A 115905-nucleotide genomic window follows, 5' to 3' on the forward strand; every position below is an offset into this window, starting at 1 on the left:
AAGCAAGTGCGCAAGCCCATATAGGTTAACTAATTAAACTGGCAGCCACAAAGTCTTCACAGTGCAATACAATAGATGCAAGCAACCATGAGCGATAACACGCTCAAAAAACCGTCTCACGTTCAAGAGTCTTACGTAGTGTAACTAACTGGGTCGATCATCATCGTGGAAAGACAGGGCAATTAACTCCCATATAGGTCCTCGTAGTTATCGTCGTTGGACTCATATCCCATCCACGTAGAGACTATCAGAAAAGGCTATCGAAGGCATAGATCATAAGAGTGCTTTACAAGGGAGACGGACTGGATAGAAATCGTATGAGATGAAAGACGAGCCAGTAGGTCGAGAATGGAAAGCGATTGGAGTAAAACACCTACAAGAGGAAACCATCTACTAACGCAAAACCTACAAATGCGATGCTGAGTACGTCCTTACTAGTGAAACGCTGTCAAAGCAAGAGCTAGCTTGTATACCTCAGAAGCCGTCAATGAGTGCGTGAGGGATTGAGACGTTTGCATAAGTCACGCCAGAGGTCCAAGGAATCAAGGTAGAAACTAGCGGGTGAGAGTAGAAATAAATATCTCACACACACAGATAGAGGGAAGCAACTGGATCCCCGACACCCATGGGTTTCCACCGCCAAAACTTGAAGGCACTTACCTATAAAAGCCATACCACGTGATAAGCTTTGTATGGCACTCTTTGGTAGTTATTACTTGCAGCAAGGTGGTGGATGGCAGCAAAAAGACTCCATGGATAATGGCGTAATTTTTGGTGCAAACGGGGGAAGGACTACAAAAAAAGAGTCTATTAGCTCTATAAGACCCATGAATGGACCACCAAAATAAGTCTCTATTAGCTCTATATGCAATATAACCAAACCAGCAAATTGATCCTATCAAGAAAGTATTCCAGTAAATAGAAATATAACACATACAAGTGTATGGGACAAGAGTACCTAATAAAACATGCAAATAATTATTATCAGTTTTAGGGCTTACAAGGAGCGGAGAAAGGAATAATAAGAGAGAGAAGGGGAAGGGGGGGAAATAACGTGTTAGGGGAATTTGAATAATTCACAAGGGGGAGTGGAAATTTATTGTGGCACATAAGTGACAGTGTGTCAAAGAAAATGGGAGAGAGAGAGAGAGAGAGAGTGAGAGTGCATGTGTGTGTGTGAGTATGTGTGTGTGTGTGTGTGTGTGTGTGTGTGTGTGTATAGAAAGAGAAAGAGAGAGAGAGAGAGAGAGAACGTGTGCATTTGTGTGCGTGTGCACACAAATGCACACGCACGCGTGCACACACACACACACACACACAGATATCCCATGCATGGTAGAGTGATGAAATAATTTGTAATAAATCCACTACTTCCTTTATATTAATGCTCGATTGAAGGCTTACACCAGCTTTTTTGGGTTTGTCAAATTGGCATGGCAGTGTGGTGCTGGTTGGAAAGGATTGTCAAAAGCTCAGGCATGATGTACAGCTTCTCATTAAGTTCCACATGGAGGGTTGTATTCATTGAAGTCCCACCAAAATTAACTTCAAACTTGGCAATGCATTGGCCTATGGTTTGAGAAATATTTTAGTATTTGATGATGGGGTATGTATATATCTATATCTATATCTTAACACACACACACACACACACACACACACACACACACACACACACACACATGCACACACACATTCACACACACACACACACATGTCATGCCCAAACTCACTCTCTAAAAAGACAACATAATGTGCAATTTCAATCTCATGATAGTCACAAGATTGAAAACTGCACATAGCAAGGACTATAGCTACTATAACACCCCCACCATAGATGTGATCAGTGCTCAACAATGGTTGTAGAGCATAGTATAAACATGTGCTCTCACACATAATACACACACACCCACACATACAAAGGTCTTTGTATTGAGTTTATGGCAACACTCTGGAGGTGAAGGGAAGAAAAAGGCTAGCACTAAAGGAGAAGGCTAATCGAAAAGTAGTCCACATTCTCTTCATTCAAGCTTCAACTAATTGTGAAGACTACACAATTTCTCTTTCCCAAATGGGCAAATCTGAGCAAAAAATACTTAGACAATCTAGCTAATAGGGCAATGCACCGATTAAGATAATTTGCGATATCAACAAGCCACAACATGAATGAAAACTTCACAAGGTGAAATTTGCATGTCTGCCAACAATATGGCATGAACATACATTTAAATAAATCCAAGAACATGCCCAAACTCATCCTGTGAAACACAACGCATAGTGTAGTTTCAAGCTTATGACACAGTCACACATCGATAACCATAATCTCCACCATGCAAAGCGAGGATTTAGTGACTATGACATCCCCACCAACATCATCAATGCACAACAATGGGTGTAGACTATTGTGCTCTCACACATACATATCCACACACTCGCACATACTTGAGCATACATTTATACAAAGGTCTTCCTACTGAGCTTCTAACAACACTTTGGACATTACGGGTAGACTCAATCATGACAAAGGCTAGCACTAAAGGAGAAGGAGTACTCCACATTCTCTTCATTCAAACTGCAACTACTCGTAAAAAGGATACGATTCTATTTTACTCTTTGAACAAATAAATATAAGCAAAAGATGCTTAGACAATCTAGATGATAGAGCAATGTATCACTTAAGATAGAAAGAATTTAGCAAGCCACAACATCCCCGCCTTCACTGCCCCTCCTCCCCCACTTCTTCCCCCACCCGAGTCTCCTCGACCGCCTTGTCGCCTCCGCCTCCGCCTTTGCTACCCCCTCCACTTCCCCCCTCGTCGCCTCCGCCTCCGCCTTTGCTGCCCCCCTTCGCTGCCTGCGTCTCCTCTCCCCATTTTTTGGTTATGCTCTGCTTCCCAAATCTCCCAAAGGAATATCGAGCCAACCTCCCCTCCATAGGTCGAGCATTTGGCACTATGTTGGAGTCTCTACCAGATTCAGCCGCATCAATGGTAATAGATGACGGGGTCCCCACCAGATTAGTAGTTGAGAGCCAAGAGTCCCTCCCATAGTTGATTCTCCTAGTAGAGACCCTTGAAGGGGGTACACTGCTAATGAGTGGAGATTTTTGGGTAACCAAACCAGTGTCTTCGTTGCAGACAGATGGGTCACCTAGCTAGAGATTGCCCCCGTGGTGGGCCAAGGTCAAGCTCCTCCCCCCCCACCCCGCAGAGCAGGCAGAGTCAACAGGCTAGAGCCCATGCTAGAGCCCACAACCCCCCCAGACAGGAAGCTGCGGACATTAGCCCCCTGACAATGGCTAAGGAGGAGCGGATTTCAGAGCCCCAGCAAGCCTCATTAGCAGGGGGCCTGTGGTCACCCCTCCTCCCCCCCTCTCCACTCCCCCCCCTTCCTCCTAGTTCCCCCCCCCCCTCCCCCCCCTCGCCTCTCCTACTATGGTCATCCTCACCACCCGCCCACCCTCCGCCTCCTCCCCCCACCCCTCGCCCTCCGCCCCCCTCTCCACCTCCTTAGCAAGTTCTTCAGCCTCCCCCCCTCCCTGCCTCTACCCCCCTACCAGTGGGCAAGGGTAGGACAGTGCCCCCTTTTGCTTCCTCATCGCAGAATCTTGTCCCCTCTCTCCATTTGGGGGGGGGGGCACAGGGAAGGGGTTTGTCCTCCCGATCAGCATCTCCCAATTTTCAGCCTGGGCGTCCCTTACCGCGGGACTTCTGGAGATTGGGACCCTGGAATTATCTAGAGATTCCGGACTCTTACCCTTTACCCCTGGAGGTAACGCTTGTGATCTTGCAGCCCCGAAAAGGGGGTTCGATCAACATAGTAGACTCCCAAACACACCTAGTTTGGAGATTCCAATTTGCCTCCACAGGGTTGGAGAAGTGTCCCCAATGGTGTTTGATGCTAAGCTGGGAGATCAGATTTCATGCATGATGGACAAGTGGATGGGCCCACAGGGACTGAACATTTGGCACGCCCATGGTGCTAAGGTTAACTTTCAGTTGTGCTTTACGCAAGAGAAGCCGATGTGTGGTTTGGCGGTAGGAGTTATCATATTGCCGCTTGAGGCAAAGGTTGATCAAGCATACTACTCGCCACTCCCAAAGTGCACAGAGTTGGTCGGGGTGGAAGTCTCCATGATGAAATGGGCACGGAAGATTGTCCACCCTAGTACAAGTCACATAAGGTAGTCTTTCCGGATTAGGCACCCACTCATAGGAGAGCCTTGTTTTCTGTATCCCCATCCTCATAAGGTAGACCTTAGTGAGTTGGAACATGCACAGGCTCCATGACCATGTGCGTGGTCAACCGCGGGACCTAATCCTTCGACAAGAGCTGCAGAAGGCAGTGGTAGGGAAGGCAGTGGACATCCTTTTGATTCAGGAGCATATGCGCGTAGTCAACCGCAAAACCTCCTCCCGGGGAGAGGCCCGAAGGGGTGGTTTCCTGTAGTAGGACGGACCGGAGGGGTCTGCATCTCAGTCTCCCAAATAGTGGCTCCAGAGGTTTATGATCAGGGTGAGCTTAAAAAGGTTGAAACAAAAAAATTAGTTTGTTCTAGAGAAACCCAGCTCACAGCCTAGGGGATCTCTGGTATTGGGACTAATAGCTAGGTGGGGAGACTATACTACTAGCAAATCCCATGTGTAGTGAAGATGTAAAAAATTCCTGCCAACCAAGCCTTGCAGAATCAAGTGTCCTCGCGACAGTCGCCCTAAGCCTGGGGTCCGACGTTCCTAGGTGGAGTGGAGGGTGTGTAGATGATATCCTGCCAGATGGCGACCAAGGTAGCCGAGGGTGGAACCAGATGCTCACCCATCACCAGACTGCAGCGAGCAACCCAAATGTTCCATGCAGTGATACTGGTTACTACCTCCCATACGCTATCCTCCAAAGGAGGAAGAGGGAGGCTATCCGGAGGGATCGCCTCATGGAGCCTATCCTCTGAATGCTCTGACCTTGTATTCGGTAAGCTAGGGAGATCTCACCAATTTGGAATGCATGTCCTCCCTCAGCCAACCAGGCCACCACCCTGCATGTGTAGTCCCTCTGAAGGCTCTGCATACGGGTCATAATCTGGAGGGCTCCCATCCAAATCCTTATTGCTCTAGAGGCAGTGAGGGATCGTCGCCAGAGCAACAATGACATTACCCCTCCACCTGCATTTGTTCCAACGGGTCGATGGGCAAGTCTCCGTGGTCGGTCAGCCAACAGAAATAGGAGATCTTTCTCGGTCGCAAACTGGCTCATAACCATGTCCAAAACAAAGAATGGACCTCCTCGAGCACTCTCTGGGCCACCCAATGCCTCTCCCTCGAAGGGTTCCACATCGAAGAATCCATCTGAAGCCTCTTGTCGATCCATGTGGTGTAGGAAAAGAAGGGCACCTCATCCATCTGCTCAGCAAGGCCGCTCCTGGAGGGCCAAAACCACTCTCTCGGATCTTACTAGACCTCTCTTAAGGCCCTACCCTCCCAAAGCTAGGAGCACCATCTGGGGGCATCTTGCTCTAGGATACTAGGAGGATCAATGTGTCACTCCTTCCCCAAATGTCCCACCACTCTGATCATCTGTCAATGAATCCCATACAGACTCCCATCCATCTCTGGGTCTCTCTCAATAAGTGCTTGGAGTAGGCCTCCAAGTCCTACACAGAAAAACCCGAGCTGCGTGTTGCCTCGCTCCATAACACCTTCGGGGATGTTGTTTGTATGAAGTCTTTCAAGCATTAATAGAAGGTTCTTTTCTTTGCCAAAAAAAAAAAAAAAGCCACAACATGGATGAAAACATCCCAAGGTAAAATTTACATGTTTGCTAATATGTTGGGAGCATATATCTAGATGAATCCATAACATGCCCACACTTATCCTCTTAAAATACAACACAGTGTGCAGTTTGAATCTCATGATATTCACAATGTTCAAAACCATAATCTCCATAATGCATAATAAGGACTACCTACTATGACATCCCCACCGACGTCATCAACATGCGTGGTGGGTATAGAGCATAGTATTAACATGTGATGTCAAACATAAACATACATACCCACATACTTGAGCATCCATTTATACAAAGATCTTTGTACTGAGTTTCTGCCAGCTCTCCAAAGGTAAAGGATAGACTTAGCCTGACAAAGGCTAGCACTAAAGGAGAAGGCTAATCACAATATGGTCCACATTGTCTTCATTCACGCTATATTGCTTGTGAAGACTATGATTGCATTTTAGTCTCTCCCAAATGAGCAAACCTAAGCAAAAATTGCTTAGGCAACGCAGTTGATGGGGCAACACATCACTTAAAAGAATTATCAAGCCACAACGTGGATGCAAACTCCACAAGGTGAAATATACATGTCACCTAACACGGCAAGAACATATATCTAGATGAATCCAAGAACATGCCCAAACTCATCCGTTTAAAACACAACATAGTGTGCAATTTCAACCTCACGATAGTCCTAATCTCTATCACGTATAGTAGGGACTAGCTACTATGACATCCCCCCAGCATCATCAATGCCCAACGATGGGTATAGTCCTCAATATAAATATGTGCTCTCACACATGCATATCTACACACCCACACATAGTTGAGCTTCCATTTATACAAAGGTCTTTGTACTAAGTTTCTGACATCACTTCGAAGGTGAAGGGCAAACTCTAAAAAACCTAAATTTACAAAAAGAAATGAGAATGCGACAAGTGGCATCCATGAGGGCTTCATGAGAAATAAAATTGAGACTAGGTTGCCTAGGGTAAGAATTCAAACTCACACAACAATAGCTAGAAGTAAGAATTACAAAACAATGAGTGAAAGCTTCAAGCAAAACACTAGCAACAGACAACCATTGTAAGTACACATTAGGAAAAAAGGGAGCTCATTTTGGAGCCCTGTAAGAAATTCACTATTTTCTCTTTTCTCTCTCTACAAAAGCAAGAAAATATGGATACTTACGTGAGAAATGTCAGTGTGAAAAGGAATAAATATATTCTTTAACATGCTTTACATTCAATGTTCATATAAAAGCAACACTTTTCTGTGCAGAATTTGGTGATTCTGATACCGCAGACGCGTCCGGAACGGCCCAAAACCCCAAGAACGGCACTGAAAACGCTGGAATCGGACATCCGGAGGCCCGAAAACGGCCGAAAAAGGCCGAAAAGTGCAATTTGCAGCAAAATGCGATCTGGCACCTTTTGAAATTTCAAAAGTGCCATATCGCATTTTGTTGCAAATCGCATTTTTCAACCTTTTTTGGCCGTTTCCGAGCCTCCGGATGTCCGATTCCAACGTTTCCAGTGCCGTTCTTGGGTTCCGGACGCGTCTGCGGTGTCAGAATCATCAAATTCTGCACAGAAAATAGATTTTTAAAGATTCAAATCAGATCACCTCATTAATGTGACATGCTTCTACGAACATATAGTACTATTTCTTTTTCTTATTTTCATCTTCTTTTGTTGAATTTTCAACGTTACGTTGGCCCACTCCTAATTGGTTGAGAGCCTATTTTCTCTCTCTTCTAAAAGGCCCCAAAATGAGCTCCCTTTTTTCCTAATGCTTCTACTCTTGGTGATTCTAACATTAGCTTCCGCAGATGTTCATCCAATATGAAGATAAACAGGCATCCTTCCCACGTACAGATAGCATTTGCTTCAGGTCACCTGTGGGTAGCATTTGCTTCAGGCCAGTATAGCTCAAGACCCTGGGTGGCATTTGCTTCAGGCCCGCGTAGCTCAAGACTTCAGGGCTCCTTGACGACGCAAGCAGACAATCCACATGCTTTGCTATACAATCAAGGGACCGCATTTCATGATGCCACATGCAGATTCAATAGCCCTTCCAGCTTTGCTAAAAAAGAAATAGTACCCATATGATTATCAAGCAAAATGTTGACAGGTTATCTAGAACCAGCAAAAGGCAGACAGGAAGATGGACTGGATTTCATACTGCAAATATTGTCTACTGCTGTCAACTATTTATAATGAATAAGCAGATGGCAATCTAAGAGCCACAATTATATGATTGAACGAAGAACTGCTTCCATTCCAATGTACGCTGATGTGAAGAGGGCATGGAACAATAAATCGCTGACAGAGACTTTTTGTTCATCCGGAGGAATGTGCTTAAACAACCCTACAACTTTTGTCATATTAACAAAGATTTGCATGGTATAACCTTGAGCATAAGAAAGCTTATATGAGCCCTTGAGACCACATGAGTGCATTTTTTGAGAATTTTTGCCAAGTAGGGATGGGATCCATAAGTCATAAGCCCTTGAGACCACATGAGTGCATTTTTAAAGAATTTTTGCCAAGTAGGGATGGGATCCATAAGTCATAAGTCTCTTTATACACATTTATAGAGATCTGCAATGTATAACAGATTGTAAGACACATATGTTAATTGCTGAGCCTTTGCCCAGTAAGGATTTTCTCGCAGGTTGAGCTATGTTGTTAGCCTTCGAAGTACACACACTACAGCATATCTACAGGTCAAACATATGAATACCTAAGGATGGCAACTGGCCACTATCAATGCTTGATAAAGCAAACATTAGCAATGCAGGTCCCCATTGTTACCCAATAAACTCGCTTTTTTGTTGACAGGGCTGACTCAACAGAACAAGTCCAGGAACTGACCTTTTAAAGAAGTGCTCAGTCCCAAATTTACGAGTACAAGGCAACAAAGAAACCCGAAGATAGATACAAGGCCAAGAATCAACTGAAAATTGTAGTCAAATACAGTTCCACTGACAGCTCCACTTTGTTCAATTAAATAACTCTGCTGACGTTACCAAAATTCCTATAGAACTTAAACCGCTTGCATTTAAAACTTGCATTCAAAACTGGTGCTGAAAGTTTCCATGTATGAGTTTCCTTGATATATGTTACAGTGAAAAAGTATATATGTTGCAACCTGCTGTGAAAAAGTACGAGGCATCTCTACTGTTTAGCACAGCACAGTGACCCAGACATACCATGAAATCCACTTTCATACAACGCCCATAGATTTTCTAGAACTCTCTCGAAAATAAGGTTTCCAACAACAGGTTTAGTAGATGACAGATTGCAACGTCTTCAAAAATGGATGTGAATTTCGAAAAAGTGTTCGCAAGCATAAGCCCCTTCCAAAAGAGTGCAAACAAGCTTACAGGCATTGCAAATCGGCATATATGTAGTGAGCTCTCTTGCAAGAAAGTGACCCTCAGCCCAATGCAAATGTGCATCAGATTCTTCTCCAAGTTTATTCCACTCCGATCATTGGGTCTGCTTCACAATTTCTTTCATCATGCTCATTATCCTCTACATCCTTTGTTTCTTCCTTATCCACATAGTCCACCTGGAAATCATAATCACTATTGCTTTTGTGATTCTTATCAATAATTTGGAGTGCCTTTTTCCTGCGCTTACGTTCTGCTTTAGCTAAACGAGGATTCAAAATACCCTCTGCGTCATACAGCTCCTCATTTTGGTTTAAAAAAGTACGTCCCCTGCTAGCTAAATTCTGTGAGGTATCCATATCACTGAGACTGGCTTCCCCAAGTGCCTCTGTTTCTTCCTCTTCATCCATGTTTTCCTCGTCACCCAACTGTATAAATACAGAAAATCAAATTTACAACACTATATGACCATCACCTTGCGCCTAGGAATGCACAACACAATTTTATGCACATCAAAACCAAAGACAGGATGTTATGCACAACCTTATCAGCTGCTTGCAGCTGCAATACACGGATTGATCCTAAGATCTTCTCAAATAGGATTCATGAAATCGGGCACAGAGCTAAGAAGCATAGCAAGAGTCCCTATGCTAAAAAGTCTAGCAAGAGTGACACCAGCAATCACCATGACAAGTGCTCACATACGAAACTTCTCTAAATCCTCTTCAACTCCCAATCCTCCCTATAACTAACTTTCAAATAAAAATAAAAATCTCTCTAATTTAAACTAACCATGCATTTCCTTTTGCCTCTTCCATATCCTATTGCAGCTGAACGTGTTCCATATTTTGTGTCCTTTCTGTTGGAAATTAGATTGTCAACCAACCCCCGCCCCCCCGTTTTTTTTTTTTTTCAGGAGAATGGTCACCTCCCAGTCGTGAGCCCCCATGTGAGGGGGGGTTGGAGAGGGGGGGGTTTGTACCAGGGTAGGAAGGAGCTCCCACATGGACAGAAAATTGGCTGTCGTGTGGGCAGCAAGCAAACAAGAAAGGAGGCTGCCACATGGGCAGCACATTGGCTGCCATGTGGGCAGCAATCACTCACAGAAAACAAGGGAAATGGGCCTGCCAATGGGCAGCACATAGGCTGCCATGTGGGCAGCATATCCAAGAGATGTAACTGGCTGCTTGGAGGTGTTTGGTGGAGCAGCAGCAATACGTGGGACCCTTCCAGGATCAGCAGCGATGATACGTCGCACAGTCTGGAGCATGTTCAACAAGTGTATGGCCTAGCACAAGGCTTGTTTAAGTTCTTCAAGTTGCAAAAGCAGTCTAGGAAGCTGCAAAAGTGCATAGTAGAGAAGTGGTAGTTATATCTCAAGACTGGTCACAGACTGGCCAGTCCTAGCTCCTATAAAAAGGCCCCAGTGCGGTGGATTAGGCAGTTCATTCGGTGGTCATTTGGAACAGCCAGTGTGCAAAGTACCGGAGAGCAACTGGGCATGCATGTAACTAGGGAGGAGTGCTCTTCCTTGAGCAGCTACTGAAGCCTACCAGAGGCACATGGCAGCTTGGAAGAGATCTACCGCAGAGGGTGCAGTGTACAAGGCTTATGGTGGTGCCCTACCTACACTGGTTTGCTGCGTGTACAAGGCTTATGGTGGTGCCCTACCTACACTGGTTTGCTGCAGGTGTTGGTACAATTTTGGAGCTATTTTTGTACTTGATCTACATATCTATTTATGGGGTTTTTGGCTGTATATCTGTGTGTGCTCTTTGAGATCTAAAGTGTATTCTATGTACTTGTGTGCAAGATTAGCTGGCAGCAGTTGATCAAAATGTGGACAACAATCAGCGTGCCATGCATTTGATACAAAAGTATCCCTGGAGCTTCAATGAGCTAATACTGCCCTGACAGCTGGAGAAAGGTCGAAGCCTCTCTAATCCTGCATTTTGCTTGCCATTACAGTAAGCCAAATACCTTCTTGAAGTACTGTCAGAATAGCCACCTATTGAGCCTCCGTATATTCATTTGCGTTTTCAATGGCGTCACATCTATTTGAAGTTGAGCTTCTTCAGCCTCTCCCTCCTTGGTAACAACAGCCTTGTTCTCAGCTTGATTCGAGCAAAAATGTGCTATTCTTCACCTTCACAAAAGGACTGCTCTATGTCAGACATGTTCATAGTCACACCCAGATCCATGACAATCTCGTGCCAACTAGATGTAACCATCAAGAATAACTCCTCTATAACTACCAAATTAGCTGCATCATGCGACTCTTATGCCTTGACTGGTCCTTTTTTTGGGACTAGATGCTTGTGAGAAACAAGGAGAGCAAGAGTGAGCAAGAGTGAGAGCTGAACGTAGGTCTACTCAATAGTGGACTGAAAGGAAGTGAGTACAAAAGAGAGATAACAGGTTTTGTCTAAGTGACGAAACCCTATCTAATCACTAAACATAGTTAGGGATTAGACTGTGGTTAGGGGAAAAAGTACCCCTAACCCACTTATTACATTACATTGGCCACTCCCTACAATATAATAATAATTCTAACACCCCCCTGCATTGCCAATGTGGTGTACAAGGTAGTGATCAATCACCAAAAGGAGATAAGTTTAGGGCACTGCGAAATGCCTCAAACTTCTCACGTGAAGTGCTTTGATGAAGATGTCTGCAACATTGCCATGTGTTGACACATAGATCATACTGATCTCCCCTGCATCCAACTTCTCTCTGACATAATGATAATGAACCTCAATGTGCTTCATGCAAGCATGAAACACAGGATTCTTTGCCACTGCTATAGCACTTTGACTATGAGTGAGAATTGGAGAAGGACCCTCCAATTAGAGACGAAGATCAGCGAACAAACGTCACAGCCAAACAAATTCAACTGTCGCTGTGAAAGCTGCCCTGTACTCGGCTTCACATGAGGAAGTAGCCACTGTAGATTGCTTCTTGCTCAGCCAAGAAATGCAAGCTTTGCCCAAAAAGAAACAATTACCACTAGTGGACTGCCTGGTATCATAGTCTCCAGCCCAATTTGAATCACTGTAAGCATGCATTTGCAAGTCACCCCCCCCTAGAAAGCATCAAGCCAAAAGACTTTGTGCCTTGCAAATAACGGAGGATGCGTTTTACGGCCTACCAATGTGTTGTCTTTGGGTTGTGCAGATATCTGCTCACTTGAGATACTACATACTGAATATCAGGCCGTGTATTGCACAAGTATATGAGGCATCCAACAGCTTGGTTGTAAAGTGTGACATCCACTGATTCACCTACATCATACATAGTAAGCTTCAGCCCCGGCTCCATGGGAGTGGCAATAGGCTTACAATCATGCATGTTGAACCTATCCAAGAGTTTCTGCACATACTTGGACTGAGACATAACGATGCCACACTTATCTTGTATAAACTGGATCCCCAAATAAAAATTTGACATGCCCAAATCTGTCATGTCAAATTCAGCTTCCAACTCAACTTTGAAATCTACAATTATTTCCTCATTTGACCCTGTGAGCAGCATGTCATCTACATAAAGAATAATGACCAAGATATCCCCCCATCCTTCTTGATGTAGAGGATAACCCCTTACTTGCCAAGAATGCATCAATCTTAGCATACCATGCACGTGGGGCTTGTTTCAGCCCATATAAAGGTTTGTTAAGCTTGCAAACCTGAAGTGCATTGCTAGAAAGTTCAAATCCAAGAGGTTGTTTGACATAAACCTCTTCCTACAAGTCCCCATTAAGGAAAGCTGTTTTTATGTCCAACTGATGGACATTCCAAACAAAATTTGCAGCCATAGCAATAACTGACCGTATGGCGGTCATCCGAGATGTAGGAGCAAAAGTCTCCTCATAATCTATGCCCTTCTTCTGTGCATAGCCTTTGGCAACCAGCCTTGCCTTGTACCTGTCAACGGACCCATCTGACTTCCTTTTCACCTTGAAAATCCACTTCGTACCAATGGCATGCTTACCTGGTGGTAAGTCTACAACATCCCAAGTCTGATTTTTCTCAATGGACTGCAATTCATTGTGCATGGCATGCATCCAATGCCCATTATCCTTTCCTTCTTTAAAAGAGTCACGTTCTTCTTCATCAAGAAGAGTACATGCATAAGCTGTCTCAACTGAAAGAGCCCCCCTTGCGTGCCTTAGTGCACTACAAGTCCTGCCAGGCAATGGGACCTCAAGCCTACTCTCCCTGAGAGTCTGGAGCAACCAATTCGGGACTGTTTTGGCTCCGTGTATCTCTTGAATCTCTTACCTAACAACTTCATCCACCCTTGTGGAGGTACAAAATCAACCAGTGGCTGAATCAGGACATGTGGAGCAGGAGGAGGTTGCTGTAAATTCTGGATTTTCAGCATGAATCTCAAGTCAAGAACCAAATGCTACAGGAAGCATCCCCTCAAAAACATCATCTGAAAAAGCTGGAATATAAAATTCAGCATGTGTATGTGTTGAATTCTCTGAAAATATAGCATCTCTACTAACAAAAATCTTGCGAGAAGCAGGATTGTAGAGACGATAGCCTTTGCTTTGTGCACTATACCCAACAAAAATGCATTTAAGTGCCTTATCTGACAACTTGTGTAGAAACTCCACAAGCACGTGAGCATATGCAACACAACCAAAAACTCTAAAGTGATCCATTGAAGGCTTTCTCCCATGCCATGCCTCATAGGGAGTGATTGTCTTCAAAACCTTTGTGGGAGCCCGATTCAAAACATAGTTTGCACACATGAGGCCTTCGAGCCAAAACCTATGAGACAACCTTTTACTGGTAAGCATGCATCTATCCATCTCCATAAGAGTGCGATTCTTGCACTTGGTTTTACAATTGTGCTGAGGTGTAAGCCTCACTGTAAGCTGATGCGTGATGCCTTTCTCCTTCAAGAATGCTTCAAACTCATGAGACATATACTCCCCCCCTCTATCTATGCGAGGTGTCTGCACCTTGAGTCATGTCTCATTCTCAACCATAGCCACTAAGTGTTTGAAATGCATAAACACTTCTGATTTTGCCTTAAGACTATAGACCCAAGTATAGTTGGTGAAGTCATCTATGAATGTAACATAATAGAGATAACCCCCAAAAGCAGGTGTCCTCATGGAACCACAGACATCACTGTGAATGAGCTGTAATTTGCGTGTAGCTCTCACTGCACCATCCTTCTTGAAAGGAAATCTATATAGCTTGCCAAAGATGCAGCCCTCACATGCATGAGGAGGAGGTGACTCCAAAGGAGGCAATGCATCAACCATAGCATGCTTCTAAAGTGTCATTAAGCTGCCATAGCTCATGTGCCCATACCTGGCATGCCATAACTCCGCATTCTGCATCGCAGTAGTGGGAGTGCTCACTGAAAATGCAAGATCGGATCTTTTATCATATATACCAAGCTGAAAAAGACCCCGATACAAAGTGCCAGACAACATCAAAGCATACTCATTCTCTTTGTCTCTGACTGCAAACTTAGCATCATCAAATACAACCTGAAATCCTTCTCTATTAAGAGAGGACACTGAAAGCAAATTCTTCTTTATACCTGGCACATAGAAAACATCTAAAATTCTGAAATATGTACCATCAGTGGATGTGAGAATGATATCCCCCACTCCACACACTGAATAAGAAGAATTATTTGCACAAGTCAGCTTCTTTTTAGTAGATGGAGGATGCAGGGATGCAAAAAGGCTCTTCTTAGAAGTGATGTGCTTAGGAGCACCACTATCAAAATACCAAGTACTCAGTGTCTCATTTGTTAGAATTATTATTATAATTCAGCAGTGACCAATGTAATGTAATAAGTAGGTTAGGGACACTTTTCCCTCCTTTAGAGGTTTTTTCCCCTAACCACAGTTAGTTCACTAACTATGGTTAGTGAAGGATAAGGTTTTGCCACTTAGACAAAACCCATCCCACTTCTTGTAATAGTCACTTCTTCTATTGCAAACACTACGTTCAACTCTCTTGCTTCATGCACTCTCTTGATTTCTAACATTTTGTATCAGAGCAGCAAGACCCTGCTCCCAGTTCCCCGCTCCTTGCTCGCAAGACCTTCCTGCTCCAAGCTCCCTACTTGCAGCTTCCGTCTGTACAATCTATACAGACTGATTCCGTACAGCAGCCCACGCTTCAGCTCTCGAGGTGCCGTACAATGCCATCAGGTCTGTACAGCCGTACAAGCTCACGGAGCTCTCGTTGTCCGTACAGCTGTGTCTGCTCCCGTACATTCCGTACAGTATCCGTACCATCGACTAGCCCACCAGCATTCCGTACATCTGCGCCAGCCCGTACAATCGTATGCCGTACCGTCGTACAGTTCCGCCCAGTTCCGCCGTACAACTGCAGTTAATATTTTCATACTTTTGTCAACGACGTACAGATTTCGTATCTTCCGTATAACTGTCGTTCGTACTCCGTACAATTGGTCGTCCGTACAGCAGCAGCAACAACCGTACACCCGTACAGCAAGAGCTGTACATCCGTACATTTGGTCCGTACAAGTCGCTGTACACAACCCGTACATTGTACCGATTTTGTACAGACAATTCCGTACAATCTGAGGAGCCCGTACTTTGTGCAGATTTTTTTCTTTGCAGGTGGACTCTGGAAGGTGTTTCCTGATAGGCATTTGCACAGAGAGCCATTGTTTGGCTAAGATCTTGCAAGAATTTGGGGCATTCCGTATTTGTGGACAGACTTTGCATTTGTTGCAGAGAAATGCAAAAATTTAGGGCTTTCGCAATCACACTGCAATTTTGCAACGATGGGGCTTCTGCAGGAAGAGTGCAATTTGTGCAACATTTGGGGCTTTCAGACCATTTGCCCTCTTTTGTATGCAATTTCCCACAAGAAATTGGGGCTTCTGCATTTGGGTTGCAATTTTGCACGTAAAAGAGCATTTTGGAAGTTTGCAGACAGTTTGGGACTCAGTACGAGTCAAATTGCAGACTTTTGCCACCTTTTGCAGATTCTATTTGCAGATTTTTGGGCATTGAGCAGAGCATTGTGGTGCATTTTGAGCCTTTGACAGGCTGTGACAGTATTAGTCACTGTGGGCATATTCTTCTTTGCAGAATTTACTTGTGCATCTTACATCCCAGGAAGGGATTCTACTTGTTCAGTTTGCTGTATTTCTGAGTTTATCTTGCAAAAATGGCACATAACAACTCAAATGAGGTGTTCGGGGTTCTCACACAGGAGGATAAGTTGGATGGCACTAACTACTCCTTGTGGAGTTTCATGGTTCACAATATCTTAGTTGGCAGAAATCTTTGGGATTATGTCAATGGAGATGAAGAAAGACCACATACAACGCCTATACCTGTCACTCCAGCTGGGGGCAGGGGTAGAGGTACAAATACAGCACAAGTAATTGGAGCAGCCGCTCCAGGAGCTCCCACAGGAGAGCAGAAAAGATGGGACTCTAGAGATGCACAAGCTCTTTCAGTAATTTCTCTTTCTGTCAAGAGGTTCATTATACCTCATATTTGGTCATGCAAGACATCTATGGCAGCTTGGGTAATACTGGAGAGTATGTTTGCAGCAAGAAACGATGCCAGAGTTTGTGATCTGAAGCGAGAACTTTCCCATACACATATGGAGGAGGGAGATTCCATGAATTCTCACCTCACTAAGCTTCAGGATCTCAGGGAACAATTGCTGAACATTGATGAAGTCATTCCGGATTCAGAGATGATCTCCACCACTCTGAACTCTCTTCCTGAGTCCTATCTTGGTTTCCACACCTCGCTGAATTTGTCATTGAGGGGGGGCAGCAATCCTCTCTCCTTTCACGAGTTGGTAGGACTTATGTTGCAGGAGGAACAAACACGCAAAAATATGGCAACCCGGCCTGGCGAGCATGCTATGCTCTCCAAGTTCAAGCCCAAGGGTAAAGGGCAGCATAAGCCACATGCCCATCAGCCCACACATCAGCATAAAGCTGATTCTGGACAGCCTTCTTATAAGGCACAGGGTGATACAAACAAGCAGAAAAAGAAGGGCATCTGTCATTACCACAAAAAGCCAGGTCATTATATTGGAGAGTGCAAGAAGCGCATAGCCAAAGAAAAGAAAAGGGATTCCAATATGGCTGTATCAGATGCATCAGGTCCACATTGCCATGATGGAGGAGATGTTGCAGCCAACTTGGTTGAAGAGCACTATGCCTTTTTGACTTGCACTTCAGATTTTTCAGTGGGTAGTTCAGAGACTACAGCCACTAATGATGATGACCCATATGCTTTTTTGACTTGCAGTTACGATCCTTCAAAGGATGAATGCTCTTTCAGTGTTGATGAGACACTACATACTTGGTATTTTGATAGTGGTGCTTCAAAGCACGTCACTTCCAAGAGAAATATGTTTGTAACTTTGCATTCTTCACCCACCAAGAAGAAGGTCACATGTGCAAATAATTCTTCTCATTCAGTATGTGGAGTTGGAGATATTATTCTCACATCCACTGATGGCATAGATTTCAGAATTTCATATGTACTCTATGTGCCAGATATAAAGAAGAATTTGCTTTCAGTGTCCTCACTCAATCGGGGAGGATTTCAGGTTGTTTTTTATGATGACAAGTGTGCAGTCAGAGACAAAGAAAATGAATACGCTTTGAGATTGTCTGGCACTTTGGATCGGGGTCTTTTTCAACTTGATTTATATGAAAAAAGATCCCAACTTGCATTATCAGTTAGCACTCCCACTACTGCAATGCACAATGCGGAGTTATGGCATGCCAGGTATGGGCACATGAGCTATGGCAGCTTAATGAAACTTCAGAGGCATGATATGGTTGATGCATTACCTCCTTTGGAGTCCCCTCCTCCTCATGCATGTGGAGGTTGCATTCTTGGCAAAATGCATAGGCTTCCCTTCAAGAAGGATGGTGCAGTGAAAGCTACAAGAAAATTGCAGCTTATTCACAGTGATGTCTGCAGTCCCATGAGGACAGTTGCTTTTGGGGGTTATCTCTATTTTGTTACATTCATAGATGACTTTACCAACTACACTTGGGTTTATGGTCTCAAGGCAAAATCAGAAATGTTTATGCATTTCAAACACTTTGTGGCTATGATTGAAAATGAGACAGGACTCAAGGTGCAGACACTTCGCACAGATCGAGGGGGGGAGTACATGTCTCATGAATTTGAGACATTTCTGAAAGAAAAAAGTATTATGCATCAGCTTACAGTGAGGCTTACACCTCAACAGAATGGCAAAGCTGAGCGGAAGAATCGCACCACCATGGAAATGGATAGATGCATGCTCACAAGTAAGAAGTTGCCTCACAGGTTTTGGCTGGAAGGCCTCATGTGTGCAAACTATATTTTAAATCGGGCTCCTACAAAGGCTTTGAAGACAATCACTCCCTATGAGACATGGCATGGGAGAAAGCCTTCAGTGGACCACTTCAGAGTTTTTGGTTGTGTTGCATATGCCCACGTTCCTGTGGAATTCAGACACAAGTTGATGCATTTTTGTGGGATATAGTTCACGAAGCAAAGGCTATCGTCCCTACAATCCTGCTACACGCAAGATTTTTGTCAGTAGAGATGTCATATTCTCTGAAAATTCTGCACATACAAATGCTGAAATTCAGATTCCGACCTCTTCAGATGATGTGTTTGAGGGGATGCTTCCTATAGCATTTGGTTCCCCTGCTGAAAATAAGAATTTACAGCAACCTCCGCCAGCTCCACAAGTACAGATTCAGCCCCCAGCTGAATTGGTACAACCTCAGGGTGTGGATGAAGTTGTCATGCAAGAAATTCAAGAGATACACACAACCAAAACAGTCCCGCATTCGTTGCTTCAGACTCTCAGGGAGAGTAGGCTTGAAGCTCCATTGCCTGGCAGAACTCGTAGTGCAGTAAGGCACATGGAGGGAGCTCATTCAGTTGAATCAGCTTATGTAGGTACTCTTCTTGATGAGGAGGAGCCTGAGACATTTGAAGAAGCAAAAGATAATGTGCATTGGATGAATGCCATGCACGATGAGTTGCAGTCCATTCATAAAAATCAGACTTGGGATGTTGTGGATTTGCCACCAGGTAAGAATGCCATAGGTACACGGTGGGTTTTCAAAGTCAAAAGAAAACCAGATCGGTAAGGCTGGTTGCAAAAGGATATGCTCAGAAAAAGGGCATCGATTATAAGGAGACTTTTGCTCCTACATCCAGGATGACAACCATCAGGTCGGTTATAGCCATGGCTGCAAATTTTGAATGGCATGTTCATCGGCTGGACATTAAAACAGCTTTCCTTAATGGAGACTTGTTGGAAAAGGTTTATGTCAAACAACCTCCGAGCTTTCAAATTTCAGAAAATGCACTTCAAGTATGCAAGCTAAATAAAGCTTTATATGGGCTGAAACAAGTCCCACGTGCATGGTATGCCAAAATTGATGCCTTTTTGACCAGCAAAGGGCTGCACAATAGTCCAACTGAGAGCACCCTCTACATCAAGAAGGATGGGGGGATATTCTGGTCATCATTCTTTATGTAGATGACATGCTGCTCACCGGATCACATGAGGAAGTAATTGCAGATTTAAAGGCCCAATTGAAAGCTACATTTGATATGTCAGACTTGGGCTTGTTACATTTCTTTTTGGGGATCTAGTTTATTCAAGAGAAACGTGGCATCATTATGTCTCAGTCCAAGTATGTTCAAGAGCTCTTGGACAGATTCAACATGCATGATTGCAAGCCTATGTCCACTCCCATGGAGCCGGGGCTGAAGCTTACAATGCATGATGCATGTGAATCAATTGATGCCACAGTCAATAGTCAGGCTGTTGGATGCCTCATTTATCTCTGCAATACATGACCTGATATTCAGTTTTCAGTTTCTCAGGTAAGCAGGTATATGCACAGCCCAAAGATTATGCATTGGCAGGCTGTAAAACGCATCTTCCATTACTTGCAAGGTACAAAGTCTTTTGGCTTGATGTTTCCCAGGGGGGGTGACTTGCAGATGCATGCTTACAATGACTCAGCCTACCTAACAATGCTTATGGGCACCTAACTATGCCTCTAGCACACACACATAGAACCCAAGGTGTGCCTGGGGCATATACCTTGAGATATCCCAATAAACCCCCCCTCAAGGGAATGCCTCAGGCTATGTCAAGGATACATCTAGTCACATAGTGTCTCAAGCCATCTCATGGTGGTCAAGGATAAATCTATGGCTAGGATCTCATGCGAGCAAGGGTTCCCAAGGGTGTGAGGCAAACAAAGGGATACATAAGACCCCCCAATGGTTATCTCCCCTACATGTACATGCACACACTGTCTACAGGGGGTACCATGGAGCTAAACACATACACATGGCCTACATCATATGGTGACCAGAGGTGTTTACAAAGAACACAATAGTTTGTTCCATTCATTTTGGAGGACTATCCAGAAAAGTACCTTGACTCAACATAAAAGAGAGATACGGAGCATATGTGGAGCTGGTTCGAAAAGCATAATCATCATAGGAGGCCTCATCTTATGGAAGCACATCAACCGAAAGTAAATTGGCAGTTTTTGGTTTTGTAGTTACTTCCTTTTTTGCCTTACAAAACTTTTCATGGTGATTGTTTTTGCCACAATATTTGTAAGGATTGATCTTCAAGCAATCTTTTAAGAGGTGATTGGTCTTCCCACAATGTTTGCAAGGTGGAAACTTGCCCATTTGAGTTTTTATGGCATAGGCTGTGTCATTGCCTGGTCCTTGTGCCTTTCTTCTTCTTGAAGGGCAATAATAAGACCTTCAAGAGTAGGATTAGGAAGATTTTTCAATGTGGTGACAACATGATCATAATCTTCAGGCATACTTTTGAGCAATACTGCCATTGCATCATCCGTAGTGATTGGAGAGTTGATAGAAGCAAGTTGAGTCATGAGACTCCGCATGTGATTGACATGGGCAGCCAAGGGAGTGCCATTAGCCATCTTCAATTCAAAGAAAGCAATCTTACGTGACAATTTTGAGATGTGACAGCTAGCACCAAAAAGAATATCAAGCTTTTGCCAAGCTTCAGAAGGAGACTCCATATCAGAAATGTGATGAATATAGTCATCTCCTAAGCCAAGAGCAATAATGCCATAGGCTTTCTCCTCTTTAGCAGGATCTCGTGACGAGCGTGTAGGACCTGAGGATTCTCCAGCATTAGAGGCTGTTGAAGAAGAAGTTGAAGCAGGTTTGACAAGCCCCCAGAGGTTTTCCCTCATCAATGCAAACTTAATTTTCATCTGCCATGTGTGAAAGCCTTTACCATTGAACTTATTAATATGCAAGAAGGTAGCCATGAGAGGGTCTAACCCAAAATGGGCAATGTCTACTCTCTTACAAGGCTAGAAAAAACTGAAAAGCTTCAAAGTATAAGCATTTGGTGTAGAAAAGACTTACAACCAAATTCCATAATAAAAATCATAGTGGAAATGATACTTCAACTTGCATGCTTCATAGAGGTGGCTAAATGAAAGTATTCTGAGCAAATCAAGGTATAGAAACCTAGAAGAAAGTTGTAGCCACAATTGTACTGATGCTATTCAACACTTTAAAATATCAGAAATGCCAAAGTAGCATCTAATGTAGCACCAAATTCATAATATTGTCAAAACTGCCCAAAACAGAGGCCTAATCTTGGAGGGCTTGGATCTCCCTCTTCAAAGCAAAGAAAAGAGGGCTTTCTAGCTCAAATGAAAGCTCACATATGGGCGAATCTCTAGTGCAGAGGTCAGGCATAATGTCGCGCGGTGTTGCTGGCTAGAACATCGTCAATGTCAACTGGTTTTTGGCTCTATTCTCCTCGAATATACAACCATTGCTGCTCAAACTTGGATACAAGATAGTCCAAAGTATGGGAAAGCTTTTTTTACAGAAAAGAGTGATATATTCCATTCAAAACAAATCATACAACAAGTGGGAGAGAAAGTACTCTATCCCTAGCCTCAACAATATGCCAAAAGAGCCATGGAGGTGGTCTAAAATGCCACGACATCCCAAAAGGAGTCAAGTGAAAAAATAAAGAGCAGTCCCATGTCCTCATGAAGGATAAAAGTCTCCCACGAGCTGCCAAAGAGGTGCCTGTACACCGCTCCCACTGACTCCTGAGAGTAAAGATAATCTCCGCCCAAATGGAAGCGAGAGTGTCAGCCTCCATGCATAAATGGCCCCCAAGGACAAAAGAACATCGCGAACACCATATCCGCCATAGGGTAATGCTGGAAATCACCTCCCAGGCTGACCCTTCAGCTGAAGTAGGCATGAACTCCTGAGCTGGTACCGGTACCAAAAGTAAATCCTGCGGCTCCATGATGCTGGCCTCCGTGGGACCCCGTCTCCGACGACGTTGCATGAAGAAACCGTGGTCTCCTGGCTCTGCCTCAAAGAGAGTAAAGGCTACAGATCCTCTCCCCCTAAGAGCATCGCCCCAAGTCATCAGAAAGGACTCAGATGTAACATATGAGAACAACCTAAAGATACCTGTCCACACCACTATAGAGCTGGTGCAACTCCATAAACAATGCTTGCTAGATTCCTCTCCAAGCTGACAACGCATACACAAGGAGGGTCTACCCATCTGCTGGAGCCAAGTGCCCACAGGTATGCCCCTATGTATAGTGAGCCAAAGAAAGTAGGAGACTTTCCTGGCTCTACTCATGCCCCAAAAGTGAGTCCAGTAGCTCAGCAAGAGCTCTGCAGTGAGTCCCTGTGCATGCCAATGCTGGGAGGCAAATGGTATGTGATGAGAGTCTCTTTGCTGAAGCCTGTAACCTGCCCTCATCGAGTACTGAAAAAAAGAAAGAGGACGAACGCTTGCCACCGGAGCAGGCCATGCCCACTCACCTAGGTCCCAGTCAAGCTCCGCAAGAGGTCGACCCTGAAAAATCCAAAGTCTCCATCTAATATCCTCTGCAATGGTCAACCTGGAAGGATCTGTGACCCATTCCTTACCCAGGCAACCAATGACCCTGACTCTCTGCCAATAAAGCTCCTGACCATCCAGGGGCTGAGTGGGATACAATCTGTGAGAGGAGTCCGTCTCAAAATAAATAAATGGTGCTGGTCCTAAGCGAACTCCAATGCATAGCCCAGCCTCACTAAAACAACCTGACCAAGTAGAAATGGAATCAACATATGCTGGATCTGTAAGTACATCCCTCCACTCCTGAGGAATAGCTCTCATGATCAGTAATCTAGTGGCAGCAATCTGTCCAAGTGGCCCATGTCTATCTCTGATCACCTCCTCTGACATCTCCACCCCTTCCCTGAATCAATCTTCGACTGTCACAACCCCCTGAGCATGCCATCTGGCCAAGGGAGTCCTAAGTTCTGTACCAAGGGAAGATCCCTGGTACCGAACCAGGGGGTTATGGTAAAGTGGCTGTCAAGCAATTTCCTCTCTGGAGAAGGGAACTGCTCTGATGAGGTGCTGTCGAAAATGATCCCATATCTGAATAAGCCTTTTCACAAGTGGTGAGGAAGGCTGAGAATGCTGGTCCGTAAGGAAGATCCAACTGACTCTACCTGCCCACTGACCTGCTAGTCTGGGGGTGCACTGGTGAATCCCATGCAGTAGGAACTGCTTCTACAGCTGATCGCCTGGAGTCAAACCTCTAACCAGAAGTTTGACTAAAAGGGCTCTAATCTGCATCTCCGGATCAAGAACCCCAAGTCCTCCCTGCGAGAATGGTAAAGTGATAGTATCCCATGAAACTCTAGCCCTAGTGCCCTCGGAACCATCCCCACCACTCCACAGAAAGTTCTGAAGCAATCTCCTCACCTAACGAATGAAAGCACCAACATGATGCAACATACCACATAGTCGCTAGTAGAACCTGGTTGAGTACTAACACTCTTCCGGCCAAAGAAAGTCTAGCCGTGCTCCAGTAGGCTAGCTTTCTCCGCATACTCTCCAGAACTGGGGCAAACTGTTGCGTCGAAGACACCTCAATGCCAACCTGGAAGCCTAGATATCTCATGGAGGTGCCTCTGGGTATCCATACAAAGCCTCTGTCTCCTCCCCATGCTGGGGTATCCTGCTGAGCTCCAGTCCAGATGCCTTTTGATTTGTTCCAATTGACAAATCCCCCTGAGGCTAGGCAGAACTTGTCAATTGAATCCGCAGCAGTAGCAAGACTATGTGCATCTCCTCTGACTGTCAGTGCCGTATCATAAGCAAACACAATGTCCAGAAGCTCCTGCTCCTGCCGGATAGGCAGATGAAGGCCCAAAGTGCCATGACTGGTAGCCTGCATAAAGTATCCCATTGCCTCCACTACGAATAAGAAAAGGTATGGTGCAAGCGGGCATCCCTGTCGTACCGATCTAGATAGCTGAAAAGCCGGTCCTCTGCCTCCACACACCACCATCTTGCTAGAAGAGTGAGAGTAAAGTGAGGAGACCCATAAAATCCATCTGTCACTGAAGCCTAGCCTCCTCATAGTGCCCTCCAAGAAACCCCAGTCCACCCTGTCATAAGCCTTCTCAAAATCGAGAAGGAGAACTGCAATCTCCTGCTCGCTCTCCTTCGCCCAATGAGTGGCCTCCCAAAAAGTGAAGATATTATCCAAGATACTCCGATCTTGGACAAATCCTGTCAAAGTAGCTCTGATGATATCTGGCAGCATAGGCTTTAAACGAAGGGCCAAGGTCTTCGCCAGGATCTTGTACGCTGTCACTAGAAGTGTAATGGGTCTCCAATTACGTAGGACTATCTTGTCTCCTCCTTTCGGGATGAGACAAATCATACCTATGCATAATGTCTCACCCAAAGATCCTGTATCGAGAGCCTCTGAAAAGGCAGAAAGTAGATGAGGCCCAATCGTATCCCAGAGAGCTCTAAAAAGAAGTGGCGACAATCCGTCCTCCCCCGAGCATCTGTCTCTGGGCAGCTCATGTAACGCATCCGTGATCTCCAGGAGTGATAGTGGGCTATCCAAAACATGACTCATTCTCTCTGAGACCATCTGGGGGACATGACTCCAAATCTCCTCTCTGGCTCTGATCATCTCCTCGGTGACTGGATCAGTGGTGTAAAGCGTGGAATAGAAATCAGAAGTAATCTCAACAAGACGATGAGGATCCGTTTAAAGAGAACCGGTCTCATCCACAAGTCTACGAAGACTGTCCAAACAGTATCTCTGACCCACTACCCTGAAGAACTCTCTAGAGCATCTATCCCCCTTCTGAATCCAGAAGGTATGCTGAGAGTAAAACCTCAACTGGGCCCTCCTGCCCTGAAACTCCTCTAGTTCTCCTGAGCCTCTGAAAGCTGCCCTCTGATGAAGAGAGAATGAGGAAAGCTCTGAATCAATCTCTGAAGTCTGGATACCTCCGCTCTTGCATTCCGATCCCTGATTCTGAGCTTTTCCTTCACCTCTTTTGCCCTCAACTAGCACATCTCTTTTTGTTCTTCTTTGCTTTTGTTTCAATATTGATTAGATACAAGTTTAAGTAATCGATGCACCTTTCTACTTTTCTTTGTTCTTGGCCACAATTATATCAATATCATTTAGACAAAAATTTAAGTAATGGGTGCAACTTTCTACTTTCTCTATTCTTGGCCACAATTATTATGTTTGGACTTGATGGTCCTTGGTTAGGTCTGTATAGCCACAATTCGCTCTTTTGTGCATGCATTGCTTTAGCTTTCGTACCCTCCTTATGTTTTATCCCATATTTTACAATTGTGATGCCATCCACAAAGTTCATGACCTAAGTCATCAATTTACTTTTGCTATCATGTTCAAGATGAGCCAACGAAGCATACCCTTTACTAATCCTATCTCGTGCTGCATATGTCATGGTGAAGACCGGTCCCCTGAAAACTGCCCCCAAATAAGTGTACTCTCTAATAAGCTCAATGGGCTGTCCGTCATAAGTGAAGCAAAACTCATCCGTGCTGTAAATACGATCAGAGGTGTTGAAAACCATAACCTTGGTCTTGCCAAGGTTTACGGTCAACCCCCTGTCCTGGCAAAACCTGTGGAGTGCCTCAATATGTGCCTGGAGGCCCTGAGCAGTAGAGGAAATGAGAACCACATTGTCCGCATACAGGAGGATAGAAATGGAGGATCCTTAGAGAGTAGAGCCCACACCGCCTGTCATCTGTACAAACATCTCTAGCTCATCAATATATAATCCAAAGAGAGTAGGAGAGAGCGGGCAACCCTGCTTCACCCCAATCGTGCTGCATACCTCCTCTGAGAGCCCCTCACGTGTCCGAACCCGACCAGTGACCCTCTCATACAAAGCCATGATAGCCCACTGTATCTCTCCATTGAAGCCCATCTGACGAATTCTTTGAAACAATCTGAATCGCGGAACTGTGTCAAATGCCTTCCTGAAGTCCACGAAGCAACAATAAAGCCGTTGCCTTCGTGACTTCGCCTCCTCTACCAGTGCCCTGAGTGTGAGGATGTGGTCAAGTGTCGAATGATCCCTGCGAAATCCAACCTGCCCTCTGGCTCTGAGTCCTGTCGTCTCGGCATGGTCATTTATACGGCTTTCCAAAACTGATGCATAGATCTTGGCCATAACGTGGCCAATCATGATGGTCCTGTAATTCGACGGCTCCATAGGGTCCCCCGACTTGTGGATAGGTACTATGGTATTGCCTAACCAGGACTGTGGTAGGCCTGTACAAACAGACTCATTGTAGAGACGGGAAAGAACAAAATCTAAGGCATCAATCCCATGGATTACATACTCCACTTGCAATCCATCATGATCCTTAGCTCTCCCGTTCTTCAATCGGTGGACTGTTGCACGGACACTCTCTGGTGTGAAGAGACTAGATGAAGCTGGCCTAGGGATATGGGATAAATCGATGGCTGGCTGATCTGGAACATCGTATAGAGCTGAAGTATATGCAGACCAGATACATGGATCTGTGAGGGGGCTCTGAGACTTCAAGCGGAGGAATTTTCTCCAGAATTCCTTGGAGTCACAGCTGAAAAGCAAGCTTCTCAGCTCCTCCTCATTCCGGGCTAGAAATTGGCGTTTCTTGCGCCTAACCAACCGCTTGTAGTCTCTCTTGGTTTCGGCAAGGAGGGGAGACTTCTCCTTGGTCTCAAGGTGAAGTTTCCTACGGAGTTCCTTACACTCCTCATCATACCAACCGTTGCAAGGAACAAGACCAACCGGTGGCGGACTAGACGAATGACATGTGACAGGAACGACATGTGAGCGGCAAAAACGAGTGAAGTATGTACAAGTTCCCACCGGTCCTGCGTGGATGGTAGAGCATCTAATAGATGAGGACGGAGTAGGCGGCTGAGGTTCTGGCTATATACATCATCGAACTGGTGGTCGAAATGAACCTCATAATAGGGTTGGCGGTCGTGATAACGAGGAGGGGGTGGATCATGGGAGACATGAGTCAAAGTAAAGTGGATGAGTGCATGGTCGGCAGAGGGCATGAAGGGGCTAACAGTAAGGCTATGGATGGAAGGGACTAGAGTCGGTGGACCTATGATGTAGTCGATCACGCTAGTACCACGCCCAGAAGCAGAAGAGAATGTAGGCATGGAAGACTGTGGCCACCTGGACAAGCCGTCGTTATAAATGACCATACCGTGCGAGGTGAGGAGCTCCAGTAACTGACGTCCCTGATCTGTGGGCTGTACTGTGCAGTCTGATGAAGTCCGACAGAGGCTATCGTCGTGAAATGCTGGGAGTATGACCGGATCCTCCATGAAGTCATAAGTGAGGGCCTGTCTGTCTGAGGTCCTCGCGTTGAAGTCTCCTAAAAGGATGACTTCTCCGCGATGTGAAAAATCTGCAATGTCCGCTGAGAGATCCTCAAATATGGACTGGTCTGGTCCAGTGGAAGAATAGATCGACTGCGCCGGGGGGAAGTAGCAAACTGCAATAAAAAAATCTCGCTAAGGGGCTCTGCGGCGGATGCGTACCCACAAGAATCGGGCATGTGAATCCGCTCTCTCCACTGTGATGATCCGATCGAGCTGCTCTCTGTACAAAATGGCCACTCCTCCAGATCCTCTCACTCCAAATGTCTGAGTGCTGCCTGAAAGCAGATCTCCATGTATACCCTGTCACTCGTGGCAAAGGTCTCTCTGGACTCTCGTGTGTCTCCGTGAAAAAGATGATATCTCTCCCAAAGAATGCCCCCCGTAGATTGCCTGGCTGTGCTGTAAAAGAACCATTGCAGTTCCATACAGCTATGCGTAGACTATCTGACGGGTGGTGTGTCCCATGGGCCCTGTCCCGTCAAGCGGTCGGAGCAAGAGGTGGAGGTGGGGCTATATCTGCTGGTCTGCCATCTCTAAGCACTGTGGGAGCACGCCTCAAGGTGCCTGTGATGAGTCTGCCATCCTTGATCACTGCCCACTTGCCCTGAGCTCGGGCTGCATCTCTCTGAGCCTGGCTGTGCTGTAAAAGAACCATTGCAGTTCCATACAGCTATGCGTAGACTATCTGACGGGTGGTGTGTCCCATGGGCCCTGTCCCGTCAAGCGGTCGGAGCAAGAGGTGGAGGTGGGGCTATATCTGCTGGTCTGCCATCTCTAAGCACTGTGGGAGCACGCCTCAAGGTGCCTGTGATGAGTCTGCCATCCTTGATCACTGCCCACTTGCCCTGAGCTCGGGCTGCATCTCTCTGAGGCATAAGCGCCTTGCGCTCCTCAACCTGTATCTGAGTCAGATCCTCGTCCATGGAAATCTGTGGGTGGTCTCTGAGTGTCCCTCTCCTCCTGAGGGCAGCTAGACGTGCCTGGGCATCTCTGAATCTGATAATGAGGGGCTGCTCTCTAGTACGATCCCTCCCGACTCTATATACTCCTACTATGCCATGATCCTGTACTCCCAATGTCTGAGAGACAAAGGTCACAGCCTGTGTCATCGTGGACTGTGTCGCCGAGGGCAAGATACCACGAATGCGAATGTTGAGGGCCTTTGTGGCCCTCTGCTGTGACTCGGCCAATGTAGCTGATACAGTCGATCTCTGGGGCTGTGATGGCTGACCGCGGATGACACCCACCCACTCTGTGGCTCTCTGGACCTCTGTCTGAAGCGAGGTCAAACGCTCCTCAACCGCTGCTACTGCTGTAGTGAGAGATGTGTCTATGTGCTGAACGCGAGTCTCGATCTGTTGCACTCGCTCTGTGTGTCCATGAATCTCTCCAGCAAGAGTCCTATGAGTCGCCTGTAAGACCTGAAGATTTGTCCTAATAGACAAGATCTCCCGATCCTGCTGTGTCACTCGATCAGCAAGAGATGCAACCTGAGCTGTAAGTAGAGCAATGGTCTCGTCCTTCCTGTGAAGCATCTGAAGGGCAGCTCGGAGGTGGGTCTCAAAGTGCTGAAGCACTGGTAGGATGTGGCGGCAAGGACAAACAGTGCAAGGCATGGAAGGAAAAAGAGAGGGAGAAAAGGGGGAAACCGGTAAGGTAAGTAGCGGGGATGAAGGAGAAGGCTGGAAAGGGGGAGAGAATGCAGGTACTGGGGATGGAGAGGAGGGGATGGGTAAACTCTGTAGAGAGGAGGATGAGGAGGGAGCCTCTGGCAAAGTAGGTAAAATAGGCAACAAAGGGGAAGAGGTGACAGAGGGCTGTGAGAGGGAGAGCAAAAAGGGTGGAGAAGGGGTAGGAGAAGAAAGAACCTGAGAGGGGAGGGGTGAAAAAAACTGCGGGTACAAAGTAGCTATGGGCGGAAGATGAGATAATGGAGCTGAAACCGGTGTACCTGCGACTGGGAGTGCGGCAAGTGCGGGCACTGCGCTGTTCTGTGAAGAAGATGCAAGTCCTCTTCTACTATAGTGCAGCATATCGATCGTGGCGGCCATTGATGTTGCTGCTGTTGCTGCTTCTGTAACATGCTCGACGGTGTCGGCCATGTTTAATTACGGGAAACCGGCAACATTGAAAAGCGGGAGATGGCGAGCGCTGCCAATGCGCGATGGGAGGAGAGGGACAGGCGGAGCAGAAAAGCAGCGCGCGGGGGGGTGGGAGGTGCAAGCAGCAGCGCGGGGGGGGTGCGCGGGAGCAGCAGCACTGTGGGGCAGCGTAGGCAGCAGCGCCAAGGGGGGTGCGCGAGAGCAGCAGAGAGAGGGAGAGAGAGATTGACCTCTCTCTCTCTACTGCTCCCACACACCCCCCTTGGCGCTGCTGCCTACGCTGCCCCCCCCGTGCTGCTGCTCCCGCGCACCCCCCCGCGCTGCAGCTTGCACCTCCCGCCCCCCCGCGGGCTGCTTTTTTGCTCCGCCCGTCCCTCTCCTCCCATCGTGCATTGGCAGCGCTCGCCATCTCTCGCTTTTCAATGTTGCCGGTTTCCCGTAATTAAACATGGCCGACACCGTCGAGCATGTTACAGAAGCAGCAACAGCAGCAACATCAATGGCCGCCACGATCGATATGCTGCACTATAGTAGAAGAGGACTTGCATCTTCTTCACAGAACAGCGCAGTGTCCGCACTTGCCGCACTCCCAGTCGCAGGTACACCGGTTTTAGCTCCATTATCTCATCTTCCGGCCATAGCTACTTTGTACCCGCAGTTTTTTTCACCCCTCCCCTCTCAGGTTCCTTCTTCTCCTACCCCTTCTCCACCCTTTTTGCTCTCCCTCTCACAACCCTCTGTCACCTCTTCCCCTTTGTTGCCTATTTTACCTACTTTGCCAGAGGCTCCCTCCTCCTCATCCTCTCTTCAGACTTTACCCATCCCCTCCTCTCCATCCCCGGTACCCGCATTCTCTCCCCCTTTCCAGCCTTCTCCTTCATCCCCGCTACCCACCTTACCGGTTTCCCCCCTTTCTCCCTCTCTTTCTCCTTCCATGCCTTGCACTGTTTGTCCTTGCCGCCACATCCTACCAGAGCTTCAGCACTTTGAGACCCACCTCCGAGCTGCCCTTCAGATGCTTCACAGGAAGGACGAGACCATTGCTCTACTTACAGCTCAGGTTGCATCTCTTGCTGATCGAGTGACACAGCAGGATCGGGAGATCTTGTCTATTAGGACAGATCTTCAGGTCTTACGGGCGACTCATAGGACTCTTGCTGGAGAGATTCATGGACACACAGAGCGAGTGCAACAGATCGAGACTCGCGTTCAGCACATAGACACATCTCCCACTATAGCAGTAGCAGCGGTTGAGGAGTGTTTGACTTCCCTTCAGACACAGGTCCAGAGAGCCACAGAGTGGATGGATGTCGTCCGCCGTCAGCCATCACAGCCCCAGAGATCGACTGTATCAGCTACATTGGCCGAGTCACAGCAGAGGGCCACAAAGGCCCTCAACATTCGCATTCGTGGTATCTTGCCCTCGGCGACAGAGTCCACGATGACACAGGCTGTGAAACTTGTCTCTCAGACATTGGGAGTACAGGATCATGACATAGTAGGAGCATATAGAGTCGGGAGGGATCGTACTAGAGAGCAGTCCCTCATTATCAGATTCAGAGATGCCCAAGCACGTCTAGCTGCCCTCAGGAGGAGAGGGACACTCAGAGACCACCCACAGATTTCCATGGACAAGGATCTGACTCAGATACAGGTTGAGGAGCGCAAGGCGCTCATGCCTCAGAGAGATGCAGCCCGAGCTCAGGGCAAGTGGGCAGTGATCAGGGATGGCAGACTCATCACAGGCACCTTGAGGCGTGCTCCCACAGTGCTTAGAGATGGCAGACCAGCAGATATAGCCCCACCTCCACCTCCTGCTCCGACCGCTTGACGGGACAGGGCCCATGGGACACACCACCCGTCAGATAGTCTACGCATAGCTGTATGGAACTGCAATGGTTCCTTTACAGCACAGCCAGGCAATCTACGGGGGGCATTCTTTGGGAGAGATATCATCTTTTTCACGGAGACACACGAGAGTCCAGAGAGTCCTTTGCCACGAGTGACAGGGTATACATGGAGATCTGCTTTCAAGCAGCACACTCGGACATTTGGAGTGAGAGGATCTGGAGGAGTGGCCATTTTGTACAGAGAGCAGCTCGATCGGATCATCACAGTAGAGAGAGCGGATTCACATGCCCGATTCTTGTCGGTACGCATCCGCCGCAGAGCCCCTCAGCGAGATTTTTTTATTGCAGTTTGCTACTTCCCCCCGGCGCAGTCGATCTATTCTTCCACTGGACCAGGCCAGTCCATATTTGAGGATCTCTCAGCGGACATTGCAGATTTTTCACATCGTGGAGAAGTCATCCTTTTAGGAGACTTCAACGCGAGGACCTTAGACAGACAGGCCCTCACTTATGACTTCATGGAGGATCCGGTCATACTCCCAGCATTTCACGATGATAGCCTCTGTCGGACTTCATCAGACTGCACAGTACAGCCCACAGATCAGGGACGTCAGTTACTGGAGCTCCTCACCTCGCACGGTATGGTCATTTAATGGCTTGTCCAGGTGGCCACAGTCTTCCATGCCTACATTCTCTTCTGCTTCTGGGCGTGGTACTAGCGTGATCGACTACTCATAGCTCCCCCGACTCTAGTCCCTTCCATCCATAGCCTTACTGTTAGCCCCTTCATGCCCTCTGCCGACCATGCACTCATCCACTTTACTTTGACTCATGTCTCCCATGATCCACCCCCCCCTCGTTATCACGACCGCCAACCCTATTATGAGGTTCATTTTGACCACCAGTTCGATGATGTATATAGCCAGAACCTCAGCCGCCTACTCCGTCCTCATCTATTAGATGCTCTACCATCCACGCAGGACCGGTGGGAACTTGTACATACTTCACTCGTTTCTGCCGCTCACATGTCGTTCCCTGTCACATGTCATTCGTCTAGTCCCCCACCGGTTGGTCTTGTTCCTTGCAACAGTTGGTATGACGAGGAGTGTAAGGAACTCCGCAGGAAACTTCACCTTGAGACCAAGGAGAAGTCTCCCCTCCTTGCCGAAACCAAGAGAGACTACAAGCGGTTGGTTAGGCGCAAGAAACGCCAATTTCTAGCCCGGAATGAGGAGGAGCTGAGAAGCTTGCTTTTCAGCTGTGACTCCAAGGAATTCTGGAGAAAATTCCTCCGCTTGAAGTCTCAGAGCCCCCTCACAGATCCACGTGTCTGGTCTGCATATACTTCAGCTCTATACGATGTTCCAGATCAGCCAGCCATCGATTTATCCCATACCCCTACGCCAGCTTCATCTAGTCTCTTCACACCAGAGAGTGTCCGTGCAGCAGTCCACCGATTGAAGAACGGGAGAGCTAAGGATCATGATGGATTGCAAGTGGAGTATGTAATCCATGCGATTGATGCCTTCGATTTTGTTCTTTCCCGTCTCTTCAATGAGTCTGTTTGTACAGGCCTACCACAGTCCTGGTTAGGCAAATACCATAGTACCTATCCACAAGTCGGGGGACCCTATGGAGCCGTCGAATTACAGGACCATCATGATTGGCCACGTTATGGCCAAGATCTATGCATCAGTTTTGGAAAGCCATATAAATGACCATGCTGAGACGACAGGACTCAGAGCCAGAGGGCAGGCTGGATTTCGCAGGGATCATTCGACACTTGACCACATCCTCACACTCAGGGCACTGATAGAGGAGGCGAAGTCACGAAGGCAACGGCTTTATTGTTGCTTCGTGGACTTCAGGAAGGCATTTGACACAGTTCCGCGATTCAGATTGTTTCAGAGAATTCGTCAGATGGGCTTCAGTGGAGAGATACAGTGGGCTATCATGGCTTTGTATGAGAGGGTCACTGGTCGGGTTCGGACACGTGAGGGGCTCTCAGAGGAGGTATGCAGCACGATTGGGGTGAAGCAGGGTTGCCCGCTCTCTCCTACTCTCTTTGGATTATATATTGATGAGCTAGAGATGTTTGTACAGATGATAGGCGGTGTGGGCTCTACTCTCTAAGGATCCTCCATTCCTATCCTCCTGTATGCGGACGATGTGGTTCTCATTTCCTCTACTACTCAGGGCCTCCAGGCACATATTGAGGCACTCCACAGGTTTTGATAGGACAGGGGGTTGACCGTAAACCTTGGCAAGACCAAGGTTATGGTTTTCAACACCTCTGATCGTATTTACAGCACGGATGAGTTTTGCTTCACTTATGACGGACAGCCCATTGAGCTTATTATAGAGTACACTTATTTGGGGGCAGTTTTCAGGGGACCGGTCTTCACCATGACATATGCAGCACGAGATAGGATTAGTAAAGGGTATGCTTCGTTGGCTCATCTTGAGCGTCAGTGTTTTCAGTCCCACTTTCAGCATCCTCATACGAAATCCTTGCTTTTTGATACATTGGTGAGACCAGCTGCGATGTATGCAGCTCCTTTCTGGGCAGGAGACCTCGGCGCTGCAGATTGGAGACAAGTAGAGAGGTTACAGATCATCATGTTCTCTCGGCTCATTAGGGCCAAGGCTACAGTTCCGCACGAGATCATGCTGGCAGAGTTTGGAGCTACTCCCCTTGCATTGGATGCAGCGTTTCAGTCGGTCATGTATTTGCACAGGGTTAGGGAGTTCGGAGACTCAGCAGCAGGCAGAGATCGGTTGCCATGGTTAGCACTTGCATCTTCTATGGAGTTGGCACGATCTGGGGCCCGATACTGCTGGTACTTCAGACTCACTAGGTGGCTCACATCTCTTGGACTAGACATGGATAGACTGCCTCCCTTCCGATTTAGCATGGATGCCCCTCATCTCGAGTTGACTCGCCACGAGCTTAGCCAGGTCACGAGAGCAGACTTGCTGCAGCTTCATACGTATCGCACTTGGATTTATCCCACGCAGCTTCCGACGAAGATGGCCACATATCGTGACCACTTCCTTCGGATCTCAGAGGATGGGTTTGTCATTCCACCAGGCTATACAGGTATCCACATGTCCCACTCACTGAGGATTGCCCTTGGCCAGCTTAGAGTCTCTTCGCATCAGCTCGAGATAGAGGCTAGTAGGATGCGACGCATGGAGGATGGACAGCGACCAGGCCGAGAGACTAGGCTCTGCCCTTGTTGCACCATGGGAGAGGTGGAGTCAGAGGAGCACTTCATTTGCAGATGCCCGCTATATTATGAGCTCAGAGGTAGATTCCACTGTCTCTTCACGGATGGCTTTGGACCTCTCTCACGAGTGATGGACTACGAGGATCAGCATTGCCTAGCTCTTTATGTCAGGGAGGCCACTATGCTTCGACGAGACTACCTCAGAGACCATCAGCACAGACCGGAGCGTGATAGAGCCCAGCCTGATAGAGCTCAGGCACACGCTATACCAGAGGACAGAGACCAGGAGGAGCATGAGGAGGTCAGAGCTCACACAGGACACATGCCTCCACCCTGTGGATGTACATATGAGATGGTTTGTAGACCCCGCAGGATCTTGTTACATAGGGGACGTACTCGCCGGTTCATCTCCAGACGATCCAGGATGATGGCAGCTTTTAAGAGGAGACTTACTCATGGAGATCTCGCCCCACCAGCCGCTCACCTCACCTTTGCTCAGATTTGTACTCTCATAGCACGAGGCAAAGTCGATGGACAGGATTTCCAGTATTATTTTGGTTCTCAGACTCCGTGACACCTGGACTTGTATCTTTGCATTGGCATATTGTACTCATCACCCCATTTTGCACCCAGGAGTGGTTTTGTTGCATCTAGTTTACTTTGTATTTAGGCTCAGATTTGACATTATGTACTTTCACTTGCATTGTATAGCGTAGCACTTGGAGGATATTCGACGATGCCTCTTCTTTGTGGCACGTTGATTTTGTGCTATCTTGTATGCAGAGTTCTTGATGTCCCATGGGCCCATTTTGGCCTTTAGTGGACAATAATACACTTTCTTTCTTTCTTTCTTTCTCAAACAAAACAAATATAAACATTTTCTCTATGTGTGTGTGTGTGTGTGTGTGTGTGTGTGTGTGTGTGTGTTAAATCCACTTGAGTAGCATGACTTCTCTACAACAGGTTGGTTTGATGCCTTCATCAGGCCTCAAGATTGGGAAGGTTAGGTTAGGTTGACTTTCATTTCAAGAAATAATATTTTAGGTTTCATTTTAAAATACCATTATTTGAAAACTTTTTAAGGAATATTAAATCTCGATCTTGTTAAGTCTTAGCTATTTCTTTTAGTTGAGAAATTTTTGTAGCATTGTATAGATTTGTCTATATATGTGTGTGAAATTGCTTTTAGTCTTAGCATTTGCTTTTAGTTGAGAAATTTTTGTAGCATTGTATAATAGGGGATGTGTGGTTGAAATGGGGTGTCAGAATAGTAGGATCAATACCTGCCATCTCCACACTAGGGACAGGCAAGCAGATGACAGCGAGCTAGATTGCTATCTGTGGGAACATGGGTCAGCAGGATTGTCTTCTCGCTTTTCTTGGCGCTTGTGCTTTTCTTGGCTTTTCTTGGAGAGAGCTCTTCCTTGAGGCTATATAGAGTGTGCCATGGCCATAGCTGCACACATCGACCAATAAGTGAGTAGAGCACGGAGCATGTGGTATGGGACGCCAAGGGTGAGGCTTGGCTTGCAGAGCTAGAAGGCTATCTAGCCTAGGCTTAGTGGAAGTGATCGAGTCAAGATCAGCTTGGTTGGGTGGCGAGTTGCCTGTGTTAGAAATCTAGCATGGTATCATACTAAACTAAAACATGGAGAAGAGTGCAAGAGGAATGAAGCAAACACTGAGAGTAATTTTCATTGATGTGACCCCTGAATAAATAGGGCCAAGTACAAGACATTGAGCAAGAGTGCTTATGGGATAAATATAGAGGTGCCACATGGCACACACTCAAGACTCAAGACAAAACTGAAACTAGACAAATGTAGACTAGAGAAATAGTACACCTAGTGTGCACTTATCTCCAACACCCTCCTTAAGTGGACACTAGGAGGAAGACAAAAAGACAAGACTAGAAGACAGACTAAAGACCGATAGACTGAGAGACAAGAAGATCCTGAGGCACCCGTCCTCAAGTGATATCCTCATATGGGTCCACAAGGGTAGGGACAAGAGTGGATCATAGACAGACAGAGAGAGAGACAATCAGCCAGTAGATTGGTCCCACAGAGAGAGAGGCTGTCAGATAGACATGAGAGAGTCTGACAAATAGAAGATAAATGGGGACATAGACAGAAAATGCCAAGAGAATGTGCGTAGCTAATCCACAAAAGAGAGGCATATAGACTGATAGACAGAGTGTCAGAGACATATGACTCTAAGATCACACAAGATAGACACATAGACAGAGAGACTGACTGATTGTAGATAGACAGAGAGATGGACCTTGACAGATAATCCCTCCTCAAGGGCAATCCTCCTGCAAGAGTGGGTAATGCAGGGGTGCCTCTTGGATAGGGACAAAGATAAGTCCAAATAGACATGACATTACCCCATGATCTACATCATTGGTGATCAATGGTGGTAGATAGCATGAAAGCATAGACAAACATGAGAGAGATGGGAAGGTCTCACCATATTTGGCAGTGTATAATCCCGTACAAAATAGAGTTCAGTTCTGAAAATTAATTTTGAAGAGTAAAATAGAACTGAGAATATTGCAGCACACAAACATACCACAGCCAGATTTTTACACAGCTGGATCAGCTGAAACAGGCCTGTGAGATGGAGTACAAAGCCACGACATCCAGAGAGATGACGGAGAATACGAGAGCTTTCATGTCGCTGTATCGGGCAGGAGAAGCCAGCGATGGGCTAGACGCAGCGTAGGCCTTGCTGGAAATGAAGAGGCAGAGGCGCAGAAAGGGGCGCGGTCCAGGAGGTGCAGACAGCGCGAGCTCCAACGCAATGCCGTAGGGAAGACGTGGGCAGCTCTTCAGCATGAACAGGGGCGGCAGCTCACAGGCGATCTCCATGGTTCGCAGCAGCGAGACCTTGAGCTTGAGCATCAAGGGAGAAGATGGAGCAGATTTTTTTGCAGCAAGCTGGAGCAGAAGCAGCACGAACAGCAGCTGGAGAGGTGCGGCCTGTTGAAAGAGGTGAGCGCAGCAATGGCGGGCAGAACTGAGCAAGAACAGCAGCGGCTGGCAGAAATGGCGCGCAGATCTGGCAGAGAGATGGTGGGGCAGAAAGAGGCGGCCTGATGTGGTGGCGCAGAGAATGGCAGGGCAGGCAGGAGCAGCCCGTTTCGGAGATGATGGCGACCAGCTGAGCGGGCCAGAAATCTGAGAAGAGGCGGCTCCTTCAGCTCACGAGATCGGGGTAGAAGCAGAGGATAGCTGGGAGAGGTGCGGCTACAGCAGACTGAGGGGAGAGAAGAGGGATCTACATGGCTCTAATACCATGTTAGAAATCTAGCATGGTATCATACTAAACTAAAACATGGAGAAGAGTGCAAGAGGAATGAAGCAAACACTGAGAGTAATTTTCATTGATGTGACCCCTGAATAAATAGGGCCAAGTACAAGACATTGAGCAAGAGTGCTTATGGGATAAATGTAGAGGTGCCACATGGCACACACTCAAGACTCAAGACAAAACTGAAACTAGACAAATGTAGACTAGAGAAATAGTACACCTAGTGTGCACTTATCTCCAACAGCCTGCACATGATTCTAGTGTTGTTTGGCCATGGTTTCAATAGGGTTAGATCCTATGACGATGTGATAGATGATATCACAGTTGCCTATTGTAGATACTTTCGATCGTGGTTGAATTGGTTGGGAGGTATGCTAGAGTGGCAAATTCCAGGTATCCTCCTTATGTTTCACAAATTTGATTGCTCTCTAGCTAGTTGGTTGAAGGGTAGTTATGGATGCAAGTTGGGGAATTAAGGTCAGGAGGACATAGATAGGCATGGAAGTAGCAAGTGAAGGTATGCGTGAAGCAAGAACGATTCACTATCGCTTCCTCTTTGTGGGCTTCGATCTCTATGCCTAGGAAGGATTCATGTTGAGGCATGTACGAGATTTCCAACTCATACGCATGGGTTTCGATTAATTGTGAGGAGGCTGCCTCACTTGCATTGGCTCTTCATATAATGATTGCCCATAGAGCCAAATGATGATTGCGTAGATTGTTGGTTGTCCAAACCAGATTATTGGTTCAAGATGCCAACTCGCAAGGTGGGCTGCAGAGAGACAATGATGGAGGTTGATTTGGGTGTGAGCACGTGACAGTTTTTCACAATAGCAAGACTGTTTTTGTTAAAACAGGAAAGCATGCTGTTCTTTTTAGCGTGCCAGTTTTTTTTCTATTAAAAGCACCTTTTAATAGTGGACCTTGCTTTGTGCCGTGCGGGGTCAAAAGCATATGCTAATCTCCTCCATCGCCACCCTGGTCCCTGCCAGCACCTATTAGTCCTCTCTCTTCCTTTGCTGCCTTGGACGATTGGTCTTCTCTCCTCCTATACGATTCCTGGTCCCCGTACTATCCTCCCTCTCCTCTACCATTCCTTGCAGCCATCATCTTCTTGTGGGCGATCTCCCTTCCTTGTATACGTGGAGGAAAGAATTGAAGCAGCTTGCAGCTTGCAGCTTGCAGCTTGCAGTTCAATTTTTTCGCTAGTATTTGGCAATGGACAGCCACCACAGTAACAAGACTCCTTCGTTGGATTACTACCTTATGGAATTGGAGGATGAAATCATGTCAAAATTCATTCTATGAAGACTGGAATCTGTCCTTCAGGAGATAAAGTATTTGCAAGAAGAGTTTTGGGAATCTCTTAAATATATAAGACTCCACAATTTTGAAAGTGTGTGACTCAAGGACCACACTATGACAAGTGTCGGGATTATGTCTTAGACGCATTGCGTCAACACCATGTTCTTTGTAAGCATAAGAGATATCGGACTTGATCTCTAGGAATCTCGGCCTTTATTTGTACACACCGGATTTGGACTCAATTCAATAAATTATTTTCTTATGCTTGCCATAAGGTTGCCTCTTAAGATTTTGACCCACTTGCTTGTGGTGTCACGATCTGTTACGTATTCCTTTCTCTATACCTTAGACTTATGGATGGTTTGATGAATGGACACTTGTGGAAGGGTATGCCCTTTCGACGAGACACTTCCTATGAGGCACAACCCTTCACAAGAGACACATTCTATTGAAGAGACACTACCATTGTAATGTACCCTCTCATTAAGGGTCACACCCTTCACAAGGGGTACACACCTCTTCATGCACACACGCTTTGGAGTACACACCTTTTCATGTGTGACTCTTCACTCTCTATATAAGAGAGGCCCAACTGTATGGATGACACACTACAGACAGTCAAGCAATACAAATATTCCTTGTTCTCTACTATTTCAGCCTCCTTTTCTGTTCCTTAGCACATTTCTAAATATAGTAAATCTAGAATTTCTTACATGTGGTTGCTTATCTTGGGTACTAGTAGCATGTACCTACCTTGGGTATTGGTAGAATTGTTAGAGTGAAGCTGCTAATTGGTTCATTTGACACACAATGTTTTTTGACCAAGACTTCATGCTCATCTGATGTTTCTAAGCAAGTGGATCTCTTGGTGAGTTGTTTCTATCTTCACTCTCTATATAAGAGAGGCCCAACTGTATGGATGACACACTACAGATACTCAAGCAATACAAATATTCCTAATTCTCTACTATTTCAGCCTCCTTTTCTGTTCCTTAGCACATTTCTAAATATAGTAAATCTAGAATTTCTTACATGTGGTTGCTTATCTTGGGTACTGGTAGCATGTACCTACCTTGGGTATTGGTAGAATTGTCAAAGTGAAGCTGCTAATTGGTTCATTTGACACATAATGTTTTTTGACCAAGACTTCATGCTCATTTGATGTTTCTAAGCAAGTGGATCTCTTGGTGAGTTGTTTCTAGCGAGTTTACTACTACTTCTGCTTTTTGCAGAAGGGGAGTATGTCATGTGCATGCTAGGAACAAGCAGGCAGATGACGGGCTAGAGTGCTATTCGTGGGAACATGGGTCAGCAGGATTTTCTTTTCACTTTTCTTGACGCTTGTGTGTTTTTCTTGGCTTGTGTGTTTTTCTTGGCTTTTCTTGGCAAGGGCTCTTCCTTGAGGATATATAGGAAGTGCTAGGGCCATAGTTGTACACACTAGTCAATCCGGGACTAGAGCATGGAGCTACCAGCACAACTATTCACCGAGCGGTATGGGAATCCAAGGGTGAGGCTTTGGCTTGCAAGGCTGGGAGTTTCCACCAGGCTCTCTAGTCTGGGCTCGGTGGGGCTGATCGAGTCAAGATCAGCAAGTTGCCTACACATGATTCTGGTGTTGTTTGGCCCCATATTGTGAGTCCCCACTTGTGGGAACCCATATTGTGAATCCCCGTATGAAGAGGACAAAGGGGCTTGAAATCTTGCATTCATGTGAGGCATATTCTATAGATGCCAAATGGACACATGATTGGTTTGTAGGCTGCCAAGTGGGCAGCCACCAGGCTGTCACATGGGAAGCACACTGTAATCCTTTTTTAGGGTTATTTAGGGCAGCTACATGGGCTACCCAGGCAGCAACTAGGGCTGGAAGTGGCCCTCGTTTAGGGGCTCACAGTAACGATAGGGTGGGGAGATTGGCAAGGACTAAGCCCAGCAATACGTACCAGCAGCAGGCCCTCAAATAGCGCAGATAGGCAGCCTCGCTAGCCAGTTATAGTAGCCAGTTATAGTCGGCCAATTCATCAACAGACCCATATTGGGTCAACATCCAATCGTCCCTGGTCAGGACAGTTTACAAACTAGCCAGTTGGCCAATTCATTGGGAGCATCCCAGCTCCTATTAAAAAGCTGGAGTGTGGGGGCATAAGGCAGTTCATTCTGAAGACAGTAAGAGCAGCCAGTGTGTAGACCAATTGGGCATGCATATATTGCCCTTTCTTGCACAGCTCAAGGAGGCCTATTAGAGAGGTGAAGGGCAGACTCAGCCATGACGAAGGATAGCACTAAAGGAGAAGGCTAATCGAAAGGCAGTCCAAAATCTGCATCTGATGGAACTCGATCTCAAGTTCATCCTCCATCCTCTACTAAGGATGCTTGCTGAGGGTGAAAATCCAGGAAGAAGTCCAATGTGAAGTTCCTCCATACGTACTAGTGGTAGGGACAAAGGGAGACTCATCGAGAGGGAAGATTCTTGGTCTTGTTCTAGTACTACTACTTGCTGGTGGGTCTTGACTGGAGTGGCTGCAATGGTCAAGTAGACATACCCTTCACCATGCTTCGGGCTCTCTGAATTGCTGAAATCAAAGGTGTGGAAGAGTATTCTTCAACCAACTCATCCCTGTGGTCTGGGATTTTGAGGTCCAAGACCATACTCTGGTAGTCAGGACGAACTTTAAATTGGCGACGCACCATCACGTTCCCAAGATGATATCCGCTCCTTGAAACCCTGACTCGCCGGCTATCTACCCACCCTGAGATCTTTAGAGTGGCTGAAGTTACCTCCATGTTGCTCTCAATCTGCTGACCCAGAAATGTGCCATTCAAGGCAATGGTATCCCTCGGAGTGAGGGTGAAGTTGGCCTGCTTACCAGCTTTGGTGGAAAAGATATCCTTGGAGCTCTCCGAATCTGCAAATATGAGGCCCTTCTGACCACCAATCTGGCCGTAAAAACTGAGCATTGTCAGAAACATATGAGGGTCCCCGTTCTACTGATCTTCAACCTCCTCAATGACCACTCATGTTGTCCTCATGGGAGTTAAAGGTGTCGATGAACCACTTGACATAGAAGGCGATTATGTGTTACTGCATTTTGCTAAAGGGGGGGCTGAAAAACAGCAAAGGGAAAGACATGTTATATCCTAAGCTGAGCCTACGATACTATGGGCCTTTCAAAGTTCTTGAAAAGATAAATGATGTGGCGTACAGATTAGAACTGCCGGATGGTTGGAGAATTCACAATGCCTTCCATGTGAGTCTCTTGAAACCATTCCATGGTCATATTCCAGAGGACATGCCTGCTGAGGAACTGCCAGAGGTTGAAGAGATGGATGAGCTCATGATTCCTAAGCAGTTCCTATAGCATAAGGAAAGAAAAGTTTACTTGGGGAAATTGAAGAAGTATTTTTCACTGCATGTGAAGGGGTTGGTGGAGGGAGAGCTAGCAGACGAACCCAAGGTTTTGCAACTTTACCTCAAAGCTTTTCAGCTTGAGACAACCTTGGTCAAGGCTCTTCAGGTTCAACAGGGCACGGATCCGAAGTAGTGTCTGGTACCCAAAAGGGGGGTAGTTCCTCCGCCTCCTTGTCACGGGCAGGCCAAATTGTCAAAGTCGCTTGGTAACACTATATGTTTAACCCAAGGTACTGAGCTGACCATATATATGCCGTGGGACTTCTATGACCAGTGTACTAGTCCCTTGGATGTATTTTGCATTGATGTGTAATTTAGTATCCATGGCTCTACTAATCATATGTGCAATGTTGGTTTTGAAATGCATGTGAAACTTTGTTAATCTGATCATTTCTCTTGTTTGTGTATTTCAGTGGCTGGCAATCGAGATCTCTCAAGAGGGGGGTATGTCACGAGGACGTGAATTCTAATGTAATCGAATTTACGCGTGAATACCTTGGACCTTGGTGGCACAGGAATTTCGAGAGTCTTGGTACGTGTATTAGGCTCGGGGAATTAATTCCTAGTGACGTGAATTATAACGTAATTGAATTTACGCGTGAATACTTGGACCTTGGTGGCACGGGAATTCCTAGTACATGTATCGGGCTTGGGGAATCAATTCCTAGTGATCCCAGGCAAATTGTGCACCTGTTAGTGTATTAATTGTGCTTTGGGGTAGTTTCCTGGTGATCCTGAAGAGTAATAAAAATCCATTTGACTAAAAATAGCTCCAAGAGCCACATTTGGCTAGCTGGCTTGGAAAGCAAGCAAAAAAGGCAAAATTTGTTTAGAGGCTTGTTTCCAGACCACAAAAGAACAGGGAGAGGCAAGCTGTGCACAAGCTTGGTGAGTGCTCCAAGGATATTCTATCACATCGCCTTGCTGATTTCTGACTACCAGGGTAGTGTGTCACGTGTGGGCTGTTGGTGGGCTGCCAAAAGCTGAAAAACGAATTTCGTTTTTGTGCCAAGACCCTCCATATCAGTTCGTTTTTTGCTGATTTATTGGCCTGGTAGTTAGATGATTTGGCTCTAGGGCTGTGCAGGTGCTCTTGGAGTTTGCAAGGTCAGAGGCGATTTGATCTGTGGCACTTTTGAGATGTTCCGGAGCTCTTACATGCTGGACGAGTTGCTTTTTGGGTCTTCTGGGCAGTGCCTCCACAATGAAAGTACGTGAAAAATCAGGGCATACCAACACAGGAGCATGACTGAGGGCGAATTTCAGGTCTTCAAAGCTGCGCTGTGCATCTGTAGACCACATAAAAGCATCCTTCTTCAAAAGTTCTGTCAGAGGGGCTGCCCTCTTGGCAAACTTGCAAATAAAGCACCTGTAGAAGGAAGCAAGACCTAGAATTCCCTCAACTGAGTAGGGTCACATGGCTGCAGCCAATCCTCAATGCATTTCACCTTTGCAAGATCCACTCGAATGCCATCCTTGCTCACAATGTGACCAAGATACTCAACCTCTTGTGCCATAAAAGTGCATTTGCTGGCTTTAGCATAAAGCTGATGCAACCTCAAAATTTCCAGCACTTGCTTGACATGTCTAATGTGCTCCTGCTTATCTTTGCTGTAAATGAGAATGTCATCAAAAAATACCAATACATATTTGAAAAGGAGAGTCTGCAAAATCTTGTTCATGAGTGCTTGGAAGGTAGCCGGTGCATTGGTCAATCCAAAAGGCATCGCCTTGAACTCATACAGTCCACTCTTTGTGCAAAAGGCTCTCTTGTGCTCATCCCCAGCTTTCATTCTAATCTGATGATAGCTAGACCTCAACTCAATCTTAGTGAAAAACTCAGCATCCTTGAGTCCATCCAACAGGTCATCTACCTTGGGGATTGGAAACCTGTTCTTGATAGTGACCTTATTCAAGTCTCTGTAGTCAATGCACATACAATAAGAACCATCCTTCTTCTTCACCAGGAGCACAAGAGATGCAAAAGGAGAAGTGCTATGAGTGATGAAACTCTTCTAAAGTAAGTCTCTCACTTGAGTTGCCACTTCCTTCCGTTCTACCTTAGAGAGTCGGTATGGGGCCTTATTGATTGGCTTACTACCAGGTTCCAGGACTATGACATGATCTACATCTCTTCTCAGAGGCAACTGTGATGGCAAATCAGCAAACACATCTGCAACTCTGAGAGCAATCTCTGCATATCACAATCATCAACACGGGGAGTGCCACCCTCCTTCGTTACTGACACATTTGATGCATATATGGCGCTGTCCCTCTTGAGCTCTCTGGCCAACTCCCTTGCTGAAATGACCTGCAATTTAGGAGCTGCAATACCATGCAATGTAACTGATCCATCCCTGTGGACAAAGTTGAGTGTTAAGGCATTGAAATCCATGCTGATTTTGCCCAGTGATTGCAACCAATCACAGCCCAGGACAACATCTATTGGGCCCATGTCAAGTGCCAAAAAGAGATCACCTGCAAATGTATAGTCATCAGAGAACTTAATCCTTGCATCTTGGCAACAAGATCTACTCATCATATGCTGTCCATTGGCCACTTCTACTCTCAGCCCATGGTGTATCTCAATAGCAATCAGTCCCACCCTCTGTAAGGTCTTGCAGTTAACAAAACTGTGGATGCTACCGCTGTCCACCAACACATGCACAATCCTGCCATTAATCATCCATGTTAATCTAATAGCATCAGCACTTTTGGCACCCATCAAGGCATGCATGGAAATAGTATAAAGTGTTGGTTGGGCATCCCAATAAACCTCCTCCTCATTCACGGGAGCATTACCACTTGCATCTTCACTTGCATAAAAAGGCATCGCATTGTGATGCTCCACAGAAAAGAGTGTGGGCCTACGGCCACTCATGCCACCAGTGGGCAGATTCTCATACGAATGCGAAGCATGAGTGTCATGCGCAATAGCACCACCAGGATCAAAAGGAAAATCAGTGCCCTTCGTGGCTCCAGTGTCAGGAGCCTCATCTGCATCATGTGTATTTGCCATCTCATCCTGACATGTATGCAAAGAACCTGGGGCATCAAACAATTCCTCGTCATTTGAGAGGTCAATGATCAAGTACCACTGTTGCGCATCTTGCACACATTCCTATGATCAGGAGTCCATTTCTTGCCACATTTAAAACATAAGTTGGCCTTCTTTCTGCTATCCGTTATTGCCTGTGTATGCTGTTTTATCTCAGGCTGCTCACTTCCAACAGTAGGCTTGCCTCCATGCTTGGCATCAGGATACCTGTAAGGCCTGGCATACGGCATCTTACTACCCGAGACAATAGGAAAGCGAGGAAATGGTGCTGCTGCAGATTTCTTGTCAGTCCACTCAGCAAACTTAGCCTTCGACTCAGCGTCATACCCCGTAGCATGCGAGCTGCCCATGGCATTTCTGTACACGAGGCCTCCCGAGGATCTTAAAATCAATCTCTCTCTCTCTAGTCCAATCTCTAGCCGCAGACATGACAGAGACCCCGACCCGACGACCGCAACACGACACACGAGACATCGAGGGGACACACAGATCACTCTGGGGGACCTCCCGTCATTGTTTAGACCCGGGATACGTCCCACGGGAGTCACGGTGGCTCTGGTCTTGCGTCGAGCCTCGCCCAAGAGACCGAGATGCACGGCACCTCTTGACAGGCGCCAACGTCCCATCACCCAAAAGAGACCGCTCAACCTGCATAGATGCAGAAAGCTGAGAGCCAAAAGATGGCCTGACATCCTGCAAGAAGGTGCTCTATGGCATAGAAAATGCATCATCTATGTCCAGATAATCTCCAAGCTGGGGTACATGCAATGGTCCAGAAGACTAATGCTCATAGGCACAACGGGCATCTGCCATAAAACCCATGTGTGGAGCACACAAAACATCCTGACTATCTGAATGGTCCCCGTGCTGGGGTGCAGGCTGCTTACCCTTATCCTGCATAACAATGGCAGATGCGATCTACTGACCAATCTGATGTCCCATCAGGACAAGATCCCTATCCTGCATAGCCATGGCTGTGGTAAGCTGTTGGCTGAACTCTTGTTCTATCTGGCGAAAAGCACCCTGGAGCGTAGAGGAAAGGGCATCCAAAAACTATGTCTACCCTGCCTGCACTTCTCGGGATGCATGAGAGAGAGGCTAAGTGGAAGGAACCTTTGCACCAGCAATGGATGCAACCACTCTGGCACGCACTTGCTCATATTGAGCAGTCTCATCAGTGTCATGCAATATATCACGAGGGGCACGCTTCGGTGCCATGGTGACGGGCCCTGATGAGAGGAGCTCGAATGTAGGCAAGGAGAAATGGATAGCAAAACCCTACGTAATTGAGCACCTGAGATAGTGCGTGGAAACACGAAAATGTCAATGGAGAGGCTCGAAAGAAAGGTCGTCGAAGAAGCTTCGAAACGGAGCCAAAATGCCTCCAAACGAGCTGTGAAAGGCCCCTAAAAAAAGGCTGAAAAGTGAACTGTTTACCCCTTCTTCCTCTCTTTTTTTTTCCCCCCGAGTGGGTGGCGGATCTCTGAGTCACCTAGGACAGTTAGGACTCCTAACCTAAGACTGGTAAGATAGTTGCGACACTGACTTTGTCTAACTAACCCTCCTTGTAACCCTAGTTAGTACTAACCTAACCGAGGTCAAACTAACCAAACCTAAACCTAACCCCTAACTAAACTAACCCTAGTTATAGTCTAACCTAAGGCTAGGACATTGTAGACTAAGGTTTGCAGGGCGACGGAGGCGGCACGCGAATGGCGGAGCAGAAGGCGGTCAGGCGAAGACGAGGTCTGGAGGCGAGGTCAAATTTCAGGAGCACGTCGAATTTGCAAGACGGGGACTTGCAGGACAGCTCACAGCCCGTCGAACAGGCTCACGGCGAGGACTTGCAGGACTTGCAGGAGTGGAAAGCAGGCGGCGGTCTTTGGCTCACGTAGCACGACGTTTGGCTGGTTGCTGCAATCTTGCAACCATAGCGGTGGCAAGACGACCCTACCACTGTGACGATCAATCTGTGCACTTGGAGCTGCGTGTGTCAAGAGGTACCAAGAGGGCATGCTGGAGCTTGTAGCTGCCCGCAGAATAGGTCCGGACATGTCTTGCAACGTATACCCAGTTCTGGGTTCGTGGCTAGAAAAGGGTCGTCGATGCAACTCTATAGCTGAGGCGCAAACTCTATCGATCAAATGTTGGCGTAGCAACTGTTAGAATCCGAGATGCAGAGTGAAGGTGAAGCAAAGGTGCCAAAGAGCGTTGCTCTGATACCAATGTAGTGAAGGGGGAAGGGGCAGACTTAGAGATGGGGAGAGAACCGTATAAGGAAGGAAGGAGAAAGAGAGGAGAATGGAAGGAGAGAAAAAGAGAGAGAAGGATGAGGGGATAGAGAGATAGAGAGAGAGAAAGTGTGAGCGTAGGCAGGAAGGAGAAAGGGAGCGTAGATAGGATTAGATATCACATCAAAAAGTACATAGTAGGGGGTGGATGGAGACTTATATAGTCCCTCCACATTTTCCACCTAAAGGGCCTCTAACTTGGCCTCTTTTTCCCCTTCATTACACTTATTGTACAAATTTCATGGATCGAGGTTGCACAATCAGCTCGAGGATGGATTGAACAAACTCAAGATCCTTAGTACCTGGCAAGATACAACCTATTCCTTGTTTCTGAGGGGGGCGATTCGATGGACTTGTGTGCCTGGGTATCTTTGGTGCACTCATGACTTGGATGAGTAGTGTCACCAGTGAGTGGTGATGCGATTGTACCACCATTCCAGGTTGGTTTCAATTGTTGAAGGATGGTGAGGAGCATGATTTAGAGATACCGGAGGTGCAGTTTCTTGGACCTGATGATGACGAGATCTTCAGCTTGTTCCTAAGAGCCTATGATTGGAAGCTGATGGAGCTTCTCTTTGATAGGATGGGAGAGGACCCACACTGTGTCCTCGAGAGGAATGTGTTGGAACAGGAAAAAGGGGCTTGACACCTTGCATAGGCATGGTGTAGTCATGTGGGCATATTTTATTGGGCATATATGATTCGTTAGTGGCCTGCCACATGGGTAGCAACCAAGCTGCCACATGGGTAGCAGCCTGTAATCATCCACTTTTTGTCTTGCAGATCTATGAAGTAAAGCAATATTCCACAATTTTATGCAAAGCAATATTCTACAATTTTTTGCGAAGCAACATTTGCCCTTCCCCTTCAAGAGAGCATGAGAGGTTTCATATTATTTATTGAAGGATTGATAGATGAAAAGAGAGAGAGAGCAAGGTACAAAGAGTCGCACGAGTCTTAGCCATCACGTCAACTAGGATAATAGAAAAAGAGAGTACAAGGTACTTGTACCTAGACCTAGGACTAAGTGTCCTAGGTGTCACATAGGACTAAGTGTCCTATGTGGCCTAAGAGGCACTAACACTATAAGTGCCTATATTTATGCCTACAAGGCACATACCATGGCCTATAGGGCATCACTAGAACCACTAGGAGATGGCCTACAAACCCCCCTCCATGGGATGGGCTGAAGTATTCTGGAAACGTCTTAGAATACCTAGTATTTTCTAATCATGGTGGCACATGTTCATCCAAAAGGATATAGCCACCTATGAATGTACAAGGGATGTCAAATCATGTAATGTCAGATCATGTAACAAAGGGAACCAAGTGTAAAGCCTGTCGGAAGACTTCGAACTTGGGACGAGGAAGTGCCTTTGTAAACAAATCTGCTATGTTGTCCTCTGTGGGAAGATAGGACAACTCTATGTCTCCTGCTGACAACCGCTCCCGAACATAATGATAGTGAACTTCAATATGCTTGGTACGCACATGAAACACTGGGTTACGCGCAATAGCCACAGCACTCTGGCTGTCAGTGTAGACCATAGTGGAGGATGTCTGCCGAATACCAAGATCTGTAAGTAACTGTCAAAGCCAAACACACTCTACTGTAGCGGTGAAAGCTGCCCTGTACTCAGCCTCACAGCTAGAGGTGGCAACTGCCGGTTGCTTCTTGCTAAGCCAAGAGATACATGAATTGCCAAGCAAAAAACAATTGCCGGTATGTGACACTCTGGTGTCAGAACATCCTACCCAGTCACTATCCGTGTAAGCATGCATGGTAAGCGAACCCTGATCACATAGAAGAGGGCTAAATCATGAGTGCACTGAGATATATGAAGACTCTCTTCACTGCCTGTCAATGATGTGAACTGGGCATGTGCATGAATCTGCTGAGCTGAGATACTGCATACTGTAAGTCAGGTCTGGTGTGACATAAATAAATAAGGCATCCAACAGCCTACTGATAAAGAGTGATATCACATGGTGGGCTCCCATCATGAGCTGAGAATTCGAAGCCAGGGTCCACTGGAGTAGAGATTGGCTTGCAATCCTCGAATTGAAAACGACCAAGGAGCTGTCCAATATACTTGGACTGAGACATCATGATACCCCCATCAACATGAGCAAACTGAATGCCCAAATAATAATGGAGCTGTCCCATGTCTGACACGTCAAAAATCTGCTGCAAATCAGCCTTGAAAGCTGCAATTTGCTGAGTATCTGGGCCCGTGATGAGCATATCATCCACATATAAAATCAGATCCACTCCCACGGACATAAAGAGTGGGTTCTGTGGGACTATTCTAAAAACCAAGGGATAGTAAGTGTGCATGAATTTTGGCATACCATGCCCTGCGTGCCTACTTCAAACCATAAAGGGCTTTGCTAAGCCGGCATACCTTATTTTCAGAATTAACAACCTCAAAGCCAGGAGGTTGTGTGACATATACTTCTTCCTGCAGATCCCCATGAAGAAAAGCAGTCATGATGTCAAGTTGGTGCACTTCCCAATGATGATGGGCTGCAATGGCAATGACACATCTAATGGTAGTAATCCTCGATGTGGAAACAAATGTCTCCTCAAAGTCAATGCCTTGTTGTTGGGCATACCCTTTTGCAACAAGACGGGCTTTGTATCGATCTATGCTACCATCAGATTTCCTTCTTAATTTGTAGACCCATCGGGTACCAATGGCATGCTTGCCAAGAGGGAGATCTACTAATTCCCATGTGTCATTTTTGGCAATGGAGCAAGGAGTGCAAACTCAAGAAAGTGACCATGCATCTGTCTATTCCCTGATCTTGTCTGGGCAGCAAAAGGCTGATCTTGTTTGCTGTCCCTCAATGTATCAAGAAGCCATCTGGAAACTTGCCTTTGCTGTCTATTGACAGCTCTTTTTTCAATGACTGCATCATGAATAGTAGGACCATTTTGTGCTGGAAGGGACACCTGCAAATCAGCATGGGGTAGTGGCTGATTATTGCTTGGTGGAGGGCCTATAGGAGGCTCATGTTGCTGGTCACAGTCCTCTTCTGAGGATGGCAGAGGTAACCAAGATTCAAAGGCATCAAACATGTCAACATCTGGCTTAGCTTTGCAGTCCACAAGAGAAGAAGCTGAATGTTCAGCAAAGATTACATCTCTACTGACAATAATCTTCCCAATATTTGGTTGATATAACCGATACCCTCTGCTCTCCTGGCTGTAACCAATAAATATGCATTTGATTGCCTTGTCATCAAGCTTATGTCTCAGCTGAGATGGTACATGAACATATGCAAGAGACCCAAAAACTCTCATGTGTGAAAGTGAAGGCTTCCTGCCTTTCCATGCTTCATAAGGTGTAACAATCTTCAATGCCCGTGTAGGCGATCTATTCAGCACATAGTTGGCGCACATCACTGCATCAAGCCAAAATTTATTGGGCAAGACTTAGCCTTAAGCATGCATCTGGCCATCTCCATTGTGCACCTGTTTTTCCTTTCATAAACAAGATTCTGCTGAGGAGTGTAAGGAGTAGTGCATGAGTGAATAATGCCCCATGAAGACAGAAATGCATCAAACTCCTTTGACATATACTCTCCTCCCCTATCTGTGTTGAGGGTGACAAGCTTGCATCCTGACTCATTCTCAACCATATTCAACCACCTTTAAAAGCATGAGAAAACTTCATATTTGGCTTTTAAAGGATATACCCAGCAATATCTTGTGAAATCATCAATGAGAGTCATGAAATATTTGTACCCTCCAATGGCATTTGTCCTCATTGGGCCACAGACATCACTGTGCACTAGCTGCAATTTCCTTCGTGAGAGTTTAGGACAATTCTTTTGAAAAGGAAACCGATGCATCTTACCCAAAAGACAACCCTCACACACATGTTTGGAAACTGTGCGAGTTTGAGGTACATCATTTGCCATCTGCTGTGAATGTAGCTTTGCAAGAGCTCTACAATTGAGATGACCCATTCTCTCATGCCAAAGCTGAATTTCAGCAAGCTGTGAATCTGAAATAGCAAATGCTTCAATAGAAAGTGCAGCTGAGTGATGATCAAGGTGATAAAGCCCCTTTTGCAAAGTGCCAGTGAGAACTATGGCATTGTCATCACGAAGATCATAAACTAGGCATCTGTAGCCATCAAAAATCACTCTGAAACCTGAAGTAGCAATTGCTGAAATTGAGATCAGGTTGACTTCAATTCCACGCACAAAGAGAGCATTTGTCAAAGTGACAGGATGACTTGAAATAGATGTGAGCTGCACATCTTCAATTCCTTTTACAGCATATGAAGCATTATTAGCACATGTGACAGTCCCCCCTCGAGGTGCATCAGCTAAAGAGTGAAACAACTGTCTGCAAGATGTGACATGCTTGGAAGCACCACTATCAAAGTACCAGGACTAAGCATCATTAGCAATAAAGAATGCATCAGCTTTGGAGGGATCAAATGAGCAATGGACAGCCCATGCCCAATCATCCTGAAGAGCACGTGCATGTGAAGCATCTACTGGCTCATGGGATTCAATGGCATGTGAGGCATTAACTGTTAATCCTGCTTTCTTTTTCTCCGAAGCAATGCGCTTCCTGCATTCTGAAATGTCATGTCCAGGCTTGCGACAATAGTTGCATCTTTTCTTCTTTGACTTATCTGCTGTATTTTTAGATGCATGGGAAGAATTGGAGCTGCTATGCGCAAATTTTGGCTTGCCCATAGGCTTGGAAGCCTTGCCTCTTCCTGTCTGCTGTGAAGCAAATGCATGATCAGGAATAATGGCTTGTCTATTAGCTCGACTTTGCTCTTCCTGCAAAAGCAAAGTAACTAGCTGATCAAAAGAATAGTGGTCTAGATTACCCATGGCCACTAATCGAAGGGTTGTAGCAAACCCTTGATATGTATCTGGCAGTCCATTCAGTGTGGTACTGACAAGCTGTGAATTTGGCACCACCTCATCAATGTCGGCAAGTTGTTCCATGAGGTCCTTGACCTTTGTCAGGTATGCATCCACAGCGTCACCTTCATTTATACTGACTTCCTATAATTGCCTTCTCAAATATGCAACACGTGCTTCATTGCGAATCTGATAGAGAGAAGCCAATTTATCCCAAGCATCCTTTGCTGTCCTGCAAGACCGGATGTGTGGAATAATGATTCTCTTGCATGATAAAGCAATACATGAATGTGCATTTGCATCTCTTGCATCCCATCTTGACTGTTCCTAAGTTGGAAGAGCAGCAGCACGAGTGCTAGAGGAAGAGGCATCAGGAGAAGTACCCCCCTGCAGAGGGACCAGCAGTAGAGGCAACCACTGTAGCATTGGCTGGCCTCAGATCAACCCCAGAAATGATATTCCACAAATGCTTTGCAACAAGAATATGTTTCATGAGATAAGACCACATCGGATAGTTGGTGCCATCCAACTTATCATCTTCACGAAGAACGCCAAATAGATCTTGATTGTTTCCAGCCATAGCAAATGTGATACCTTGAAAAAGACCAGAAAAACCAAAAGCCTCAAGGCTATCACTGCAAAAAGTTGTCTGTCCAAAAATGACAACAAATATCTGCAAATTTCCAACCCAAAACAAAGGGCAAATGCACATCTGACCCAAATGTAACTGTGGCAGGCAATGTTCACTGCAAAAACACCAAATCTGGCAAAAGCCCCAAATTTAATGAGGGCAAATAGGCCAAAAAGAGGGCAAATGCAGAAAAGCCCCAAATTTTGCTGAAATTTTTGCAAATGTGACCCAATGTATGCGAATCTCACTCAATGTCCTAAAAAAAAGACTCAATGTCTGAAAATCTAACTCAATGTCCTACAAATGTGACTCAATGTTCTCCGATCTGACCCAATGAATTGCAATCAAACGAGAAATTGCAGATCAAATCCCAAAAGAAATAGCCTCAAGGCTTGCAACTGCAAAATTAGGACTGCTGTCCACAAATTGACTGCAAAAGTGCACCTGTCCCAAAGTGAAGACCTCAAAATATAGGCTTTCCAAACTATTGAAAAGTTTGATAAACCTTCAAACAGTAAAAGCAAGTTAAGGACAACAAAGATCCTCAAAAACCTCAAATTTTGAGAGAGTCCACACAAGCTGTACGACAGCTGTTCTGTATGGAATAGATATGATGCAGTTGTACAAACGTACGGTGCACGTCCAGTGTACGATGAACGTACAATCGCACAGATCAAGTACGAAGAGCAGTACGGTACCTTGTACGGGCAAGTACGTAGTGCATTACAACGTGAATCCAATGTACGACGCAAGAACGGAGACTGTATGAACCAGTTACTACACCTTCCGTACGCCTGTATGGAAGATGTACGTGATGCAGGTACTGATGTGTACGACGATGCAAGTACGATACGCAAGTACAATGGCTCAGGTATGGAACGCTACGATTGCTGTACGGAACACATGCAGGATGCACGACGCAAGTACGTACGGACTGTACGAAAAAGGAGCGCAGGAAGCAAATCTGGGCTCTGATACCACTGAAGGGTTGATAGATGAAAAGAGAGAGAGAGCAAGGTACAAAGAGTCGCACGAGTCTTAGCCGTCACGTCAACTAGGATAATAGAAAAAGAGAGTACAAAGTACTTGTACCTAGACTTAGGACTAAGTGTCCTAGGTGTCACATAGGACTAAGTGTCCTATGTGGCCTAAAAGGCACTAACACTATAAGTGCCTATATTTATGCCTACAAGGCACATACCATGGCCTATAGGGCATCACTAGAACCACCAAGAGATGGCCTACATTTATGAAGTTTGTGGCTGTATATTTGTGTGTGCACTTTCAGAATTGAAGTGTGCTCTATCTACTTGTGCACGTGAATGGCAAGCAAACTTCACTTTAGATTACTTGTGTTCATAGTTGGTGATTGATGCAAGGTCATTATTTATTTAACATGGTGTCGGAACTAGAGATACATGCTTAGGTGTATTCTCCATGAGTATCACCTTTGCTTCAGGTATCTCCATTGCTACAGGCATATTTGAAGAAGGCAGCTCCACATGAGTACTCTCCGATAGAGATGGCAAGCTTGCAATAACTGCTGAATTCTCATCTTTGTAAACTTCCTCAATATTGAATTCTCGACCCCATTCTGAGACAATAGCAGCCTCCACCTGTTCATGTTCAAGGCGTGCTGGGGGCATTGTGTAATAGGGAATCTTTCCTGAGAGGGCAAATAAAATTCAAGTTTAAGTATATCCATAAATAAGATGACCACACACACCAAACCATATAGAAGCAGATAAAAGCATATATCTAGCAAAAGATTATGCCACTCAAATTAGCAATGCATTTAAAACTTAAAATCCAAACTTTGCAGTGGCTATATTAATAATAATTAACTATGGAAGGAAAGATGTTCATTTCTACCTTCATTCCAATCTCTAAGGACAATCCTGGCAGCTGCAGCTAAGTCCATTACTCCTCCTTTCTTCAGCTTCCCACGAACTGTAGCCACTTGCTGCAAAAACTCGTCCGGTGACCCGAAGCTTGGAATCTTGTATACAGACATCATTTTCTCACAGGGACATAACCTCAATATCTCTTTCACTGCACATTCAAACAGAACTAAAATCAAAACATGAATCTCACAACTAAAAAACTTTCAAGACTGAGCAAGAATATCACTTGCTCTCTCCCTCTTCTTTATCTCTCTTCTCTCTTCCTCTCCTCGCCACCCTACATCAGCCTCTTTCCTTCAAAAAAGAACCAAGTCAACAATGTAAGAGAATGCAACATACACATGACAATGAAAGAAGATTTTGCTATGGTTTACGCTACCACAAATTAAAGTTCTGCAACAAATGCCTTGAAGAGCCACTCATCAAGATACAAGTCCAATCCAAAGTAGTGTACACTCCATGGAAAAGTGCATCAAGAGAAAATTCCACAAAACCCAAACTACAGTTACATATGTCGACATGAATGGGTCACATCTATAGAAAGAAAGAAAGAAAGTCTATTAACGTCCACTGGAGACCAAAAGGTCTATGGGACAGCAAGAAACCCTCTAGTACATCTGCTTTAGGGAGGGCACATGGCAGCTCACAAGGAGTGCAAAAAGCAACCCCAATTATTTAGAGTACCTACATGATATTTTGGAAGAGTAAACAGCCATACATCAGTTTAAGACTGAGAGTCTTTTGGTTTTGATTTAAACTCTTTGATTAGTGCTACCCCTTCACGGTAAACTGCCCATTTTCCATCCTTTCTGGCAGCCCTGACTTTAGCTAATTCAGTTGCCTTAATCTTGAGTTGAGTTTGTGTAAGCTCCTCTCCTATCCATACTTTGGTGCCCTTCAGCTTGTAAGATTGTCGAAGAAGCTTGATCCGCATATCTTTTGACTTCAGTGTAAGGATTGCATGACCTCTATAGTACAAAACAGAAGCTGGCCTGGAGTCGTCATCATCCTGCTCATCATCATTCACCCATTCGATGTTGGGCAAACTTGATTTGATCTTTGTCAATATTTCACTATATGTATCCTCCTCTTTGTACCAATCTTTTGAGAGCCCCCCTATTCTAATCTTCAGCGCATTATCACATCTAGCTTCGTGTTCTTTAATCTCTACTTGGATATCAGACTTGCTTGCTTTGTTGTCCACTTCCACAAACACTTCCTTCCTAGTAGTTTGTACTTCAGTGTGAACAAGATCTTTGACTGTAGAGACTAGCTACGAGATAGGGGCGGAATCCTTACAAGATTTTACAACCTCATCAATTACTGCCTGCTTACCAAGCCCTTCCAAGATGTGAAGTCGGGCCTTTACTTCTGCCAGCTCCAATCGTAGCTCTCTCATTGCCTGCTACAAATAAAAAATCTGATCCTGTTGCCTGAGGATGGACTGTTTTGAGCCTTCTTGTTGGTAATTCCATGCATATGGAGAGGGTGTCATGGCTACAACTATAGAGTACCGAGTCCTAATGGATGTTGAAGGAGTTGAGGGGGTTGAGGGGGACTTGGAGGAGAGGGTAGGCCAATCCATAGGTAGTTGGCTGTATGATGAACCCCTTGGCTTAACCTAACCCCGGGTTAGGTTGAGGGTTTAGCCCAACTCGGGGTTAGGGAGGACTAGAACTAGACTAGGATTAGACTAGGTACGGACGGGAGATATTGAGGATGGAGAGGTGTTGACGGGTAAAGGTACAGCTGTACAAAAGGTACGGCTGTACGGAAGGTAGGGGAGATGCTGTACGGGTGGTACGGTACAAAAGGTACGGAGGCTGTTCAAGAGAGAGGGTGTACGGAAGATACGTTGAGGCTGTACGGAAGGGATGGTACTGCAGAGGCTGTACGGGAAGGTACGAAAGGTACGATGTGAGAGCTACGGAAGGCTACGTACGGAAGGTACAGGAGGCTACGTATGGAAGGTATGGGAGGCTACGTACGGAAGAAGATGCATGGGGCTCATGATTGCATGAGAAATAGAAGGAAAGATGAAGGATGAAGATGAAGAGGCTGCCATATGGGCAGCAGACAGGCTGCCATGGGGGTGGGTAGAAAACAGTTGTAGGCTTACCTGGACCTAACCTTTTAGACAGATCTGAAGGGACAGCCATCCCGCAACACATGGGCGCTGACACAGGGCAGGGTTGCAGCGAGGTTATGTCCCCAAGGAAGGGTATGGAGAACTGCACAGTGGCCTGAGGCATACAGCCCACAGTATGGGCACCAGGGATGGTGTAAGGCCCAGCCAAAGTGGGCCTGGTAAAGGACTTTATATAGGGAAGCAAAGGAGCTGGTCAATCTGTTCAGATCAGCCACAGCACAGACCAGGTTGGCCAACCAGAACTGGTCAGTCCCATTCAGGGCCAGTCGGCCAGAATTGGAAGCCCTTGAGCCCTATTAAAGACCCCCTTTGGGGGGGCACACAAAGTATCCATTCAGCCAGTCTGCAAGGCTGTAAAGGCTTCTCATAAGCACACCCACACCAAGGGCATTAGGAGAGAACAGTGAAGGACAGCAGCAAGGGATAGATCAAGGAAGACTTTCGGCCCTAAGAAGTGCAGCAAGGCACTAAAGAAGGTGAAGACTTCAGCAGTGGCAGGTGCAGCAGAGGCACCTACAGCAGTAGCAGCAGACTTCAACACTTGTGTAGAACCCATTCGGTGAGCACAACACTCAGGTACAGGAAGATAGCAGCCGTAATCATTTTAAGGCTCTCCCTGAACCACAGAATCGCTCTTTCGCGAAGCACACATGAATGGCAGATTGGCAACAGTGTGTGACCTCAGTTCCAGCAATAGTAGGCAACACCCGGCTGTCCACAGAGTGTGGTTTGTGAGTGCACCTTTTGTATCTATTTTTGGTTCTATCTTTGGACTTTGTGATTCCGTTACCAGTTGCCATATCTTGCTGTCTGCTTCAGATCTGAGCGTGGTGTTCATTTGTCTAATTGTGTGTGCACACCCTGGGATCTAGAGTGCTCAGGTGTGATCGTGTGGATGATATATTTTTCTGATGCATGTCACATGGTGCCAAAAGTCATAATGTGAGCGAGAGATACTTGATTAGATATTCCAACAACACATGCTAAATTGATATCTCTCAGGTATTAACATCCAGGTTTGAGCACAACACTCAGGTACAGGAAGATAGCAGTCGTAATCATTTTAAGGCTCTCCCTGAACCACAGACTCGCTCTTTCACTAAGCACACATGAGTGGCAGATTGGCAACAGTGTGTGACCTCAGTTCCAGCACTAGTAGGCAACACCCGGCTGTCCACAGAGTGTTGTTTGTGAGTGCACCTTTTGTATCTATTTTTGGTTCTATCTTTGGACTTTGTGATTCCATTACCAGTTGCCATATCTTGCTGTCTGCTTCAGATCTGAGCGTGGTGTTCATTTGTCTAATTGTGTGTGCACACCCTGGGATCTAAAGTGCTCAGGTGTGATCGTGTGGACGATATATTTTCTGATGCATGTCACATGGTGCCAAAAGTCATAATGTGAGCGAGAGGTACTTGATTAGATATTCCAACAAGACATGCTAAATTGATATCTCTCAGGTATTAACATCAAGGTTCCAAAAAAGCCCAAAAGTATCAGGACTGCACACCACATATGCTCGATGTAAGGGTTCAAAATGATGGTTCCCTTATATTCACATACACTAAAGAGACTCCTCTAACATGTAAATCTACACTGTACTATTGGCACCCACTACTCAACACACTATTTCCTTCCCTTTTCTTCTCTCTCTCTCTCTCTCTCTCTCTCTCTCTCTCTCTCTCTCTCAGGTTCATGCCATCTTTCAGACAATGCCGTTCCTCCACAGAGTATGGGCCTTATCCCAGTGGAGATTACTTAGATTAGCATTAGAGTCCTCCAAGCCACTAGCAGAGAGCGGTATTGATACGGCATGGAATGCACGGATATCCACGTAGTTTGGTAGTCACGGCATTCAGATGGACAGACTTCCTCCCTTTCCGTATAGCTTGGATGCACACCTGAGATGATCCAACGAGATGAGATCAACCGTATCATACAGTTGGACCTCCTCCAGCTCCATACATCTAGGGCTTGGGGGGGAGAGGAGTTATCCACCAAGATCAAGTTCTACCATGACCACTTCTTGAGGGTCTCAGAGCACGGTTTTGTCATCAGACCTCAGTATCTTGAGGACAGGAGAGTCTCACATGCGCTGAGGGTCGACATAGGTCAATTGTGAGTCTCATCACATCAGCTGCGGATTGAGGCAAGGAGAGCCGCATGCATACCCAGAGGGCAAAGGACTTGCACACTATGCCAGATGGAGGAGATGGAGACAGAGGAGCATTTTCTATGTGTCTGCCCAGTCTATTATGAGATCAGAGGACGATATCACTGCCTCTTTCTAGAGGGGCATGGCTTTGGTCCACTTACACGGCTAATCGATTTTCACGATCAGGTTTGTGTTGGGCTCTATCTGATTGAGATGCGATGACGGAGAGACACATTAATGCGACAGACCAAAGAGCAGCAAGGACTGATGCCACAGGTCACCAAGATCGACAAATCACAGACATTCTTACAAACTTCTATGCATCTGAGTCAACTACTAGTGAGGCTGAGGGAGAGGAGCTTGATGAGATGAGAGCATCATGTGGCAATGTCTACCACGATGATACCAGACAAGGGACACATGCTCCACATGCGAGACGGAGAGGGACCACAACACGCACAATCAAGGTTCGGTCTATCTCAGCCCTCCTCAGAGGTGACCACCAAAGACGAGGCGTCAACCTTGACGTAGCCCACTGGATCTAGAGATCAAGGAGACCACACCCTCCCCCACGTCGAGAGACAGCTCGACAGACACAGATATGAGAGCTCTTCACATCTCATCAGAGAGCCACTAGGTTACCTAGATATACGAAACCTAAGCATGTACTAGGAGTGCTAACTCTAAGCACTTGATACTTCTCTGTTATTTTGCTCTTGCTACTCTAGTATTTTGACACTTGATTCACTAGTTTAGCACTTTAGCTTTCAGCAAGGGTCTTAGTGAACCCTTTGCTTCAGCCCTTAGTGACTTGTATAAGTTACTTTTTGGCTTATACTTTGTCTCATAGGCCCGCGAGGCCTCTTGCAGACGTTAATGCATCTCTCTCTCTCTCTCTCTCTCTCTCTCTCTCTGGGAGGTGAGGTGGGGAACCACTTGACCTACATGCTTGCAAATGTAGGACATGGTTCAGTTCCCCCAAGCTCCCTTATTGTAAGATTCCTTGAATGCTTCGTAGATATTGTGCCTTTAATCTTTGCTTTTTGAAAAACATATTTTTCGTGTAGTGCATTCTTCCCTAACTTTCTAGTGAAGTACTATGCCACTATGCTAAAAGATTATTTCATGGCCAATTTCTATTAAGAGAGGTCTCTTGGGCATCTCTACGATCTTTTCGCCCAAAGCGCCCTGTGAATCACACCTTCATTACTTTGGTCGAGTAGACTGGCAAGTGCACCAAATTTTAGTCCAAAAAAACTCTTACGAGTATATGCAAGGATCTTGACATGCAGAGCTATCAAAACAGATTAGGTTTAGGTAGTCTGCATCCTCTTATTAAAAAAATGACCTGGCGTCAATACACGGTGTGCATTTGGATGCATCCTTAAATTGTCATGACAAAAGAAATGATTATTTAGTTAATTGATAGCCATTAGAACCTTATTATTGTTAGGCGCCAATTTGATGGTGCGGTTATATGTTTGTATTTAAGATCGATCAAGCGGTGTAAATAGTACCGCCAAACTATGTAACATTGGCCAATGATTAGTTATAAAGATGTGCACACACGTGTCTAGGTCCTAGGGGCAATAGGAAAAGGAAGAGTGCATTAGAGTGCATTGAATGCTAGGTACATGAATCATAGGATAAGGGTAGGTGTAAATGGGAAGATGAAACTTGAGTCATCTCAAGGGACATTAATGAAAGGGTATCACCCTTTCATTGTGAATCTCACGTAGCATTCTCTCTACCACATTGCATTCATCCGCCATCTCTCTCCCCATGCAGGTTGAAATAGAAACAAGTACTCTCACGAAGGCGCACTTCCCCATTGGAGGGCCAATTGGCATTCAAATTCTGCATGCATTGCACACATTTGCATTCTCGAGAAGTCTTCTTCTTCACATTTGGTATTAGAGCAGCGATGGAACATTTGGTATCACAGGAACAGACACGGACGCTGGAGCAGAAGAAGGCTCGACCAAACGAACATGAGACAACGAAATCGGGCAGCAGAACATTCGATGGCACGCATTTGGTATGGACAATGCAGCCTGCTTATTGCATACATTCTGGCCTACAAACAAACCTCTTCTTTCTTCCCAACCCTGAATTCTTGAGGTTCTGAAACAAGGGATTTCTTGAAAATTTTTGGTCTTGAACGGTGAACGGGGTGAACTCTCCCCCCCGCCGTGTGAATGTATCCTTAAAATCCTTAAACCGTGAGGAAAAGAGACCCCCCGTTCTCCCAAACGGAAAGTCGGATTGGAACAAGATTTTAAGGGGGTGATCCACCCACCAAGTACCCCCTATAATGGTATCTCGAGCTCCAATCCACTCAACATAAGTAGCCCAAATAGAGTGTACCAGTTTACAGCAGAAATACAAGAAGAAAAGCATAAAAGAGAGGGAAGAAGAGGTCATTTGAAGAGGTTTTCGAACACAAGCGAAGCGGGAGTTGGATAAGTACCACCAACTCTACAACACTTGACTTTTGCTGTAAGATAAACCCTTTTTTTTTAATTACAGCAAGTCATTCTCTCTTGTATTACTAAAAGGAAAGAATGATAGGGGAAGGGAGATGTAACAATGAACTTATTCCTTTTCCTCCATTACCCCAAGGAGAGAAAGAACACCTTCACCCCCTCCTGAAGAGGATGGATTAGGTGAGAGTTACACACATCTTGAGTATGATAACCCACAAATAGATTTACAACAGTCTCTCCTTCAAGAACCTCTTGATAGGGAGTTCTCCTTTCATAATGAAAGAAGAAATGAGACCAGCCAAGAACAAGGTAATGAGTTTACACCTTCATCGAAACCCAGCACACATGGATTACAATCCAAGTGCAAGAGGAAGAGAGGAGACTCATGTTGATAAGCTGATTTTCCAGCTTAGCAATATGATTGAGCAGTCCATTATGTCAAGATTAGGGACTAAGAGGACTTTAAACTTTGGGGATGAAGAGTTGAGTACCCCTTCTAAGAGGTCCGAATTCCAACCACGAGAGAGAATTGAGTTCCCCAAATATGATGGGGCAAGGGAGGCTGACAAAATCCTCAATTGGATTCGCCATTTTGAGCTATACTTTGCCCATCAAGACAAGACTAAGCAAGAGAAGCTCACTCTTGCCACATTGCATCTACAGAAGGATGCTCTAATGTGGCGGTCTTTGTCACAAACAGGAAAAGATATACCTTTGTAAGACTAGAATAAGTCCAATCATACAAATTTAGAATTTTTGTTGTTCTAAAGATAAAAAATCTACAAAGAAAATAAAAGAGAAAATGAAAGAGAAGAAAAATGAGGTAAACAAAAACTTTTATGAAAAACAAAAGGAAGACATACTTAGCAAGCAAAGCAACACTTATGTCGTCATCAGTGCCCAAGCATAAGCAACTATATTGGGTTTCTAAAGACCCGCGGAGTCTCTTGGGCAAACCTAGTGCTTACTAAAATATGTCAAATAAACAAAAGAGAATGAAAACAAGAAATAAAGAAGAAACGAAGCAGGTGACTTAAGCAAAAATAAACAAGCAAGTCAAGAAACAAAAACTTCCAAAAAACTAGAATCTCTCTCTCTCTCTCTCTCTCTCTCTCTCTCTCTCTCTCATTTAAAACATAAAAAGCTAAATGGCCCTTTACACTTATGTCTCGTTTCTACAAAGAGGCAAAAATACATTTCTAACTTAGAAAGCACAAGCATACTCAAACAAACTCTCTTTTGAAACAAAAAGAAAAACGGGCTATTCAGCTCCCCGCTTTTTGTTTTCAGCTTATGTTCAATCATTCTAAACAAACCTAAGGCCGAAACACCATAGATAAAAGACTTCATATTTAAGAATGTGCGAACTTTTTTCATTATTTTCCTTGGATTATACCTCTTGTTGTGTAATAGTAAAGTGATCAAATTACTACATTGAGTGATAAAAGACTCCTTAGTTGTACAAAGGCGGGAATGGAATTGGGAAGAAATGACTCCATATTTTGCCAAATCAGAAATGTTTGAGTCAATGTGAGGCATTTTTATAATGTGTAAACCACTATATTCAGGTTGTTCACGTTTATCGTATATATCAACCTCTAATCCTATGGTAGATTGAGAAAGTCTAAGATCTAAGAAAACACAAGAATCCCCTCTTAAAGTGCAGTTCAGTTCACAAGAGTCACGAGGATAGATTCCTTCTCCAAAAGCTCTAGCGTCTTTGTACATAAAGTCTTGAAAGTTAGGAACATCTGGTACAAATAAATCATCTATAAAACGCCTAACTTGACTAAGCCTATTCATAAATGGGCTAAGTTCATGGAGCAACTGAAAGCCACTTTCATGCCACCAAGGCATGAAGAGAACTTAGCCTTTCGTTGGGAGAGGTTTAGATAGTTCGATAATGAGAGTAATGCAAATTTTACAGCCAAGTTTTGGAAACTCTCTCTAGAGTTACCTGAAAAGAGTGAGGAACATAGGAGAAAGAAGAGTTGAGTACCCCTTCTAAGAGGTCCAAATTCCAACCGCGAGAGAGAATTGAGTTCCCCAAATATGATGGGGCAAGGGAGGCTGACAAAATCCTCAATTGGATTCGTCATTTTGAGCTATACTTTGCCCATCAAGACAAGACCGAGCAAGAGAAGCTTGCTCTTGCCACATTGCATCTGCAGAAGGATGATCTAATGTGGCGGTCTTTGTCACAAACAGGAAAAGAGCCTATTCATGAATGGGCTAAGTTCATGAAGCAACTGAAAGCCACTTTCATGCCGCCGAGGCATGACGAGAACTTAATCTTTCGTTGGGAGAGGTTTACGTAGTTCGATAATGAGAGTAATGCAGATTTTACAGCCAGGTTTTGGAAACTCTCTCTAGAGTTACCCGAAAAGAGCGAGGAAGATAGGAGAAAGAAGTATTTAGCAGCCTTAAGCCCAAAAGTAAGGTACGAGGTTGAAATGTTTAACCCGACCACGCTTAAGGACCTCACTAAGCTGGCTGAAGTAGCCGAGAGCAAATTAAATCCTCATAAACCCTTCAATAAGGAGGGTGGGTCAACATCTAAGACCAACAATATACCCACTTTTAGGAAACCAAACTGGTTTAAGAATAATAAAGGGAAGGGTAAAGCTCTTGTAAGGAATGTGAACAGCCAATCATGTCCTGGATAGGTGCCATTTCCTTCTATGACGGACGAAGAGAAGAAGTTGATTAAGGAAGGAAAATGTTTTGGGTGTAAGAAACATAAGCCAAGGCACGTATGGCATAAGTGTCCCATTCTCTTGGCTACAATTGCCAAGACGAATTCAATAAAAGGGAACGTCAAGGCATCCAAGCAGGAGGGTGATGGCTTCTACCTTGTCACCCTCGAAATCTACCGTGATTATTGAATGGTGACACCCTTGGCGAGGTTATCCCTAGAAGGACCTATAACCTCGAGTCTTGCTATCTTATGGATTGTGTTGGTCTTTCTCCGTCAATCCAAGGATCTTTGTATGCATCCCAAAACCCTTTCCGAATTCGAGTGCACCAGGTTAGGCTATTTGCGTTCTAGCGCTTAAAGGACGTGTAGGCACAGGTATGTCCTAGTGGTACCTAGCAATCATCCCAATTGCATTACACATCCTAGTGTGGACCTGCCTCACTAGAACAGGTCAAGGTGATTTCTAGCTTGGGCCTCTGATAGCAAACTGCAGGATTCTCACCCCAAAGCTACCATAGGGTTGGACAATGAGTCCCCTACCCACATAAACAAATATATCTAATTCAATAAGGAAAATTAAATCACATGACAAAGGATATCTTGTTGATCTCGTTCATGACAATAGCATATTGCCAACCAAAAGTTAGTAGAGCGACAACGCTTGTAGGAGCTCCAACAACAAATTGCTCCAGCAAAACAAGAAAAGCATGATGGTACATAAAGACTTTAATCCTAAATCTAGTTTAAATACCTCATGGAGATTAAGGAGAGTGTGAGCTCAAAGAAGAACAAGCCAACATCGTCTTGATTAGCATTCAAGAGATCAAGATGTTTGACAAAGTAGAGAGGGCCCCACACTGGGAGGAGGTCATGAAGATTAAATCGTCTCTAAAGTCCATAATCATACTTGGCAATACCTACAAGCTGGAAGATCATAGATTCCAAATACGTCTTCAAAGTCAAGTACAAATTCGATGACTCATTAAATGAGTACAAGGCTAGACTAGGGTAGCCTTTAACAGAAGGATTCAACTCTCAAGAACACTTGCTCTAAAATAGATATTGACAGAACTTGTTGTACATAGGCAAGCATTAGAAAATAGATGGTGGAGGCTGCATGCTACAACCAACACTCCCGGCAGCGTGTTGTCTCTGTTTTACCCAAGTGCAAGTTTCGAGGGTGTTGATCACCTATAGTCGTGTCGTTGCTCGTTGTAGCATAGGTTTTCACAAGTGCAGCATAGGTCGTCGGGTCGTTTTCCGGTGAGAGGTGTAGATTAAAGCATGGAAAGCAGATCTCATGTGCGCGTGAATGAGAAAGAGGGATTGATTATAACGATTAATGGGTTTAGAAGGGGATTTCAAGGTTAGTAAGGGAGACAGGGTTGAGAGAGTTAACTAGGAGATCCAGGGTTCAGAGGGGGTTGCAGGGTTTAGGAGAAGTCAAAGGTTTAGGAGTGGAAGTCTCCTTCACAGATTCGAGGGGTAAGGGTTGAGGAAGAGGGACAAGGAAGGAGGAGGAAGAGAGGAGAGAGTAGAGGAGGAGGAAGGAGGAGGAGGGAGGGAAAGGAGGAGAAGGGAGAAAGAAGAAGGAAGGAAGAGGAGGGAGGGGGAGGAGAAGGAGGGAGAAAGGAGGAGGAAGAAGAAGGAGGAGGAGGGAGAAAGGAGGAGGAAAGAGGAGGAGGAGGAGGGAGAAAGGAGGAGGAGGGAGAAGAGATGGGAGGAGGAGGAGGAGGGAGTACAAGGGTAGAGAGTGCAAGGGTAAAGGCGTGCTAGAACACGATAGTGTAAGAGAGCATGGACGCAATGGAGATCAATCGCATGAACACAATGGTGAACTTGGAACATTGAATCCCAAAGAGTGGGAGCTTCATTCCATTGAGAGATATTTATATATGTTGGTCTCTACACAATCCGTAGGTACCTCCGTGGTGGGACCTCTTTTGTGGGAGACCTTTTTAACAAGAGTCCCTCCACTTTTGGGAGGACCTTTTGGGTCTCTACACAAAGTGGGGGGACTTTTTGGGTCTCTACACAAAGTGGAGGGGCTTTTTGGGTCTCTACACAAAGCAGAGGGACCTCCGAAAGTGAAGGCTTTTAGTCTTTCTCTCTCTAGATCCTAATTTTGCAAGTATGATTGTATCTTTTCTAGAGAGGATTTCGGCTATCCTCATCCTTTAAGATTTATCATACCATCTTTCAAGCAGAGCTTTGCTTCTACTCTACACACACAATGCTCTCATAGTTGTTGTCCTCGACTGCACTTCTGGCCCTTGTTGCCACAGGGTTAACAACTCCCCTGGACCGACTTGATTACCCATCCCCAGGTTATAGTTGGGTCTGTAGACGATGTTGTGATGCAGTTGTATTTACCCAATGATTATGGTAAAGACGGCGGCAATGATAGATGGAGCGAGCTTCTTGTCGATTTTTTCCTTGTAATCCACAAACACCGTAGATTTCTTGCTCAGTTTTTAAGAAGCCAGTGTCAATCATTTCCTCAAACAAACACACATAACACCCTTGAAGAGATAAGGCCCTTTGAAAGAGGCAACTTCTTGTTTGAGCATCTATCTGTTGATTTGGATTGAAGCTGAGGTTGGGCAAATGGTCGTCAATGGTGAGGGACAACCCCAAGATGACTGCTAAGGCTTCACTGCAAAGTTAGGTGTTACTGGAGTTAGATTCTTGGATAAGGCAATAGTGTTGAGAGGCATGGGCAAATAGGCATCGCAAGGAGTATGGATTAGCGTGGATTTCTGGAAAAGGTATAGAGGATAGTACTGGAGTTAGGTAGGGATGTGAGTAGATCAGAATAGAGAGTGGCAAGATTGGGGAGATTAGATTAAAGGTAGACCACATATTCCTCTGGCAGATCCCTATCGCTTCTGGTAGGCATTGACAACTTTAATTTTGGATTCTTCTGGGAGTTGTAACCCATGGAAGTTGCTAGTGATTATTGCAGTAAAGGTAGGAGTCTGGCTACTACACGAAGAGGAGGGCTTCCCATCAAGCATTCATATAGTAGTATTGCATTAGCCTTTAACCATATGAGATCTGCATGCACTGAGAGATAGAACACATTCCTCTCATCTTCATCCACGTGCTGGCATAGATCTCGGAGATTCTTTGTGCTTATTCGTCTAGTCCAATCAAGACCAGATACTGCATGTAACATTTTGATTTGCAAGTGTTTCCACAGTATGCGTATTCTTTCTTTAAGGTGATCCTCTTGCTGGAGGACTGCAACAAGCTCTTAGTATAATGTAGTGATGCCTTGTATCAAAAGATCTTGTGCTGACCCCTCCGCATCATCATCGGCTTGACCCAGTAGTTGAATTTCTAACTTGAAAATTATAGCTTTTTGATTTTGCCACTCCATGCACTTATCTTTATACTTACCCAATATGGAGGTATATGCAAGCTTTAGACTAAGCTTTAGACTTTGAATTGTTGAGCTGCTTTTGGATGCCCTGGAAATTGATCATTGAACACGCGGAGTTGAAGTATCTCTTCTTCTTGAGTATCCAGTTCAACTTTGGTGTGCACAAGTATCTCCCTTGATGTCATGTCTTCCTTCTCTAGTGCTTGAATTTGACATTCACACTCTTTGAGGCTGTTTTGCAACTCATTGTTTATGTCTAATGTGGCATGGAGCTGATCCTCTTTAAGTAGTAATCTTTCATTTAATTGCACCAATTCCTTCTTGATATCATCACGAGTGGCTTGCATATGAGAGAGGGATAACTCGACCTTTTACTTTTGGTTGAAGGTATCACATAGCTGTCAGGTGTTTATCTTGGAGAGAAACCGTGGCTTATAGGGCATCCTTTCTACTTTCTACTAGAGCATTGTGTGCAAGGAGTTGCTGATGCATTTGTTCTACCAAAGCTTCATAATTTCAATATCGGCACTTTGCAACTTGGATTGGAGTGATGGGAGCATATGCCTTTCCATTTCTCTTTCCTACTCATCTGACACCATGATAGCAAATAATTGAGACCATTGTTGTAACTGTTGGCTATGATGTTGTATGATCTGAAATGTGCTATGGCCTTGCTTGTATTGGACATACAGTTGATTCCCATGTGCGCATGTGGAATTTTGTGGGGGGGGGATGAAGGACAAATTGATGTGTGTGTGTGTGCGCCTATGAGCTAGGAGTCCTATGCTAGGAGTGTGTGAGTGTAGGTGTGCTAGAAGGTTCTAGTGTGATTGAGAGAATCAGGGAGTAATTATAGGATCTAAGGATTCCATCCTGAAATCATTGATGATGTCACAGATGTATGCTCTCTTGCCTATATATTGGGCTTTCTCCATGAATAAAGTTGAGTTCATTGTTCTAGTTCCATTGATGCTCCAACAATCCATCCATTCCTTGCTGTCAAAGGCATCCTCTCGAAAGCCATTCAAGGATATGGCTGAAATGGAGATGAGGTTCTTCTTGATACCTGGGAGAAACAAAACATCCATGATGGTGATCGTATCACCTGAAACTGATGTGAACTCGACTTGGCCAATCCCTTTCACGCGATATGATGCATTGTTGGCACATGTCACTGTGCCACCATGTGGAGCAGCCGTACAATGTCTACAACAGTGATCTGCAAAGAAGAGTGATCTACATGTGGAGACTCATATGGCTGACCCTGCAATCTACAAGAAGTGATGTGCTTGGAAGCACCACTGTCGAGGCACCAATCTGACTTAGAATCTAAGACAGCGGTTTTTCTTCTTTGCATCAGACGGGGCAAAATAAGATGAGTGTCTAGAAGTAGATGAGCCTCCAGAAGGCTTCGGTTTGCTGTAATTTTGCCCGTTCTTTCCCTTATTTTTGTAATTAGCGACAAAAGCCTGATTTGCAATTTGAGAGGCAGCACGATTTGTGCGACTCTGCTACTCTTGCAGGAGAAGGGAAACAAGCTGGTCGAAAGTATAAGTGTTGGGATTGCCCATGGCAACTAACCTCAATGTAGTAACAAACCCCTCGTAGGACTCAGGAAGTCCATTGAGTGTCGTGGACACTACCTGAGCATCTAAAATAATTTCATCCCCACATTAATGAGCTGCTCTTCAAAATCCTTGATTTTCATCCATGCTGTCCCCCTCTTCCATTTTGACATTCTCCAATTGCCTGCGTAAGAAAGCAACACGTGCCTCATTGCGAACCTGGTAAAGGTTAGCCAAGATATCCCACGCAGCGCTCGATGTCTTGGATGACTGAATATGAGGAATGATATGTCTCTTGACTGAAAAGCAATGATAGAATGTGCTTGGGCATCTCTACCATCCCATATTGCCTATTCGGGTATGGGAGGAGGAGCTGGAGTAGTAGTAGAAGAGTGAGTAGATCCAGAGGTGTGGCTGTAAACAGCTGCACTAGCTGTAGCAATAGACGGAGTGGGAGCTACAGAGGGAGGTCGAAGGTCTGATCCTGAGACAATACAAAATTTTGGCAACCAGCAAAAGTTTCACCATGTATGACCACATGGGATAATTGGGTCCATCGAGCTTGTCCTCAGCAAAGAACATACCCATCCAATCGTTGCTTCCCATTGCAAAAATAAATCCTTGAAAGAAAACTGCGTGCTCAAGAGGAGCCTCAAGGCTTCCACTGCAAAATGAGCTGGCTGTCCAAAAATGACAGCAAATGTCAAGCAGTGACCAACCAAACATTGACTGCTCAAACAATGAGGTAAATGCACGTGCTATCCCCAAAAATATGACCTACAAAACAATATCTATACAGTCAAAGGACCCCCCTGCCAAAGATAGCTGTCCTGCAAAAATATCTGCAAATGTATCCAATGATCAATTGAGCTGTAAATGTCCCAGGTGCAGGCTGCGTGCCTCAAGTCTGACAAAACAAGAAGCCCAAATCAAGGGGCAAATGCATAATATATACCCAAATTTAGCCGAATAAAGCAAATGTCACTGCAATGGACAGAAAATCTGGCAAAAGCCCCGAATTCTGATAGGGCCAATATGCCAAAAAGCGGGCAAATATGACTTGCAAAACAATATTTGTCCGGTCAAAGGACCCCTTGCCAAAGATATTTGTCGTACAAAAATATCAGCCCAAAACAAGGAGCAAATGTATCCAATGATCAATTGAGTTGTAAATGTCCTAGATGCAGGCTGTGTGCCTTAAGTCTGACCAGACAACAAGCCCAAATGAAGGGGCAAATGCATAATATACCCAAATTTAGCTGAATAAAGCAAACGTCACTGCAATGGACAGCAACTCTGGCAAAAGCCCCAAATTCTCAGAGGGCAAATATGCCAAAAAGAGGGCAAATTGGAAAAAGCTCCAAATCGTGCTACAAGTTGCAAATGTGACTCAATGTGCTGCAATTCCAAGCCAATGTCAATGTTCCTGCATGCAATGTCTACCAAATTCTCAAAAATGGCTGTACTAAGCCAATGTCACTGCAAATTTCGACAAAATTGATAAAACCCCCAATTTCTAGAAGGGCAAAACGTATGGATAAGAGGAAAATAAAAAGGGTGGCATGTATGGCCCCCAAGTCAACCATATGGTTGACCAAAGAAGTCAACTCATAGAGTTGACCTGACCTACAAGGCTCATACCAGGATTAAGTGCTAACAATATCTTGCTGAATCCACGAACACAACCAAACTCATCCTCTAAAAACACAACACAATGTGCAGTTTCAATTTCATGACAGACGCTCATACAGTTGAAAACCATAAACTCCATCACGCATAGCCAATATGACATGCCCACCAAAGTTATCAGTGCCCCAACGCGTGTAGACCATAGTATTAACATATGCTCTCACATACAAATCCACACACCCACACATACTTGAGCATCCACTTAAAAGAACTTCGTACTAAGTTATTGTTGGCACTCCCGACGTGAAGGGCAGACTCAGCCGTGACAACTAAAGGAGAAGGCAAAGCAAAAAAAGCAGTCCACATTCTCTCCATTCAAGCTACAACTACTTGTGAAAACCATACAATTTCATTTCACTTGCTTCCAAAGGAGCATCTCAGCAAACAAATGCTTAGACAATCTAGCTGATTGGGCAACGCACCACTTACGATAGAAATAATTTATCCCAATATTAGCAAGCCGCAACATGGACAAAAACTCCACGAGGTGAAATTTGCATGTCCGCTAATACGACAAGAACAAATATCTGGATGAATCCGAAAAGTACTTCAAAATACCGTGAAGTCAACATTTCTAGATAGAGACCTAGATGAGCTATATGTAGAAAACAAGGTGTGAGCAATCATTATGTTAAAGAGAGGCTTTGTGCACCGAAGATCACATTGACCTACTAGCCTACACAGCACAATGTTGTTGATTTGTTCACCAAGGCACTACAAAGAAAAGTCTAACACAAAACTATAAGCTTATTTGCTTTTTGGTGATTGATCCATTTCTTTGTGCACAAGGGGGATTTGTTAGATTGTGAGTAGTGCAGTGTGAACACACCCTTGGGGAACTTTTTCTTCTAGTTAGGAGGGTTTTCCCCTTAGGGTTAGCTTCTTTTGTAGACCTCATTTTTGTCATCCTTTGTAAGATGTTACACGACTCCTGCATTCTCAATACATCTCCACATTTTGATGTTCTCCTCTCATCCCCATTCCCAATAAGTGTGAGCATTACAAACCACTTCCACAAACATTGATAATGGGCACGTAAGCCTAGCACTAGGCACGACTTTGGTCCCTGCATTTGAACACCAAACTGCACTACTAGAAATGGAATAATTATACGAGGGGAGTGAATAGAAATACTGAATAAACAGATACATCTAGGAATATAAACCCATGCATCCATGTACATACATGCAGATCTATCACTCAATATTTTTACTTTCAACCACCCAAAAATTGACATGTTATATGCAACAACAGTTTTACACGATGAGTGAACCTTACCAGGACCAAAAGGGTCTTCCAATTTTTCAATCTTTTTGCTATTCCGCAACACAGCAACTTCTTCATTCTCACTTGCCTTAGCTAGGATCACTCCAGGACAATCAAGCAATTTCACATGCTTGTCTAACTGGATCTCTTGTAATACTTTTGTCACACCTGGTGTCGCTCCCACATTAACTGCCCTTGTCCTTTTCATGCTGTTGATCAGACTGCTTTTACCTACATTTGGAAGCCCAACAACACCGACTGTGATTGTCGTCTTGATCTGCAGGAATTAGACCTAGCTAGTTAATAAGGCATGCTTCCAATCTTGGAACAATTGAGAGATCAATTCCAGCTTGAAAGACCAACTGTACGTAATCTTGGTGTGCTAATCTGAATCATTGCATTTGAGTGTTTATACATGCATCCTGTGGTGAAACATAATGGAAATTTGCAGCTTTGAACCCATAGATGATTGAAAGTTGGCACATGCAATATTTCTGTAATATAGGGGAAGAAGGCAGCACGTGTGAAACATGAGAAGAAAAACAAAACCAAGTTTCAAGAGAACAAAGTAACCCATTTACCAATAGCTACCCATTTTATTACAGTAACAACAAAAGCTAAAATCAAGACTGCAATCGAAACAATGAAGGCAAGACTGAAGTTTGTAAGGACGTTACTCGGCATTGACGAATAATCTGGACATGGGCATGGCAAAAACCTGCCTTCTAAGTTTTTAATGATCTTCCTTGCAATCCTCACCTTGTTATTCCTGGAGTAATTTTTTAAAAGCTGTAGTAATGTTTCTGCTCCAAGACACTCACTGGTAGACAAACCCCCTTCAGCAATCTTTAAGCTCCGCTTCTGTCCTAGATGTGCTTTCTGTTGTTGCGTGTTGCATTTGAAAGCCACTGTCGGTAGCACCTCTCTCAGGTACTTTAACCATTTCTCAGCCACTTCTCTTGGAACTAAATCTGTTTCGAGAAAATCGAGAGTTAGTATTGATTTATTCACACCAAGAATGTGCACAGCCCTTACCCCCCCACACAATACACACCATGAGCATGTCCACAATTGGATGGACATCCTTACCCCAAATTATCCAAGAAAACAGCAAGTAGTTTCATGGTATCGTGCCACTTTGTACCCACTGAGTTACAAAACTTGCTTCTACATTTGCCACTCACTTTTTTCACAAGACCACAATATGACATATGCTTCCTCACACACAACAAACGTTCGAAGTGCTCAAAGTAAGCAAGCCAATGACACTGAAAGTAAAAGCTGGCAGCCTGGCTGGAGGAACCCAGAAAATACTAAAAAGAGTATAATTCATGTGCCCATCAACCCCGTGGATTGATCGGCTCATACAGAAACTGAAGGATATTTTGCAAGCCATATGATATGAACTCCCAGGAGCTTGCTTTCTTCCAATTTTCTATCAGCAGACTTTTGTCTTGCAACAGGTTACAGGAGGGTTTGTACGCTGGCAAAAGTTATTGGGCTCCAAAAGCAACTGATTAGGAGCCCGTTGACTCCAGCATTCATCTAGGTTTTTGACAGATTCTTGAGGCCAAACATCAAAATATCACGATTGTCAAATGCAGTGGACATCAAAAGTGCTCGCGAGAAGCTTCTTTGATGCAGTTTCATGCACCTAGCTTTGATGGGAAGACCCGTGGTTGTCAACCATGTTATTGTCACCACTATTTGATACATCACCTGCTACTTACTGCTTTTCAATTTCATGTAGGCATTGCATCAGGCCCCTGCTCAGCCATACATCAGTACTCCCATACCTCTTCTCTATCGTAGGAATTTTGCCAAATTCCGCACACGGTCACATACCTTGGCAATGGAGACAGGAACTTGGCTAAATCTACCGCGACATGTCAGAGTTTGCAAATTCTATGATTCGCAAACAGTAGAGACAGAGGCACGTATAGCCCTACACTGCCCCCGATATGCACACATCAGAGACGACTATCAGCAGATACTGGCAGACACCACTCAAATCTCGTCAGTTCTCTCCACTGCCTCTCCGGCAGCGTTGGGATCTTTTGTCACTCGTCTTTTTTTGCACCGTCAAGAACTTGAAAATTCTTGACCCCTCCATAGCGGAGGAGATTTTTGTACTGAGGATTAGGTCCCATGGGTCATTTTTGGCCCCCCGAGGACGATAATAAAATTCTACTTCTACTTCTACTTCTCTCTTTGACCAGGGGCTGGTACAGAGAAGGGGAAGAATGGATGGAGCAATGGGAAATAAAGGCTCTTGATACACTAGAAGAATCAGGTGAAATCAGACACTTAGTAGCATAGACAATGCTACAAAAAATATGGCACGGTCCATTAACAAAAATGCAGTTTTACAAATGGAAAATCAACCTGATGGACAGCTATGCAATGAAAAATATCTTGGGGATGATATTTTAAGGACTAGTTCACATGAGCTAGAAGAGGAGAAAGGCAGATGGATGTGGCTCAGGATTCCAAAAGAGGAATGGTTATGCAAAATCTCCCCTACAACGGAGATAGAAGATGAGCAGCATGTGCTCTTGAGATGTTGAGCATATGCATGCATCAGGGAGAAACACGGAGATGGTAGAAATAATCTGAAGAATCTATTGGAATAACCAGCCCAAAAGCTTAAAAGCTACCTAAAGGAAATCTTGGAGCACTGCAGCAAAGTTATCGGACTAGCACACAAAATGGCTCTAGCACACAAAATGGCTCAGGAAATACTCACGAGTCACAACATAGAAAGATTTGTGAGAAATTCTCTTTCACTGGATGTAATTGACCACTATTTAGTGTAATAGTGGTCAACAGTCCAATAGATCTTGTGGGTTCTCAAGTTGACTGTAATACAATCATAGCATCTCTCTCTCTCTCTCTCTCTCTCTCTCTCTTCCCCCCCCCCCCGTTTCTCATTCTTGAATTTTTTCTCCTCTCCTCCTTTTTCCCTTTTGTTATTCTAGCATTGGATTTTATAATCACAAAAGGCCTTACAGTGTAACACTAGGGAACAGCCCTGAGAATAAATGCATTGGGAAGAAATTCAAAGATGCATCCCTTGTACAAGTTGGAAAATATATGATCGTGCACCTCTGGCTCACATTAAGGCTTTTGGCACCATGTTAGAACACGCAGCGGAAAATAAGTCATCCATGAGATCATGCCTAAGAACTCTCAGGATGTGCACAAAAGTATACAAATTACTACCACGCTCAGACCTGAAGTACACAGCAAGATAAATAACTGAATAGCAATGTCCAAAGATATGACCCAATACAAATCGCACTATGTAGATAGCAGGGTATTCCCATTCTGTTGCTCGCACCTGCAGCTGTGTGCCTCTCCTATGAGGTCTTCAATGGCTCAGGGAGGAAGGAGCGCAAAACTCTCCATCAGCACCGGCTAAGGGCTGCTGGATCTGCCTTATCTGCTGGTGCCTTTGTTGCACCCTGCTGGTACTAGGATCCACCTTCTCTTGTGCCTGGACGCACATCTGACAGCTGGACCAATGGATGGATTCTCAGAACCTTGCTGCTGTCTATGAAACCGAGCTAAAGGGCAATAATCCATAACTAATATACCTAGATGAATCCAGGAACATTCCTAAACTCATCCTCTAAAAACACAACATAGTGCAGTTTCAATCTCATGATAGTCACTCATAAGATTGAAAACCATAAACACTATCACGCATAGCAGGGACTAACTACTATGACATCCATAACTAACTTGACATCCACATTAATCACAGCCACAATGCATCACTTTCAGCCACTTCCATTAGTTAAATACAACTGAGAAATAAACTTTAAGACACTCTAAGGGAGGCTAGAATGCCCGAGCTCAAAACACCATACACAAGAGATGCAGATTGGCCCAAATGCTTTGGCACCCCTTTCGGTAGTTATTTATTTCTTCTGTCAATGGAATGTGCACTTTCAACAAGGGCTCTCTCTTGAACTTGTCCTCACTCGCAATTCCACTGTCCAGACTCCAAGCCAATTCCTAGCTTCAATAGGCATCCAAATTCAAGCACAAACTAGCACCCAACTGCCAAGGCAAGGCTAAGGCATTCCAGAGTGTCTGTGACCAACTAAAAGCTGACAAATGTATTCCACAAGGCATCCAGCTTGCGAATGAGGGTTTGGCAGTCCCAGAGTCCAATGTCCAGCTTCTCAGGGCAACAATGCAACAACACACATCCCGAAATGCAGAATTGACCTCAAGGCAAGATGGAATTCACAATATTGACCCTCTGACAACAATCTAGGCACACCCTCTGTGTCTGGGTGTCTATTCACAGCCCAATTTGGCCAAGAGAGAAATTCGAACCACAATAAAGCAACACAGAGCTTCAAAAATGACCAAAAGAATCCAAATGAAGGTGGAAATCACTGTACCCGCTGTCCATGGAAGAGGGGCGATCTCTGGCCTCGCACCTATCCTATGTCCAAGCCCCCAGCAGTGCACAGATGTCCTTCAGTCACAATGGAGTCCAGATACAGCAGCCAATGAACTCGAACCAGCAACGGGTGGAATCAAACCAGCTCCCACGGACTCAATTCCAGGCTGGAACACCTCCGGGAGGCAGCAGATCCACAAAGCAAGGGGGCAGGAGAAGAAATCTGCAGCTAGGAGAGAGACGAGCAGAAGTCCATGTAGAAATGAGCACGGGGCAGAAGCAAGAAGCTGTACAGCCAGCCCAAAGCCCTCGTACTGCGTGCAAGAGAGCCATAAACAGCTAGCAAATCTGTCTCTAAATGTGTGAAGGGGCCGTACAGCCAACAAATGCGTGAAGGAGCCGTACAATCAGCCAAGAACCTCGAAATGCATGCAAAGAATCCGTACAACCAGCAGATCTGCCTCAGGATGCGTGCAAGGGACCGTACAGCCAGCAATCACCTTCGGGATGCATGACGAAGGCGGGAAGATAATCACGGGCACGAGCAAGAAGCCAAACGTCCAAGGTAGAACCTCCAAAATGCAAGCTACAAAGAGAAAAACATGCATGCAATCACATGCAAGGGAATGGACTGCCACGTGACTCATTAATGGCTCTAACCCACTTTTGTGGGTCTCACTTGTGCCTTGCCTTGGGCCCAACATATTGGGCCCTCTTATTCCTTGCCTTGGCCTAGCACTTGAACCTAGTGAATGCACCTAGGGATTGGCCCCACTTCTAACATCAAATCTTAGGGGATTTTAGGAAGTTCGCACTTCTTCAATCTTAGGGGATTTTAGGAAGTTCGCACTTCTTCTAGGCCAGTCCCCGAAGGCCGAAGTATCCACGGGTTTATTTGCACATAAAATCCACGTCCTTGTGATAGTCTAGATCTGCTTGCTCTATCGCCTCTGATGAGCACTCCTGAGTGACAGCTACAGCCAATGGGGGCCTTTTATAGGGCTGCAAAGCCCCTGGAACTGGCCAACTGCCAGTCTGCTCAGCCGGCCAAACTAGGATTTAGAGCTTGAAACAAGTAAAGCCTTGTCCTCTGTGTCTTTGTCCCCGTACTTCTTGTCCTGCATGAACATTGGGCCCAACTCCTCAAAAGTGGGTGGCTTGGATCACTCTGCAGTAGTTGGGGCCATAACCGAACTCCTCAAGCTCTTGGGAAGCATATTCAGCAATAACAATGCTATCTGATTTGTGTCGACCTTCTGACCTACAACTGGTAGCTGATCCTTGATAACCTTGATTTTAACCAAATGCTCACTTTCAATATGGTCCAGGTCTCTTCTAATGTATCATCAATTAGATGTGCAAAATCACTTGAGTGGCCCATTATGAAGGGCCTTCTCAAGGCCTGGGGAAAAATTCAACAAGACCTATTGTTAGCATGTAGGGAGTGCTTACCAGTATGCCTAACGCAGCGGAATGATCTCAAATCCTAGCTGATCTCTCTCAGATAAATGCCAAGACTCTTACTAATAGACTAAGTCCCTCAAGGACTTCACTCACTGGACTGACTTTGGAAATTTGAATACCTCACATAATCCCCTTTGCATTCATTGCCTTGCTGTTGTGATTGACCCTTACCCCAGTTGACCACTTTCAGCAATCACAATAAACACACTCTTTCTACTTACTGAAATTGCATATAGAAAATACAGTATCGAAAGAAGAAGAAGAAATCAGAGCATATTCAACCACAAGCAAGGGAAAACTGCTCAAGCTGCTGGGCAAAATAGGAATCAAGGAGGATTTGCACACTGTAGAGAACCAGATAATAGAAAACTGTGGTCACACTCCTTCAATTTGCAGGGCATTGAAGGGCTTCAATGGCTGTAGGAAATGTGCAGCAGAAGCCTGTTTATAAGCAGAGAGGAACCCTGCAAATCACCCAACTGGGTCTGCAGACAGGCAGCCTCTATCTGCAGTCTGCCCGATCTTATACTGTCAGGGTATTTCACTGCCCCCATTCTGTGAACTATGCTGCTCCACTGCCAGGCCTATACATAAGCCCTGGCAGTCCTCTCAACAAAGCCTGTAGATGCTGCCGCACAGCCCTGTGCATTTGAGTCTGCAGATCTGCTGCCATGCAATCCTTTGCTACAGTCACGTTTGACACAAAAGCGTCTGCATACTTCTCCAGACATGGCGCAATCAGTTCCCTACATGTATTACCCCTACCCTGGTCTACCGATCCCTTTTCCTCCTCATATGAGGGCTCACAGTGGTCAGTGACCTTTCTTAACACTGCCTCTCAATGACTCAATTGTGGACCAGTGCCCATGTGTCTAATGAGATGCTCCAACTGCTCTCTGGGAAGACCTTGTGAAAATGTCGAAGATGTTATCTTTTATTGGACAGTAAAGCAGCTCCACAATCAACTCTCAAATAAATTGGTATTGAACCTCAATATGCTTTGTACGAGCATGAATACCGGGTTCTTTGCAATCGCTATGCAACCCATGTTGTTGCCTCCTCATCAAGAATCCCCATGTCCTCTAGTATCCATTTAAGCCAAACGGACTCACATGCTACTAAACAAGCTGCCCTATATTCTGCCTCCGTGGAAGAGAGTGCAACTATCGTTTCTTCTTGCTCGGCTAATATATGGCACCTGATGCAAGCATGAAGCACTAGCCTGATATGGTTGTGCCTTTAAGGTACTCTAGAACCCTAAATCCAGCCTTCATGTGATTCTCCCTTGGCTTTGACGATAACTGACACAGCAATCCCACTGCAAAAGCTACAAACCATTCTTCAATAGACCGCTGCATCAACTAGGTAAGATGTGTCCTCACTCAGCTTTGTCCTGACCTCCATTGGGGTTGGTGCTTCTCTGCATTCCTCCATTGGGGTTAGCATCAGATGGACTACGAGATAAGCCTATTCATACAAGGAGTCATCTATCCTTTGGCACCATGCTCTCAACACTTGTTTCAGCCCATAGAGTGAGCCTGCATACATTCTTTCCTTCAACTGGTTGTCAGAAGTTCTGGCTGCTCAACATAAACTTCTTCCTCAAGCTCACCATTTAGAAAGGTAGACTTCACGTCATCTGAAAGATTGGCCACTAATGGTGGGCAGCTAAAGCTATGACCATGCATATGGTAGCCATCCTGCATGTAGGAGCAAATAGACTCCATAGTCAACTCCCTCTACCTGTGCATAGCCTTAGACAACAAGTCTCGCCTTGTGCTTACCCAAAGTACCATCAAAATTGTAATTGGGGCAATAGACCCACTTGGTTCTGCAAGCATTCTCTACACTTTTACCAGGCGAGGCGTTCCCTGGATGTAAAGACTCCCCTAGTTGGTAGCCCTTGTTCCGGAGATTCCCTAGGCAGTGAGCTGGGTTCTCCAAAAACAGGCTGGTTTTTTATAGCCAAATTTTCTTTGTTAGCTCCCTACAAAAGCTGATTTGTACGGGTTTTTTCAAGCATTAATAGAATTTTCTTTGCTCTTTTTTTCGGGGGAGGGGGGGGGGGTTAGCGGGGGGCCCACTTGGTTCCTACGATCTTCCTCTTATGGGTTCTATCAACCAGGTCCCAAGTATGGTTCTTCAAATGGCCTCAATTTTTGCTTTCATGGCAACCTGCCATTCTCGAATTCCCTTTGCTTCTTCAAAGGTCCTTGATGCCACTATCTTCTAGATCTAAACCATCAGAGCATAATTCACAGTAGGTGCTTTCCTCCTTACCTCCGAGCTGCTCTCTAGAATGATTGTGACTCCTGAATCCTCCAAGGTCTTCAACTACCATCTTGGTAGCTTTCTTTCCTTCATCGGGGTCCATTTTATTGGCTCAAGTGCCTAAGACTCTGTTAGAATGTCACTGTCCCCACCTGTGAGCCCCCGATTTGACAATAGCACCTGCCAGCAGCAGCCTATAGGCCCAGCAAATGGGGCCTTATATAGGCCAACCTCTCGGCCCTAGAACCCGACCTGGGTCAGCCAGTCTGTGAGCCCCCATGGGGGTCGGTGCAGCAGGAATAGCCAACTGGCCAAGTCGGCCAGTTTTTGGAGCCACAGGACCTGCTATATAAACCCCCCCTCCCCACACTTTCTCTCATCAACCTACACCAAACGCCTTGCACCCAGGCAGCGTGTAAGGGAGGGAGAGTACTCAGTTTGTGACAGCAACCCTTCCTGCCTTTTGTGTTTGGTTCGGAGCTTTGTCATCCCATATTCTGTGCACGAATACATATCTGAGTTTTGTCTCTATCTCTCTCCATCTCTCTTGAGAAAGGTTTTGTGTATGAGTGTGATCATCTATCTAGTTTACTGAGTGTTGTATGAGCTGCGATTGGAGTGAGAGGGGTGAGAGATTCTATCCTCCAAAGAAAGATTGACTACTTATTGTGGAAATTTTGGATGTAAAGTTCATTTGCCTAAAAATAAAATATTAAACAAGAAAACATCGACAAAGTTCAAGCTGTCTCCCATTGCTTAAAAGCCAACCCATGTCTGCAACCGAGATATGAACACTCCAGAAAGGAGAAAAACCTTCTGCAATGATACCAAATAAATGAAAGTGCAAACGCCACACAACAATACATCAATGTTTTTATTTGACACGTGTAACGTCAAATAAGAGGGACACAGCTTCGATGTCTCATGCCACCTTTTTCATTGATTAAAGAATAGGTTTGTTGTTACAGATGAGCCCTCCCCTGAATGCATGATCATGTCTACTTAAAGGGTTCATGCAAGGCTTTGTGCTAGAAACTACCAGGGCTAACAAATGAGCTGAAGTCTTGAAAATAAAGTATCAAGCACTGAGAGTTAAACAACTAGACTAACAAGAGAGATGAGGCAATAATCGCTAGGTGAGACATGTCCATGTGAGCTATATGAAAAGCAGTCCCCTTCATTACGTCCTCTATTTTTTTCCTTAAATACATATTCCCCTAGACTTCTACGAGTTCATAACAGTGCCACGTTAGAGAGTTGCGTCAGCTAAGAATAACTAGTAGATTGTTGTGATTTCCCATGTTTGTTCGCTCTCCGGCGTGCTTTTTGCAGACTAAGAAGTCCCTTGGTGTGACTCTCCGCGTATTCTTTTGTTCTTTTTTAACTCTTTGCAGATTTCGTTTTCCCTTCTGACTACTTTTTAAATGGCGTTTTTACCAAGGGCCCGTCTCTCTCTCTCTCTCTCTAAATCTCCTTGCCTCTCTCAATCTCACATAAATCTCGCTCCCAATAAAGCTTGGGCATTCATGCTCTCTTGCTATTAAAGTAAGCTGGTAAGCGCGTTGCCATAGCAAGAAGAAATGCACGACTCATGAAAACATATGTCCAACTATATAAAAACAAAAGTCCTTTGGAAATTCAGTCGCAAAGAGCAATGTAGAAGACCGGAAGTGCACTTGTCTGAGATTGGAGGTGAGAGGGTGTACCAATCTTATTTAGCAGCAGAACCAGGTTCTTTGTCGGGCCAGACTTCAGTATAAGCCTTTCGACGTCCTTACACCGGCTTCCCAATGGATCTCGAGCATCTAAAACCTGCAAAATTACGTCTGATGCCTCTATTACCTTCAGCAATTCCTTGTAGAAAGCCCGCTGAGACCCATCTGTAATGATCGACACAATATAAAGGTTAAAGCTTAATGACGACAAAGAGATACGTCAAAGTGTACTGAAGATAATTAAGACAGTAGAGACCTCGACTCGAACTTGCATTTGCAACCTCTTTCCTGGATCGACTACTCTTTTCAAACTCTGAACTTCGATTAGCGGCAGTTTGAGCCAGTTCAGCGAGACCAGATTGTTCGTCATTGTTCAGACCAAGCCGCCGTTTCTCGGCCTGATGAAAATTTCGACGGAGCCTTAAACGATGAGAAAATTAATTACGACTTCGGTGGACAGGATCCCCGACTTCAGCTTACATATTTATCGGATAAACCGTTAGAGAAAGGAGCAGAGGAGGAAAAGGCAACCCTTTCTTTCTTATCTTGCTTCTTTAACTCCACTTCTTCAAGGGCGCGAGCACGTCTGGCCTCCAATGCTCGAAGTTCTTGCTCTTTAAAGGGCCACGCATTTGGTATGCCAGGATCCTTCAACACGGGCTGCTTCTTATTGCCAAGTTTCTTAGCTTCCTTGGCTCTCTTCCGGTTGTGCTCCTTCACCTTCCTCAAAATTTTGTACTTCTTGCGCAAGGGGACGCGCTTGCTCTTGCTTTCTGCAAACGCAAAACCACCATAAGCAAGGGAGACGACGCACGGTCGAAACTTCTACATACACAACATGGATCGGGAAGAATCAGGTACTCTTGCTCTTCTTCACCATAGCTGCTGCTGCGGCCTCTCAACGAACAGCAACCCTCAAGAGTCGAAAGCAGCGCCTTTAACAACAACAGTTACTAAACTAGGGTGAGTAGTAGACGCATTAGTTAGTAGTATTGTTCAATAGCCCCATTTCTATAAATTTTAACTTGAGATGAATTACATTCAATAGGCGTCCCTCCCGGACGTGGATTTTCTTTTGTCCTTCCTTTATTGCAAGCTTGATTCTATGTTGTAAGCACTGAATAATCTCACTAATATATGAAGTTTGTTCCTTTTTTTTTTCTTTAAGGTGCAACATGTTTGTCCAAATATAGTCTACAGTTGATCGTTGGTGTGTCAATGTGTTGTTTCATTTTGTGATGAGTCATGAAGCGATGGAGTTGTGACATGCTTGGTGTTGATTTATTGTAGTCAATGTTAAACTCTCCCAAGATGTGAGTCAGAGCCGCTAGGATTAAGGCCATGAACATTTGTTGAAGTCCATGAATGAGTATGTCTGTGCTTGGCTTATAAACATTAAGTAATGCTAGCTTTCCTAGTGTTGTCCATTCAACTATGGTGAGTAAGCATTCAATGCCTTCTTTGAAGTAGTAGCTCTTCTGCGTAAGGTTTTTTTTTTTGGGTAAAAAGTGGCAATGCCCAGCCCTTTGTCTTGGGACATGTGATTGAAACTAACCAGGCCAAGGCTTCTTGATTCTGGGTGCATGTTTCTTGAAGACAAAGTATAGTTGTAGCAGAAACACTTTAATATTAGCCTCATGTGAATGGAATGGCCTTGTGTTTAGTGATTGCAAGGTCTGTGAGAAGTTTTGTCGTTATGCAAAGTCTACTTGGTCACGTTGCCATGAGCACTTGTGTTTAGTGATTGCAAGGTCTGTGAGTTGTGCAAAGTCTACTTGGTCAAGTTGCCATGAGCACTTGGAGGTGAGGTGTTCAATTTTCTAGAGGGCTATTGAGTCGACCTTGTTGATGTGTTCTTCTTCTAGCTTTGTTAGAATGTAAGGATTTGAAGGACCACATACACTTAATAGTAATATGTAAATGAGACCAAGCAACTTGATGTGAACGCATCGAAGCCTAGCATGTCCATGGAGAGACCTTGTGATGATGATTGTGCAAGCATAAAGTGCATTGAAACCCACATTGTTTAATGGATAGCCATGAAGCTACAACTTACTAAGTCATAACATAGTGGGAGATGACAAACAAAGAGAGGTGATTTGCTAGGTGTATAGAAAACCTATTGCATGGGAAGCCAAATCTACATGCTTTGTTTTTCGTGCAAGTTTTTCTATGTTTGTACACTAGAGCTCTTTGTTTGGCAAGTCTAGCTGCAAGATGTCACTCATGATGTAGCGGTCAACAAATTCTTCTATATCTTGGCTTGAGGAGATCCATAAATAGGTGCATCTTCGATCTCAAAGCAAGACATGGTCATGCTATCTCCCTTTGTTTTGAAACTTAGCCACAAAGAAGAAGCCACTTTGCCTAGAATAGCTGGGTCTTGCTCAAGTAAGTGCTCCATTGCTTGGAATATATGCACGTAGTACTAGGTTTTTGTTACAATGCCAAACCAATTAGGCTTTGCACATGCATGGAGGAGGCAATGGGTTATAGGGGTGTGCATTGTTCTATAGTGCATGCAAGCAAGATAGTAGGGGATGCCATGGTTTTAAGTAGCGAGGAAGGTAACAAACAAAGATGGAGGGCCCTATTGTCATACCTTTTCAAAGCAAGTTTTTCTTTAATTTGTATTTGTAGCTTGCAGACGTTTGAAGGTATGTGATGTCATAGAAGCCAATGCTTGGTTATAAAAAATGTTCTACATTTGTGTCTTCCAAAGAGTCTTTGGCTTGTATCGTCTTCCATATTCCTATTGATAAAAGATAATTGTGTTCCCCTTAGAGCATGCATTAATCACCTCTACTAGCAAAGAGAACTTGAAATGCATCTCTCCATTCCTCGTGGACCCGTCCATATTGCTACTAGATTTTGACACATTCTTGGAGCAACTTGCATTTATGGAAGAAGATGACATACTCGCTTTGCAGCTAAAGACTTCACAACCTACATTGTTGTTCAAAAGGCACTCGAAAGACATTTACACAGATAACTTTAATCCAATCTTGTCTAAACTATGGGGACCCATTACATGTGTCTATTGTCTTAAACCACCATGGTGATGTAGCTTAGTTGAACTTCAAACATGACAAAGGTTGACATGCCCTAAAAATGAACGTCCTCACAAATGAGCATGTGCGTAAAATTGGCAACACAATATTAAACGCACAACATATTAGTGCGCAACAAGCTATCTACTTGTCACTCTCATTACTCCTTACAAGTAGCACAAGGGAATTTTCTTACATATATACAAGCCCAACGGACAAGGACACCTACTTACTGAAGCGACAATGGCAATTAGAGAAAATGGACCCACTCAAACACAAATCAAACCTCCTAGCATCTTGTGTGAGAGCAAATACACAAATAACAACAATGGCTCGACAAAAAGAATGTGTATAAAGACAATCTGCTTTGACAAAATAGCAAAATGAAATATCATGAAACCATTATAGAGAACTTAACCTATTGTATTTGCCTTTCTTAACTAAGGAACACGCTTTGAACACTAACTTGCCCACATGGCATGATGTTTACCTTTATGCCAAAGACACAACCAAAGCAAAGGAGGCAACAGTTTGACAAGCATCAGCACATCTACCTCATCATATGATTCTCAACAAAGAAATAAATTTAATGAATTTGATTTTGCAAAAGAAATGGAACCTATCAAGAAGATAAACTACTTGACCAATTGACATATAAAGTCATGCCCATGCAAAAATTGAACAATGAGCAGTGAATTATCTTGGAGGACATTTAGTTAATGAAACACACATCCCCATCATCTCGTTTCCACCTATTCTTCTTTCGTAATGCACAACATGCAAAACTTTCACACACTTGCTCTTGGTCCAAACTCTCTTGCAGCACTACTCTCACTAAGAGACAATGGACGTAGGCCTCCCACAAGCTTTGCTACTCATATAGATTGGCAAAGTAGCCCACAACATAGGAGGCATAACCATACACTCATCATTGCATTTGTTCTTAATGATATTGAATTAGAAAAGGCTCGTGCTTGAAACACTACAAATGCTACCCGCTTTGTACATAAAGTTGGAGTTGCTAGTCCTTGACGAGGTGTCCTTGATAGGTCTAAACACATTCTACGGTGGATATATGCAGGTAAGAGACCAAGCACAATCATTTGGAGCCCTTTGGTGGTGTTGATGCTCTTCTTTGTGGCGACTTGTGCCAAGCTATCCCCACAAAAGACACTTGGATTTTTCTAGAAAAGTGTACATCCTTGGCAATGCTACCTTTCTTTTGAAAGAACCATGTTCGCTACTATGAACAGAGGAAACCAATGCACCAAAATAGTACTTCTTTCATTGAAGTTCTTAACAAAATCCACGTAGGGAGGCACACTTCAAGCGACTTTGAAAAGATGAACAAAATGTACCAACCCTCCATGTCAAAGAAACAATTGGTTGCTCATCTTTTCTACATAAACGCTTTGAAGGACAAGCACAATGATGATGTATGTATGCCACTCAATGCCCAACCACACATCCTTAAGGTGGATGATACAAGGCATAGGACTTGCAACAAAACAATCCAAATACTAGATGACCTGAAGTCTACTAGAAAGTTGCACACACAGTGAAGACTTAAACCATGGATGCTAATTGAGATTTGTTCAAGCAACTTGGACATAAGCGATGATGGTGCAAACAATATCTTCAAAGACTCTAGAACGAGCGAAAAATTGACCGCTGCCTAGATTTAATTCAATGACACTCGAACATGAAAACTAACATGCGCCAACAACAAGTTATTGTATGGAAGCACTTGTACAACATGGAGTCCAATCCTTCAAATTAATCGCAAGTTTCAAGTAGGGAAGAACTACCTCGACACCATATGCCACTCCTAGTTCTTGATCCACTTCACCAAATTTGTCTTTGAAGATACTACTCGAGGTGAAAGCTTGAAAGGTGCAACCGGTATAGCTTTGTCTTTGAAGTCAACAACTTGTTGGCTATTGTAGATCTTATGAACTAGAGTCTCTCTTTCAACCTCTTCTTGCAAAGTGCAAGTTGAGTTGTTGGCTAGCAGAGTGAGTTGCTCTTCTTGGGGTGCGTGCAATCTTGCTATGTGCTACAACTAGAGAGGGTTGAGCTGCACATTGTGATGTTTGTACAAAGGGCTATAGAGCAGTTATTCAATGCACAAATTCTCTGAGTGTTAGGCAGACGACAACACTCATATATTTTTGCATGTACTGCTTTTTCTTTATTACGACCATTACTATGGCACTGTCCACTATGATACGTGAAAGCATGCGCTGTGCTCTACTAGTATCTACAAAAACGTTCACTACACTTCCACACAACCCAAATTGCTCGTTAAAGGAAACCTCATGAATTTGGACGAAAGATACTCTGATGGCCACCAAGTGCACCTAAATGTGATTGAGTTTACAATGCGACGGTCGTGTTTTTGGTAGAAAGTGCCAAGACTTTGTTCTTGCATAATTGTTTCAAGAAGGAGAGAGAGCATATGATTTTTTTTGTCCAGGGATAAGTCTTATACTAATAGCTCATTTGTTTATAGGAATTGCTTCATTACTAGATCTGCCTTGATTAACAATAACCACATTGGTATCCAAGGACAAATTTTGTCATTTTGATGGTTTTGAGTAGAAGAGTCAGTAGCACGCCATCGAAGCTTCTTTCACAGGAGCACACAGTTGGGAGGCAGCGCCATCTATTGTATCAGTTCTGCAGTAATCAAATTTTTGATTCTCCATACTATCGTGTTTTCTCTAGCTCTCTTGCTCTGCCATGGTGTTTTGTTCTTGCTTCCATTTCATGCCTTTTGTGATTGCCACACTTGCATCCTCTCCCTTCTCTCCTTCTCTTCCCCTCCCCCTTCCCATCCTCTCTCCCCTCTTCCCCTTCCCCTTATCATTCTCATGGAGTCACAATTGCAACTCCTCGGGAGCCACATGAGTGACACTTGTGGATAGATCTTGCTTGCATATCTCTCAACAACAAGGGTGGCTTGGAGGTGAGCACTCCATTGGCATGCTAAGGACTACACAGTTAATTTGTAAAGGAATGTCAAGCAACCAATAGGAAGTGCAACGAAATCTAGGAGCGTCCTCCATTGCATATGGAGTTTGAATGCAATTCGCAAAACTTTCCCTTTTTCTAAGTCGTTCATTTTGTTGGCACCAAAAGGTACTTGCAAAGCTTTTAATGGGTTGAGAAAGCAATGTGTTTTCCTTAGTAGTATCAGTCATTTAAATTATGTATACTTTCTTCGCAATTGCATTGAGAGTGTACCTATTATGTGGGAATTGTCCATTGTATGCATTTGCAATGTCTTTAACAACCAAATTAGGTGACACTTCAACAAGTCACCTTAGTTGCTCTTCCTGCTCTTTGTTCCAAGCAATGTACACCCGTTTCTTGGTTGTTGCAAACAATGAAGTTAAAATAGGGGGGAGCACATGACTTGCCTAATAAAAGAACATAAGGATGTCGCAACTCAAAAAGGTTCACTCCAAACACAGAAATCCTTACTCCGTCAAAACATAATACCTTGAATGTGCTATCAAATGCATTCGAGAAGTGCATCAAACAATCCAAAACCAATTTGAAATCTTGAGATTTGATGCCATGGAAATGGAAAGAATGTTTTCCAATGAGTCATTAGAGAAAGATGAATAAAATTCTTACAAACAATTTAAGACATCTACGTTGTGTGGGTCCTTCTTAAGAAATACTTCCCTTTTTCAAGAATCATACACAAAGAAACTTGTAATCTCATCCATGTCTTCAAATCTATAGAGTTTGTTTGTTTGCTAATGTGCTTTCAAAATAAACATCTACAAATAAAGGATTTAATAGTCAAGGAATTTCAAAAGGCAAAGAACTTCTTGCTTTTGGAATACAAGTACAAGTAGTACTATCCAATGAGAAGATTACATCGACTGTCTACATCAAATGCAATAGAAAAGTCGAAGCTATTGATTGTGAAGCTCCCACTTGGTTTACAATCTAAAAGCAAAAAACACGCACAAAGCACACTTTTGTGTGAATGTCTAGGAAGGGGGATTCCAAGGAAAGAAGGGTGTTAACATGGTTTCCTCGAATCTGCACCAAGACCTTCATTCCTCTTGCAACAAGATACAACCTTTAAGACAAGTGACCTGTGTTATTTGTTGCACAATATCACAGGAATAACAATAGGTGTGCTCTAGATCACTGCTCAAATGAGTGCCTTTACAGTAGTCACATTGATGCCCCATTAGCTGCACATTTAGATTTGTAAAGTGTAGCACACCAATTACCTTGTGGGCATATCCTATGTTAGATACTTGGCTACTAGTAAAAGCTTGCTTCAAATCTTCTCTCTTGCTCGCCTCTAAAATATTTGCCAAAATGGTAGAGTCAAAGACACCCAAACTATGTTTTGCACACATGTAAGAGGCATTTTCAAAGCATATATCACAATTCTATTTTCATTGTACTCCTAAATGAGCTGCAATGGAATGGTCTTGCATTTATTGATGAAGGAGATAGCTGCTACAAGAGGAAGTGTTAGCAAAATGTTTGGAGTCTAGACAAATTGAAGCAAATATAGCAAGATTATGCTTACAGCTGCTCTATCTTCATTGTAAGGGGCATCCTTGACAATGACTTGATTAATAGCACTTGCACCTTAATGACCACAAGTGCTATCATGCCCATGATAGAAGAAATAATTCCCTTGATGATCGGATCAAGGCCGACACCCAAGGGATGTACGAAATGATTTTTGTTCCCAATAAGAAGCAAATATTCCCCATCCATGCCAGTTCCTTTTGTGGTTACCATTGCACCCTTGATCCTATAGTAGAAATCAATTTCTAAGATATCCTTGAGTTGCAGAGCATATGCATGGGGGACAACTAAAGGCACGGTATCACAATTGTCATTGTCTATGAAATCAGCTCTTATGCAAGTGGGATATGTTGGATCTCATGCCTTATAAGTGCCATACTTCACCAAAAGTTTGCCTACCACAAAGGCCAACTTGTGGCATATGAACTCTAACAGTTTGCTTATGTGGAGTACAAGCAACAAGTTTCCTCTACTGACACGTTTATTACTTTGCAAGACCTTGCATTGCAATTTGTGCTTAGAAATGGGGGACCTGTGATATGTTTTTCACTTAGAGGGTTGATGGATCTTATCTCCTCTTCGCCTTACTTTTATATGATTGGGTTCTTGCTAGCTAAAATATTAAATGAAAGTGCAATGAGAAAATGCTTATGAATTGCAATACACTAACTACTTATGAATTGCGACAAAAGAATGTGCAATTTAAAATACATAATAGAAATGAGTTGCCTAGTAAAAAAAATTTCACGTGTGCTATCCATAAAGTTGTTGAGAAAGCTTTAAAATAATGATGTAGTTTTCATAACACTTATGGATGGAACCCAACATGCTTATTGAGTCTCATCTTTTTGTGAGTTTCGCAAGTTTTGGGGGTGATTCCCATCACATCCATACAATAAGAAGATGAAGCAAAAACTTGTCTTAATATTTCAAATAAAAATAATCTCTACACAATCTGCTCCTTAACCAAGATTTAACCAAGATCTGAAAAGACAATGTAAGTGGTGCTTCACCAAGGTGCTAATCTCTGTAAAGCGCTATAAATGCATGCATGAACTCCAGTGGAGGTATTGCAACAAGAAAGATAAAACTACTTTCTAAAAGCAAAGAGCATGCATCTAGCGATAGTTTTAACTACATCATCGAATTACAAAAACATATACTATTGAGATTCAAAGAGACCCCATGTACTATTGAGAAAAGAATCCCTTCAGCGGTGTAACCCTTGATGTTATGGCTACATGTTTTTGCTAGTTCTATTTAAACCATAAATCTAAGAAAGAAAGAATATGAAGTAGATGTGAAAGTGAGAGATCGTGTTAAGCCTACTCTAACACATAAAGGAGAATCAAAGCACCATGAGAGAGACATAAGGTACACAACACTCAATCTATTCTAATGTGCTATTGCAATATAAGAGATAGGATTCTTATAGAGAGAGAGCCTTTTGAATAGTCAACCCATGTGGTATCCTCTGATCCACATATAATCTAGTGGTTGTCCTTCCTCCATACCTTCACATCACATAGTCCACATCCTTGGGTGGCTAATTTAATTCTTTCTACACATTGGCTACTGCAAGGTCATCAGACAAGAGTTACAAATCCATCACCTCCCCTTAGTGCATACCTGCTACTTAATGTGGTTAAGCATGGTCTTACAAGATCAATAACTCCCCTGGGTGCATACATAGCTAAACTCAAGCGGTCAGGTTCGATAATAAAAATCAAAGTCTACTCATTTGGTGACCTTTACAAAACATGGGCTAAAGGTGGCAAGGTTTGCATCTTAGTGCATTTTGTTGTTATTGCCCTTTTGTTCATTTCTTGACGATGACTCTGCATAGTTGACCTACTATTGCTTCAATGTGCAGTCTTCTTCTTTGTGTCCCAACTTCTTGCAATGGTGACACTTTGGTTTGTTCTTCAATTTGCAATCACTTTGACAATGACCCATCCTCCCACAATGATAACACTTCTTTGATGCTTTACCGAGAACAATACTTGTTCTTCATGGTTGTTGCTACGTGTTGATGTAGATGCCTTTAACTCTCTTTCTTTCTCAAGAAGAGATGACACACATTCCTCAAATTTTGGATCTGGAAGATTCTTCAAGATTTTTATCAATGCATTATACTCTTTAGGCTTTTAAGGAGGATTGCAAGTGCATCCTTTTCTCCTACTTTTGCATTTATGCCCCCTAATTGGGTCATAATGCTTTGATCTTGTTGACAAATTGTGCCATGGATTCATGGAAGCTCATGTGCAAAACCATAGAAATCAATCTTAAAATGAATTTCTTGGTTCTTTGCTTTTGCTCCAAACACTATTTTCAACTCATCCCATGCACCTTTTGGCATGATCCTTAGAGTCTATATGATGAATTATGTTCGCATTATGTATTTGTATAAGCAGAATGGACCATTTCTTTCTTTAAAGCAAGCGTTGTTCTGGTCTAGAGTCACTTCCATTTTGGCTAGAGCCTTGTCGCAGTTGTTGGGTCGCATTGGTCACAGCTACATGTTGCTAGTCCATTGAGTAGATGTTTATGTTGGTCATCGTTTGTTATTATAGTCATCACTATTGAAGCTGCAGGCTTTTGCCTTGCTGGAGTTACACGTCTATGGTAGAAGTCGCCCATGCTTGCTTTGTTGTCAGTTGAACTGCTTGGTGAAGGCCATTTTGCTGGCTATTATTCTTGCACTGCTCTCACTTTTTGCAGTCAGCTTATAGAAGCCACTACCAAAGACCTTTGCATCTCTCTAAAGGGACTTGTTCTCTCTCAATAACAGAGATAGTCGACTTCTTATTTCTTTCTTGCTCCACAACCTTTCTAAAAACTAAGGAATAGAATGGACTTTTCTTTCAAACCAAGTCTCAAGTAGAGCATTCAAGGAATGACCTCTCAATGACTCAATATCTCTCTAAAGCTTTTCTATACAGTGATGCATACCTCCCAATGACATGGATCATGTTTATATCTTTGCTAACATCTTTTGATAAGAATCATTTCACTATAATTGGGAGGACAAACAACCCAAGCAACAAAGACATAGATAGCAATGCATCACAATCGTAGTTATAGTAATGCATCACAATCCTAAGAGAGTTCAAGCATTAATATCAATTTGAAACATGTGGAATGCGTATAAGAACTTGTGCCAATCATGGGACCTGAGGCTACAAAGCTTATTGTACTTTGTAAATGCTCCTTTCAAGCAATTCATGTGTCCCATCATGTCTTAAAAAAGGAAATGTCCTTCTTGACCATCGCTCCTCTCTCTAGGAAAAGATCCATGGTGCTTTCAAGAGAACAACTCCACCACCACACATTTGGGGACACAACTTGGTCATCCTATACATTTCTCTTAAGCCTTCTCATGCTTCCCATGTGTCTTTGGCACCAACCAAATGTGCCTAAATAGAATCCCCCACATTCTTAAAGATATGGATAGGATCCAAGAGATGATTGAACTATAATGACCCCAATAAAGAAGCTTGTGAAAGATCGATAGCCTCTTCATATTGAGTGGAGGATGCTCTCCATTCACTATCCAATATTATACCAATCACTTGCCTTCAAAGAAGGTGTTTTAGCACCAATGAACCCTTCACCACAGTAGGATGGACACATGGAGGTATCAAGTATGAAGGACAGATGGGATTGGGTAGTGGGGAGATTCAATAAAAAATTGGACAAATGGAATTTGGTAAAAAATGGATAGATTTAATAAAAAATTGAAGGCTCTATAAGAAAAGTAAGGTGCACAGGTGGAATAGTTTCTTATTGCTAAAGAACTTTCTTGATTATCTAATTCTAAGTTCTTATGTCCCCCTCATGACATAATATGAGGTGGCACTAGAATGAGGTTAGGTCCTAGCATATGACCCATTTAAAGGGGTCCTTTAGAGGTGGTCAACTCTAAGATCAAATTCTACTAAATCGATACTGCATGTACCCTTAAGTTATGGACACCCTTTGGTATCTATAAATATGATCCATGGCCCATATTTGGGCATCCCATGGGGATGAGCTCCCTGGGACACCGAGACCTAGAGAGAGAGAGAGAGAGAGAGAGAGAGAGAGAGAGAGATTTAAATTCAACAATGAACATAGAAAGGGTATCAACAAATATGCAAAAACATGTAAATTTCAAATCTAGGGGATATGCTTGCTCGTAGGTGCTATATGTGCTTTTATATCATGAACCCCATCCCTCCCCTCTAAACCAAAAAAAAAAGGAAAAATAGAATGAGTAGTAAAGAAAGGAGAGAAGTGGAGAGAATGCTAGGGTGTAAATTGTTAAGATTAAATTTTAGGGAGTGGACTATTTAAGAGGAAGTCTTAGGGAGTGCATGCATTATTTATCAAGGTTATGTAATTGTAACAAAACCTCTTGTAAACAAAATTTGATACAATATATGTGTTCCAACCCTAACATTACACTCAAACACACTCAATGCACTCCTAGTGGACTTCCAATGCTAATGAATAGGAAGAAAGAGCCTCTATGACTAATAAAATAGGGCTGCTAGCTAAATCCTACTACATAAGAGCTAGATCCATGGAAAAAAAAAAGCACCATGATGCAACAAAGATGCATGCATCCAAAACCTTGTTGTGCCAATATGTCGATTTGCCTTTCGAATGTGCCCTCTAAGTGAGCAAGGATTCATTAGAGGGTGAAAATACCCCTCCATTAGCTACAAATGATTCCTTGCCAATGTAAGAATTTGTAGGAGTTAGGGCTTGGTGCACATTAGTGTGCCCATACGAAACCTACAAGATCTTTTAAGAGAGAACTGATTCTTAGTATTTTCATCACTTCATCAAGTAGGTCTAGGTGTTCTACTAGTTAGACCTTTGCTAATGGACCTCTAATCAGGGGTGCCTTGTCGAAAATCCTATAATTGAGGTAGCAGGCCTTGTAAGGGCAAGCTTGCAATGTTGGGGTCAAGTGTATCAAACTATTTACCATCTAGCTCACCATGGCCTAGACTATTTGTGTTATGAAGCTTTTTTACTAGTTTTGCTCAAATGGCACATGCCAAAGCCTTGGCATCTACATAACTCTTTCATGACATCTAACCAATTCTAATCTTGGATTGTCTGGTATGGAGGAGCTATTCGCGGTCCTAGTAATCCAATCTTACCGAAGCCTATCTAATGACTCATATTATTACCTTATAACCTTCAATTAGATCATGAGTCCACCTTGGTGAGAGAATTTTAGGCTTGCAACCCAAGGGGGTTCACTTATCAAACATAAATAAAGATCATGGCATTTCCCTTATTAAAAAGTGATCCAATGTGTCCCAAATGTAATCATTTGATACACAACCATAGAAGCAATGGTAGATCTACATCAATGGTTGTGTCTATGTGGGCGTGGGGTTTCCTACCAGAAAAAGTGTCGGCATGGGATTCATTTGTCAAACATAGATAGAGTTCATGGGATTTGCCTTATTACAAAGTGGTCCAATGTGGCCCAAATGTAATAATTTGATACACAACCATGGAACCAATGATGGATCTACATTAATGGTTGTATATATATGGGCATGGGGTTTCCTAAAAATAAAAGTGTGGGTGTGGAGGTACACATGTACACGTGAGCATATGTACACACACTCACACATAATGACAAATCTACTTGCTTGAATGTGCATGCATGTTCAAATGTGAACGCACTCCATTTGCCTAGAAAATGCTTGCACATGATCATGTGCATGTGTTGGAGCATTAGTGTGTGAGAAGTGAGATGTGCCATGTGTTTGCATGTGCATGTGTGCATGTGTATATGCATGCATGTGTGTGTGTGTGTGTGTGTGTGTGTGTGTGTGTGTGTGTGTGTGTGAAGACTCGAAAAAACCCCATTTCATAGTGAAATGAAAATAATTTTGGTAATAGAAACAAAAGAGAAAAGAGACATTACCAAAAACTGAGAGGAGCACAATTTGCAAAAGACTTATAGAATGCATGATTGTATAGACAAGTTCTGCTTAGATAAGTTGTCAAAAGCATCACTTTTATTGAATAGGAGAGACTGCATACCTACCACCATCCAACAACAAAAATGATAAGAACCATATTTTGACTTAGTTGCGAAGACAGGTGTCATAAACACCCCTTCCTTGTTATCGGGATCACAATAAAAATAGTTGCTGACGCTGTAGACTTATAAAGCTAATTTTTTATATTATGCTTTGTGTAACAATAACTGGGGTGAGTTAAAGGAAAAGTAAAATAAATGGTTATGTAAGGCGAAAAAACTTAGTCTATTTAGGTGGTGAATGTGAAGGAGAAGGAAGAGGGGAGAAGTTAAGGATTAGAGCAATAAATGTAATTTCAAGAGTTAGAGAATAAGGGAAGAAGAATTTATAAGAAAGAACAACTTAAAGGAGTTTCAAAGGTATTTGAAAAAAGAAGAAAATTAAAGAAGAAATTTTAAAGAAGGGAAAACTAGAATAATTGGGAAGAATTAGGGGAAATAGAAAGGATTTGAAGGAATTAGGAAAAATACAAAGCAATATGAAGAAATAGACAACAATTAGGGGGAAATAGGAAATTAGGATAAGAACTAAAGAAAAAAAGGGGAAAATTGGGAGAATAGGAAAAAAAGGAAAAAATAGGAAGAAATATGGAGAAATAGGAAACAATTAAGAAAAAATAGGAAATTAGGATAAAATAAAAGAAATTAGGAAAAAAAGAGGAAAAACAAAACTTAGGGAAAAATAGGGATAGAGAGGAAAAATAGGGAGAGGAGAAGTTTGAGTGAGTTGAACTTAGGGAATATAGAAAAAAGAGAGGAGTGAGAGGAGAAAATAGGAAAATTGGAAGAACTAAGGGAAATTTAGAAAGAGAGAGAGAGAGAGAGAGAGAGAGAGAGAGAGAGAGAGAGATAAAGAGAGAGAGAGAACATAGAGAAATATATAAAAAAGGAAATTAGACAAAATAAGGAGAAAAATAATAGGGAAAACTTAGGAGAATTTAGAAAAAATAGGAAAATTTTAGGAAGAATTTAGGAAAAAGTATAAAAATAGAAAAATATTAGGAGAAAAAATATTTTTATTTAAAAACAAGTTTTAGATTAAGAAATTGTCAATTCATCTCATGCCTTTGGGGTGTCTCCATCCCTAAGTTGGAATTGAAGCTATTTAGGAAATTTTGCTGCTTTATGGGGGCCATCATGGAAGGATGAGGAAAGGGGTCAACACACCTTATAGTATAGATGCCATTCTTTTGGACATGCCCACTCGCATGAAAGTGGGTAGGTTTGATATTTGCTTGGCTGGTGTGACAGAAATTAGAAGAAAGAGAGGGGAAGGGTAGAGAGTGTGGTAGGAAGTTTCATTTGAAGAGACAGAGAGGGGAGAGAGAGTTAAAAAGTTTTACCAAAGGGATAACAATGGAAAGAATGTAAGTTGCATGGAAAAAAGGAAGAAAAGGATTGTGTGTGTGTGTGTCATAGACATTTACAACACACCTTTCCATAGTGAAGAGTAGACAAATTTGGAGTAGGAAAGAGAAATGTTTAATAGATAAACTTTGCAATAAACATCACAAAAAATGAAGCATCATTAAAGGATGAACAATTTTTTCTAAAAGAGAAAATGGGAGTAGTAAAGCTTTGACAAGTCATTGGCAGCATCACTTTCATTGAAGAGAGGAGTCTACCTACCTGCCACCAACAAGAAAAACATGGTGAGAACCAAGTTAAAGCTTAGTTGGGAAGACAGGTGTCATAAAAATCCCTCCCTTGTTATCAGAGTCACAATAAAAATAGATACTTAACAACAGACTTACAAAGCAAGTTGTAAAAATTATGAGTGAAAAAGGTTTGTATGTAGTGGTATGATAAGTGAGGCATTTCTAAAGGACAAATTAAGTTTAATGAGCAAAATTATAGAAATGAGAGAGAAAATGGTAGGAGAGACCCTTTAGACAACAATTAGGGGAAGGGTAGTGAATTGGAGGAGTTTGGTGAATGTGTGATAGGTGGGAAAGACCATAAATAAGAGGGGGAACTTTGAAAGGACTAGAAGCACAGCAGCCGAGGCTGCGAGCTTGGAGGCAGAAATCAAAGCTAGAGGGTAGTTTCACGATGATTCAATTGAGTAGAAGGCTCCTAGGTCGACCACTGATGGGTAGCAGCAAAGAGCGTGGAGGCGCTTTGTAGATCCGGGGAGCGAGGTAGAATTTGGAGATAGAAAGGTCGCACGAGCAGACCATAGACTAGGGAGAGAAGCCAGGGAGTTAGAAGCAGGCAGAGGGCAACATCGCAGTGGATTTTGAGAAGGGTGGTGTAGCTTATATATAGAGGTGGGGGGATTTAGTCAGGGAGAGAGCACGATAGTTGGGGACTATCTTGGGAGGTGGGGATAATTAACCTTATGCACTAAAGTGCATGAAATTGTGGGATGGGTTGGTAATCATTAAGTAGGGCCTTGCCAAAAATAAACTTAGCAACAGTAAAAAAAAATATAAGAGCAAGGAGAAGAATAGTTTGCTTGAGTTTAATAAGGTTACGAAGTTTGAAAATTATAAGATATTATAGTTAATTAGGTAGCAAAAAAAAGAAAATTTAGAACCTAAGAATTAAGACTAAGTATATAAATATATAAAGAAAGTATAATAGGACATAACCAGATTAATTAAAAAACAATAAATTAGAAAAGAAAAGGGGATTTGGAGGGAAAAAGAAAAAAAGAAAAATGGAGTGGAATAGTAATACCATAGATTAAAAATAAATTAAAGGAAAATTAATAGGGAAGAAAAACTTAAAGAAAAATTAAAGGGGAAAAGGGGGGGAAATAAGGAAACGAATAAGAAAAACAAGAGAGAGAGAGAGAGAGAGAGAGAGAGAGAGAGAGAGAGAGAGAGTATAGTAATAGGGAGAGAAAATGATTAGTGAGAAACAGGTGACTAATGAAGAAAATTAATTAACAAAAGAAAAAGGAAATTTTATTAAAAAGGGAAAGAAAAAGGCTTGGGGGGAAAAGAAAGGGATTCTTTTTTTAAATTAAAAAAAGCTTAGGGGAAAAAAGGGGGAATTTTAGGAAAATTAGGGAAATTAGGGAGTGTAACTGAGAGAGAAAGGACTAAGAGTGTAAATGTGAGGGGAGAGAGGAATTTGGAAAAGAGGAAGAAGGAAAAGGAGAGGAGGGGGTTAGGGGGGGGAGAGGAAAAAAATGTAAAGTAACTATAAAAGAAAAAATGAATAGGAAGTGTGTGTGTGTGTAGACTTTACAACATCCCTTTTCATAGTGAAATGAAAAAAATTAGATAATGGATTAAAAGAGAGAAAACTACTGTATTTAATGGAAAGGATACGACATGTAGGTGAAACCTAACTAATGTTTGTATAAAAAAGGACAACAAGAGGTAGGCATTTTACAAAGGTTTTCAGAATGCATAATTGCACAAACATTTGAGCACTGATAAGTGATAGCAAACATTACTTTTTATTGAAGAGGGGAGTCTACATACTTGCCAGCATCCAATAAGAAAAATAAACACCCCTCCCTTGTTATATGAGTCACAATAAAAATAAAAGTTTAACAATAAATTTAAATAGCTCTATGTATACTTATGATTCACATAGGGAAAGAGTGTAGGATGGAAAGATTTTATTTGGAGGTAATAAGGAGGGGATTTTTAAAGGGAGGTACAATGGAAGAGGGTAATAATTAGATGTGTGAGAGTTAAGTAAAGAGGGAAAAAGGGGGGGTATAGAAGAGAACAATAAACATAAGCATTTCTGATAAATATGAAATTTTAGTCATAAGAAAATAGGGGAGGGTATGTAAGTTTTAGGAAAAAAGAATTAATAAAAGAGAGGATAGAGGATAAAATAGATATAAAAGGTGGAGAAAGGAATTATTAAAGAGCGCCATATAGACATAATGTAGGAAATAAGGTTAGGGTGAGGAAACTAGAAAATTTAGGTGAAAGGATTCTTACAATAATTCATTAGAAAATAATTAAGGGTTAGTAAAGTGTAAAGGGAGATATAAAGGAAATATAAAGGGGTTAATAGAGGGTAGGAGCAATAAAGATAGTAGGATAGATGTAAAAGGGGAGCTGGTGTATAGGGAGTTGAGAAAGAAACTTAGTGACATATTCAAAAAGAGGTAGAAAGGGGACATATCATAATAGAGAGGTTAACAAAAAGAAATAGATAGTAATGAAATAATAATAAAGGGTTAAGGAGGTTGGAAGTAGGTAGAAATAAAGGTAGAGGGGAAGATAGGTGAGAAATTATATTAAGAAAAAGTAGCTTTGAAAAAAGGGGGGATTAAGAGAGGGGAGATTACATGTGAGAAACTTAGTAAAAACAAAAATATAAAGGGAGACATGGAGGAGTAAAGGTGAGGGTAGGAGACATAAAGAAATTAGAAAGTAGGATAGATGTAAAAGGGGAGGGGGTGTATAGGGAATTGAAAAAGAAAGGGAGAGAAAGGAAAGAGGGTGGGTGTTTAATAAATGCAATGAGAGTCACTTCAGGAAAGAGGAGGAGGAAGGGGGGGGGCAATCGTGAAGGTGTGGCTAATGGGCATATGGCAGGGAACAACCGCTAGGGAGCTACAGTTAGGCAATTAGACAAGCTTTGAGACCGCATGCAGGAGGTGGAGCTAGTAGGTTGGTGGAGGCAGCATGGGGAACTAGATGGAGCAAGAGGTAGAGCAAGTGGGCTTGTAGGGTTAAAGGTGTGTTAAATAGGCATAAACCAAAAGAGATATTTAGGTAGAGATGACTATCGAAGGAGAGGGAAAGTCAAATGAGGGGGGGGGGGGGGACTTAGGGTAGTTAGGGATTGGGGGGGGGGAGAGAGAGAGAGAGAGAGAGAGAGAGAGAGAGAGAGAGAGAGAGAGAAGGGGCAAGAAGGGAGAAAGGAATAAGGGAATAACTAAGGAGAGAGAGAGAGAGGGGGAGGGAGAAAGGAATAAGGGAATAAATTAGGGGCACGGGGAGAGAGAGAGAGAGAGAGAGAGAGAGAGAGAGAGAGAGAGAGAGAAGGGGGGAGGGAGGTTGGAGAACGAAAGAGGGGGAAATTAGACAGAAAGGAATAAGGAAAAATTTAGGGTAAAATATAGAGGAAATAAAGAAATAAATTACACAACAACACAAAGCAACTATAGATGTGCTTGATAGACGCGCAAAATAGCGGGCGCATCTATAGGCATTGCTTAAATAGAGAAATTATGGGTGCATCTAATAGCGCATCTAACAGCTCGTCTATTTGCGCATGTATTAACACGTCTATTTGTGCATCTACACTGAGAAAATATGGGCCTGTCTAACATTGCGTTTATCAGCGTGTCTATTTGCATGTGTATTAGTGCATCTATTAGCACGTTTACACTAGGAATTAGACACGCATTTAGACACGTATTTAGACGCAAAACAGAGAATACAGAAAGTGAGATTTTGGTGTACATCATTGCTTTCCAAACATTGCCAATGATTACCAAAGCACATAATTTTAATAAAAACATCAATGCTTTTTTGCAAGCCCACATATATAAGAATTAAGTAAGATGATAAGAATAAGGCAATATGTAAAATAGTTTTGCTAATATCAATGATGGGCTACGGTTCAATCTCATCCTCAATGAGATCAACCCTTGCCAAACTATCTACTTTAAAATCCAAATAAGTGTTTAGATCTACAAATACATTCAACCCACTACTACTTGTGCTACTCATGTGCTCATCGAAATCAACAATGGTAGGCTTGTCCTCATGGGTAATGGCCTCAATATCTATATCTCCTATCTCATGATCATCCTCCTCTCTCGTATCACGGTCATCATCACATCCATGGCCATGATCATCCTCCATATGCTCCATATTAGTAAATGTACTATACATCACTTTCAAACGTGGCATAATAGGTATGACATGCCACCATCTATTATTGTCCACCATTGGTTGATAGACAACCTAATTCAAACGCAAATACAATCATGTTATTTTCCTTGCATCAAATATTTAAAAGCAAGTATTTTTATATGTGTGCACAGTACCTATTCACATTGTTGCGGTAGTACTACTGTGTCCTTCTTACTTTGCCAAAACTTTGTGGAGTCAATAGTTACAAAACTTGCATGGCATTTGATTGTTGCATTAGGGCCTCTTTCCACCACATCCTTAAACCACTTTACATCCAAAACATACACAAAGAAGCGTCGAAAGTCAAGCTAAATAATATCTTGGATTATGTCACAATAATCATCCATGGCTCCATTGGCTCCCTCAAAGCTAGCAATGATGCCGTAGTCTTGTGTGTTTCTCATATCATCAATTCGTTGTGTTCGAAAATGCTTGCCCTCACACCATATAGCATTGAACATAGTGCACTACACCAATAAAAAATCAATTAAATAAGCAATCTAAATTATTGAAAGCTCCTAACTTATGCATAACATTCTATATACCGACCTTGCTCATGCATCCCTTAGCATACTCCCATTCTTCCATTGCCTGCTTTCTCCATTTCATCAAGTAGCCAATCCACATGAATATCATTTGGAAGTGCTCTTGTGTGTACGAAAGAGGGCCCTTTCTTCTTGTCTTCTTGCCTTTGCATCCTCGTATCTTGTCACCCATCTTTTCATCACATTGCTATTAAGCACACAATAGAGGTTCATACTATTATGCAACTCCGTGTCTATTACTTTGTTGCATCGTTTCCCTTGAGGCACAATAGAGGTCATCCTTAGGTCTTCATCATCTCTCCATAGTCGTGGGAGAGAGCTATCCACATCCTCGTATCTTGTCACCTATCTTTTCATCACATCACTATTAAGCACGCAATAGAGGTTGATACTATTATGCAACTCCGTGTCTATTACTTTGTTGCGTCGTTTCTCTTGAGGCACAATAGAGGTCATCCTTAGGTCTTCATCATCTCTCCATAGTCGTGGGAGAGAGCTATCCACATCAACAAGAAACTCAGAAATATATACAAGTGACTCTTGTACCAACCAACCCTCGGCCATGCTACCTTCGGGTCTTGCATTTTGCCTCACGAAGCCCTTCAAGGTCTTCATGAAGTGCTCGAGAAAGAACAACCATCGTGCATGTATAGTACCGCATATAGCAATCTCATCCACCAAATGCACTATAAGATGTAGTTGGCTTGTAAGAATAGAACGTGGAAATGTCTCCTCCACTAAGCAAACCACCTCCACTGACATAACTCGAGCATTCTCAAGCATGGTAGGATCTATTTCCTTTGAGGTCACATACCTAGAAATAAAAAAGTACACCATATTAGCAATATGAACACCTTGAATGCATGGAGCATTGATACGCATCATATTTTGTATCATGTAAAGTACCTCACAAGCTCGCCCATCTTGTAAATACAATCTTTCACATCCTTCGATGCACTACGTGAAATGCTAGTAGGTAGTATGAATTGAACCCATGAGGAGGTGGTTGATTAGTTGCTTATAATTATTCACTCACAAATTTGAAAGGAAAAAGATATTATGCACATAAAATACTTACTTGGAGCATCTTGTGCCAATCATGAGATTTCAAGCCATATAATTGCTCTACACCTCTTTTCTTGCTCTTTGTAAAGGCTCCCTTCAAATACCTCATGCATCCAGTGGGAGTACGAATTGTAGTAATAGCGCACTTCACCGCCGCCATCTCTAGCTTTGATAACCTCCACGGTGCACGAGGTAAAAAAACACGCCCATTTGGTGTCTCTTGTGGCTAAGCTTCATGCATCCTCCCTGTGGTACGTAGATCCTCCCTTATGCCTATGGAATCTCGTGTTCCATTCAAATGCTCCCAAATGGTAGATGCCACATTCTTGAAGATATGCATGGGATCAAGCAGGTGATTGATCTTGAGGTGGGACCAATATGGTAAATGATAAAAGATGGAATATCTAAACAAAATAAAGTGTTAGTGGGCAATCTTTATTTCCAGCCAATATAGCACACAATAGTTACAAACCCTTATCGGCTCATGCTAAAAGGTGGAGGAGTCATGGAACCGTCCCAAATTCTCATCCAATCTCCCGCGGTGAGTGATTGTGGGAGGACTTCACTCCAAGGGGCAACATATCTGGGAGGAATGCCATGACATGAGCTCTGCAATGGATTGGCACTTGAACATATGTTGGATGCGAGGGATTATGGAAAAATGTCGCGGAACCTTACGAGGCACGTCCAAAGTTTTGAGATTTGCTCTATATCTTGCCTCTCCACAAGTAGGGCACTCTCTTGCATCCTTATGTAGTCCATGAAACAAAACGCAATCGTTGACACATGCATGGATGCGCGCTTGTAATCTAATCCTCCAAGAGAGGTCACATGTTGCCTTGCCATATCTCTTGAGGCCAGTAATTTATTCTCCCTTGGAAGCATTTTACACAATAGCCTGCACATGAAGACCATAAATGAGGAAAAGCATTCGAGTAATTGACCCACTAGCATATTTCACCATGTTTGCAAAATAGACTTTAAAGCTTACTTGAGTAATGCATTCAAACTTGCATTGCTCCATCCATAGATGGTTTGCAAGTTTAGTAACTCAAGGGAGGAACGTAGAATAGAGAATGTGTACCCCTCAAATAGTGGAGTTGATGCTGCAGTAAAAAGATCATCTTGCTCCATGCTATCATCCCTCCCTTGATGGACATATAAATCCTGCACCATATCATCAAACACCTCCTCCTCCACAGCTTCATGAGGTAATGGCGGAGGGCTACTATCACCATCACTCCATGCATCCGTAATGGTCTCTCTGGAAGATCCCACCTCATATCACCAATGCTTCGCCTCCTCACGACGAGCATAGGGCAACATATGCGGGTGTGGCACTGCATCCTATATCAAATTAAAACGGGATCATAACTCAAATATATTAACACCCATAGGTATCTCAATCAACCTTATCTCTTTAACATCATGTTTACGGTAGCATCCCATTCTCCATACTTTGAGATGTGATTGAGTGTAATCCTGTATGCATGATACATGTTTCCTCGACATCGATCACACATACATTTGATTTTTTGCTCCAACCACATTTCACAATGGTGGATACGAAAGGATTCATCCTCACTGGAGCTACTTGTTGAAGATGAAGACATCCTACAAACAAACAACCCAAAAAAATTTGCTTTTCTTCAAATAGTTAATTTAAACTCTGTGGCGTGTCTAAAGGCCCGTCTAAAACCGCGTCTGTCTATTCTGTGGTGCGCATCTATAAGCACGTCTAAAATCACGTCTGTCTGTTCTGTAGTGCACGTCTACAAGGATGTCTAAAACCGCGTCTGCTCTGTGTATTTAGACGGTGTATAGACGTGCCTATAGATGCAGTTTTTAAATCTGCTTTAGGCGCGCTCGCTTTCGCTTTGCTTTTCTTCACATTACTTATACTTCGCACGGGTTGCTTACTTTGCTATTAACAGATCCACAGTTTCGACGCTTAAGAGAAAGGCACCCACACTTACTTCCAAGCTTATACTTAAGAGGAAGGCACCCACACTTACTTCCAAGCTTAAAGGAGAAGAGGGCGAACAAGGAAGAGAAGCAACTTTGAAAAAGGAGAAGAAGCTTCCATACCTCTATCCAAGGTAAGTCTTTTTACAGTTGATATTTTTTGGAAGTTTGCTCTCTTTGGATTTGTACTTTCTCGTATCCAAGAAACGCATGATTTTGGTATCAGTGTTATGTTTTTGTGTCATGCGAATTTGCCTTTCCTACTTTTTAGAAAAGTCCGTCTATCGAAGCGCATCTATAAGCGTGTCTCAGAGCGCGTCTAGTCACAAATCTAGCCTAATTACAGACACAGACAGCGCGTCTATAGATGCACTGTTATACGCAAAAATAGATGCGTTTCTTAGACGCGTCTATAGATGCGCTCTGACAGTAATCTTTTCTTCCTTTTCTCTTTCTTCTCAGCTCATCAGTAATCATCCTTTTTTCTTTTTTTTAAGTTCATCATGTGGCCCGGAAGCTCTTCGGGCTAACCTAATCTCCGGGAGTCTATTTTCAGGGACTTATATAACCTTTTAGGGCACCCTCCTAGTCCTGCGGAGTTATACGGGTATATGACAGGTACTCTAAACACCCCCAGGAGTCGGTACTATAGACTCCAAACCACCCCAAACTAGCTGAGATTACCAGAGCGGCGGAGTCAGCACAACCCATCCGGCTACACAGCCGAGACCCTTCTCCCATGCCATCTTATGTCCCTTCCCCCATGCCGTCTTATGCCCCTTCCGCCATGCCATCTTATGCCCCTTCCCCCATGCCGTCAGGAGGTCCTTCTATCTCGCAGAGCCATCGATGTACTCCTGTGCAGTCGAGACTCGGTTCTCTAGCTACGAGTGGTCCACGTAGTCCCGTGCAGTCTCCAGCTACGAGTGGCCAGTGTACTAGCTTGACATGACACGGTAGCAAGCGTAGTAGCAGGGAGAGCAGTGGGGGATGCATGGCACAGTGCTTTGGGAGGGGTGGTGGTGGGGACGATGATGATTCAGATGATTTAGACGTGCCTCCGGGTGATGGTATGATATTCTATGACATCACTCAGACATGAGGCATCTTGATGGATGCACGGGGGAAGGACATCATGGCCTTCATGTGCTTTGTAATTGCTAACAATTACAGAGATTGCTTTATCCACTTCAAAGACCAGCCAAAGAGGTTGGCTGATGAGACCCTCATTGCTGTTCTCTCTAGGTATCCTAACCCCCCCAATCGTCAGTTCATAGATAAATGGGCCAAGTCAAAGATTGTTATGATACTTGGTAATAAAACATCTTCGCTTAAGAGGCAGGCACTAGCAGAGCTTGCCAGGCTCGAGGGAGGTCGACCACCAAGGGGCTCGCTCCACACTGCTCACAAGCGTGAGTGGAAGAAAGCAATGAAGTCAGCAAGGGAGGACCCAAGTCAGCAAGGGAGAACCCCAGTCTGCAGCACGTGGAGGCACAAAGGATCCAAATGGAGCAATATGGAAGCATGCATTTTGGAGTAGAGTGTGTTGAATCATGGGAGGCCCAATTTGTAAGTATCGATCTCAAATTATATTGCTTATGTAGTTTATTAGGAGGTTGTTTCTTTGTACTAACCCTTCCGCAAATTGTGTCGTCTTGTAGCTTGATATCATGGGCAGATATCCTACTCTTGTCGAGACAGCCTACCACCGCCATCGCAGAGGAGATACATGAAAGCACTTCTATCATGACGGGTTGATTATTGAGGAGCAGTATATCCAAGCTATTGGAGCGGCCCCCGAGGTATTTGAAAGTAATTAAATAATATCAATATTATAAGTAAAGATTTGATTTTTCATACATTGATATATGTTGTCCCTTGTTTACAGGTCCCTGCACAAGAAGACGAGGAAGGAGATGGAGAAGGGAGTGTAGAAGGGAGAGTGGAAGGGAGCGAGGATGTGGAGAACATAGATTAGTCGTAGAAGTAATGCTAGCTACTCTTTTTTATACTTAAAGCCACTGGCTTGGCTTCACGCCTCTTGTATAAACACTCTTATTTTTTGTACTTGAAGCCACATGATGTGGCTTAGCTTCGTGCTATATGTACATACAAGCACTTTTTGAGCTTTCAATTTGAGTGCATTTTGGAGTTGTAATGTTTTATTTGGAATTATAATTAAAATATTGTAATTAAAATGCGGTTGGCTGTAAGAATTGAATTACACAATGTGGAAATGGGATTCTTGTAACTATATAGCATACACAACATACACAGCATTCTGTAAATTTTAAAAAAAATATTATGTAGCACGTCTATCAGTGCATTTATAAACGCGTCTATGTACGTGTCTATTTGTTCGAGAAACGTCTATTTGCATGTCTATAAACGCGTCTATAAGACTATTTATAAAGGCATCTATACATGCGTTTAATGATGCGTCTGTCTGTTTTTTAAAATTTTTAGCAGAGCGTCTATTTACGTGTCCAGATGCGCATCTATACACGCGTCTATCTGCTATATAGATGCGCTGTTAGACGTAGGTCTCTAGACGTAAAAATAGACACGTAAATAGATACGCCCGTAAGTTTTTTTTTTAGTTCAGTAAATGCGTTTGTGTGCGCGTCTGTGGGTGCTTTGTCTTGTTGTGTTAGGTGATGATATAGAGGCAAGGAGAAAACAACAAGGGAAATTTTAATTTAAGGAAATTAGGGGATGCATTAGTGAAAAAAAAGAGGGGAGAGGGAGAGATAAAGAGAGTAGAGGTTGTTTGTGAAATAAAAGGAAAAGGAGGAGTGAGAATTGCATGCGTGCATGCATGTGTGTGTGTGTGTGTGAGAGAGAGAGAGAGAGAGAGAGATTAACTTTGATCATCAAATTACCATTTAATGAAATCAAATAGAAAAATTATGTTGTGATTCATTTGAGCCTTTCCTTGCTCAAATTATGTAGTTTCTCCATTTTATTGAAGGGGAGACTAATTTTCACCTACCCAAGAAATTACAATCGTTTCTTGCAGTTTATGACAACAAAAGCATCAAAGCCGGCCCCCGATTCCTACCCATGTAACAATAAACGAAACAAACTAACAGAAGTTTTAAAGATTTGTAAATATACTCGATTAAACTACTCTAGAAAATCCTTTGGCTAATGGAACCAAGTTTAGTGAAGCCAACTCTGGGCGTGGTAAACCTCGTATGTTCTAGTTGGCTTCATGACATGTGTCACTATTGTGCATGAAATGGTGCCTAGACATCTTTCCATCTTCTAGGGATTTTGTGGACTCCATGAGAGTCAGAGAGACAGGCCTCCGGCAGGAGGCAGACCTTGGCTTCATGCTAGACGACATGAGGTGATTGGAGGCTTGCAACAAGCGATGGTCCAAGTATCCTTCCTATGGAGCATGCTGGCTGGCAGAAGCGGTGTCGAGCTTTGCTATATAGCCTCACTCCTCACGTAGTGTGTGTTGTGTGTCGTCTTGCTGCTGTTATTAACTATGTGGTCACAATAGCTCTAGTGGCCTGGGTGGTGACCTCAGCTCTCTCACAGTCTAGAGGACAGCGTGTGCTGTCAGTTGTCTTGGTCGAGTGTTAGTTCATGAACTTGGTGAAAGACTTGTATGCTGAAACAAGCCTGGTCGGGTTGAGAAGTAAGTCGTTCGATCATTTTGTTTCTCTTTGCATGAAATATACAGTCTCCATTCCAATTCTCTAGCATCATTGTTATCATTTTATGTAAGGTTCACTCATCGTTGTGATCTCCAAACACCAACAATTCGTATGAGAGCCAGGTTGATGCTCTTGAGAATACGAGGTCGTTCAAGTGTTTGTCGGAGGTCCCCAAGGTTTGAACTAGTGAAGGTGCCAAAACCATTCAAAAAGCCACGTAGCTCAATTCGGAGAAAGAGAATTTTGCCCATCGACATTTTAGCAGCTGTGTGTGGACAATTCCTTCACTAGTAGCAATTGATCATGGATTCACTTTCTAAGAGCTCCAAGTCTGGCCTACCCGAGACTTTCCATAGTTAGGTTCGATGGTAGGAAATTCCTCTCCTGGCAACTCTTTGTACGCCTGCTCTTTATGGAGAAGGACTGATGTGGTCTCTGGTTCTGAGAGGAAACCCGCCAACAACCAAGGATTAAAGAATATGCAAGCATGGAATCCGAAGAATGAGAAGGCCTTGGGTCTTCCAGGATGTGCACTCGGGATAGACTTTTTCCACCGTGTAGACATCATTAAAAGAGAGTCGCACAAAATTTGAGCATGCTTGAAACTCCTTTGGCTCTAGGGTACGCAATTCTAAAATCATGCTTAACCACGAGCTTTTTGCTCTTCAAATGGGTGAAGGCGACTCTTTGAGGACACATCTGAATCGTATGCAAGAAATTACGAAGCAACTGCAAGGTCTTGGAGTTGGGTCGATGATGAGGATGCTAAAGCAATTCTATTAACGAGTCTTCCATCGAAGTACAATGAGTTGGTTTCCATGATGTTGTTGTAATGTTACTAAGCGAGGAAAGGCGAGTAGAAATGAGCCATGTAGGCACAAGAGAGCAAGCTTTGCAGTCAAAGGGAAGAAGAAGGTTCGAGACACTGGAAAGAAGATTATGCCAACATGTGACTATTGTGGAAGAGGACATGATGAGAAAAGTTGTTTCAAGAAAGCCTTTGATGTGACAGAACCAAGAATGAAAAGCATGCGGCTGGTAGTTCGGGAGTTTGCTTGATTGAAGAATATCGAAACGTTCAATTTGCAGGATTGGTTCAGGAAGAACCACCACCAATCATAGACATGGATTCTGATTATGCCATATAGGCCTTACCAGGATGCACCATTTTTGGTTTGTCAATGGCGACTAATTTTTGGCTTGTTTTCCCATTTATAACCCCTACTCACAGTTTAAGGGAGCGATTGTTGGGTGTGGTTAACCTCGTAGGTGCTAGTGGGCATGACGACATGTGTCAGTATTGCATGCCAACATATGCATGAAACGGTGCCTAGACGTCTTTCCATCTTTTGGGGAGTTCGTGGACTCCATGAGAATCAGAGAGATAGCCCTCTAGCAGGAGGCGAACCTTGGTTTCATGCTGGATCACATGAGATGATTGGAGGCTTGCAGCCAGTGGTCCGAGCATCCTTCCTATGGAGCGTATTGGCTGGTAGACGCGGTGTCGAGCTTTGCTATATAACTTCTCTCCTCACAATGCAATATGTGCTGGTGTAGTGTGTGTCATGTGTCGCCTTGCTCTTGTTATTAGCTGTGTGTGTCACAACAGCTCTAGTGGCCTCGGTGGTGACCATGGCTCTCTCATAGTCTAGAGGACAGCGTGTGCTGTCAGTTGTCTTGGTTGAGTCATAGTTCATGAGCTTGGTGAAAGTCTAGAAAGCTGCAACAAGCCTGGTCGGGCTGAGCAGCAAGTTGTGTGATCATTTTGTTTCTCTTTGCATGAAATATACAGTTGCCATTCCGATTCTCTAGCATTATTGTTATCATTTTATGTAAGGTTCACTCATCGTTGTGATCTCCAAACACCAACAGGAACAAGTTCTTCATTCTCTAAAAACTTATTCCCAAAAAAGTTCAAAGTCAAATCACAGGATTGAAAAAGGGCTAACCCTATACAGTTTTGACTAACCCTATACAGAAAGGGCTAACCCTATACAATTTTGACTTCAAAGCCTAGAAAGAACTAGAAAGGGCTGACCCTATAGAGTTTTGACTTCAAAGCCTAAGGGTGTCCTTCATGGAAAGTTTTGGCTTCAAATCTTGCGGACACGTATTCAAAAGACAGAATTTGCAGCACATGCACCATGCCGATAAGGCAACCACATCCACATTAGGAAAAAAGGGAGCTCATTTTGGGGCCTTTTAGAAGAGAGAGAAAATAGGCTCTTAACCAATCAGGAGTGGGCCAATGTAACGTTGAAAATTCAACAAAAGAAGATGAAAATAAGAAAAAGAAATAGTACTATATGTTCGTAGAAGCATGTCACATTAATGAGGTGATCTGACTTGAATCTTTAAAAAATTTATTTTCTATGCAGAATTTGGTGATTCTGACACCGCAGACGCGTCCGGAACGGCCCAAAACCCCAAGAACGGCACTGGAAATGCTGGAATCGGACATCCGGAGGCTCGGAAACGGCCAAAAAAGACCGAAAAACGCGATTTGCAGCAAAGTGCGATTTGGCACTTTTGAAATTTATTTGTTGCAATGTATGAATCATGATGTAGTTTTTGTTGATTATACACCAATTTTTGACTTATTACTTAAGTGGCGATCTCATTTGTCCACCCAACAGACTTTGCCTGAAACTCTCTCGTAAAGTGCCATGATAGCCCAGATAATCTCCTGGTCATAATCCAAATCTTGTAGGCATCGTGTGAGGTGGGCTCTTGGAACCGTGTCAAATGCCTTGCAAAAAACCATAATTTCAAAAGTGCCAAATCGCACTTTGCTGCAAATCGCGTTTTTCGGCCTTTTTTGGCCGTTTCCGGGCCTCCGGATGTCCGATTCCAGCATTTCCGGTGCCGTTCTTGGGGTTTTGGGCCGTTCCGGACGCGTCTGCGGTGTCAGAATCACCAAATTCTGCACAGAAAAGTGTTTCTCTTATATGAACATTGAATGTAAAGCATGTGAAAGAATATATTTATTCCTTTTCACACTGACATTTCTCATGCAAGTATCCATATTTTCTTGCTTTTGTAGAGAGAGAAAAGAGAAAATAGTGAATTTCTTACAGGGCCCCAAAATGAGCTCCCTTTTTTCCTAATGCATGTTGGACATACCATTTTTTGCTTTGTGTTCACTTTAGCCACCCTTGATCCTTTTGCAAACAGTTAATGAACACCCTTAGTAAGTTTCCTATGAGCTCTCACCCTAGGGACACTTACCACATTAAATAATAAATGCTCATGGCATTCCATCCTCATCATTATAGACTATTGTGTGCTAGGGGGTGCCCACTTTTCATTGCAATGTAGTTGGTCCCTTGGGGATTGTTACTTGCAATTAAATAAATATTTGGAGAAGCACCCTTCTTGATGAGAGTGTGCCATGAGTGTGTGAGTTAAGTGTTGAAAGGAGAGCTCACAACAATAGAAGCATCATGACACTAAGCTACTAATCTTGCATATGGGAAAGCATAAACCCATCAATACCATTGGGAAAGTGTAAACCCATCAATACCATTCCCATACAAATATGCAGGTGCCAAGCTTGTTTTAATTGAAATATAAAATATACATCATTAAAGTCAACACGTAGTTGCCTACTAGGGGAACTTTCAAGGATAAAATGAGTAAATACAAAAGAAAGGAGAACATTGTACATATCCCTCCAACAACGATGCAGTTTTTTGCAAGCAATAATTTTAGCTTCACAATGCTCATATATTAAAACCTATTTAAAGAAGTGTAGAATGTCATAATGTAACAAGGTTGACTTGCGGCCCATCTCATGTGGTGAATTTGCAACACTCAAATAGCGACAGATGGAGTTTAATATCCATCACTTAAGAAAGTGGAATAACATAAATCATATTGATACTTTGTAAGTTTAGGTAAAAGTGCTTGTTGAAATGATGGTTGTATGATGAATGAGTTTGCTCCAATGGACAAGTCATTTCAAGCTCTCCATTCCTAAAAGACCAATAAGAGATGTGCATGTTTGACCATTATCATTACCATCATAGTAGCTTGGCTAATCAAGCCCTTGATAACTAAAAAACGGATAGGGTGGTGCAAGAGAGCAACCTAGGATTGTCCTTTAGCCTTGATAACCCTCTTTAATCTATTTCAAGACATTCAATGCCAAGGAAACCAAAGCACTATCTATTTGTTTTATCCCCATCCTTCATTCCATGACAGCTCTATAAATTCAATGGGACTTACATTTAGTGTTTGTAAGCATGATCTTGTTTCCTAAACCTCTTGAGGGTAGGGATGCACCCCTCAACTCTACACAATGTTACTTGATACAGTTAATATGGCTCGATAAGACAAAACGGAATATAGAACACTTAAATAGGATGCTATTGTAAAGAAAGCTACATCGCTATAACATACTATGCATAATCTTTTGATTTATGCCATGCAATATGTTGCATTGGATGAGCGCTCTTCTCGCAATCCAATTTTTCTTTTCATTAAATGTTTGGTATCTACACTTAATGTGAGTTTGTTTCTCAAAGTTCATGGCATCTCACAATTATATTTGCCATATATGTCCCCTCTCCTATTCTTTGTCATTCTTCCTGCTCGAGCATGGCAAGGCCATACTATGGGTAATATATAAGATAGGATAGAAGTTCAATATGTCTCGCTACTCAAACAAAAAAGAAAATTTTAAGTGGTAGGGGGGCTCTTAGCTATAGAGAAGAGAAGAGGGGGTGACAAGGAGAGGGCAAGTATATTTTACAAACTAACGGGGAGGTGGAACGAGGGGGGAAGGGGAGGATGAGATATGCTTATTAAGAGGGAGGGACAAGTAGAGCAATGGAATTGACATTAATGAAGCAAGGCATTAAAAAGGGAACGAAACTAGATCCGGGCAAGCAACTATATTAAGAAAGAAGATTGCATTACGTTCTATTTAATTTTTAAAAGAAAGAGAGTAAACTTTAAATTGAATATTGAAATTTTTGTGTTTGTTAATTGAAAAGAATTTTGGATTTTGCTAATAGCACTTTGCATTCATTAATAACTGTTTGTTAATTGAAAAGAATTTTGGATTCTGCTATTAGCACTTTGCATTCATTAATAACCATATGTTTCTGTGAGGGGATAGCGCGCCCGCCCTTAGACACATAGCAATTCACACTAATCATATAGCCCTTTGAGGAAGTGAGTTTGAAATTGAGTATTAAAAATGAGAGTGGATGTGTTATTAGATAATTGGAAAGCATTTACAATCCATTTGCATGTAATCGCATAATCATAGGGGGGAGAGTTGGACCGCCTCCTCTCCAAATTATATGACCAAGGAAAGTGCCCTACCTTGGATTAGATTTATAGCACTTTACATTTGTTGTCATAGTATATCATAGCACAAAGGAATTTGCACATGGCCCATCTGCAAAAGAGTCTCTGTCCAAATTTTGAGTCTTGCACTAAGGTTTCTCTTTGGAGATGTGCGACGAATCCGATTCTTCTTAGAAACATGATAGAAAACATGCATTGCGATGCTTGCAAAGATAGGGAGAAAGGCTTTGATGTATCTTAGCAAGAGAAAGATCATCGCTGAAAAGGGAGCAATACATGAAAGATCCTCAAGTTGAAGGGGGGAGAGAGAGAGAGAGAGAGAGAGAGAGAGAGAGAGAGAGAGAGAGATGTATTACTGTCTGCTAGAGGCCTTGTAGGCCTATGAGACAGAGTACACACACAGAGAGAGAGAGAGAGAGATAGAGATAGAGAGACGTATTACTGTCTGCTAGAGGCCTTGTAGGCCTATGAGACAGAGTACAATGACAAAAGTAAGTAATACAAGCCACTGAGGGCTCAAGCAAAAGGGATCATTAAAGGCACTTTGCGAAGCCTTGTAGGCCTATGAGGCAGAGTACAATGACAAAAGTAAGTCATACAAGCCACTGAGGGCTCAAGCAAAAGGGATCATTAGAGGC

The 115905-nt window shown here is 43.7% G+C and overlaps 1 protein-coding gene across 1 annotated transcript; it reads right to left on the minus strand.

Annotated features, from left to right (window-relative positions):
* Positions 1-8567: 8567 nt before the first annotated feature.
* NSN1 (GTP-binding family protein) lies at positions 8568-84130 on the minus strand. The gene is made up of 9 exons (XM_087388420.1): positions 84056-84130; positions 83726-83967; positions 83451-83592; positions 83186-83359; positions 74087-74298; positions 73340-73604; positions 55903-56082; positions 55479-55696; positions 8568-9588 (listed from the first exon to the last, which is right to left on the minus strand). Exons 1-9 carry the CDS (start codon positions 84072-84074, stop codon positions 9244-9246), a joined length of 1797 nt encoding a protein of 598 aa, XP_087244546.1. The 5' UTR covers positions 84075-84130; the 3' UTR covers positions 8568-9243.
* Positions 84131-115905: the final 31775 nt, after the last annotated feature.

Source organism: Dipteris shenzhenensis, chromosome 17, assembly GCF_047967505.1.
Source record: "Dipteris shenzhenensis isolate YYH24624 ecotype China chromosome 17, Dip_SZ_1.0, whole genome shotgun sequence".
NCBI classification, from domain to species: Eukaryota; Viridiplantae; Streptophyta; class Polypodiopsida; order Gleicheniales; family Dipteridaceae; genus Dipteris; species Dipteris shenzhenensis.

Coding starts and splice junctions, on each gene's coding strand:
- NSN1 (XM_087388420.1), bottom strand. Junction 83,360..83,450: donor AAATGCAAGTTCGAGTCGAG/GTCTCTACTGTC, acceptor CGATCATTACAG/ATGGGTCTCAGCGGGCTTTC. Junction 74,299..83,185: donor TCTGCTGCTAAATAAGATTG/GTACACCCTCTC, acceptor TTCTCGAAACAG/ATTTAGTTCCAAGAGAAGTG.